Source organism: Chelonoidis abingdonii, chromosome 15 (genome assembly GCF_003597395.2).
Source record: "Chelonoidis abingdonii isolate Lonesome George chromosome 15, CheloAbing_2.0, whole genome shotgun sequence".
NCBI classification, from domain to species: Eukaryota; Metazoa; Chordata; order Testudines; family Testudinidae; genus Chelonoidis; species Chelonoidis abingdonii.
In genome coordinates, this window is record NC_133783.1 from 55,864,009 (window position 1) to 56,007,244 (window position 143,236).

At 42.2% G+C, this 143,236-nt stretch overlaps 5 protein-coding genes across 11 annotated transcripts in view; 2 read left to right on the forward strand and 3 right to left on the reverse strand.

Annotated features, from left to right (window-relative positions):
- The window catches only part of VTI1A (vesicle transport through interaction with t-SNAREs 1A), a 353,610-nt gene extending 351,876 nt beyond the window's left edge, over positions 1-1,734 (reverse strand). For 2 of the 4 annotated variants that reach the window (XM_032793542.2, XM_032793544.2), the window contains exon 1: positions 1,552-1,734. In XM_032793542.2, the coding sequence (XP_032649433.1) occupies positions 1,552-1,645 (94 nt within the window). In that variant the 5' untranslated portion in view covers positions 1,646-1,734. The remainder of the gene's footprint in view (positions 1-1,551) is intronic. The other 2 variants (XM_032793541.2, XM_032793543.2) reach the window with 1 other exon arrangement.
- Positions 1,735-2,029: 295 nt separating this feature from the next.
- Positions 2,030-20,337, forward strand: ZDHHC6 (zDHHC palmitoyltransferase 6). Of its 4 annotated transcripts, none has more exons than XM_032793539.2 (11): positions 2,030-2,100; positions 2,982-3,455; positions 5,930-6,021; positions 8,667-8,826; positions 10,074-10,235; positions 11,725-11,778; positions 14,404-14,571; positions 17,819-17,860; positions 18,353-18,498; positions 18,588-18,631; positions 19,725-20,337. In XM_032793539.2, the coding sequence occupies exons 2-11, from the start codon at positions 3,189-3,191 to the stop codon at positions 19,826-19,828; spliced, it is 1,239 nt and encodes a 412-aa protein (XP_032649430.1). In that variant the 5' UTR covers positions 2,030-2,100; positions 2,982-3,188; the 3' UTR covers positions 19,829-20,337. The 4 variants fall into 4 exon arrangements, with proteins under 4 accessions (XP_032649430.1, XP_074928658.1, XP_074928660.1 ...); XM_075072557.1 differs by having other exon boundaries at positions 2,030-2,094; XM_075072558.1 differs by lacking the exon at positions 2,030-2,100 and adding an exon at positions 2,336-2,692.
- Positions 20,338-26,168: 5,831 nt separating this feature from the next.
- Positions 26,169-64,249, reverse strand: ACSL5 (acyl-CoA synthetase long chain family member 5). Its single transcript, XM_032793585.2, has 21 exons — positions 64,116-64,249; positions 49,287-49,474; positions 48,463-48,571; positions 45,899-45,963; positions 45,702-45,803; positions 45,159-45,258; positions 43,548-43,723; positions 41,693-41,725; positions 41,364-41,415; positions 40,431-40,504; positions 39,604-39,681; positions 35,823-35,957; positions 35,097-35,231; positions 33,444-33,539; positions 32,081-32,153; positions 29,999-30,087; positions 29,795-29,911; positions 28,838-28,981; positions 27,459-27,560; positions 26,880-26,951; positions 26,169-26,659 (listed from the first exon to the last, which is right to left on the reverse strand). The coding sequence occupies exons 2-21, from the start codon at positions 49,440-49,442 to the stop codon at positions 26,519-26,521; spliced, it is 2,049 nt and encodes a 682-aa protein (XP_032649476.1). The 5' UTR covers positions 49,443-49,474; positions 64,116-64,249; the 3' UTR covers positions 26,169-26,518.
- Positions 64,250-77,151: 12,902 nt separating this feature from the next.
- On the forward strand, positions 77,152-113,626 carry LOC116832684 (guanylate cyclase 2G-like). Its single transcript, XM_032793587.1, has 21 exons — positions 77,152-77,523; positions 81,150-81,498; positions 85,619-85,721; positions 85,990-86,182; positions 86,740-86,884; positions 88,113-88,248; positions 89,091-89,194; positions 90,018-90,181; positions 92,604-92,753; positions 93,688-93,771; positions 95,036-95,140; positions 96,197-96,265; positions 99,536-99,704; positions 101,404-101,559; positions 103,209-103,386; positions 104,536-104,676; positions 105,459-105,651; positions 106,014-106,188; positions 111,087-111,185; positions 112,129-112,220; positions 113,543-113,626. The coding sequence occupies exons 1-21, from the start codon at positions 77,152-77,154 to the stop codon at positions 113,624-113,626; spliced, it is 3,261 nt and encodes a 1,086-aa protein (XP_032649478.1).
- A 7,164-nt stretch (positions 113,627-120,790) lies between these two features.
- TECTB (tectorin beta) lies at positions 120,791-133,899 on the reverse strand. Its single transcript, XM_032793584.2, has 10 exons — positions 133,824-133,899; positions 131,679-131,869; positions 131,022-131,164; positions 130,846-130,918; positions 126,530-126,633; positions 126,359-126,442; positions 125,612-125,774; positions 122,504-122,573; positions 121,408-121,440; positions 120,791-120,843 (listed from the first exon to the last, which is right to left on the reverse strand). Exons 1-10 carry the CDS (start codon positions 133,897-133,899, stop codon positions 120,791-120,793), a joined length of 990 nt encoding a protein of 329 aa, XP_032649475.1.
- Between the last annotated feature and the right edge of the window lie 9,337 nt (positions 133,900-143,236).

Consider the following 143,236-nt stretch of genomic DNA (forward strand, 5'->3'; position numbering starts at 1 on the left):
AGAAAAAAAACACACCCAAAGAAAACTGAAGAAGAGGTTGAGAGGCTATTTGCCTACAAATATTTAGCATGCCAGGGGAAAGTATTAGAATTCAGACAACAGACAGTGTTGAAAGCATGTAACAGTTTTAGCACCTAGATGTTAGAGTTCTAGAAAAGCATCACCAGTCAGGGGATAGTCTCCTTTGGCTCAAGCAGTCAAACTGTTATTAATACACTTTTGAATCATACCCTAGGAGGGACAGAGTTCTCAGACACTAAGGAACATTAATAAAACTCGTGAAGCTATCAGCTTCATTTCCTTAAGATCTGCTGGAGCTTCACAGAAAATCTATTTAGAAATCACTCCCCTTATCCAATTTTTCTTGGCTTTTCTAACGCTATTTGCTTTCACAGAAGACATTTCTTCCTCAAGACATCTTTTGTTCCTAACAGCTTGTTGGTTCTGTAATACTACACAGCCTTGGTTAAGTTCCCACTTATGTATTGTGACAACAAGGACTGTTCGTTGAATCATCCTTCTAAACGAATCAATAGCATCCCAACATCTGCTAAATTCTTGAATGTTGGGAAAAAAATTAACCAGAAGTTCTCTTATTCAAATCAATTCAAAGGGACGCTTCTAGCAGGTCCATCTCGTGCAGCAGAAGGAAACATGGAGGTCAGCAGGATTCAGGAGCCCTGCCATATAAAGGAAATTTGTATTATGCAGAAGCAGCACTACTACTCCCCTCCCACCCTCTTGCTTTCAGAGTAGGGGAGAGGGCCATTAGCAGTCTTTCCCAAAAGCCTTCTGAAGCACACCACCTCACATGTATCACGCCTCATCTTTTTGTATTCTTTTTAGTTGAACAACTGACATTATGCGAAGAAGATTAATGTATTTATTCAGCCATTCTCCAATGAGGTTATGGAATTACAAAAATCAAAGCAATTTCCTGTACTGCGGTAGCATCTACATAGCATCCAATCACAGCCTAGGGCCTTATTGTGGTAGATACTGTACAACCACAGAGCAATGTCTTCTTAAACAACATGCTGTATATCAGCCAAAAAGTTATGGCCTGTTATGGAAAAGATCAAATGATCCTCTCAATGGTCCCTTCTGCTGACTTTTAAAAATCTGTGCATCCATTGTTTCCACTTGTGACCAGAGTGCAAGCTGAGGTACTGTCCCCTTCCTGAGCCTGCAGGCAGCGTTCTAGCGCATCTGCTGCTCAGACCTTCCCCCACCAAAGGAGAAAGTGTTTCATGTTTATCAAACCCTTAGTAGCTCCGGTCTGACAGGGAACGGCGGACACTCCAATGCAGTATTGGAGCAGGTCCTGCTACAAACCCCGCGTCCCTCCGCGCGGTGGAAGCCGGCCGGTGCCTCACCCGGGCAGGAGCCCCACACCCTCTCAGCAACCTACAGATAACGAGGTGTCCGGGACACGTGCCCGGCCCCTTTCGTAGGGGCTGAAAGTAGCACCTACGCTGGGTCCCTCCCCACCTACTCGCCTCACGCACACGCCAGCCCGCCCCCACCCAGGCACCCCGCCCCCTCACTCACCGCCCAGCAGCTTGGGCACCTTCCCGATCCTGCCCGTGATTTCCGCTGTCAGCACTGCGAAGTCCTGCTCGTAGCCCTCGAAGTCGGAGGACATGGTAGCGGCAGGGTCCGGGCCGGGGACGGCGGCAGAAAAGAGAAGCCGGCCTCAGCTGCTCTCGGCCAAGAGGCTTCCGCGTTGTGCTTAGTCAAAAGCGTCCCTCCCGGAAACATCAACCCTCGACAATGGTTCCTACCCTGACCCTGCGATACCGCCTTCCTTGGAGGACTAAGAGCTGCCCATCCCCCTCCCGCTGCCCGCCGAGTCCTTAGACCCGGACCTGGGGAATAATCGTCCCCTCAGAAGCCAAGAACTACATCCGGAATCAACATCGGCAGGAGAATTTCCAAGGGGACCCACTTCTGAGAGTAACCGCCAGGGCCGGAAAATAAAGAAGTGAGGGCGGAAGAGAAGAGTCTTATTTCCGGGTCACGTGAGAGCGACCCCGGAAGTGTTTGGCAGCGCTCAGCGGGGCATGGCATGGCATGGCAGGAGCTTTCGGAGGGGCTGAGGTGAGCTGGGGAAAGAGAGGCTTCGAGGGGCTCCGGGGCTGGGGGGAGGGGAAGGCTACTTGGGGTGGGGATCCAGGTGGAGGGGAGGCCAAAGGGGTATCCAGGGCTGGGGGGAGAGGGGTGGCTACAGGGGGACGCTAGGAATGGGGGAGGGGTGGCCCCACTAGGATCCTTGTTCTGGGCTGGGCTCATAGCGGTACGAGGGGAACATACGTCTCCCCTGCAGGGCTCTTGGGCTGGCAAAGGGTAGGGTGTGAGGGGAACCCAGGGGCAGGCAGAGGGGCACCCATCCCCTGCTGTTGGTCGGACAGACCATAAAGCCCCTGCTATAAACCATTGAATGTGGGAGCCAGAGTTGGTGCTCAAATGTCTTCTCCTAATAGCCTGACCTTAGCACCTGGAGAAGGTAATCCAGATCTCTGGGCTCGGTGCAGGACAGGCTCTGCTGAAGGCCTGCTAAATGCTGCTGTATTGCAGTTACTGCCTCTCTGGCTCGTAGGAGACAGCTTCCCTACAGTAGAAATGCTGTCACTGGCTGAAGCTCTCCTGCTGTACATGCACTGAATGGTTAATCCTGTGATGTGGGTCTCTTGTGAGTTATCCTAAATGACTGATGTGGTGTTTCATGATTTTAACAGATATTATTGCATTTTATTTAGATTTTAAAAGTGTAAAAGAGGTACCTATTCAAGGATCTAGGTACACTCTCATTAATATCACAATAAAATTGAAGCAATGTGAAAGTAATCGTTTCATAGGAACTTGGCTTAAGTGACAACACAACTCCCCAGGCTGTGCATTGCATTCTTGCATTGCAGTCAACTTACAGAACACATTTTGTTTTCCTTTATTTTGAAATTCTCCTATTTCTGTGTTTCTAGGTCAGGTGTAGCACCAAGTCATCCTCTTGAGGTGGATGTGAAGAGCTCCTACACTAAACATTAGAAATGTCTTGATCACAACTATCTATCTAGTGTTTGGAGGCGTGACCATTACTGAAGATATGAAAACTTATGACAAATGGAAAACTGTAGTTAAAAATGGGAACACTGAATATTATTTGAAATAGAAAAATACTCTTCTTCAAAATGGGTGCACTGTGTTCAGTTATCAGGTTTGAGAATCTCCAGGAACTGAAAAGACTATGTCACTGGGGCCCCATCATAGCCCTTGGTGTGATAGCAATATGTTCTACTATGGCTATGATAGATGCTGTTATGTGGTATTGGCCTTTGGACACAACAGGAGGAAGTGTGAATTTCATCATGCTCATAAACTGGACTGTCATGATTCTTTACAATTACTTCAATGCCATGTTTATCGGCCCTGGGTATGTTCCTTTAGGATGGAAACCGGTAAGGAAATAAAATAAACTTTCACTAATAATTAATTTTCATGATGAAATCTTAATATTCATCTTTGCTAGTAGTCTGGCAATGCAGAAATTAAACGCAAACCTGGCTTGCCTTGTCAGCATAGATTAAGAAATTCTGTGAAAGTAGCACGTTGTAAGCCAGGAGTATCAAACTCATTGGAAGGAGAAAGTTGGATTCCTTTTCAATATGATAAATGGGTTGGTGTATAAATTCAGGATTGTATACTACCCAAAATATGTTATAGAAAGTTCTCTAATGTCCGTAGGAAGTTTGCACAGAGATCAAGGAGGGGAATGTGATTTTATGTAGGAATTAAACATTTGGTTATTGTTTCTTGTTTTTTTGGTAAGTGCTTTCTTGTCATATTGCTCAGCTAGCTTGCCTTTTGTTTCTCTTCCTTCACCATCGGCCTTTCAGTTGCTATCCTCTTCTTGTCTCTGAATTTCCTTCGTTCTAGCAACGCCCAGTCTCCAATCCAATGTGCTTCAGTCCTGCCTCTTATCCCCATTCCACCCACCAGAATATTGAGTGGTTAATGTTGACTCTGCAGTGTTATTGTCAGCTTTATTGTTGAGACTTCAATCAAATTAATAGGAACAGTGGTGTTCTCTGAGTCATTCTTTCAGGCTGTTTGCACACTCATGCAGACGTCAGTATTTATTACACTTGGTTCACATTTGGAAGATTATCTGCAGTCATGAAGGTTAGAAAACTAAGCTTTAATTTAAAAAAAATAAGTTAGATTCTGGTGAATGTGAATATTTTATGTGAGCCATATAAATACATCATGTGGGCTGGATCCGGCTCCGTGGCCATATGTTCAACACACTTCTAAAAGCTAAGGTAGGAGGTTGCATTTCTTTTGTTCTCAGTTGACAATCTCCTCAAGCTAATTGAAAAAGTATTCACACACAGTCAAAGGGCAGAGGTACAACTAGGGTGGCCAGGGGTCTGTTTTCAGTCTAGTCGAAAAGGGGACCTAACAGTGTTCAGTCTGATCTGCTGACCAGGCACGTGAAGTCCAGTCACTGCAGGTGGGGGAGATGCCAAGTCATCACCCACACCAGTCCCTACTTAGCCAGGGCTGCCTCCTACCTGTGTCAGGTGGCTGCAGCTCCCAGCCTCCGCTCTGCAGGTGAGTTCCTCCCAACCAAGATGTAAGTATGGGAGAGAAGGGAAGAGCAGCGAGCGATGGGGGGAGGAAAGAGGAGCAAATTAGGGTAGGGCCTCAGGGCGGAAGGGGCAAGGCAAGGTTGGGGCCTCAGTGAAAGGGGAGGTTCCGGCACTCCTGCTGGAGTGTTCAGATTTGAAATATTGGCAAACCTAGGTATAGGGTTTGAAGACAGTGGGCCAAAATCTTACTCACCAGTGTGCCAGTGGGATAGTCATGGTTCTGGCTTTACAGTGCTCTTCAACAGAAAGGCAAGGCAAGGGGACCCTAAAGCTGCCCTAACAAGGTAGCTGGGCATTCTACTTTATATAGGGAAATCACAGGCTTTATGCCATCCCCCTTTTGGCCCCTCCTCTTGCTCTGGAGAGCATGTTGGGTTGACAAGGAAATTGGCTGGAACTCCTTGCACTCTATTGCAGTGGTTCTCAAACTAGGGCCGCCGCTTGTTCAGCAAAAGCCCCTGGTGGGCCGGGCTGGTTTGTTTACCTGCCCCATCCACTGGTTAAGCCAATCACGGCTCCCACTGGCCACGGTTCGCCGCTCCACGCCAGTAGGGGCTGCAGGAAGGGCAGCCAGCATGTTCGTCGGCCCACACTGCTTCCTGCAGCCCCTGTTGGCCTGGAGTGGCGAACGGTGGCAGTGGGAGCCGCGATCGGCCGAAACTTCGGACGCGGCAGGTAAACAAACCAGCCCGGCCCGCCAGGGGCTTTTGCTGAACAAGCGGCAGCCCTAGTTTGAGAACCACTGCAATAGAGTGCAAGGAGTTCCAGCCAATTTCCTTGTGTTTGAGAACCATTGCTCTATTGATCGCTAGTAGCATAAAATACCCTTACAGGCTATTACCAGTTGACATATATTAGCGCAGCCCTAAGGCTACTTTAACCTCCTTCAGGGTCTGGATTGGTCCAGAACTGAGAGAGGAGAGAGAAAAACAGACACATAAACAGAAACAAATTTTTAAGGATTCAGCACTGCCGGTTATTCCACACAGGTTGACCTGCACAGAAGCCTGCTTGTGCAAAGTAACTTGCAGGGTGAGGACCTACATTTTTCAGGTGGAAATGTATATCTTTTGTAAAGCATTACAATTAACAGAGTTAATTGGAATGGTAGCCAAAAGTTTTGTTGATTTCTCTCGTACACTCTTCTACCAGGGTGGAGACCAACCACACCCAGATAAAGCAAAGCACAGAAGCATCATAGTCAGTATGAAAGTGCTAAGGCATACTCTGCTAGTGGAATTACATATTTGTTTCTGATATGCCTCTTCTTATGCTTAAAGGAAAAATCTCAGGACTGCATGTATGTCCAGTACTGTAAAGTGTGCCAGTCTTACAAGGCACCACGTTCACACCACTGCCGAAAATGTAACAGGTACGGTCTTCCTTGTGTTCCTTTTTGTTCTTGGCGTAAAGCAGTTTATGGTTTTAATGGTGAGTTATTAATATTTATTGTTTGGAGTATTGCACTGTGGGTTGTGCAGGGAACAGTGTGCTGGTTTCCAATGTCAAAATACACTGCTTGAAAATGGAAGTGAATTTCTCTTACTGTTCTGACAATAGAGAGCATATATGGTTAAAACAGCCATCTTTAGATATACTCTTTTTTTAAAAAAATTGAATATTAGTTCCCATTAAGAATTTTTTAAATAGAAAAATATTTAGATAGTGGGGTGGGTGGGCAAAAGCACCTGGGAAACTTTCATCTCCTGGTGACTCCTCCCACCCCCAAAAAAACAAACATCTACTTTTTAGTTACTTAAAGAATACTGATTTGAGTGAGGGCCCAATTCTTCCATTTTTGTACCTGGATAAAACTGACTTTAAAGGTAATCTTGGGCTGGAAGTTTGTGAAATCTTTGTCAGGAAACAAGAGCTAATTTTTTTTTAAGCATACCCAAAACCTGCTGGCTCAGCATAGTAAACCCATAGTATAAATTTTCTAAGTCACAGTGAACTGCCACTACATAAATCTTTCACTTGCTTTGTTTTGAGTTTAAATAGTTTTGTCAGAGCATAAATAGCTGCACTGGAAGGGAATGTGGCTTGAAAAGATGCACAAATACTTCTAGCCATCTGCAGTGCAGCATGTATTTACAATTCACTTATTTAGCTCAGCAGTGCCTGATCTGAAAGCCATTTGAGAACGTAGAAGAAGGAAGTTACAGCATACTCATAGATTTATTCCTGTAAACGTTTGGTGCGTTAAATTGAGTCCATTTTATCAAGGCTGTGTTGAGCACTATCATTGTTTGCATTACAGGAAGTAAGGAGTCTGAAACTGAGGGACAGCACTATCATTTGTATGTACATCAGTGTATGATTCCTGTTTTTAAAAACTTAAAATTAGACTCCTGTCTGCAAGTTACTGTTTTTTCCAAGAACGATTGATTGTGAAAGAGATGGCAGAAGCTTAGCAATATTTGCTTGAACTGTGAAGTTCTATTAAGTTAACCTTTCACAAAAGAACATATTTGAAGAATTTAGACTATCAGCATACTCAACTTTTTCATAGCTTGTGGAGTAAACTCTAAGCCTTTCTAAGGTAAGGGGACTAGCTGCAGAGAATTGACCATGTTCTCAAACTAGTTATCAGAACCTCTTTCTTTTACGCTGCTGAGGTATATTGGTCTGCTAGAGCCCAGCCCATCACTCTGAACCTAGTTTACACACACAGTTTCAATGATACATAAAAAAATCACACTTATAATTGTATTTCCTTAAACTGATACAACTTTATGTATGGACATTCTTATAACAGTTTAATTTGTATCTGTAGGCACAAGCTAAACCAATGTAACCAGTTTTAAACTAATATGAGTGCCCACAAGGGTTTGTATTCATTTAACTAAAGAGAGTTTTTTAAATTAATTTTAATTTAAATTGGTGCAACTTGTGTGTGTAGGTTTTCCAGAAGCTTTTAAACCAAACTTACAGAGATACTGTGATTTTGAAAATGACACTTCCATATGCAAATTTTATATCGACTATTTTTACAGTTAACCTCTAGCTGAAAGAGATTAAAGAAAAATGTTTTTCCCCTTCTGGTTTTTCAGATTGTTTACTTTGGGTATTTGTATAGTCCACTATTTTGCGCTTCTATTAGCTCTGCAACGTGATATTTACCAGCAGCAGAGCTGAAAGCAAAGAAGTATCAGGTGGGATTGTGCACAGAGAGGAAGGGGAACTGGGGAGGGCAGTGCCTGGGGATGTCCTCTGTGTCCTGGGGACGTTCTATGTGGTTCCTGTAGAGGGGAAAAAGACGCTTCTACACATCTTTAGAGGAGCTGAAAAATCTTTTTTTTTTTCTTTTAAGAGTTCTAAGCTATAAAGGTGCTCTGTTAGAAACTGAATATTGTGAAACTAATTATCATTTAATAATTAAAGTTGTCCCTTTAAATGAAAACAAAAAAGAAATGGGTGGGGGGGGCCTACGCATCCTTTAGCTGTTTACTGTCATATCCAAGTGTTTGGTGTAAATTCAAATGTGATCAAAATTAGAGAAGTAGCAAGTACATATGAGGATGGAACCAAACTGCAGTGACCTGGACAGATTAGAAATGTGGGGACTGCAGGCAATACAGAGATCTAGTACACACCTAGGGAGGGAATTAAAGATACAGAATAGTGGATCTAACCGAACAGCTACACCCATTGCTTTAAAATCGGTTTATTTTCATTTTGTGCTCTCCTAATAATACCTTTTACACATAATCAAAAATTGTAGTAATCACATGGAAAGCAGAGAGTTAGGAGTGGGAGGAAAAATGGAGATTGTTTCATGAATTGTCTTTTTTAAAAAGTGAGAACCAGAGGGCTGGATGATCAAATAAATCTTCACCTTCTCTAATTTCTATGGTTCTAGGCTGTTTTAGAGGAAACTTAAGTAGGCTTTAATGTATGGAGGGCGAATTGCCAGAAATTTAGTTTATGCTTTTTATTTAAGTACTACTGATATACAGTCCAGTGAAATATCACTAAAATTCTTGAAAGATAACAATTATTTTTTTTTATTCTTAGGTGTGTGATGAAAATGGACCATCATTGTCCGTGGATCAATAATTGTTGTGGGTATCAGAATCACGCATCCTTCACTCTGTTTCTCCTTTTAGCTCCACTTGGATGTATCCATGCTTCTTTCATTTTTGTTATGACTATGTACACTCAGCTTTATAACAGGGTAAGAAAACACATTTGAAAGTTCAAACTATTGTTTAAAGTAAACAATGGACAAAAAGGTGCCCCAACCCTCTGTAATCTGTTCTTTTTTTCTGTCATTCCTCACAGTCACTGTGTTTTCCTCCCACTTTGGGTATGACTACACTCACACTTTACAGCGCTGCAACTTTCGCGCTCGGGTGTGAAAAAACACCCACCTGAGCGCTGCAAGATACTGCGCTGTAAAGCGTCAGTGTAATCAGGGCAGCAGGGCTGGGAGCGGGGCTCCCAGCGCTGCACGCTACACCCGTAAAGGATGTGGTTTACATGCAGTGCTGGGAGAGCTCTTTCCCAGCGCTGCCGCTCCGACCACACTCACACTTCAAAGCGCTGCCGTGGCAGTGCTCCGAAATTCCAAGTGTAGCCATACCCTCAGTTTCTTTATTGACTGGATACAGCTTCTGGGTAGCACTTTTAGGGGTCAGGTAGTGTTTTGCTTTATGCTTTGGATGGTGACCAGGTCAGGTATCTTTTTGCCTTTTTTCTGCCTGTTGCCAGAAGTCAGGAGATTTTTTCCCTTGTGTTCAAGAACAGACTAGATTGATTATCTCAGTCTAAGACTGAAAATAACCTAAAGCAATTTCATTTAAATCAAGAGAAGTTCAAATAAAAAAGAAGCAGAGTTATGTTTCCAATTCTAAGCTTTCATTTTAAAACACAGTTGTTTCCAGCTTGCGTGGTTGTGAAGAAAAGCTTTAAAATACCAGTTGAGTGTAACTGGAAAAATGACCTCTGCTGAGTTTGTAGACAACCCAAAGCAATAGCATGGAGAAGTGTGACCTGCCCCCTTCATCATTTTAGTTTTAAACCTGTGGATGCAAACTTGTGCCTTATTGTAAACAGAAAATGTGTGGACAGCATAATACTTATCTGAAGCTACCAAATAATTTCTACTAGTGTGCACAGAATTTAGAGAATTTGCTGCAGAATTTAGGACTAACTTGGTATGGAGTCCACAGGATAGTGAGTGTAGTTCTCTATAGAGTATAAGCTTTTAATCTTATACTCTGGCAAAGAACAAAGACCTACTTCTGGCAAAGAACAAACTTGTGAAAAAAACTGAGAAACTCTACTAGTGTGTCTTTTAGGAATCACTGTTAATGCATTAAAAACCTTGGCAGAGGCTTGAAGTCAGGTTTCTTATTGGTAACTTGTTCTGTTTCAGGTATTGGAAAATAACAGCAATTTAATCATATTTTCCATTAATAGATATCTTTTGGGTGGAGTTCTGTAAAGATTGATATGAGTGCAGCCAAAAGAGACCCACTTCCTATTGTTCCTTTTGGATTGTCTGCATTTGCTGCATCTTTATTTGCATTGGGACTGGCATTAGGAACAACCATAGCAGTTGGTATGTTGTTTATTATCCAGGTGAGTTGAACAGCTTTTGTTACAAACAGCTAAAGGCTGTAAGATTTACTGGGGTGGCTGCTGATGTAAATTGATGAACATAAGAATGACCATACTGGGTCAGACCAATGGTCCATCTAGCCCAGTATCCTGCCTTATGGCAGTTGCCAATGCAACATGCTTCAAAAGGAAGAACAGAACGGGGCAATTATCAAGTGATCCATCCCCTGTCATCCAGGCCCAGCATCTGGCAGTCAGAGGCTTAAGGACATCCAGAGCATGGGGTTGCATCCCTGATCATCTTGGCTAATAGCAGTTGATGGACTTATCCTCCATGAACTTATTTCATTCATTTTTGAACCAGTTATAGCTTTGGCCTTCACAACATCCCCTAGCAATGAGTTCCACAGGTTGACTGTGCATTGTGTGAAGAAGTACTGCCTTCGTTTGTTTTAACCTGCTGCCTATTAATTTCATTTGGTGACTCCTGATTCTTGTGTTATGTGAAAGGGTTAATAACACTTCCTTATTCACTTTCTCCACACCATTTTTTATTTTATAGACCTATCTCATATCCCCCCTTACTCTTCTCTTTTCTAAGATGAATAGTCCCAGTCTCTTTAATCTCATATGGAGAGAGATTTTGTTACCCTTGTCTCTAGCTTTTCCATTTCTGATGTATATATTTTTGAGATGGGGCAGCCAAACCTATATGCAGTATTCAGTGTGGGTGTACCATGGCTTTATATAGTGGCATTATGATATTTAGTGTATTATTATCTATCCCTTTTTAATGGTTCCTAATGGAAGAGAAGGAACAGAATTCGGCATTAAAATGAAACTATTTTTCCAACTTTTTGGTTGTGTGCGACTCTTCTTTTTGTGCTCTTTCATTTCCTTCATTTTCTCCCTCATTCCTTCTATCATTTTCTTTCTTTCAGTGAAGAATGTAGGGAGTGTAATCTAATGGGTAGAGAGGATTTGGGAGTCAGAATTCCTGGGTTCTGTTCTCCAAAAAACAAATCGTTTAGCCTCTCTCTGTCTCAGTGTCCCCATCCTTGAAATAAGGATAATAATGCGTATTGTGGTGGTCCGTTCTTTGTTTTTCAAGTGCTTTGAAATCTTCTGAAAGGAGTAGTACAAGTGCAAAGTATTACATTTTAGGCCTCCCCTATAATGCACAGTGAACACTTTTAAGGGTATGTCTACATTGCAAGTGGATAATTAGAATAGTGAAGATGTGGTGGGAATATACTCGGGCAGCTAGCCCATGCCACCACTTCTTCACTAACATGCTACAGTCACATATCCACCCTATAAGGATGGGATTAGAAAACATTTTATTCATGCTGAGTTTTCATATTTTATATTATTTTATAAATTACCATGAACTTTTAACCTAAACATTTCCCTACAGTGTTGGAATGACTGTCATGTACAGTTTGCCCAGCTGATGTGCTTCCTAGATGTAGCCCATGCTAACTTCCTCTAATTCTTTTACTTTTTTTAGATGAAAGTCATTCTGAGAAATAAAACTTCAATCGAATCATGGATTGAAGATAAGGTAGGCTTTAATTCTAGTACATCCTACAGTATATTCTATCACAGCACTACTGCACACTATATTCATCTCTTTTTTATTATTTTGCCTCCCAAGGTTTAAACCCAAGGTGTTGTTGCACTGTAAAACATTGTTTCAGGTCACCACAGATTGGAGCTTGCCTACAAAACACAGTTGTACCCATGACTCACTGAAACATACCTGAATGGAAGACAAACCCTCTAAGGATATCTTTTATTTGGAGTGTAGGAGATGAACCTGGAAAATAAATTCTTTCCCTTTGAACAGTTGTGCTACCTGAAGTGTGTGGCTCTGTATCTGGAGCTAAAGACGACCTTCCTCAACTATCTCTTTATCCAGGCTTGCCACTTTCATTATGACATGCTCTCACCCATTCTGGCAATGATGCCACTTTGGACCTCATCTAGGAGATGAGTTAAAACAAGTATTTTTGTGCTTTTCTTCTATGACTACTTCATTCAGTATGGAAAGCCCTCCCTAAACTAATCCATAAGGCCATTACCTTCACCGCCTTTAAATCCCTCCATGAGACCCACTTTTTCTGTAATACCTAACAAGAAATCAGCCAGCTAACAGCTAAAATGTAAGAGTGATGGTGATACTTTTTTTAAAAAACAACCTAAGTACTCAGAACCACCAAGTTGGGCACCTAACTGACCTGTTATCATCATCTTCCCCTTCCTCTTGTTTGTCGCATTCACTTGTTATTTTTTGTTTTAAATTGGACTGTAAGCCGCTTAGGACAGGGACTGCATGTTACCACAGTACCTAGCACAGTAAGGCCCCTACATGTTTGCACAGAAGCTAGCACAATTGGGCCTTAATCCTAATTTGAGCCTTTCAGCGCAACCACAGTACAAATAAAAAATGAGGCTTCAGGTGTGGCAGCTTCCTATTAAAATGGAAAAGAAACTGCCTTTGTGCTTCTGTGTGCAAACACAGGGTCATAGTGGTAAGACTCTCTGTAAGTACAGATTGATTGTACAGTTTTCATAAAGTAGTAATATGTTCCTGTTGAAAACTATACACATACAGAAATTTGTTTAAATTTCAAACTGTGCAGTATTAAATATATTTTATCCTTCTGTGGCTGTACCACTAGATGTCACTATTACTTAAAGAATAAAAAGTTATTAGGCCAGGGGTAGGTAACCTATGGCACGGGTGCCAAAGGCGGCACCTGGGCTGATTTTCAGTGGCACTCACACAGCCCGGGTCCTGGCCACCAGTTCGGGGGGCTCTGCATTTTAATGTAATTTTAAATGAAGCTTCTTAAACATTTTAAAAGCCTTATTTACTTTACAACAATAGTTTAGTTATATACTATAGACTTAGAGAGAGGGACCTTCAAAAAACATTAAAATGTATGACTGGCACATGAAACCTTAAATTAACGTGAATAAATGAAGATTTGGCACACCACTTCTGAAAGGTTGCCGACCCCTGTGTTAGGCAATAAAAGAGAAAATTCAGAATGTACATGTATGTGAAATCATTTGAGAGGTGTGGACATTTTCAGATAATACCAAACTGCGCACATATCTTGAAAGTTATGTTATAATCTGAAAAGTCCATGAATTGTAAGTTATGCAACACGTTGTACCAAGTTCTGAAAATTGCCCAGACATCAGCCTTTTTAAAACTAGCTCACACTATGGTCCAAATATTTGCTTAACTGACCCTATTGCTAGATGTCCTAGGGTAACTGTCCCCTTTAAGAGAGGGTGTAGGGTCCAGTGTATCTGTGACTGATTACCTGCTGCACAGTTGAATTTAAGGGAAGGTGTCTGGGCCTTATTAAAAGGAAAGTGGGTGCAACCAGGGGATGAGAGAGCTGCTGCTGAAAAGGCTCAGCAGGAAAGCAGCTGGGGAACCTGTTGGAGGACTAGCCTGAGAGTCCAACAAATGTAGGCCCAAGAAGGGAGCCTGTGCAACCCCCTGATTGCATGCAGAGGGACTGAGCAGAGCCTAGGAGCGGGCTAATAACTGTGCCTAGTGAAGAGGCTTGGAGCCAGACTCAGGCAGGAGGCAGCACTGTGCCCTACTGCCAGAAGCTGGTCCTGGACAATAGGGGCTGGATCGCTCAATAAACGCCCTGTTCTATTCATTTCCTCCAGGCTCTAGCCACTGTCAGAAGACAGAATATTGGGCTAGATGGATTATTTGTCTGATCCAGTATGGCCATTTTCATGTTCAGTGGGAGAGTGGGGTGCAGGAGACTTTACTGTGGAAAGAAAACAGGTTTGTGACCAGACATATAATCTTGTGGATTATTCCTGGGAATCTGTGAAGGGAATGAGGCAAGGGTGTCCTTGCACGGCTGCTACGGTGTGTGTGTTTGCGTGTGCATGCATGCACCCGGTGACACTACAGATGCTATAAAGGAGTAAAACGCATTCCAAAATACAACAATTGTTGTATACGAGGCTATAAAATGTCACAAACTAGCAGGATTTCACTGTATCTCTCGCATTCTTGGCCTTATGGCACTGTAGGGCCTGTACAAACCTACTCTTGGCACTCTTAGTATTTGGTATAAAGTCATGTTGTGTGTTTTTGTTTTTGTTTTGTTTGTTTTTTAATGTCATGTGTGTTTTCTGTGTTCAGGCCAAAGACAGAATCCAATATTACAAAACGGGAGAGATCTTTATTTTTCCTTATGACATGGGAAGTAAATGGAAGAACTTTAAACAAGTGTTTACGTGGTCAGGGATTCCTGAGGGAGATGGCCTCGAATGGCCAGTAAGAGAAGGTTGTCATCAGTATACTTTGACAGTAAGTATTCTTCTCAGATCTCTCCACTGTTTTCCACATACACACACCTCCCCCCCTCAGATGTCTGCTTACCTTAACACATTATGAATCTGTTTTTAAATAACCCCACACAAAATAAGACTAACTATATCACAGATACAATGGAAATATAAGTTCTGTCAAATCCTCCCCCATCTGTAATACAGTAGATTCAAAATGTTTAATTTTGCGTTTAAGAATTTTAAATGCCCATCACACTACTTCATGTTTGCAGTTAAGTGTCGCTATACCTGACTTTATTTTGCATGGATTAAATCTGTTTCTATTTTTCATTTAAATTAAATTCCTACTGAAAAAATGAATAAAAGATGCTTGTGTGGTTTTTTTTTCTTCTTACCCTCAGTTTTCTTCCAAGAAAGGTTAAATGTAGCAGTTCCAGTTGGCTTAGTCACCCTGGCCCATCTAACTTGTGTGTGTAACTTTTCCTCACAATTCCAGTACCTCCTATTCAGATTTCTGCAGCGTCTCCAATTGAACTGTTTGGTCAGAGAGAATGAATATAGAAATAGGGTGTCTAGTGTAAAAATATATCAAAAGTTTTAGAAGATCTTTATTTTTCTTATAAATGACTACTGTATTTGGTAAATAAATGTTTAACTTTTGGCTTGTCCACCTTTATCAAACTTTAAATATGCTGCAAGCAGTATAACAGATTTATCAGTGCAGAATAATATACCATTTATTTTCATTCTTCACACTTTTATATAAGACTTTAGATTAACTTGGCCTCACTTAACAAAAGTGTCTTTTTTATTATTTTATTTTATAATCTGATCAAGGAAGCATCTCTTCATTTATATCTTATTATCCTTATTTAAAATACTCTGTATTTTAAAGTGCTCAGCTCTAGGAAGCAGTGTCTGCTAACAGTGTAATTCACTCTTTCACTGCTGGCTTATCTTTGCAGCTATAAATTATTCTTTTTGCTACTACTAGAACTGTCATGTAGTATTTGTTTTGCAACGTTTTTAATATCGAAGTCTCATTTTAACATAATGGAATAAATTGTAAATTTAGTCCTTGTGAACGGTAACGGATTGACAAGCATTGACAGTATTTATTCATTAAAATAGTTATAGCATGGATATCAGCAGTGAAAACTGCCTGTGCACTTCTCCTTTAAAGTGCCTCTACCCTCTTATGAAGGGACTTCTAGGAGGAAGTTCAAGTTCTTGGTGTCTGCTAAGACAGCCATCAAAATGACAATTACCTGAGGATCTGTTCTGGTTTTATTATTTGATATTAAACACTTTTATTGTCCGTGTAGAGACAAAGAAAGCTAACCTCTCCAGTATTTACTTAGAACAGGTGTAGGTAAAGCAAGTGGCACTTATAATTCCAAAGTAGTATGTCCCACTCTGGATCAGTTTTTGAGATGGGAGGAGGGAAAGAGCGCTTAAAATGAAGTCCATTAAATAAAGCAGGCATGCAATTCAAAGGATCCCTTTGGTAATCTAATTGTGACAATCTGGAAATATTCATATGCTGTGGGGATGAGTGTGGTATAAGAGCTTATATAAAATGGAAACTCCTTTTAAAAAGTGGAAGTAAATCCTAGTGAGGAAAATAGAAAGGAGCATAAGCTGTGTCAAATGAAATGTAAAAATATAATTAGGAAGACTAAAAAAGAATTTGAAACATGTAACCAAAGACTCAAAAAGTAATAGCAATTTGTTTTTAAGTACATCTGAAGCCGGAACCCTGCTAAACAACCGGTGGGGTCAATGGACAATCAAGATGCTAAAGGGGTACTCAAGGATAAGGCCATTGGAGAGAAACTAAATGAATTCTTTGCATCGATCTTCATGGCTGAGGATGTGAGGTTGATTCTCAAACCTGAGTCATTCTTTTTAGGTGACAAATCTGAGGAACTGTCTCAGATTGAGGTGTCATTAGAGGACATTTTGGAACAAATTGATAAACTAAACAGTAATAAGTCACTAGGACCAGATGGTATTTACCCAAGAGATGTGAAGGAACTCAGATGTGAAATACTCACTGTAGTCTGTAACCTATCATTTAAATCAGCTTCCGTACCAAATGACTGGAGGATAGCTAATGTGATTCCAATTTTTAAAAAGGGCTCCAGAGGTGATACCGGCAATTACAGGCCTGACTTGAGTACTGGACAAACTGATTGAAACTATAGTAAAGAACAGAATTTTCAGACACACAGATGAACATAATTTGTTGGGGAAAAGTCCACATAGTTTTTATAAGGGAAATCATGCCTCTTTGAAGGGGTCAACAAGCATATGAACAAAGGGGATCCAGTGGATACAGTGTACTTAGATTTTCAGAGAGCCTTTGACAAGGTCCCTCACCAAAGGCTCTGAAGCAAAGTAAACTGTCGTGGGATAGAAGGGAAGGTCCTCTCATGGATTGGTAACTGGTTAAAAGATAGGAAACAAAGGGTAGGAATAAATTATCAGTTTTTAGAATGGAGAGAGGTAAATAGTGGTGTCCCCCAGGGGTCTGTACTTCAACCAGTCCTATTCAACATATTCATAAAGAATCTGGAAAAGGGGGTAAACAGTGTAGTGGCAAAATTTGCAGATGATACATAACTACTCAAGACAGTTAAGTTTCAGGCAGATTGCGAAGAGCTACAAAATGATCTCTCAAAGCTGGGTGACTGGGCAACAAAATGGCAGATGAAATTCAGTGTCGATAAGTGTAAAGTAAAGCACATTGGAAAGCATAATCCCAACTATACATACAAAATGATGGGGTCTAAATTAACTGTTACCACGCAAGAAAGAGATTGTGGAAAGTTCTCTGAAAACATCCACTCAGTGTGCAGCAGCAGTCAAAAAAAAAAAAAAAAAAGTGAACAGAATGTTGAGAATCATTAAGAAGGGGATAGATAATAAGACAGAAAATATATGGCCTCTATATAAATTCATGGTGTGCCCACATCTTGAATGCTGCGTGCAGATGTTGTTGCCACATCTCACAAAAGATATATTGGAATTGGTAAAGGTTTGGGAAAGGGCAAGAAAAATGATTAGGGATATGCAACGGCTTCCGTATGAGAAGAGGTTAGTAAGACTGGGACTTTTCAGCTTGGGAAAAAGAAAAAGACGACTAAGGTGGGACTTTAAACGGGAGGAGATAGATTTCAGGGTGCTGTTTAGTTTGTATTTAAAATTGGTAAGTGCTCTCATACTATATGCTGCCTTAAACTCCTGTTTATAATCTTTTGCAGATAGAACAATTGAAACAAAAAGCAGACAAGCGAGTAAGAAGTGTAAGTATTTCTGTGCTGCTTGGAGTCCAACATGTTTCCCATGTCAATAAATGTAGGTTATTACTGGTATACTAGTTCTTGATAAAATGGAGCTTTAATACTACCCATCTAGTTTGATACTTTGGAAATAAAAATTTTGATTTCTCACAAACAAGAGAGCTGCAATCCTATTTAATTCAAACATTGATCTTATTTTACACTAACTTCTTACTCTCTAGATTATATTTGATAAGCAGGAGAGTCAAGTACTATATGCCCAAGGCACACAAATGCATTCATGACAATACAAGATAAGGATGACTCCAATCTTCTTTTTTAAACAGTTAACATAGACTTTAGAGTGGCTGTGACAGTAGTTGTCATTACACATCAGATTCTCGGTATGCTTGAACTGATTTTAGTATGAAATTACGGCTAATGGAAAAGTGAGACTGATAGCAAAGGAGTGACTTCTTGCACTACAACATGACTGAGATCTCTTTAAATTGGCAGGTGCGGTACCGAGCAGTAGAAGATTACAGTGGTGCCTGCTGCCCTGTAACTAAAGGTGTTAAAACATTCTTCACAACCCCATGCACTGAAGAACCGAGAATTGCACTGTGTAAAGGGGATCTGATTTTGGCCACTAGAGGTTTAAAGTTAGTGGCTTTATACATTTAAACTTGATTGAGAGAAGTTTGTGTGATTTAGCCCTACTGTCTAATGAATATATTTGCATCTTTTTCAGACACTGGATGTATGGAGACAAAGTTCTTGACTTAACTACTGACGGTACAAAGCAATTACTTTTAATTATTCTTCAAGAAGCAAATCCGTGTTATAGTTATAGCAGGATAGTCTAGGTTGGTGCACTGTGCAAATGTAAAAACCATAAATTAGATAATTCCATTAACTAAAATATGGTAAATAGTAAATGTTAATCCTCAGAATATAGAATTGACATACATTCAACTGCAAAACACACTCAGCAAACCGGTCCCACTTTTTTGAATATTAACATTTGATAGATACTCCCAGGTTTTATAAAGGAATAAAGGCGGTAGTTTCACTCAGTTTAATAAATTCTACAGAAACATATCCTGGATGGTACTAAGAAGCTCATTCTGTAATTTGGTAAAACCCTAATATATTACTGCAGGTTTCTCCAAACAAAAAAAACCCCTCACTGTTGTCATGATTATCATTTTATTTCTGGTTTTCAGAGGGCAATGATTTGTAAACCTGTTATAATAGTTTAGTTAAAAAAATATACTGAATGCAAAATAGTCTGCTCCAACATCTGGAGCTTGTTAGTGTCCCTGAGTCAAGACTGATTCTAAATCCATGTCTTATGAACCATAGCTATAAACAGTGTGTAAGTTCTCTGTCTAATTCTACAGAAAATTAATTTCTAACAAGTTGTATCAGATTTTGAGAGTCCAGTAGTTCTGACTGTCATCTTGCTATACCTAATCCCATCTGTGCTTAAAGCCCAATGACTTTTTTTAGCAGCTTGTTTCTCATTTAGAAATTTCTATTCTGAAGCTGGTATTCCAAGCTGCTCTTCCACTATCAAGTATTGATTCCTAAGTTCCAAAAGTTGGCTGCTCCAAATCAGACTGGTAACAAGGAAAGATGAGGATAAGTTATGATGATGTGTGCGCCTTTCTTGGAAGGTCTGAAACTGCCTAAGGCTAGACATGCTTTGGCCGTTAACTCCAGTAAATTTTTCCAAACGCTCATCCTCAGCCAGTCATTGGCACGAGTAATGTCAAGTCCTGCATTTTGAGGGTTACATGATGTTTATCCATTAGAATGAATACACAGGAGTATCCCAGGTGAATGCTATATTATAGCTAATTAATGTCTTTTTTCTTACCACCAGCTGGAATGAGAGTCAGAGGCTGGTTTCCAAGGAAATGTGTGGAAAAATGCCTGTATGACTCTGAAATGGATCAACTATTGGACGGAGAGAAGAAAAATAGATAGCCATCTTATCACCTTTACGAATAAATAGAAATGTTCCTTTCAGATCACAGTACTTTACTTGAAACCTTCTGTATATTATTTTAGACTTATGCAGGAAATATGGTGTGAAAGTGACTTTTTTCTCACAATTAAAGAGTAGCCTAGCACCATGGTTTGCATATATTTTTATTAATGTTTTTATAACTGAAGAAGCCATTCCACATAGATGCCTTTGAGATACAAAGGTTTTTCCACCTTAGGACAGATTTGATTGTGTTTTCTTTACTGTTTAAATGAAGGATTTTTTTAATTGCAGACTGAGGGACCTTTATTTCTAAACTTTTCCACAGTGGTATCAGTGGCTAATGCATGCTGCTTTTCCTTTGTATATTACTTGGCCATGTGTCCCAAGTGCCCCCTGAAAGCTATAGAGTAAACTTTGAATTCAAATGCAAGTATGATTTGCTACCTGTGACTTTTAATAACATGTAAACTTTTGTCAATTGCAAATAAACAATGTGTATTCTGTATATGTGTATTATGACTATGCATTTAAATGTTTAAAATGTCACACTGGTCAATTTACAGGTGCAGAAATGGAAAAAGATCTGGATCTGAAAGGAGCTCACAGTGATGGAGCTTTTAGAGATAGTAGTAGAGAATGTTTCAATTTTTGATCTTCCTAACTGTAACCAGTATACTCTGGTAAGGGAGCAACGTCCACCTAATTAATGGCACAGTTAGCAGCATCTCTGTTCCCTCTTTGGTCTGAGCACCCACCACAGTGGGGCCTTGTGCACTTATTTGTCTCAAGGTGGAATTTCATAATTCCTTCCCTCTGAGGCTGGGACTGGGTGCACTGCCCTGTATAAACCAACTGTTTATCAGCCTGCAGGGCAACAGGTTTTGGGATCCTGTGATTGGTGAAGTGATTAACATCCTTCTTACTCCAAACTGATTTTATTTAGCAGTTAGTGTAAATCATTAGTTGGGCTTTTTTTTTCTAAGCAGGATGCATGTTTTAAAGTGTTAACATTCCATAATGATAGCCAAGGTAGGCTTAGCTACTTAACACACTTAAGTTCCACTGTCAGTTCTTCTTTGTACCCAGTGAGAATCCTTTTAAAGCCAGCAAGGGTTTTTTGTTCTGGGAGCTGTTGGTCAAAGCAGTTGCAGGGGGAGGAGAGCTGAGTGTGTCATTAGAATCCCTTGGCATTCCCTTAAGTAGAAACAGTTAGGACCAGTTTGATCTTCTCCTTCCAGGATCACCACCACTAGTCATGAGGAAGCACTGCGTCAAAAATGTGCAGAGAGCCAGGCCCCTGCATAATAGAAACAAATTTAAGAGCACTCCTATAGTTGTCTGCTGCTGTGACATGTCCTCCCCACCCATGACTCTGGCTAGGTTTTACTTTAATGATTTCAACCATTTGAGGGGTTCTAATGACACTATACACAAGGGGATGTAGTGGTATTAGTTTGACTGCTTAATGGGCCTTAATTCTTGCAGTGTTGGCGAGGCACCAGAGCTTGGCAACTTCTTTCATGTTTAGTAGAGAATTGACAGTTGTAGCGACTCACGTGAATGTCTGTTTTTCCAAGCAGACCATTCAGCCTGTCTGCATTCTTAGCTACCGTAGTCTCTAGCTAGAAGCAGGATTCCATGGAATAATGTAAGTGGTATGCCATTAACTTCTTCTGTTGAGGTGGCAGCAGCAGGTGTTGGCCAAAATGTCTAGTTGCATCAAAAATGTTATGGGGGTATATCTGTGGAGGCTATGAAATCATCAGCTGAATAGGCTGTTCAAATCTCTACCTCTGGAGATAATTCCTTCTGTTAATCAGATGAAGGTCTCTACAACTGAGGGCTAGGAATTTGTTTAAATGAAAACTGAGCAGGCACCAAGTTACAGCAAGAGAAACTATAGCATGCATACCACTTATCTATTGATCATCTAAATCCTACTAAAAACCAAATGCATAAAACATGCTTTGTCTTAAAGTATGAATTCCTTTACTAAGAGAAATTAAATAGTAATTACAGCAGTTTTCTGATCCAATTGACCTCCTCCTAGAGAGTCAGTCATACCGTCACCTCACAGTGTTAGCTAAGCTTAGAGTAACTTAGGTCAAGAGTTTCAGGAGGGTGGGAGACAGTTTGGCCTTACAGTGAGTAGGAAGAAGCTGTTTTTTCCTGCTTAGTTTGTTTTAAGGTGGAAGTTTAGTGTCTTGCAGCAGGCTGCTCTGGTACACTAAACTCCTATTAGCATTCCTGCAAAGTACATGATGGCTAAATAAGTTAGTTTTGGTACAGTGTTTGTCAAGCATCTTTGAAGAAACCACCTGTGAGTTAAAACCCACCTTCCACCCCTTACTATAAAGGAAAGAGTGTAGATCTTGAGAATTAGAACTGCAAAGAGCAATCAGGAGATTGTGTGAACAGTTTAAAATAAACCCTTGAAGTTCTGTTAAGGTTACAAGTTCAATCATTGTGTTTTATGTTACAATATGAACTTATCCTGTTCTAGCAAAAATTAGTTTCTGCTATACAGCATCTCTCCTCTTTCTTCACTAATGGGGTTAATGCCTCTCACAGGTGGAAGAGGACTAAGCTCCCCCATCCCACTCAGGGCACTAGATTGAAGGGCCAACTCTGCAGCCAATTTGACCATTTATAACATTCTGACTGCTGTGTTGTAGTTAGTGATTTGTTTTCCTCTTCTCCCCTCCCCCCAAAAGGAGGCTAGGAGCCTGATGGTTGGTGCCATGCCACCCCACCCTCCTTCTCATGCCCACCTAAGATTTAGCTAGCTCTAAGTGCTCTCTCTTTTGGGAGGCAGCATTTACAGGCTCTGTAGGGTTAGAGTTACAGGCTGCCTGTTCAGAGCCAGCCAACCCTCACTGCTTCTGTGCCTGAGTGGGTTTCTCAAGCTGTTCCTTCTGAGAAGATGGAACCATGCACCTGGTGGAATGTAAAGTTGGGTAATTCTCAGACCTCAATATCCCTTTGTGAGCAGGTAGTAGCAACATGCTGCAAGCCAAAGCAGTTTTCACATCAGGCCCTTGCATACTCATGCTCAAAGGGAGGCTTGCAGGGAAGGAAGCATATTTTGAAGACTTGGAACTGTTTTGTATCTGTTGTTAACTTCAACAGCTCTCAGTGGTGTCTGAGCAAAAAATGCCTGCACTACAAACATGGCTCAATGGGATGGGACTGTGGAGTCTAGTATCTAGTCTGGCAGTGGCCAATACTGGCTACTTCAAAAGGGACAGAAAGCAACATAGCAAGCAGTTTTGTTCTGGGAAAGTCTACCTCTAGGTAAATAAGGCTTGTGACTAAGGCATGAGTAGGACCCTACTAGATTGACAGCCATGAAAAACATCCTGGACTGTTAAATCTGTACACTATAGATTTAATGGGGTAGACCTGTTTCTCAAATTGGGGATCCTGACCCAGAGGGTGGTTATAGGGGCAGGTCACAAGGTTATTTTAAGAGAGTTGCATAATTGCTAGCAAGCAACAGTACAACAATAAAGGTGGCAATACCATGCCACCCTAACTTCTCCACTGCTGCCTGCAGAGCTGGACAGCCAGAGTGGTGGCAGCTGACAGATCCCAGCCCTTTAGGCAGTAGAGCAGAAGTAAGGGTGGCATACCATAACATCCTTCTACACTGCTGGTGGCAGTGGCTTTACCTTCAGGCTGGGCTCCTGGCCATCACTTGCTGCTCTCCAGTTGCCCAGCTCTGAGGGCAACAGTGTCTCCAGAAGCAGCACCACAGAAGTAAGGGTAGCAGTTCTGCAATCCTTGCTATAGCCACCTTGCAAGCCCCACCCCACCCCCCACACACCTTTTTGGGTCAGCACCCGAACACCACTGAAATTTCAGGTTTAAATAGCTGAAATCATGAAGTTTGATTAAAATCTTTTGACCATGAAATGAACCACCTTTGGTAAGACCAAGGCATGAGTCACTCCCTGCTTTGGGAAGGGAGAAGTAGGTCAAATCTTCTCCATGGCAACAGAAATAGAATCCTGGGCAAAAAAAAATTAGCTTGTCTTTCTTATTCAATTTTAAGTGTGGAATTCTGGCCCTGAAGGCACTTAGACTCAGCAGCACATGCAGAAGCCACCAGAACTCTCATCCAGACCTGGTTGCTATAAGTACGTACAGTTCATCATGGATTTTCTTTTTAGCCTCTAATGCATTCTGGTATCCAGGTAAATCTTAACTTAATCAGATCAATGAACTTCTAGGTGGTCTTTTCTCCACTCCAGAAACATACAAGTGTTCAGGGCAGGGACTACTTTGTTGTCTGCCACACAATAGTAGTATGCCTATCTTTAGAGGCTACTGTAATACAACCCACCACAAAGTCCTTGGATCTCAGCTATACTAGAGCTTCTCTGGGACAGTGAGAACCAAGGACTGTGAAGAGGCAACCCTAGTGGTATCTTTTAAACAGGCATATCAGACTCATCACCTGATCAGGGGTCTAGGTTAATCAGAGTGATTGACAAAACTGGCTTGACTTCTAGGGTACATGGTAATGCAGCTGAGAGCTTGTGTCAACTAACTCAGGATTATGCTATGGGACTAAAAGTAGCCATGTAGACATTTTGGCTTGGGGGAAGGGTCTCAGAGGCAAGGCTCCAGCCCAAGACTGGATTGTCCACACTGCTACTTTTAGTCCCATAACACAAGCCTGAGTCAGTTGACCTGGGTTCTGAGACTCAGGGCTTCAATAAAAAAATCTGCGATGTAAACTATGGTCACTATTACCTTTGAAAGAACATTTAGAGGTGTCTCTTCTAGTGGAAGAGGAGATTCCAGTTCCAGAAGTTGTTTTACAATTCCCAGGAATTAGTTCTCATCCTTTTGTTGGTTTCATCATTAGCACCCCCTTTGGAAGGATGTGGCATGAACAGGTATGCCTAGCACTAAAGGGGAGCTTACATATGGATTACAGATCCCAGTTGCACCCAGTTCATGTTGATACATCCAAAGAGCCAAGGCCTTGGTGTCAAGCTTGCTACAGGCAAAATATTAATCCTCCAAGTTTGGTGTGCCAGGCATCCAGGAAGCTATTCACAGAAATCCCTTGGGGCATTGGGAAATTGGAAGGGCAGGTCTACACTTAAGCACTTCAGCTGCACTACAGTGAAGATACTATGTGGACAGAAGAGCTTTTCATAAGTGTAGCTACTATACTTCCACAAGAGGCAGCAGCTATTTTGACATGGAACTGTCTATACTGGGGCTTAGGTTGGGGTAACTGTCAGAGGTGTGGACATTCACACCCTTGAGCAAGGTAGTTGTGTAGACCTGGCTTGAGCCTCATCTCAGGAAGATTTACAAATGAAGTTTCCATTCCTCTGCAGAAGGAAGGAGCTACTGGATTGGTTCCCCAATAATTCCTTGTTTTACAAAGCTTTTGCTTTATGTGGGGAGGGACTTCCATTCCTGCATATTATTCTATTTTAATTGAATCTCTGCTTAGCCTTCTTCCCTCTTCCCCACCCCCAACTTGCCACTTCCCATTAATGATAATGGAAGAGATGTGCAACAGCATGAGGCACTTCTTACCTGATAGCTACAGGGCAAGGTTGCACACTTCTCTTCCTATTTAACTTATCCTGGTAGATTACCAGACACTGTAACAGGGAGATTTAGACATATGAACTAATATTAAGACAACTGTGATGAAGTATCAGATGGGTAGCCATGTTAGTCTGGATCTGTAAAAAGCAATAGAGTCCTGTGGCACCTTAAAGGCTAACAGATGTATTGGAGCATAAGCTTTTGTGGGTGAATATGGCATGCATCTGAACAAAGTGGGTACCACAGGACTCTTTGTTGCTGTTATGATAAAGTTGTAAATTGCTGGAGAGCTTTGAAAGGACACTTTGTGGCCTGTGGGGAAGGCTAAGGCTTGCTGCTGGTACCTCCAGCACTAACACTGGACTGACGTGGAATTCTATAGACAAGGACAATGGACAGAAAACAGCTTCATTCAACTTACCAGACAGATAGATGTCTCAGTTTAGTCACCCCATGTTTGCCCTGTAGCCCAGTGGTATGCATGCAGGAAGCCAGTAGATCAGCTATAATTTGAGCTAAGATCTGCGCTTAGCAATGCATTCTGCAAAGACATTCTACCACTATGGTCTGAGTGTCTTTTGTCACCCTGACTCTTGTCAAGGACACTGAAGAAATGATCACTCCTACAGAATAGGTTTTTTGAATGTGCAATTAAAATTTATTGCTTTACATAGTAGTTACCAGAAGGCAGCTGAAGCACAATACAAATGTCAGGCTTAAGGAAGGTCAGTCTTGCAGCCACTGGTAATTTCACAGTTTAAGTGGAGACCACCACTTTTTGGCAAAGGATGAAAGTTAGTAGAAGCCCATTTGCTTCCTAAGCACTGATTTTAGACAGTGTGCTTCAGTCTGAAAGCAAGTGCTTCCATGTTACTTGGAATCTTGTGCCTATACCAGAGATGAGGAAACTGGAACACAACAGCTTACTGTCATCATTGTGATGAAGTCCAAGCCATGGCATAAAGTTGGCAAGTATGAGTGTATCATCTGCCTCTTAAGATTCCTCTTGCTCCTCTATTCAATCTTGTTCTCAGTAGGTGACTTCCTGTCCTGAGGAGTGCTTTGGTATTCCACAGAAATCTCAATGTGTGTTTAGATATGCCACCCTATTATTCCTGCATATTTGCATAGAGGGCTTCAAGTTGGGTCTGAAAGTATTTAGAGAGTTCTGTTCTCTTTGCCTTCAGGGTTGGAGTCAGGAGTCCCTGTTCAATAGTGAACATCTCTGGATGAATGTAGATGTCTTTAACCTGAGTGTAGAAAGATAGACATTTACACTTTCTAGCACATCATGGACTGCTAGTTTATCAGCACCATGTTAAACTGAAGAGCCACTGAATTTCCATATGGACAGGTTCTTTACTAATGCCGTTCAGGACTCGTTTAAGCTACAGCAGTGCATACTTCCCAGGTCTTTGGCAGCCACTGTTTGCCTGTGCTAATGTCTGTTATATAATCCTAAATACTCACTTGTTCAAAAGACTTAAGGCCAGCTTCTCTTCCTACTTTGACCATATCTTCTAAAATAGCTTTTTTCAATACCTAGAATAGACCAAGTTGAAAAAACAGACATCATGTAACACAGCAAGCAGAAGTTTAAAGCTACCTCCCTTTCTAAATCCATGGTGGAGTAGTGGTCTTGTTGTGAAGCTATGCCTAAGGTGTTGGATACTTGTCACTCAGTACTGTGTTCAGAACCCTATAAACATTAGGCACATCCCCATGAAGGCCAGTAGAGCATTATCCTCATTTGCTAAGTTGGAAGTCATTACACTGCCTTAGTCTTCCTAAGCTCCTGTGGCAATGGCAGAGCTAAGACTGGAACTCAAGGCTTGCCACCTCAACCCAGTGCTTACTCCAGGACATACTCAAAACAGCTGTGACTAAGGGCTAGCAACTAGTATTTTAAATGGAAGCTTAAAATATAAAACCAGAGACACTAAAATATCCTAAATCCACATTAAAGGCAGTTTCTGCCAGACTATTGTTCTCTGCAGCACAAGTATAATACACCCAGAAGATACAATCTTAAGATAAAAAGCCACTTACTGAATTTTTGTAAATTTCTTCAGACAAATCTTTTATTCCAAGTTTTGCTGCAAATTTTGGAAGTACCTCAGGGTCAGGAACCACTACACCCACTAGAGAGGACTGTGGAGAGAGTCACATTTGGAACAAGATGTATGATATGAAAGTGTCAAAAGTTTAATGCAATCCTGTTCAACATTTAACTGTTGGACTCAGTACAGGAGGAGTCATACCTAGAATCTCAACCCAAAGAGGCTTTGCAGAACTATAGGATTCTCACTTTGCCCATCACTGATATGAACAGATGACATGCATCATGGATCAGAGGAAGTGCCTAGTTAAGCTAATTTTTTTTTTTTAAAAAAGTGGCAATTATTGCAGAAAATTCTTTTCCAGGTATCTGGCTAGCAAATCTTGCCCACATGCTCAAGGCATAACCACCACCCTGTTTGGTATCAGGAAGGATGTTTGAAGTCAGATTGGCAGAAACCCTCAGGGTTTTTTTTTGGCCTTCCTCTACAAGATGGGGCACTGGTCATGGGCTGGTTTTAACTAGAGTAAATGGTATTCTCTGTAACTTACAATCTTTAGTCACAATTTGGAAGCTTCAGTAAATCAACCTAGGTTATGGCCTTATTGCAGAAGTGGGTGAGATTGTGGCCTGTAACGTGCAGGAGGTTAGACTAGATGACCATGATGCTCCTTTCTGGCCTTAAAGTCTAATACAATTGCCTGAGTCCTCTGGATAGGAGAGAGTGTTATACACCAACATACTTACCATTTGAGTTAGAGTTTTCCATAATTTAAGCAAGCTCAGAGTGAGCTACAGTTTAATGTCTTCAAATCAGACTTTAACCACTCAGCCTAGGCTCTGGGCACCCATTTCTTAAGAGTGATCAGTCTGTTTAAGATGTTTCAGCATTGGTTTAAATGCTCCCATTAAGATTCCCATGTACTTCATCAATTGCAGTGATATCACTTAGGCAACTTCTGATCACTCAAAACCCACACAGATATTGAATTACCCCTAAGTTAATTCTTATCACCTCCCAGCACACTTAGAAGTCATAAAGATTGTGGGATAGCATCCTGACAAACACTGCTGAAGAGAAGATTCCTGCCCTCTAATGGGAAGGCTAGCAAGAGACAGCCTTGTTCACAGGCAGGGGTTTTTTTTGCTTTAAAGAATCCCTGTGTAGTCTGACCTCCTATATATCACAAGCCAGCTATACCCACACAGAGGCTCTGGAGGGGAAGCTGCAGCTTGTACACAGAACAAGCTTCAGAGCAATTTATGGGTCTGAAGTACTCAAGGTAATGCTTCAGAAGGCCCAATTCTTCAAGGCTGAGCACTCATTTCCTATTTAGGAAGTAAAGCACTCAGGAAAGCAGCAATTTACCTTTAAGCTCTCCCCATGTACGAAAACTTGGGCAACAGGAGCACTTCTGATGTAGACATTTTCGATCTTCTCTGGTGCAATGTACTCTCCTTGTGCTAGCTTAAAGATGTTCTTCTTTCTGTCAATGATCTTCAGAGTTCCATTCTACGGTAATGTTTTAATGTTAAGGTATTTCCTAATAGTCATTCCTTCTCCCCCCCCGCCCCCCATTACAGCTTGCTTCTAAAAAGTTGACCTACTCCCTTTTGCAATGGATTTAATTTTTGTTGCATGGAATCATGCAGCTTGTCTCAGACAGCTGCATCTTCACAACCCCACAGAGAAGTTGAGAGGTACTAATTGGTTCAGAGAAACTGATTAACTTAAGCCCCAACTCCTCAGTTATTCTTCCAATTATCTCAGGACATGATTAGGCAGCACCTTTATTTTCTCTTAATAAGGAGAAGATCTCACCTTGCCTGATCATTGTGAAAGCAGTGGCATGTTCTTGAGTTAAATTACTGGCCTGACAGGTGTTATTTGAAGCCTTCCTTGTCTGAGCTAATTGGTCTTGGGCACTCCACCCTCATGCAAGAAACTAACAGTTACTGCCATCTTTGTTTTACCATATATTGTACCAATCAGTGGTGAGAAGGGGTCCTTAGATGGACTCTACACTCTGACATCTAAGTTTTAATCAACACCCCAATTCCAGACACCAGTTCTATGTCTATATTATCTTTGTAGTATGCTAAACAAAGCCCCCAAATTTAACTAGAGTTATCTGGAGTATATACCCAAAGATGTGTAGGCCTATCTTTAACAGTTTGGGAAGATACTAGTATTATGTACCTTACGACAATCCAATATTTTTTGCCATCACTACAAATTTAGTAGTGACTATCACTTCCCCAAGATTCCTCAACCAACTAGGGAAGTGTTCCTCCTATAGCAGGTATTAAGCCAGTGAAAACTTACTGGCATCCATTTCCCAATGTCTCCAGTGTGAAGCCAGCCATCCTTGTCAATAGCTTCAGCTGTTCTCTCAGGATCCTTTAAGTAACCTTTGAAGACATTTGATCCTTTAATGCAGACCTACAGCATGCAAACAAGAGCCATTTGTCATTACATGTAGCATTGCACCAGTCCTCACAGCATCACTCCAGAGACAGGTTTGCCTACCTCTCCTTCATTATTGGAAGAGAAGTAGTTCATGTCAGCCACATCTTCTAGTTTTATGATATTGCAGGGTAGAGGGGCTCCAACATGACCTGCAGGAGAAATTTAGGCAGATTTTACTTGTAAGATCTCTAACCTTTTGCAGAATCCATGGGCGACTTCCTCACACCCTCAAGGTACTTCCTACTTTACTTCGAGACACTGGAATTCAAACCCTTGAGATTCTTTCAGCCCCCCCCCCACCCATATATTGCTTTGGAGTTTCTAAATGGTGTACTATTCAAGGTAGGAAAGTACTGGCTGGATCAGGGATGTTCACTGCTGCAGGAAAACAAATCTGAACAGATCTTGATTAGAGATGAAGAGCATTTTAGCTGCCACGTTCTTTATGCTGAAACTATAAAATCTCCTACATTTCAAACTCCTATCTATTGAGATGCAAGTCATTGGTCCTTACCACTGATTGTTTAAAATCCTAGGACATGTGTAAGTTAGCTAGCTCCCTCCATCTCATGTCCTGGCAGTTTTCTAATTTGGGTAATTTCTCCCCAAATTTCTCCCCCTCCTGCTCATCTTTTTCAAATTGTATTTGAAATTTTACCCTGTCTTAAGTCTTAGCTATTGTGTGCTGGTAAATGGATTTCTGCCTAGTAGTTTTGATTCACAGTGATTAAGTGATCCAAGCTGGATCTAGCAGTTTCCTGAATAATGGTTGTATTGAGGCTTAGGTACCCAATATTTAGGTTTTATTATGAGCAATAAAACAGCTCTGCATTCTTCCAGGAAGATACTGAATCAACATCCACTTGTATTCCATATGTTGTGCAGAAACACCTAAAAACATAACAGTACCTCTCTGGATTATGTTTAGGTCCCTACCAAATTCATGGTCATGATTTTTAAAGTCAAATTCCATGTCAGCTATTTAAATCTGATATTTCAGTGTTGTAGTTGTAGGGGTCCTGACCCAAAAAAGGAGTTGTGGAAGGGTTGCAAGATTGTAGGGGGTTGCAGCATTGCTACCCTTACTTCTCTGCTGCTGGTGGTAGTGGCGGCATTGCTTTCAGAGTTAGGCAGCTGGAGAATGGGTGGCTGCTAGCTGAGAACCCAGCTCTGATGGCAGAGCCACTGCCAGCAGCAGTGCAGAAGTAAGGATGGCATGGTATGGTATTGCAACCATTACTTCTGTCCTGCTGCCGGCAAGGTACCTCATAGGTGGGCACCTGGCCAACAGCTGCAGGTCTGGCCACCCAGCTCTGAAGGCAGCTGTCGGGTGGCAATATTGTGACCCCTAAAATAACCTTGCAACCCCCCTGCAACTCCCTTTTGCATCAGGACCCCCAGTTTGGAAAACACTGGTCTCCCTTGTGAAATCTTTATAGCATAGGGTAAAAGCACACGACAAGATTTGACAGGGAGAGACTAGATTTCATGGCTGTGAATTTGGTAGGCCCTTATGTTTCAGGAGAGAGACTGGAGATTCTGGGTGAAGTGTGAGCAAGGAAGACATGCATGTGTGCTTTGGTCCTTTAGAGCAGTGATTCTGAAGCTTTTGTACTGGTGACCCCTTTCACATGGAAGCCTGAGTGCAACTCCCTTATAAATTAAAACACTTTAAATATGTTTAATACTCTTATAAATGCTGAGGCAAAATGGGCTTGGGGTGGAGGCTGACAGCTCACAACCTCCCCCCTTCCCATGTAATACCCTGAGGGGTCCTGACCCCCAGTTTGAGAAGCCCTGCTTGAGAGCTTTATATGCCCAAAGAACACAGTTCTATCCTTCTGCCCTCAAAAAAAAAAGCTACTATTAAGCCAGCTGGTCAGTATGTTCATGTGATGAACAGAAGAGGCTATTCAGGCTAGCCAGCCCTCAAAGAAAAGTGAAAGCAAGGTTAACTGGTGCTAACAGGTGTTTGAGAAGGTGTATAGACTACAGGGCAGCAATAAGCTGAAAGAGCATTTAAATTGTGTCTGCCAGGGTGATCTTTTCAAAGGCTCCTAGGACAATTTAGTTGCCCAACACCATGGAAGTGAGGCATCTGCCTTTGTCAGCTTCAGGGAAGATGTTCAATCTCAGCCATACCTGTTGTGCAATCTCCAGGCACTGTGAAGGTGCAGCCAGCTGCGCATTCTGTCTGACCATAAGCTTCAAAAATCTGGATAAGATGGAAACAAATACCCTTTTAATGTTGAGTCCTTGTGCAGTCACTGCTGTAACATAAGAGTCATGCCCATCTGTAGAGCGTCAAGATGCACTTTACATGACAATATCAAGTCTTTTGCTACTTCTGTCATATCCAGCCTGTGTGTGCAATAGAAGCAGATAGCAAAGAATATGGTGTGCAGCTATTGTAAAAAATTCCAGATACAATAGCCTGCTGTTTTGTTATGGTCAGAATTTTACCACTGAAGGCTTCGCCTACATCCAGTCCCTTCATATAAACAATTCCTAGTGCAGGCCTGCCTATTAAACATACCAAGAGAGATCTCCTCCAAACTCTTCCTATTGGAGGAAACCTATTTAGCTTTCTTGCCCTGAGCAGAGCTGTCCAGACTCCTTTCCCAGTCCCCTCCAGAGCCATTCCCACCACTCACACCCTGTGTAGAGCTAGTGGTGCACTCCTGCCACAGAGGACCCTACATAAAGTGGCTGAAGTGCAAACACTTGCTAACAGGGCATGTTTCTAGAAGACTCCTGACTCCCCATTACACTCCCCTGCACATTGACTGCTTTATTGCAGAGAGAAGAACTACTCAAAACAGCATACCACAAAAGGTTCGTGTTCTCCCCTTGCTATACGAATGCCACAGCATGGGGGTGGCAAACTTAATTTGCCGAGAGAAACATGTACAAAAAAACCAGAACAAGTCTTAATAGGATTGTGACACTACATGATGCTTTAAATTCAGTCATTTTCTTTGCTGCTCCTCGCCACCCTTCTTTGCTTTCTATTTGGAATAAGCTTTTCATGGCAGGGAGTTGGTCTTCAGATTTGGCTATATGAAGTGCCTGACAGCGTCAGCCTTCCAAGCAACCTCATCCTCCACCTCATTCAGGAAGAGGCCCTTATTCTACATAGCACAGAGTGTAAAGATTGTATGATGTTGGAGCCAGCTAGAAGAGTGCAAGTATATAGATAGGTGAGAAAAGTTTTAGTGTGATTAAGAGTCAATGATGCAGAAGGAAAGTCTGTTCTAGAAGTGACGTCTTTTAGTGCAAAACTGTTCTCTGCAATGTGGAATGCTATGGCATTTATCTTAGCTGCATGCTGAGAAGTCCATACTTCACACAAAAATAATCCCCCACTATACTCAGTCTAGGCCAGTGTCACTTATCCCTGAAAGTGACATCTAAAAAAAGTGTTCTGTCAAATCAAGTATGACAAGTTAGCCATAGTCTCAGAGAAGAGTCTGCACCATGGAATAGGATGGCAAAGATGGCTCACCTGACATCCCAATGCTCCTCGGAGAAATGTCAGGACAGAGGGAGATATGGGGGCAGCTGCTGTTACCATTATACGCACCTGCCCACCCATGGTCTCCTGCAAGAAATGATTAAAGTAGTCAAAAAAGCAGAGCCTGATCCATCTATAGGAGTCAAGAGTTTGTGACTAATCAGCATGTTTAACTGGATCTCATTTTAAAGTGGTGTACAGGAACCTATGACTTCATTCAAGGTATGCCTGTTTTCTTGATTTCTTCCTCCCCCTCTCCTTAACAGCAACCACTGCCACAAGCAGCTAGCAAGTCACTGTCTAAGCCACACAAGCACTCAAAGGGCAGCATACCACTTCTTGAACAGAACTGAGCACTGCTCCAGCTAATGGAGGATTAAGGCTTAGTTGCTTATGGGTGTAGAGTGCAGCGCTAGGAGCCGTGCTCCCAGTGTTGCCACCCTGATTACACTAACACTTTACAGCGCTGCATCTTGCGGTGCTCAGGGGCATGTTTTTTCACACCTCTGAGCACGAAAGTTGCAGCGCTGTAAAGTGCCAATGTAGCCAAGCCCTTAGTTGCCATTCACCGAAGGGAGAGGATCACAAGATATGCCAACAGGTCTTCCTATCCAACGGGCATCAGTAGTGCAAGCACCAAGCTGCTCAAAGGAAAAAAAGTTGAGACATCACTGTATTCTGTCCCACTTGGCTCTAGAACATGGTAGCCACTTTTTAGAATTACTTCAAGGCAACCATGTCTAGCTTAGAAGTCAGATCAGAACTCTTCCCCGCTGCTAATTTGGCAAGGGTCTTTGAGTGCTTTAAGTGCCAAGAATTACACTCTCTCAATTGAGGTAGCCACATGCAACATCTGAACTGGAGGTGGAATGCTTGTTCGTTATCCATTTTACATGGCCAGCCAGTGATCACTCAAGGATTAGATTTCTACCTTCATCTTTAGCTTCCAGATCTCATTCCCTCCCCTCCCATGCTGCTATTGCCCCAATTTGTTTGTTGATCCAGTGGCTGCTCACTCTGAACAAAGAACTGGGCTATTCTCCTCTTAGATGCCAAAAGAAGTATCTTGTGTACTACCCCTTACACTAATATACACTAACAGTCACCAAGGATTGGATGCGTCTAGATTTTAAGGAGAAGACATTCTATTTAATAAAAGCAGCCGTCTCATCTTTCAGAAGAGCGTCGACTCAACTCAGGGGCACAGTATATTTTCCCCCAGACACTTCTGTCCAACTGGAACACAGCAACTCAAAGTTGCATTCATGCATGTGTGTACAATGAAGTTAATCACTGCAAGTCTATCAGTTTTACTGTGTTGGTTTGAACTATTGCTATAGAACAGCATAGTGTTTAGACGTCCTTGTGTGTAATTCACTGCAATATTACAGGGCCAGAATGGGAAACAATCTACAGATGTGCCAAGTCTGCTACAATACAGCCTGGCTCTTCAGTTCATGTTAGACTCCTGCTTTCAGCTCTGATCCAAGGTAAACAGCATTACAGTGGCTATGAGAGTCTTATTTGGCTTACCATGCTGTTCTAGTCTGCTTATCTCCAGCAGCTCATCTATCACCTTTAGGCCTGGAGCGGTTACTGTGAATATGTTCTGTTACTCAAGTTATATGCATCTTTGAGACATACCTGGACTTTCTTAAAGATCATTTTGTCCCAGATGCTGTCATTTCGGAGAATGCCCTTCTTCACTTCGTCCAGTTTTCTGGCTAATGCAAAGTTTAACAGAACCCGTTTCAATGGATTCTGTGCACCACTTTGTATCTGCAGGTGAAAAGCGGTTTCAATGAGTTTATTCATGAGCTCACCAGGATATTTTCCCTCATGAGAAACAAATATGATTTTTAAAAAGTTTGAAGAGTGCTAGATTCAGTGTCTAGTGCCATCTTCCTCCATTTAGAGACAGCATGGACATTGGGGAATATAATGGTGCCAGTTGGTGTAGTGGTCACATCTCAGCCATGACCTTGAGGGACTGCCTGTGTGGTAGATTGGGCCTTGCAGGCTCTGCAAAGAATGCCATGACAGTAAAGACTGCCAACAGGATTTGTTTGCACTTTAAGTAGAAGCCGACATTCCTGCCATGGAGTGTTAACAGTTGAAGATCCATATTTAAATTTGTTGTATTACTGTAGCATTTAGGAGCAACAATCATGACACCAAGCCCCCACATTGTGCTAGGCTCACTCCTCTAATCAGGACCTCTGCCCCCAACTTGTGGGTATTCAGTACATTTAATTTAAAGCCAAGTTTCCAGTAAGTGCTAAGTTTGTGAATTTGCAACTGTTGGAAGCAGATTTAAGTGCACATCCCCCTGCATGTAAATTTATCTAGGAAAGCAGCAGCTTTTAGTACCTTGTCATAGATCCTGTTGAGCAATCTTGGTACTGTTGGAAACACAGTTGGCTTCAAGGTTTTCATGTCATCCGTTAGTAGTCTGATGTCTCCTTGGAAGAAACCCACTCTTGCACCACTGGAGTACATTATAGTCTAAGTAAATATACAGAGAATGAGCCTAGTTCTGCAAGTCCTTGCTTGGGGTAAGAATTCCCAACCTCATGACTAGGAGTGTCAGAACAATTCATGAGTTTAAGGCTATGCAGGCTTGTCAGATCTATAGCCTGCAGCTTCCTTGGAGAAGTGAAATGGTTCTCCTTTGTGCTTATGTACCTCCTGGGAGCCAAGGATGAAATCTTCATCATATCCCCATTTTATGGATGGGCAAGTTACTTGTACCTGTTAACCAAATGACATCCCTCATGATAAAAACTAGACCTACATGAGATCCTGGACTGTAGTGCAACAAGTGAAGAAACAGTTAGTTGTGATATTAAGGTCTTTAAGAACACTATTAACACTCAGAAAATAGCAGTGAGTGTAAGTGCTTCCTGTATTAAGTGATCTGTGGCATTAAGATTCAGTATCCCTGAGATTCACAAGGCTTACAGTTTCTATTTTACAGATAAGGAAGTGGAGGCAAAGGGGACAAGTGACTTGCTCAAGGCCATTGAAGTAGATCAAGAATCAGGATTACACAGAAGGTGAGGTTGGGTAGTGAGTGTACTTTGTGAAAAGATATTACAATATAGTCCATATGAAATGTACATGTGGGCTTCTGGACCTACTCTGAGAGTATTTATAGCCCTTCAGAAGCAATTAGAGTTACGGGATGTTTAAGAAAACACCTCAACAAGTGACATTGCCAAGTGTCCTCTACCCTATACTTTGCAATGGTGTGACAATGTTGCTTTAAGGTGGGAAATACCCACCAATCGATCCCTTCAGAGGTAGGGGATACCAAGCAGGGCTATGTTTGTCAGATAGAATTCTGACAAAGTTTATTTACGGCTTACTTCATTCAAATTGATTGAAATGTGAAAGTTAATGGAGACTTGATCCCATTGAGAAATGGATCAATAAGATCTTTGACATCAAGTTCTATGGGATCAGGACTGGCCTGAGATCAGTTGTAGTTCTCTATTTCCATTTGGTTAAAGAGCTATTCCTAAGGCATAGAAAAGAGCCCTCAGTTCCTCCCATGACCTCTTACTTTCTTTATCTTGCTCACATTCAACCCCTATTGGTTCAGGCCCTTGATATAAGAGGCTATGGCTCAGGGCCTGTTAGTTTGGGGATATTAAAGTGTTGCAGGTGAATGCTAGAGAGAGTCAGCATGATAGTGTAGACCCTGGTTTTCACACCTTACATACTGTTGCAATATATTTTGTACAAAGTACAACTGGTAAGGTAATCTGAGAACTCAATTTGCTGATATATCATACAGGGGAAATCTTTGCTATATGTATTTCAACACATTCCAAACTCCATGGTTCTGCCCAAACAGATGTTGGCAAACAAGTCTGTCCTAAAACAAAGGAATGTGTGCTGTGCTTAATTTGCATTTAAGGAATAAAGAGTAAAGCAGGAAGGGAAACCAAGGAAGCTCAAACGGGTGAGCAAGTGTGTGTGGAAGGATGTTCCCTGCTGGTTATCTCCTAGTGCCCAACTGGAAATTTTTCCAGCAAAAGAGACAAACATCAAGGGATCCCTTCTCTCCCTGCCAATCCCATACACTGATGTCATTGGACTCTGGGGGAGAGGGGTCTGGACCTACAGGGTTTGGTCAGTAAGATGGCTAAAAGCATGTGGTGAGATGCTTTGCTTGTATCTAGTAGTTTAAGCTAGCAAAAATGTAACCCAAGTGGGGCTAGCAGACTACTATGCAGACACTTGCTGGAAGACTGAGCAATTTGTGTGGGAGCTACTTCAGCAAGGCATTTTAAGGCACCCAAGTTTGCAGGACAGAGGTGACGTATTAATCTGGATCATACCCAGATAAGTCAGTCTCCTGATTTGTGCTGCAATGTTTTGTAATTTGAGATTTACAGGTACATGCATTCACACATCCACAGAGTGTTTGTAGTACATGTTTGAGTGATGCACCAGTTTGCCTACCCACATATGTATTTAGATTAGTGCTGTCAATTGCATTTAATTCATGTAATAAATATCAGTTCTACTTAACAGTGCAATTAGAGTTAATATTTCAGTTCAGCTCATACATCTTACAAGTATTTGCACTGTAAAAATGGTAATCAAATCTAAAGTGAGGATTGTCCACAATTCTGTAATTGAAATCGATATTTGAAATTTTTGAATTTTCTACATTTTAAGTATGTAATGCTTTTATGAGGAGATTGCACAACTTACAAATGTAGGTTGTTACATAACTGCACTCAAACAAAGCAATGTAAAACTTCAGAGCCTACAAGTCTACTCAGTCCTACTTGTTCAGCCAATTGCTAAGAGAAGCAAGTTTGTTTACATTTACTGGAGATATTGTAAATAAGAAGCAGGCAGCATTGTCACCTGAAAGGGAGAGCAGGCATTCACATGGCACTGTTGTAGCTGGCATTGCAAGATGTGTACCAGATATGCTAAAGATTCACATGCCCCTATGTTTTGGCCATCCTTCTGGAGGACTTGCTTCTATGCTGAAGACACTTGTTAAAATATAACGTTATATTTGTGACTGAATTCCTTGGGGGGAGAATTGTTGGTCTCTTGTGGTTTTACCTGCATTCTGCCATATATTTCATGTTATAGCAGTCTCCGATGACCTAGCACATGTTGTTCATTTTAAGAATACTGTCACTGCACATTTGACAAAAGGCAGAGATACCAGCGTGAGATTTCTAAAAATGGGTCAAGTGCTGTAGCTAAGATTTGAAAATCTGAAGTGCTTTCCAAAATCTGAGAAGGATAAGGTGTGGAGCACGCTTTTAGAAGTCTTAACACTACTCTGATGCAGAAACTACAGAGCCACCAAACAACAAAAGGAAAAAATCCAAACTTCTGCTGGCGGCATCTGATTACGGTGATGAAAATGAACATGTGTTGGTCTGCACTGCTTTGGATTGTTATTGTGCAGAATGCATATCCTCTGGAATGGTGATTGAAGTATCAAGGGACATGTGAATCTTTATCACACCTGTCATGGCATAAAAAGATTGTGATACTGGCTACAACACTGCCATGCAAATGGCTGTTCACTTTCAGGTGACATTTTAAACAAGAAGCTCTAATGTAAACTAGCTTGTTTGACAGATTGGCTGAACAATGCATGATTTTGGAAAGCAGACAAGTTAGGACACAATAGACAAGAGATGTTGAGAAGGTGAATTGGGCAGGCTATTTAACTTTCTCAGAAGAGTGCAAGAAAAGCCACTCTGAAGTTGGCCAGATGCCTTTAGATATAAAGGTATCATGTTAGCAGATCAAATAAAAGTTTAGATAATGTTTTGCAGGCTATATTACACTTGTTGCCAGAAGTATTTAGTTCAAACCTTTATTGGCAAGAATGTATATGGATGTTTTGATTAGTCATAGTTACATTTGTTTAGTGGTTGGTATGTGCCCTGGAGCATAACTATTAATATCACTAAATGGTTTTGAAGGTTGGCCTATGGGCAATCTAGTATTGGCCACTCACAAGTCAGTAGCTAACTGCTATTGAGTTAAGTGTGCCATTGTAGGACTGGTTGCACAGATACAACTTCTATTCCAAGGTCCTTCCTGTAATGGTCTGGTAGATCATTTATATAGGTGTTTCCTTAAGGGCTTGATTTACTCTTACCTGTAGTACTCTCTCAAACATATGAGCCAGAGGAAGATAAGACACTGAGATGTCTGAAGTCTTGCAGTCAAATGTAGTCTACATTGAAACAGAACAGCATTGAGGTGGGAGATTATAGTTATGACACAGCATAACAGATTCAACATATCTATGTTTAACCACAATATTGAAGTGGCAGGTAATTTTACACCTGCTCAGGCCTACTCAGAGGTTTGGTGAGTCAGAATTTTGGTATTTTCCCCCAGAGTGATCCTTTAGAGACCACTGAAGTTAGCATGGAGGGGACAGAGGGAGGGTGGTGGCCACCATTTGCCATTCCTCAAGTCCCTGTCTAGTAGGCTCCAAACCAGGCTGAGGAAATTAAGTCAGGCACTCTTTCCTCCAAATCCCACTCTTGAAGGAGAAGGTTGGGTCTTGTGTTCCTTCTAGGAGAACGTCTAGCTTTCCAGAGTGTTCCTGTGTAGACAAGCCCTAGGAAAGGCCCAAGATGGGAAGTTCAGATCCCAATCTGAGCAGCCAGGATTTAGATATTTCAGATCCTGTGTTCTGGCTCAGATCCATTCCTAGGACTAACTTCTCATTTCTGTAAAAGATATATTCATGTTCTGGCTTTGGACAGGAGTGAGATTAGTTACATTGGCCTAGTCTGCAGGGGAAACTTGTCCGTTTCAAAGTCCTGCACACAGTGTAGATTGATTGTTAAGTTGACTGTGGCAACTCAGGACGACTTGAATAGTTTTGTGACGCTGGATGGCTTAGACAGGATAACAAGCCTCCAAAAGGAACACACACCAAGTTAGTCTGCACACACTAAAGCAGCAACTTACCTCAGTACTTTTAAGGAAAGCAGCGGCATTTGCAACAACGTTTTCATGTGTCAGCATGGCTCCTTTTGGGTCACCTGCCAAAGATCATGGGGAAGAACAAACTCATGGCAGCTGGAACCACTAGGGATTAGGCAAGTTTTACAGTTTACATTTGACTCAATCACTTGTACATTTGCAAGCCCTCAAGGGGTTCATTTGTGGTATTGGTCTCAAGTCATGTTTCCATATGTAATTAGTAAGTCTTCACTAACAATGTTAAAGCATTGCTGTGGCAGGGCTTTAATGTAGCTGTGTAGTCAAAAACCCCACCCCCCACAATGGGAGTAGCTCCCAGTGCTGGTGCTCTGTCTACATTACCACTTTACAGCACTGAAACTTGCAGTGCTCAGGGAGGGTGTTCTTATTATGTAGTCTTGAGATAGAGCTTTTGGATCAGAGATTGAAACCATCCCTACATAAATATTACATCTAATGGCCTACAGAATCCTGAGGTGCAGTCTAGGACTGTCTCCAGGTAGGCATGTTTTAAGTGGAAGTGAGAGCTGTAGGTTTAAGGGATAACATGCCCAAGATGGAGGGCAAGATTTAGACTGGTAGAACTATTCACTGTAGTGGAGTTGCATGGATGTAACAAAAGGAGATTTTTGGCCCATGTCTGCTGTCCCTCTACATTGGCTTCCATTTTATAATTTTAGTGTAATGTATGAAGCCTCCTGCAGTTATTCACTACAGGATGACAAAGCAGGAGAGGCTCTTATTTGATAGCAAGTACCATCAAGCAGTTGTTTATCACAGAAGGAAATTATGTTTTCTGCATTTCAGGTCTTGATTGTGATGAGAGGGGAATACTGGAAATGTTTCATCTCCCCTGATCCAAGGGAAGAAAATTCAGATAAGACAGACTTTAGTGTCTGAACTCTACTTGTTACTTACCCGTTGTTCCACTGGTGAAACAGACAACGCTAAGATCCTCAGGTTTAGGAGGCTAAAAAGATGACAAAAGAAGCAGTGTTAATTTCATAATCCAAGAGTTTAAATCCTTGGCTCCATTACTGTAGTGTCCAAGCCTGGTAAGAAGCCTGTAGCCAAATCCCTGGTATTTCTCCCTTTTCCAGCAAGACCCTGCTTGGGTTCAGTTATTTTGTAAGGGTTTTGAGGTAGGAAGGAGGGGAACATTAGTGGACTTCTGGTGGAGAGGCCTCTTCAAAGAGGCAGGTTTTGCAGTGCTTTCAAAGAAAGAGTATTAAGTTTCAGTAACTTACAACAGGTTCTCTTAAGTTGTTCCTGCCCAGCTCCTGTGTCAAGATAGATTAAAAAAAGATAGCATTAATGCTTATTGTAATATCAGAAAGTAAATGCAATGCAAGCAGGTGAAACAGGCCAAATGGGGCCTGTGATTGTTTAGCCAACATGCTTTTTTGCCTGCATGTCAATGAGTTTATACCTTGACAGGCACTGGGCTTTCCCTGCACTTCCACAGCAGTTACTACTGAGCCCTTTTCAACATACTTAAGACAAGTACAAAGCTGGCTGCAGAGTTTCAATGAATCTCACTAAACTGGTGACAGCATGGCAGATGAAATTCTTTGTTAAGTGCATAGCAGAAAATAATTCTAACTGCACATACAAAAATGGGGTCTAAATTAGCTGTTACTACTCAGAGATCTGGAGTCGTGGATTCTCTGAAGACATCTGCTCAGATGTAGAACAGCAGTCAAAAAAGCTAACAATGTTAGGAATCACTAGGAAAGGGAAAGATACAATGGAAAAATGTCACTTTATACAAATCTATGGTATACCCACATCTTGTGTGGTTCTGGTTTTCCCATTAAAAAAATTGGAAAGAGTACAGGGAACAGCAACAAAATTTAAGGGTATGGAACAGCTTCTATATGAAGAGAAATTAAGACTGGGACTATTCATTTTGGAAGAGAGGGATAGGATAGAGGTCTATACAAATCATGAATGAGTGGAAGTGTTATTTATCCCCTTCTCATAAGAACTGGGGTCATTCAATGAACTTAGGCAGATTTTAAAAATATTTCAAGAGGCAGGCAGGCAGGCAGGCAGGCAGGCAGGCAGGCAATCTGTGGAACTTGTTGCCAGGGGATGTTGTGAAGGCAAAGAGTATAACTGGGTACATAAGAGATTTGATATGCTCATGGAGGATATAGGCAAGAGCTAGCTCTTGCCAAGATGGTCCGGGATAACACCCCATGCTCCATTTTCCTAAGCCCTTGACTGCCAGATGTGGGGGCACGGACCACTTGATAGTTATCCTGTTCTATTTATTTCCTCTGAAGCATCTGACAATGGTCACTGTTGGAAGGGAGGCTACAGGGCTAGATGGATCATTGGTTTTACCAGATATGGCCATTCTTATGTTTTTAATATTCCCATCCACAGAAGCCCAGCAAGTCTGCCAGCTTGTGTTGGACCCATGCACTGCAAGCTTTACAGCCCATGCATTTTACAAGTTACAGCTTCAGAATCTTGTGCTCGATATCTCCAGAGCTAGCTTTAATTTCAGTGAGTTTCCCTCATGCTCTCCAGAAATTAGAGATGGTACAGACCATGTACCTAAGGTGGCTATTGATGAAGAGCTGCAGAAGTCTGTCCATTCGAACAGTTTCTGCAAGGCTTACCAGTTTGGTTTGGACTGAATTTCTTATTCACAAAAGAGTCTGTATGTTGTCATTTAAGGGAGCACAGATTAACCCCCAACATTGCTATTGTATGAAACTAGACATCTGAATACCCAGTCAGTATGCCAGCTCAAATGCTTATAAAGGAGACCTTTGTATTAGATACAACACTCCAAAGTTGCATCTCTTTTAATAGGTGGTACACGACTAAGCCACTCTAGGGAAACTCCAGTTACCAGTGTAGTAAACGTGTCAGTGTCTTCATTCTAGTAGTCAATACATTGCAGTCTCTTCAATGGCATGAACTATTGACCTGAACATTCAGTCTGAAGGTCTCAAGCAAGCAGTGAAATGCAACTCTTGCTTCAAATCATTGACTGATCATAGTTAACAAAATCCTCCTCTTACCAAGGAGCTGTATTGGCCTTTCCCTGAACAGTCCAGATAGGCTGTAAGTGAGGGGTTCACATACCTCAGCTTCCTGAAAAGACAGGATCTCAACTCCTTCTTTGGCACCTTTATCCTTGAGCTCATCAAAGAGATCCATGAGAATGATGGTCTTCAGACCTGGGATCTTCCCTTGCTCACAGTTTTCAAGCAGGATTAGTGCCTTTTCAGGTTTGTCACAGATCACCATGGAGATGTCAGCTACAGAAAGGGAATAGCCCATACTTCAGCAGGAATTGGATCAGGCTTCTGAAGTTATAGGAGCCCTGATCTGACCCATAGAGATTTTAGCCATGATTGATTAGAGGTTAAGAGAAATTCAGGTTCTGTCCTTCAGATCTTTCAGCATGTTGAATCATCATTTGAAAGGTTGCAACCAAAGCCAGCAGTTGAAGTTAAATGCTCTGCACTCAGTTACTCTGGTTACAAGTCTGGGCCTATACTAATGGAGTCATACCAGGGCTGGATTTGACTTAAAATGCACAAGTGTCAGCACCCCACCTCCAAAAATGGACTGTGCATTTTAGTTGTACATGTAGAAGTGGGTCTTGGTAGCCAGAAAGAAAAGTCAGCAATAAGTATTTACAGTGGATTTTCAAAGTCACTTAAAATGGCCAATTTCAGCCTTGGACTTAAGGGAAGTTGATGGGCATTAAGACTTTATCCCCTGCTTAGAAGTTACATTTTAACCATCATCCTGAGTATTGGCCTCTAATACTTAGAATTTAGAGAAGCCTTTTACATGTGGTTTTAGTAATTGCATGTTGTGGTAAGACAGGAATGGAACACTAATGAGCAAGCAACATGTTCAGATGCAAATGAACCTAATTAGATTACTGCTCTGTCATCCCAGGAGACAGAACCTGTTGCTCAGGTTAGCGTGGCTTGTAATTTAATTTGTAATGATTTTACAAGTTGACTGATAGTCTAATTGTTTGGCAAATCCTGCATTTGATTTATTTGAACAGAGAGAAAGTTCTGACAAGGAAATAAGCAAGACAAAGACCAGTGGAAAAAAGTCAGTCACCTAAGGGGAAGACTTGAAATAGACAAGAGGGCACTCGCTCATTTTACTAACTTTGGCTGGAATCACATTGACTGTTTTGTATTCAATTAGTCCCATAGGATCTCAGGCAAACTAAATTAAAGTGCATACTTAGTGTTGGCAGGATTGGGCCTTAGTTTGAGTCTCAACTCAAACTAATTTAAACAGGATAGAACTATGAGGATACTGCACTAGTTTGCTTTTGCTAGTTGGAGAGTTTTGTAGGGGTCTCATTAATAAGTGAGACACAGATGACCCAGTTCCTTTCAATCTCTTCCCAGCTAGACTCAATATAGTCCTTAGAATTTAGTGGACAGTCAAATCTTAGTCCAAGAAATGTGGTGGTAGGCCTATTGCTTGGATCATGTCATCTTCCAGGATAGGTACTGAGAAAGTAGTGTTAGCTACAGATTATGTGCTGAGAGTTTAGGGCTGAGTTGCAGAACTAGAAATGAAGAGGTCTAGGTTTGTTAGCTAGCGTAGATCTAACAGTTCTGAAAAACCACAGCTACTATGAAACCTGAAGCAGAAGGAGCATTGTTAGGTCAGTGAAAGTGGAAAGGAAGAGTTACTTATTGTGAAGGTTTTTACCTTTGTTAATAATAAATACAATGGCATCTGGCCCCAGAGTGTCATAGAGTGGAACAGCAACCATTGAGTAAGTGTAGCAGGCATATTCTGAAATGATCCACTGCACAAAAGAAGCAACAAGAAATAGCACTGTTAAAGAAGCAACTACCCTGAGTGTTACCCAGAGATGTATGGTAGTTCAAATGCTTTTGCCAGAGCAAGTTTAGTAGCCTGTAGAGTAGCCCCTTATACAAATCATACTAGATATATGTGTATGAACTGCATGTTATGGCAGCCAGAACCCAGATCTTCATGGTTAGTCCTAAGCAGTCACCTGGACACAGATCAGCAGGGGGAAAAAAAAAAAAAAAAAAAAAAAAAAAAAAAAAAAAAGTGATTGGAAGGAAGACAGATAATTGGCTCTATGGGCTCAGGATTTAACTGTTCTCAGATTGTCACTTGCAGACCAATCCAGTCCCTATTTAAATTGTGGGCCAGTCTACTGAATTTAGACTCATGAGTGCTGGACAGTTGCCCATAGCTAGGGTTCTGCTGGTCACTTACCTCTGGTCTATTTTGAGCAAAAATGCCAATAAATTGGTCTTGTGATGGTGTACATCCTTTGAACAAGAGCCCTGATCCCAGGTATTCAGCTCTGTCTGATACCTGCAGGAATAGAGAAAGTTTTGGCTCATTACCACTGGAGACTGCTACAGTGTGCTGATCCATTCTTTGGACTATATAAAATAAGTGGAACTAACCTGTTTGTAAGTCAACCACTGATATGGCTGTTTTGGTTTTCTGTACCCCAAACATGGTCCATTTTCTAAGAAAAGTTGGGAAAGTTTGTTATGAACATTTACATAACAGTTTTATATTAAAAATTGATCTTCATTTATTGAGTGGTCTTCAGTAAGATGGCAAGTGCCTTGTTGGATCAATCTTAAGTAATTACTCATGTAGTTAAGTGTTTTGCTAGAATCTTTATTTAGGCAGGTATCTTTAATCCCAAGAAGATACTGCACAAGAGGTCAATCTTCCAAGCAATCAGGGAGAACCTTAAGAATGTGTAACAGTAACAAGGAGAAGAGTAATGTGTGTGTCCCATAAGAGAAGGTTTCTTGGAAAGTCATTTTCTAAAGAGCCAGAGAGAGTTGGGTAGCAGTTAGCCAGAATTGAGGTACTCAAGACTCCAGAAAGAGAAAATACTGGAGGAGACTTGAAAGAAAAAAAAAAAAAAAAAAAAAAAAAAGGCGTTTTAGTGGAAGATTAACATCTCTGGCAAATTGATCTTCAGGACAGATCAAGAGTGTTCAACTATTGATTAGAGTTCTGAATGGCTTCTGGCTATGATTGTCTCTTTTGTACCCTTTGATATTGTTACTTGCCTGAGTGCTCTGCAAGGATGAGGCCCACACACACTGAGTTATTTGGCTTTAATGAAGGTAAAGTGACACACCTGCAACGGGGACTCCAAGCATTGCTATCACGAAGACGGGGAACGGAGTCCAAAGCAAGATATACCCCGCAGCACTTATAGTATATGCTAATACTATGCAAAGCAGCTTATGCCTATGCAATTCGGGACTTTCCATCAGCCATGGCCGCCCACCTTGGACTGCGGCCAGGGGCTTTCCGCCCTTCCCCATACACACAGGGGGCTTCTCACGCTAGGTGGTTCTAACCCGCTACAAGCAAAGTAAACTGGTATGCTGCATCTGCTAATAACCTGTCCTTGAGAAGGCGATAAGCCCTAGCTAGGCCGTAACAAACTCTTCCATGGTCCCTTACAGATCTTAAAAAATTTTTTGCAAATGAGTTCTTTAGTTAAAGACCCGTTAACTACACCTGTATGCTGCCCCCCCCCATAATAGATGCATTAAGAATTTAGCATTTGCCACCTATTCACTATTTTCTAAGAACTATTTGCCAAGAACTTTCATTCACCCAGTCAGGAGGCTGCAATACCATCCAATTCTGCTGGCCATTCATATGACTATTTTAAATAGACTGACACTTACAGCCATTGCACATGTTGTCCAAAGTCAGGGGCAGTTCATGACTTTGCAGATGAAAGTTATTTGATTTAGCCAATTTTAACATGTAATTGGCCATGCAGTCTCTAGCTCAGAGTCATTTTATCTGGAAAGCTAAGTGCTACCTAGCTACAGTGCACTCTTCCAATTGAGTTTCAGTCAGATGTCTGGTCTCAGAGTAAGGGCATCCTCTGTGTATTAGAATTCAGGTTCTTTCCTTTATACTAGGATGTAGAAACATTTAAATTTAAGCTTATGATATCTTCAGTTAGCAAACCTGAATGTCACCTTCAAACAGGGGGCCTTTTGATTTTACGCACTTAGCTACAAACACACACAGCTACTAGCAGTTCCCACCCAACTGACGTTGGTTAATATGAAACTGTAGGCTGTGCACAGAGCCTCAATGAGCACTATTACCCATACTTTGCACTACACATTTCCCACTCAACTAGATGCACAAGATGCTAAAACAGCAAAGTGACTGGAAGTGCTTTTCTTCCAGAATTCAGTTGCATATGAATAGTTTACACTGCTTTTGTACCTTTTGCAGTGGACTAGTTTGTTCAGCAATGAAAATAATTCTTTCCTAGCATAGTATTCTCCCAAGGCTTTTAATGCAGCCTATGGCTCATGTATAAACACTAAAACAAAAAAAGCCAATCACATCTCTTTTCCCCAGTAGTGGTCAAGTGTCCTGAAGACACAGACACCAAACTGGGGAGCTTAAAAAGATACAAAAAAACCCAGCTTGGTTGAATCAGAAAACCCTTGATTCATCTCTTATAGCATAGCCAAATGTTTCCAACAGAAGTGATGAAGCTTCATTGCTTTGGACCATGGAATTAAACTGGACAAAAAGCTGTTTGTCCAGTCTATTGAAGGCATTCTTAGATTGGCAGGATATTAAGAGATCTGAGACTGTCCGATCTAAGTTTACTGAGAGGTATTGGCATCTTGAGAGCAATTTGAAGGGATACGAAAGATGGCAGTGCTGTTTATTTGGATACTTGTGAATCCAAGAGGCTACTGATTATTCCTTTATGTAAGGAGTTACCATCCCAGGCTTTAGGTCTGGTATGCTGTATCTGAAGCATGGTCTTACTCTCATTGAGTAATGTGGCTTAGCCCCTTAGATCGAATTCAATCAATGCGCAGTCAGAACCTTCTCCTAGAAAAGGTCCAAGAGATATTACAAATGTAGCTGGACCTAGACTAGACAATAACATCCTTTCTGGCTTTAAGTCTAAGTACTTAAAAAGCAACTTCAAGAACAATATTCTACTTACCAGACACACGGAGTCCTCTTTGGAAGACCTCGTACATAGTTTTGGCATCCTCATAGTAATAAGCAAGCAGCTCGTTCTCTGGCAAGAAAGTACTTCCTCGGGCACCTCCCTAGGGTCAGAGCACATGTTTGTAAGTGTTGTTACAGAACAGTGAACTGAAGGTCAGGTGTGTGACAAGCAGCTACTTCCTCCTCCAATCCTCTCCCAAAACCCTTTGAGGGGAGTTCTAACACACAAGCCTACAGTCAGTTAGGAGGATTCACTTCCTCCTAGACTTCTGCTTGCTCATGGGGATGAATCCATCCACTGTAGTCTCCAAGACTAGAAAGCCACTATAAGTTCAGGTAAATTTACTTCATCCTCCTTTATGATTGGACAGCCAAGGTGTTTACACAACTGGTAGATTCGGAAATATTGCACTTATTTTAGCCTCAGAGCTGACATGTTATCAGACAGGTATTTCAATGAACTCAAATTGAGTAATTGCCACTAGTACCACTCAAGTGATCTAGATGTTGCTTGTTTTGTCACAGCTAACAGTCCACCCCTTATTACGGGCATAATAAAGGTAATAGTGAATTAAGAGTTTTGAGATTTACCCATGGTGTTTCATGCTCCTACTCCTCATAAGTTGAGCCCAGATTCAGATTGGAGGACTGAAAGAAATTCCCCTAGTTTAAGTCACTGTTTTGGTAATAGCTCCCATAACACAAAACAAGGCAGTTTAATTAACCTCATTTACCTAAAGTTTTCAGTGGTGCCTAGATCCCATTGAAAGTCAAACAGAAACAAGTATTTTACATATTAAGCCATGTAAGCATTACCTGAATTCCTATCGACTGGTTGTTCAAGTCAATAGGAGATGAAATAGTCTTTGGTCTGGTTATCACCCATAAAAAAATTGTAGCTCCAAGAACAACAAGGCCAATCAATGCTGGTGTTGGGAGTGGTGAAAACAAGAAATGAAGTAGCCAAATCATGGTGCTGGATCAGCACCACCGGGGTGTTGGACCTGAGCAGAGAAATGGAAGGTTTAGCAGAGTGTTCTGGCTGCCATGATTAAATGTGAATAGCTAATTTTAAGAACAAGATGCAAGATGTTTAGAAAGGTGCTATGGGTGCCAAGTAGCATGAATCAGTTAAGTGAGTTGAAAACACCCTCTTTCAGTATGTAACTGACCATGCGTATGCAATGCTGTAGGTCCACAAGTTCTCAAGTCATCCATCCAGTAAGCCTACTCCATCCACTGAACACCAACAGACTCCTTACCCAGGAATTAAGATAAAGAATGTTAAATGGGGGAAAAGCTAGGAGGCTGAGAGGAAGAAGTGGTTTCATTAGGACTGGGGAATTACCACTATTGAAAGAAGTGGAAAGATTTGGAGGGGCTAAAGGCCATGAAGTTTAGCCAGGTCTTGCCCCCAACTGTTTCAGTACTGCAGTGAGCTAGTAGATGCTCCAGACTGAACAATGAGAGGGGAAGAAAGGCAAGAGCTGGAAGCTGCTTGTCAAAGGAGTTCAGTGGTAAAAAGGACTAGGGATAGATGGGAGTCACAAGAGTGGAAGAAGAAGTCAAGGGTAAGTTTCTTTGATGCTGGTTGCTAGAGCATGCTTGCATGTTAATTAACTAGAAAAGGCAGCTGCTAAGAAAGAAGTAGCAACAAAAGGTAAGTAGCTAGGAGTGGGGGAAGGTTGAGATAGAGAATAGATGAAGTCTCCTTTACCCAGTCACTGAGAGTCTTTTGGATTGGAAGGGCAGGTTCTCAGATAAGTCTTGAGCAGAACAGCTACATGGATTTAGAAGTTATCCCTGTCTACCCCCCACCCCTAAGTGTCACAGCAAGCTAGATCTGAATACCTCAAGTTCAGAGTTTGGGTGCATGAGATCCACAATCAGACTTTGCTGATACTGCCTATCTTTATGATGGACCAGTCCATAACCATGGAATTTAACATAACTGATCACTGGGATGTTAGTGTCAGAGCAGAATGCTGCTTTCCTGGTAGCATCAAATAGTGGTGATGCCATAATATTTGCTTGTTAGCAAAAAGCAATTCTTATCCTGTGTGGCTAATTTTTTTGCTTGTGGGCAGGATTGTTCCCTTTCCCCAGATGTATTTTCTTCACTCTATGTTAAGTTGGAAACTGAACTAGTATCTTTTGCATGTGGGACTAATAAAGGATGAGCAGGGCTATGTGCTACAGTTGTATAATTCAGGTTTTGGATTTGCTGAACCATGCTTCAGAACCAGCACCCCCCCCACAAAACATAGAAAATAAATGTTGCTTGTACTCTTTGCAAAGAATGCAATGTCCACACAGCACAAGTTTGCACCAAGTCCACTTTTCCAATGCTATCTTGCCCACCTGCTTTCAAAATGTCTCTAGTGGAGGAGGAAGGGCAGGCTTCTGAAAGAAAACAGAGTGGACAAGGCCACCAAATAGCACCCTTCTCCCACTTTGTGGAGTGGAGGGATCAGATTCTACATGGACTATTGGAGATTAATAGCATGAAAGTTAGGACAGAACAAGGGCTTTGAAACTCAAGCCAATGTCATATTCATACTTAACAGTTAAGCTACAGGGATGCTCAGACCACAGCTGATGATGCAGAGTAATATTGTCCCATTGTTGCTTTGTACTCTCAAGGCAGTGTGCCTAGAGCCACATATGCCATCTTATACTCTGATTGTAAGCTTTTGGAGGCAGGAATCACTTCTGCATTCGTATAGCCCTGGTCCAGGATTAGAGCTACTATCACTATGATAAATATTATCATGAGAGCTGGTAAAAAAATTGACAGACCAGTTGTCAGAAAATGCAGTTTTGTCCAATTTGTTATTTCAATAAAACTTGACAGGAGAACATCAGCCTTATTGGAGTAATTTGATATTGTCAGGATAAGATGTTTGATTTGGTTTTGCAAGGTGTTTTGACTTTGTTCTATTTGGGAGTTTCCCCACAAGACGGAAGTTTGTTTTTGGACCAGTTCTGCTTAGAAGTTAACTCTACAAAAAGTATGCCTTTGAAAACAAGCAACTGTCATCTTAACAGTACAGTAGAACCTCAGCATTATGAAAACTAGGAGTTACAAATTGGCCAGTCAACCACACCTCATTTGGCAGCAGTGGAGACAAAACAAATCAGTACTGTGTTAAACTATTAAATAAAAGGAAAACAATTTTCCTTCTGCATAGTAGTTTCAAAGCTGCATTAAGTCAATGTTCAGCTGTAAACTTTTGAAAGAACCACCAGTGTTTTGTTCAGAATTTCAAACACCTCAGGAATGGAGGTTGTTTGTAACTGAGGTTTTACTGTAGTTGAAACTCATCCTGGGCATTAAGCCAAGAATGTTAGATGGGTCACACCAGGCATAAATTTGACCCAATGTTATTATTTCTACATCCTGGAAAACCTGGTGTCCTTTTCCACATCTAATTGATGTGTTAATTCTCCTGCATGTACAGACTTATTCAGCAGTGAACAAAGGCCAATTAGAAGGAGCCTACAGACCCTGTCTTTCCTTAACTAAATGGTTGTTAATGAAGTTCTGTTGATTGTTAAAGCTTTTCACAAGCAGATAGCAGATAACAGGAATCAATGCTTTATTTTCTGTCATAAACAAACCTGACGTCTGACAGCTTATATTTGCTATCCCTAGCCATTTTTACATTTTATAGGCCAAAATACATATTTAGTTCATCTCTGTTGCACTGGTTTTCTAGACAGAAAGTAGGGGATTCCCTTGGCATATTTGAAACAGAACACTCCCAGTACTAAGTCTGACCTAGGACAAATAGTTCATATTGACTGGTCCTTTGAACCATGTATTTAAGATACAGTTCTGAGATCATGAAGCTGGCTTCTCTTCATTTAGACCAGGTTGTTTTACTAGTCACTCGACATGTGCCCCAGAAGTGCCATGTGCCATTTTAGATCCCTTGAGACACCATGCATCTGATTTTTCCCCACACATGCCAAAAACCTGAGCTGCTACTGTTTCAGTTAGTGGTCAGTGCTCAGCACTTTGAGGAGCCAGGTTCAATGCCTCTTAAGCAGATTACTCTGCATCTCTGGTCACCTTTGAAAGTTTCACTTTACAATAGTAAATTGTGCTCATTTTCAGGAGTGGTGTCCCCTGCACGATTTGTAAACTAGAGCAAAATTTGGCCTATAGAGGAACTGATTTGGTTCCCTATTTAGGGAAAGGGAGTTTACAGCTTTTGAATCCTTTTGGCAATTCAGTCTCAGACACCTTCACTTCAGCTAGGGCACTTTGGGTTTTATGCTTGTTGTAGCACAACTTCTGTTCTTGATTATGAATATGTAACCTATTGAAGCCAGTGGCTTTACATGGGTTTTAACAGCAGGATTTAATCCAGTTGCCTTAGTGGATAGAGGCAGGAGACTGCAGGATTGCAAAGAGCACGAAGGTGAAATATCTCAATCACTTGACAACAGATCAGCAGACTCACACATCAGTATTTATTCAGGGACAGGTCCTGAGGCCATCAATGTTTGACCTAAGGAAGGAAGTACATGGATTTTGAGGTCTTACTATCTTAGCCATCTCACTAATGCTTAGCCTTCACTCCTATTAATGTGCATCATAGCTTCAAGTACATCAAAGGGAGATGTACGTACATCATGTGCCCAAGGTTTTTTCTCTACACCACACTGCTCCTCTAGTTCTGTGTCATTAGTCCAATTCATTCCTCCATTTTTCAGGAGACAGCTTGGTCATGCCAACTGCAGATTTAGCAAGGTGGAGTAAGCTGTGTTCTACAGTAGTTCTAGATACAAAGATTACCATTTCAATCCAAGAGATGGACTATTTACAAGGAAGCACTGAAGTAGAAAGGAAGATTAAAATACCGCCCCCCCCCCCCCCAAGAAGTGGTCAATATGATGGTTCAGGTAACCCTGTCCCATTCCTAATCCAAGAAGAGGAAGTTGGAGGATTGGCTAGTATTAATGCCAAGACACCCGTATTTGGGAGCAGTAAGAAAACAAACATGTTCTTCATACCATGTAAGAAAGTCAGATGACTGGCTCACCACAACTGGCATCCATCTTCTCTGGTCAGCCAGAGAAAAGTAAAAATCCCTGCCCAGAATGCACTTTGACAATAAGCTGTTTTATATGGTGGTTGCTGGCATTGAGAATGCTCTTATCCTATTGCTCACCTAGATTGTGAGAATTGAGTAAGTTCTAGAATTACGGTTGTCTGCAAAACCTTAATTCAGTGCCTGTGTGCTTATGCTACAGCCTTTAGTTGTACCGCTGTACATTATGGACAACCTTAATTCTGGCATTTTAGCCTTCAGATTTGACTTTGCAACTTGAGTAGTGGTGGTCTTAAAAAATAGCACTAAAAGTTACACAAACCACATTAAGAGAAGTCAGACTCCATTGTGACATCATATTGACACCCATATGGGCCATCAGCAGGGTTAGAACCTTTAGTGTCACTGCACAGACTCTGAGCTAATGGAATACTGCATAGCAGCACTGGTAGTGAGTCATCCTCTAGACTAGCACTAGATAGGGATGAGACACAGCCAATGGGTTTTTACAGACATTTGCTGTAATCAGAGGAATGGTGAATAGAAAAAACCCACACACATTAGTTTCATTCCAGGCTGTGGGGAGTGTCTAGTGGGACCAGATGCCTGTCCATTCCCCTAAACTTGACCCCTTCTGCCTTGTCTTTTCCAGCCATAGCTCTTTGCCCCAGCCTTATTTCTCATCCAGGGAGCCCCACTTTCTAAAACAAGCTTCTCACCACTGTTCCTTAGCCCCCATTAGTCCAAGTTCCCACTCACAGCTCCATCTCTTGCACCCCCACCCAAGTATTCCCATACTCACATCCCAGACCCCCTTCTCCTTGGCACCTTGTCTCAGTCTCCCCCCTCACCCCTGACAGTGCCACTTCCCATTCTTCCCCCTCCAGCCTAGTTCTTGTCAGATCTTTCTGCCCCACCTCAGCCCAATTCTTTGCAGTCCCAGGATCCTTTCCCAGCCTCTAGTCAGAGTCTTCCCCTTCCCACATGCTCCTTTCCCCAAGTTAGTCCCATGCTTTTGCTTCTGACTTCAGTTCTTGTCCTTCTACTTTCAAATTAGGCAGCTTCTTCCTCCTTGCTGCCTAAAGCCACAGAAAGGGGGAGGAAGAGGCAATAAATGAAAACAGACAGGCCCCCTGCTCTGAGGTTTGTCTATGCCTAGCTGAGGATTGTGTGGAAAACAGCTATACCCCTAACATTGTTATTACAATGTACCTGCCCCAACATAGATAGTTATGTCAACAGCTGTGGTCACTTGGGGAGGTGGTATGTGTACACTGGCAGAAAACCCCTTTCTGTTAGTGTAGATGCAACCTACACCATAGGGTTATACTGATATAGCTATGTTGGTATAGCCTCCATAATGCAGGCAATCTCAATTCCAGTGCCCAGAGCCAACATGGCCTGAAGCAGCCTGCAAGTGCAATAGCAAGGAAAATCCTGCACAACACCCCCCCACCCCCCCAAGCTGGAGCATGCTTTGTACAGACTATTCAGAGCCTAAACTGTGGCATCTGAGCATGTTTGATCACTTTTGAGGATAGGCCTCTTCCTGTCCCTACTATTAATGCCACCCTCCTGCTCAATGACAAGTTCCAGCTCCAGAACATGTGGGAAGTTCTAATTTCCCACAGGAGAGTTCAGAGTTTCATATGGACAAACTTTCCTCTAGCCTTGTCCTTGAGGAAAGTAGAACTGTTTTAGCCAATAGTTCTTTTGGAAACCCTATCAGCTTCAGGCAGATATCTGGTATGGAAGATTTCAGCCCAAGTAGTTTGTTTTCAGTTCCTTAAAATACTTCCTTTTATAAGACTAAGTTTGGCAGTATCAGGAAATGTTACAAGTTAATACTTTATCACACATAGCTATAATAGTAGCTAGTTATTGCAGCCCAGTCATTTTAGATATGCAATCCACATTCTGAACCTAGTTTTCAGACACAGGGGCCTTCCAGAGGCAACTGGAGCCCGATTAGCACCTTCTTGCTCCAGGCCAATTGAGAGCACAGAAGCAAGGGCTTATCTAGCTAGTACAGGGGACTAAACCAGTCCCCAGCAGCCCCTTGATAGAGAAGGGGCAAGCCAATTCTTCAGGCCCTGTTGGAGTTCTGCCCTCTAGTACCTATTGACCAACATGGGCTGTTAGAGCTTTTATCTGGCTGGGAAGCTAGCAAGACCATCTGCTCCCTGCCTTCATGAGCCTCCTCCCCAACAATCAGCATGCTGAAGAGCATGCTAAAGTTCATTTGAAAACTGACCTTTGAGAGATTTCTGTGGTGATAAACCTGCTAATCTCAGCACTGTCTTGAGATTGCCAAGCACATGCAGTTTCATTATTTAGAGTCTAAATCACTTGGAGAGCTAATACCAAGATTAGTCAGTGCACTCTAACCTATTTCAACTGTCATGCAAACAGGAAACTCAAATTGATTCACTGAGCAACTGGTTACTCACTTTCATTAACAGTGCAAGGCAGAGCCAGGCTCATCTCTGGTCTTTGCCCAGCATAGATAGAGAAGGAGTGAAATTGTGCCTTGTCTGACTTCTCCCCAGATAATCTTGATTTTTGGAGAGACATGGATTAGATGTGTTATACAGAAGCAAAAAGCTGTAAATTCCTTGCAGCACACCTAATGAGTCACTGGTTGATTGGAAGGAAAGAATCTTCAAGCCAACTGACTAGTCTCCCCAGGAATCACAATTGAGGGGTATGTGGCCTCCTTAGCAAGCCCTCGTCCATCTGCTGGTCACTCAACACTGCTCACGTTCAGAGACTCAGATGTCATCCCCAGTGCCCAGACAAGGCATCTGTCCCAGGGGCACAACAGGGTTATGTGGCTGCCTAGCCACCTTACAATGAGTGAAGGAATCAGTTCTCCTTACAGATTCACTTAATCATCTGCAGATGTGAAGCATAGAAGAGCTGCCCAGCTCCAGCCAGGATCTGGACCATGGAGTATCAAGGGTCAAGTCTGGGCCATAACACATCAAGACAGCCAGGAATATATAGCATTGAAATCAAATCTTTACTTGGCAGTGAGCCTAGAGTCAAGCAGAGGCAGTTCTCCCACAAGGCCATGTGAGTAGATACATCACATGTATCAACAGAAGGTCATGAATGCAGGGTCACAGCCTGAGACATTCTTGAGCACCTGCAACTCATTGGCCTCAGCTGCTCAAACTCCACTTTAGTTGGCATTGCCAGAACCCCCCCAATTTTGTCCACAGGTAGTTGTCTTGTGTAACAGAGTGATAGACCACTAAAGTACACTCATGACTGTTGAGCCTGATCAATGGTTAGGGATAATGCACCAGAATCAGAGTGCAAAGGCTTACCACTGTGATAAAACTGTTCTGATAAAAGGTATCAGTTGCACTCCCATACTCAAGGCTGTAGGTTACTATTTTTATTATATCTTACTCCTTTTTAAAGGATTTCCACAAAGGCTGAAAATTAGAGGAAATAAAGCTGTATGTTTCCACTCATGAACTGTGGATTTGGAAGTTTGACTTAGTGTTGATTTATCCTATTAGGAGAAAAAGCACTGAGGGGTAGGGAGGAAGAAATTTAATGAAGAGGGTCATGCAGGCAGTCAATCATTTTTAGCCACATAGAGATAAGGATTAATCTGTGAAACCTGTGGCCTACGAGATCAGAGGAGTGGGCTACAGATGTGTTGATTCCTGTGGTGTAGGCACCACATAAGGGAATGGTGATGCAATACAGTATAGAAAGCCTCTTATTATGGTCTCTTCACTTGGAAATCAGAGACTAGGACTGAATTCATAGGCACCTTTAAGATGCTATTGGTACATAATATCAGTGAGATGTTGCTGATCATTTGCAAACATCTAGACAATAAGGTGACAAGTAAGTCTGCACGGATTTGCCAAAAAATGTCAAACCAACTTGATAGCTTTCTTTGACAGGGTAACAAGCCTTGTTGATATAGGGGGGAAGCAGTAGATGTAGTACATCTTGATTTTAGTAAAGCTTTTGATACTGTCCCACATGACCTCAAATAAACTAGGGAAATAAAACCTAGATGGAGCTACTATAAGGTGGGTACAAAACTGGTTAGAAAACTGTTCCCAGAGGAGTAGTTATTAGTGGTTCAGAGTCATGCTGGAAGAGCACAATGAGTGGAGTCTCACAGGGATCAGTTTTGGGTCTGTTTCTGTTCAATATCTTCATCAATGAGTTAAATAGAGAGTACACAAAGTTTGCAGGTGATAAACATTCAGAATGATCTGGCCAAACTAGAGAAATGGTCTGATGCAAACAGAATGAAATTAAATAAGGACAAATGCAAAGTACTCCATTTAGGAAGGCACAATCAATTGCACCCCTACAAAACAGGAAATGACTGCTGAGGAAGGAGTACTGCAAAAAGGGATTTGGGGGTCATAGTGGACCACAAACTAAATAGGAGGCAACAATGCAATGCTGTTGCAAAAAAACCACACACAACCACAGACAGACATTCTGGGATGTATTAGCAGGAGTGTTTAAGCAAGACATGAGAAGTAATTCTTCTGTTCTACTCAGGCCCCAACTGGAGTATTGTGTCTAGTTCTGGGTACCACATTTCAGGAAAGAGGTGGACAAATTGGAGAGAGTTCTCTAAAGAGCAACAAAAATGATTAAATGTGACCTATGAGGGAAGACTGAAAAAAATTGGGTTTGTTTAATCTGGAAAAAGAGGAGACTGAGCAGGAATGTGATAACAGTTTTCAGGCATGTAAAGTTGTTACAAGGAGAAGGAAGAAAAATTGTTCTTCTTAACCTCTGAAGACAGGAAGAGAAGCAATGGACTTAAATTGCAGCAAGGGAGATTTAGGCTGGACATTAGGAAAATTTTAACTGTCAGGGTGGTTAAGCACAGGAATAAATTGCCTAGGGAGGTTGTGGAATCTCCATCATTGGAGAATTAAGAGCTGGTTAGATAAACATCTGTCAGGGATGGTCTAGATAATTAGTCCTGCCATGAGTGCAGGGGACTGGACTAGATGACCTCTCAAGGTCCCTTCCAGTTCTAGGATTCTATCACCATACAGAGTTTTACTCAGTGGCCATTTGACACTTCTGTGGTTCTCCCAAGATAAGGGTGAAGAGAAGGAATGTGGCCCTATTAGCACCTACATGTGGGAGCAAATAAGTGATGGGCACCCAAGTGAGGCAGTAGGACTCATTCCAAAGTAAATTCACTTGCAAGTTACCTTAGATTTCCTTAATCCATTTTAGGGCTCAGTCCTGCTCCTGCTGCAGGAAATTAGACTTTCCTTCAGCTGCTGAGTGACTGGGCCTATTAGCTTTTCAATGTCCAGCCAGACACAGAAGAGAGGAAATCTACAAGCAGGAAGCAGAGTGGCTTGGTTGGAGGAATACAAGGCTGTGGTTGAACAACTGCTAGTTGTATCTGCTATCACAGGCATGTCATTTTGCCTACTAGCTCAATTCTTCCCCCCCAACTGTGAAATAGGGTAAATATAGTCATCCTCCTAGAGGGCATATAAAAGTTAGATATTTTGGGCACATGAAATAAAACATAAGCATTAAATATTTTCTAATGATAAGAGGGGCCCAGTTCTCCTCACAGATGAAAGTCAGGAAGAATACAGCTGACATTTTTGGAGTTGCACTAGCATAAGAGTAATAGGGTGGAGGGGGGATGCAGGGGAAGGACTCCTCATATTGAACAGGAATTGCTTTCCTCAGGATCCTGTCTAGCAGTTTAGTAAGGTCACTTCCAAAACAGGGAAAGAAACATTTAAGGCATTCAGAAATCCATGAGTTGTTCTCAGACATGGCATTTTACTCTCAAAATGGAGAGTTTGGTACAACACTCCCTTCTTCTAACTAGCTCTTGGCTATAACTCATGTGTTCTTTGAAGCTCATTCGTCTCCTCTGCTGCAGAGATCAAAGCCTCAGGAAAGTATTGGCTGTTCTGAAGTTGGTGAACAATGTTATTCTATTTAGGTAGCAGTGATTTCTGGGCCTTGGCTAATTGAGACAACACCAAGCAATGTTGCTCACTGAATATAGGCCAAGTTTTAATCTGATATCCTAAAGCTTTTTGGCTCAGTGTTATACCAATGCAAAGTGCTTTACTGACATGATTATAATATAGAAAGAGAAACCCAAGGGATTAGACAGACATTTTGATTGAAGTTATATAAACAAGTCAGAAAAAAAACCTAGGTCTTCTGATCAGCAGTCCTGTAATCACTAATATAAGTTGTCTCCCTTTAAGGTTCCTAGACAGAAGGAACTTACTGGCTTGCCTGCTTGACCCCTATATACTAGTTAGAGTACTAAATATTAACTATTTTAAACTTCACTGTCTAAAACTGGCTAAACAAGGCCTAATAGATTAAAAGGGTCTTTTATACATTAGTGACTTATCCTTTTATCTGATGTCCTTAAATAGAAGGCAGCTGAAAGCAAGGAAGTGTTACTAGTAGAGAAACAAAATTAGAGTGGTTAGAGATCCTACTTATAGTTACACAAGAAATGCAGAGCAGCAGTAACTATCAATTATTCAGACTCATGAGTTACTAAGGTCTTTTTACGTATCCTGGGCATTTGCTAGGATACAGTATCTATTGAATTTTTTTAGCACCCTTAAACTAATCAGTGGTGATAGTAGCTCTTTAGAAGCTAGTATGCTCTTTAATGCATAGAAGTACACTTTTACAGTTACACAAATCCGCAAGTTAACATTAGCCCTTTGATAGTAAAGTTATATTATCTTTACTTATAAATGAAATCCTTTAATATAGACAGAAATATACTGCTAATAAAAAAAGTATTAATATCTTAAGAACTGAAAATAGATTTTTTTTTTTTTTATTAAAACTTACCTCTAGAAGGAAAATCACTGCTGCTTATTACACTCACCTATAGAACACTACAACAGACCTCAAGATTAGCTACTGTTTGTCTCTGCCAGGTTTAAATAACCAGTAATCAGACAAGCATGCCGGGAAAAGATCTTATAAAAGAGTGAACCTAGGCTGTGGAACATAATAGGTAATTATGGGGGAAAGATTGAGCTTGTACATTTCTGAAGGGCTGATAGAAAGATAAGAAAACCTTTAAAGCTCAACTCTTGAGTTTGATATAGTTGTGACTTTTTGAAATTGTTTTTTCTACTAAAAACCTTGTTATGTTTTCTGTATTTAAATAATTTCTGCTGTTGTATGCTGACATGATAGTGTTGCTATACTGTTTGTGAGGTTAAAAAACAAAATTCTTTCTATTGGAATATCCTTTGCCCTGTGCTATTATTTTTTTCTTATTGCCATAGAGGGTTTTTATAGTTGCTTATACCTGTGTAGGGTTCTAATACTCTGATATGGGGAACAGGTCAAAACTCTCATCACAACTATAAATAACTTTGCAGGGTATAAGATAGCAGCTAATCAGACCCTACATTTTTAAATAGTGAAGTTGAGTTTCTTCTCATCAGAGTGACTTTCTCCATGTGAGAAACCCTTGGGGTTATGTCCTTTTTCTTAAAGGCCTGTAGGCCCTCCTTCCCCTCCCAACGGCAAAGGAACAGATTACCTGTTCTTTGCTGTAGGGTTACTGGCTATACTTTACCCAGTGTTCCTTCTTTAAGCTCAGAGATTAGATCATGGACTCCGTGCTGTGCTATTCATTTTTCTGTGGATTTAGCTCAAGGTACTTAAAAAAAAAATCTCTATAATAAGTACTGTCTTAATACACAAGCTTTGTACATGTTCTGTCCCCAAATGTATCTCCTACAAATGCATTGGCTTCAATAGGGCTATCCTAGATATAAACCAGTGCAGCTGTGGGCCCTTATTAATCTTTTCTGTTCCTGGGGGGTGGTGGGGGAAAGTGAGGTTTTGTGATTAAAGCACATAAAAGGGAACTGGCTGTCTCGTGGACTTCCTGTGTGACTGGGCAAGTAATTTAATCTGTTTCCCCATTTCTAGTACAAAAGTAGTTGCATATCTCAGAAATGTAGTTTGTTGTTTTGTGTATGAAACTCAGCTGTGTTCAGCTTTGCCTAGCACTAGCTGCTCCCCCCAAATTCAGTTAGTGCACGGGTATATATGCTCAAATGGGAAAAGCAGGTCTAAGTTGGAAGTTTCCTGAATGCCACTTCAGGTGCATTTATATTCAGAAAATGACGTGTTTACTAAAAGAAATGGGTAAGAAAGTGATATGAATGTTGTGGGACTTCATATTAATTTTCACATGATGACCTTCCAGCTTAAAAAACAAACATGGTTTGAGCCAAATCCAGCTCTCGGAAAAGGAGGAACAAGTTTTACTGACTGTCCCTTTGAAAAAAAATTAACTAAAGTGGACCAGAAGCACAAGCACACAAATCTGTCTCTTGCTGCCTTAATGGGCTTAAAATGAAAAAATACCATCTGTACTTACACTCATCTGTAAGTAATTCAAATCAGTGGTACAGACTGTATATGTTCTGAGAACAGCTGTGTAATTGATTGCATTCCCTCAATGGAAGTGTTTATGTGATAAAGGAGTGGTTAGGATGAGCTTTTACACAAGGAAACAGGGCAGTTAGCCAAAGGTGGCAAAGTTACCTGTTTACCTAAAGCAAATAGTAAAGTGTGCAAATAAACCAAGAAGAAATACTCGCTTAGTCCACAGTTCACTCTGTACTGTTGCCACACCAGTGTTTGGAGGTGATTCCGGATCTGGAGTAGGACTTTCGTAAGTTTTAGTGAGTGTGCTGATGTTCTGAGGTGTGTGAGAGAAGAGGTTGATTTAGCCCTATCTCATCTCTCAGAAATAAAAAGTTTAAATAATTCCCCTGCCCCTGTCAATCATTTGCATTCCCAGTGGGGTGGAAAAACCACGTGTTGTGTAAATCCATTCTTATGTGTCACTGCAGTATATGTATACAAACAAATAGGCACAAGGACTTTGTTTTGCTATTGAAATCAATAATTCTATTGCTCAAAGCTGACAATGTGATGCAGTGGACTAGGAGTCAGGAGACCCCAGTTCACTTTCCACCCTGCCTCTCATTTGCTAGTTGATTTTTGGCAAAACGTCATTTTTGTCCCTCAGTTTCCCCCTCTGCTCACTGGGGATGATGATACTTTGAATATGAAGATCTCAAAGAGTTTGACACAGTGCTTGTCATAAACAGATAGTAGAAGTTAATAGAACAGAAGTACTTTATATCTCTTTTGACTGTAAAGGGTTAATAAGTTCAGTCAGCCTGGCTGTCACCTGACCAGAGGACCAAGCAGGAGACAGGATACTTTCAAATCTTGAGGGAAGGAAGTTTCTGTGTGTGCTGTTAGTTTTGGTGGTTGTTCTCTCTGGGTTCTGAGAGTGACCAGATGTGCAACCAGGTTTCTCTCCAATCTCTCTGATTCAGGCTCTTCTAAGTTTAAAATAGTGAGTACTAGGTAGATAGATAAGGCGAGCTAGACTTATGTTTGTTTTCTTTGTGCATTTGGCTGGAAGGAGTTTAAATTTGCATTTTGTTGAAAGGATTTTAATTTGTGCTTGTATACTTAGGCTGGGAGGGTATTCCCAGTGTCTATAGCTGAAAAACCCTGTACCTAATCCATCTTAAATTTACAAATATAATTTTTACTGTTTTTCTCTCTTTAATTAAAAGCTTTTCTTGTTTAAGAACCTGATTGCTTTTTTATTCTGGTGGGACCCAGGAGATGGTCGTCTGAGCCAACCAGGGAATTGGTGGGAGAAGAGGGAAGGGGAAGAGAGAGCGTTAATTTCTCTCTGTGTTAGATTACTGTCTCCTCAGGAATAGTCTGGAGGGGGAAAGAGAAGGAGGGAGGAAGATTTTTCTCTCTGTTTTAGATTCAAGGAGTTTGAATCACAATGATCTTTCCAGGAACCCAGACAGAGGAAGCCTGGAGAGAGGTAACGTGGGGAAAGGGTAAGATCCAGAAGTCTGGTCTTGAGGGTCCCGGCAAGGCAATGTTTGCGGGGGACCAGAGCCTGTACCAGGGCACTGGAATTCCTGGTTGGTGGCAGCGCTACAAGTACTAAGCTGGTAATTAAGCTTAGAGGAATTCATGCTGGTACCCCATCTTTTGGATGCTAACGTTCAGAGTGGGGAATTATACCATGACAGTGCTCTACAAAAGCTATGTACTTATTGCAGGAAGCTGTGTTTCTGTACCATCATGATGCAGAAACACAGCTTCCTGTCAGTTTGGAAAGGCACCCTACAGTCTATCATAATGTCTCAAATTTTTTATGAGGAGGGATTATTATTTATTTCTATTATAGCACCAAGGAACCCAGTAAGGGGAAGCTTATTTGGTAGCTCTCCCTCAGGCATGTATAGTATTACCGTGATTGGCTTGCATGCTTCTTTTGACCTCAGCACTACTCATCTCATAAACCCTCGGAAATCTAAACACCTCAATAATCACTCAGCTCTTGCCTTTAACAACATATATTGTGTGTTGTTCTGGGAGCTTTGCGTTTGCATGGGAGAATGGGGGACTGTTACTATTTTAATATCCCTTTAAAATTCCTCCATAAAGGAATTTAAAAGCTCCATTTTCCGACCAGGAGAAAGAATGTTACAGAGCTTACCTTTTTTCCTGACACGATACCTTGTGCAAGGTTTATGTCCTACTCAGGTTGCAGTACAGCTCCAAGTGGACGCACAAAGTTTGTTATTTTCACAGACTGTTCCTGTGGCAGGACTGTATCTGAAATCATCAACAGTGCTGCATTAATACACAGATGACAGCACTCCTCGGTAACCTTTGAACAGGCATTGCAACAGGTTCAAAGGCAGTAATTGTCCCTGATTAAATATAAGCAATAATTTCAGCCAGTTAGAAACGTCAATTTAAACAAAAGATTAAACATGTAATGCTTATCCAGTGGCTTTACAAAGGAACAGCATACCTTGAAAAGCTAACACCAGCCCAGAGAACGCTATGCACTTCACGCTTTAATAGGGCTTTCATTTGTTTTGAGTGCTTGGGATATGTAGTAAAAGTGACTAGATTCAGAATGGGAGCCTCTTACGTGCTTGTGATAGGCAACCAGATAATAACACCCTACCCGTTTACAACCTCATTAGAGAAAAGCCTCTCTAAGACATTAGAGGGAGGGACAAATCCTGCCCCCGCCTGAGCAGAGGTGTAAATTCCTTTTGCAGTGGAACCTGTGCAGTTTTGCTAATCAATGGTGTAGTGCACTTCTTTGGCAGGGAGTTCGGTCCCTAGGGACTCCTAATGCAGCAATGCACCAGGAATAGAGGTGAGGTCCAAGGACTTACTGATTTGTCGAGTTCCTTATCTCTCCCCACCAGCATGGGATGCTATGTAAGTTGGTCACATCAGTCACTGGACTGTAGATAGGAAGCACAGTTCAATGGTTAGGGTGCTAGCCTGGTCCAGTGACACCTGAGTTCAAGTCCCTGGTTTACCATAGATTCCCTGTAAAATGGGATAATAGCACTGCCCTACCTCCCAGGGGTGCTGTGAGGATACATTTATTAAAGATGGGAAGGTGCTCAGATATTATGGTGTTAGGTGGTCATTACGTACTTTAGATAGGTAGATCCTCAGTGTAATTGCTTCAGAGCCTGGGAAAGGGGCCTACCGCCATGTCCATGCATTTTTCAGAGCCCGGTTTGGTTACTTGAGCCAAGAACTGAGTTCAAGATTTACCTCTAATAATCCGAAACACTAAAGGCCAAATCCCGAGTCTTTACTCAAGCAGAGGTCCCACTCAGTCAGTGATTTTGGGGTTGGCTCCAGAAACAACAGTGTTGTGTGTAAGGTGTTAAGCCATTATTGTAGCAGAGTGTTTTGAAGGGTTACAAATTACAATAATACAGTTTGCATGTGGATTCAGGCCTGGCTGCAGTCTTGTGCATCTGTCTGCGTCTTTTTTTTTTTTTTTTAAACTGTGACTCAGTGAACGCATATTGACTCTTTTCGTTAAGGCCTTGGGTAGTCTTAATCTAAAATACCACGACAGACCTTAGAGAGGCTTCTCCTAAAAGTTGAGTGACCTTCTAACAGTTGAGTGACTGTTGCCCAACATGGATAGTTCTCTCATGTAATTGCACTCACTGTAGTATGTTAATCTATTGAGAAAATGATATATAGGAGTTTTTGAGATGAAAGAAAATAAATATGGGTCAAATTCAAACCTGGTGTAAGCAGGTACAACTCTCATGGCAGTCTGGGGCCAAATTCAGTGGTGGCATAATAGAGTAACTTAACACTACTTTGCCTCTCATCACCCATGTGCAACTAACAGAGTTATATGATATTTCATGGGTGTGCACAGCAATTAGCTGGCTGGATCTTCAGCCACTGTAAATTGGTGTAGCGTCATCAACTTCATTAGAGCTGCTGTATACTGATGTACACCAGCTGAGGACCTGGACTGAGAGTATCTTACTTGGAGGTAAGATGAACAGGAGTCCTTGTGGCACTTAGACACTACCAAATTTATTTGAGCATAAGCTTTCGTGGACTAGAACCCACTTCATCAGATGCATGGAGTGGAAAATACATAATATATATATATATATATAATAGTATATATAATATATATAATACACACACACACACAGAGAACATGAAAAAATGGATGTTGTCATCCATTTACAAGGTTTATTAAGGAGCTAAGGTGAGCTATATCACAGAGAAAAAAAAACTTTGTATTCAGGATGGCCATTTCCAACAGTTGACAAGAAGACATGAGTAACAGTAGGGGAAAATTAGCCTGGGAAATAGTTTTACTTTGTGTAATGACCATCACTCCAGTCTTTATTTAAGCCTAATTAATGTGTCTGTTTGCAGATTAATTCTAATTCTGCAGTTTCTCATTGGATTTGCTTTTGAAGTTTTTTGTTGGAATATGTGAGTTTGATTCTGTAATTGATGACCTGGGAGGTGAGTGTTCCAACGTTTTTTGAATGTATAATCTTGATGTCTGATTTGGTGTCATTTATCTTTGCATAGAGACGTCCGTTTGGCAATGTAATGCAGAGGGCATTGCTGGCAAATGAGGCATATATCACATGGTAGAGTTGCAGTAATGAGCCCTGATAGTGTAGCTATGAATGAATAGGTGCTCATGATGGTGTCCCTGTGAATATAGATGAGGTTGAAGGTACAGAGAGTATAGAAGAAAATTATAACAAAAGATGTAAGATAAAGTATCGCCCATGCCTCCCCTAATAATACTACACAACACACTGATCTTACATCTTTCTACATATACTTTTTCTCAGCACCCTTTTCCTTGGCCATTGCACATCCATTGAAAGCCAAATCAAGCAAGTTATATTCTTACTATGCCTTACACACCACTCAGACTTTGTTTATGATCAACCTACATCATTGATAAGTTCACTTATAACATGGCCCAGGAAGTCTAAGCATTTTGAACGTGGATTTGTCATCCCTTTAATCACAGTTGGGCTAAGTGGAGCAAGTATTTGTTGAATTACTAACTCAACAGTTATCAATATCCAGCTGGTTCTCGTTTTGAAAGCAGCATTAAAACAGACATATTGCAACACTGAAATGCATCTACGTTGAGACTCTGCAGTGCACAGTGATAAGTGTACTGGCATAGTCTCATTACTCCTGACGAATGTTGCCTTACAGCTCGTGTCTGTGTCCTCAAGTCAACAGCTGACCTTAAGCGCTCAAAAAGTGACCTAAAGACCACTAATCTAACATTTTCAGAAGTGCCTCAGGTTCTAAGTCCATTTTAAATGTGACTTAAGAACTTAGGCCCAGATCCTCAAAGTATTTAGCATTTATCCAGTCAGCATTGCAAAGCCTATCCCCAGGAAATCTCAGCCCAAGTTAAGTACCCGGGCTCCTCATCATGCACTGGGACAGATAGATACCTAAGAAGGACCTCAAACCTCAACTGAGAGGAAAGCCAGGCATCTGGATTAACCAATTGCACTGCACAGGGCCCCCACTCAGGGACACCAATTACTGGGGTGGGGAAGCCAGATCAGGAGGGGTGAGGATGTCACAGGCCAGGGCCCACCGCATGCTGCATGGAGAACAAAGGCCAGAACAGGAAATGATCAGCCACGCAGACAGGAGCGGATTGTTATGTGGGATGCTCACACTCAACACGCCCCCGCACAGGCTTCCAAGTACGGGCAGGATCAGACCACCCAGTGCCTCCCCCCAAGGTAATCATAGAATCATAGAATATTCAGGGTTGAAGGGACTTCCAGGAGTCATCTAGTCCACCCCTGCTCAAAGCAGACCATCCCCAACTTAAATCATCCCAGCAGGATTGTCAAGCTGACCGTATACACCTCAAAGAAGGAGATTCCACCACCTCCTAGGTAAGCCATTCAGGCTCACCATCCCCTAGTGAAATAGTTTTTCAATATCTGACCTAAGCCTCCCTGCGCAAGTAACCATTACACCTTGTTTGTCATCTCTCCACGAGAATATTCTAGATCCATCCTCTGTTGAACCCTTTCAGTAGTTGAATCGCCTATCACTTCCCCTCACTCGTTCTTCGCACACATAATCCCAGTTCCCTCAGTTTTCTCATAAATCATGTGCTCAACCCTAATATTGTTGCTCCGCGGACTCTTCCATTTTTCCACGTCATTTGTAGTGTGGGCCAAAAACTGGACACTGACTCCAGATGAGCCTCATAATGCCGAAAAAGTAAAATTGATCACATCCCTCGATCTGCTGCTATGCTCCTACTTATACAGCCTAAAATGCAGTTAGCTCTCTTGGCAACAGGCACACTGTTGATCATCCAGCTCTCATCCACTGTAACCTCAATCCTTTTCTTCAGAATGCGAACTAGCTGCTGTCCTAGTCTGTAATATGCATGGATTCTTCCATCCTAATGCAGACTTCTGCAATTGCCTTGTAACCTCATAAAATTGCTTTTGTGCACCAATCGCTCTAATTTGTCAAATATTCATCTGTATCTATCCTGACCATCAGCCGATCTACCCTCTCCCCAAGTTGCGTCATAAGCAAACTCTGAGGCAAGTTCCACGCGTATGCCTCAGAGCATTAATGAAAATGAACAAAACTGCCCCAAGGACCGAGCCTTGGGGGACTCCGCTTGATACCGGCTGCCAACGAGATATGGAGCCATTGATCACTACCTATTGAGCCCGACGATCTAGCCGGCTTTCTATCCATCTTATAGTCCATTCTTCCAGCCCATACTTTTTTAACTTCCTGGCAAGAATACTGTGGAAGACAGTATCAAAAGCTTTGCTGAAGTCAAGGAATAACACATCCACTGCTTTCCCCTCATGCACAGAGCCAGTTATCTCATCATAGAAGGCAATTAGGTTAGTCAGGCATGACTTGCCCTCGGTGAATCCGTGCTGACTGTTCCTAATCACTTTCCTTTCCTCTAAGTGCATCAGAATTGATTCCTTGAGGACCTGCTCCATGATCCAATCTTCCTGGGGTCTCCCAGCCCCATGGAGCAGGATCTGATTCCAACCCCAAAGGCAGGGAAGGCAGGAGGGCCCCTAGTTGCCAAAGTATGGAGGGCCCCAAAAGTCTTTAATTCAACCCAGGAGTGAAATGGCAGGGAAAGGAGAAGGGCATGGGAGCCTCCTTCTGCTCTGGATTTTCAGATGCAAACCCTCTCCTGGAGTTAGATACCTAAGCCAGGTCAGTGCTTAGCTAGCCTGTGCCCTAGCAGCTGAAACCACCTCTCTGTCTCCTGCTCGCACCTCATGCCTCTCTTACGCCTATTCTATGTTTCCCTCAACTGCCTTCTGTGCCAGTGTTGGGTAGCCACCACATCTATCGATGGCCTCTTGCTGCAGAGTCTGACACACGCAAGGTCTTAGGTGCACTCAGAGCATATTTACAGGATCAGGTCCTGCTGTGTTCCCTTGCCTAGTTGATGAATCTCTCAAGGCCTCTGGGGCATTAGGCTCAGCTAGGGCTCTGAGCTGCTTTTAGCTGTGAGTAGGGTTGAGAGTTTAGGCAGCTTTGTGAATGCTGAGTAGTGGTAACATTGTTGCCTAGGGGACTTAGCCTATGGCAGCTGAGCGCTGGACTTTGATTAACAGAGGAGCATGAATCTAGGGGCTAGAGCACTACTGAGGAAACAGCATCTAAAATGCCAACTAAATGTCCTCCAGCATTCATCCAGCTGTAGTACAGACGATGGGCTATGTACGCATCTTGTAGAGCTCTCACTGTAAATGTGTATGATGAAAGACAGGAATTCCAGACCCAGTCCCATCCTTGCTGAGTAGGACTGTCTGCCAGACAACTCCTCTGGTTTTGACTTTTGAAATATTGACTTTTACTGCCACATTGGAATGAAAACAAAATCTTTCAAAATATTTTGCAAAACAGAATTGTGTGGAATGACTGTTGTCAGATCAGAAAAGACAGGCTTGTGTCTGTGTCTCTGGAAGTTACGGAAGAGTCCACCCTGGACCACAGAAACCTTCTTGTTGCAAATGGTGTTGCAATCAGTAGGTCTCCGTAAAATGTTTTGGCTTCGATGAAACAGCATATTTTGACGAAAAAACATGTTTGTCAAAAATTTCCTGACCGGCTGTATTGATGAGCTTGTGCAATCAGCCCATGATGGTAGGATGTAATGACCTTTAGATCTCTATTTGGTGCTTAGGGCTGAAGTTTAATCCCTTGCTCCTCTATATATGTTTAATAGGCAAGAAAGCACATTGCTTTAGACTTTTCTTTTACTCTTGTGAAATCTGTTAAAATGCAATTGGCTATTAAACAATAAAAGACTAATCCCTAATCAACTTAAATGTGATAATTGCCTGATTGATAGTAACATCAACTCAGTGCCAATAGTTTACAACCAGTAATATTGTTGCTACATCAGAGCTGTCTTATAAAAAGACAAACATATCATTAAACTGCCCAGGTCATGTAGACTGCACATGTTTGAATATTTACAGTCACTTTGTATGCTTCCTGGATGTGCTACTCTGATCTGGCTGTCGACTAGCAATGCTAGTGTATACAAATGGAGATGCCACTTCTGAATTCACTGGACTGACCCTGTGCTATTGAGAATCTTCCATTCTCTCCCTCTGCTATGCTCCAGTGGAGTTCTACTGAGGGTTTTCTATCAGAAGTGTCAGTGAGGTACACTCAATGGCTTAAACAACAGCAAATAGCTCTACAGGGTGGCACAAGAGACTAGTGAAGGCTGCAGAACAGGGCATAGGACTGAGTCGTTATGCAAGAACAGAAAAGTCTTTAATGTAAACCTTGCCAGGAAGAGTCTGATGTTAGGCTACTACTCCATTGTAAGCTAGAGGTGTCATTCCTACACACAGTCATGCTAGCTTGAGGAGAGTCAGTGCAAGGATCATCCAGGCCAGCGTGGTGTGGCTCTCTGTCTCCCTCTAGTGGCAGCTGGAGATTAACATTAGAACATAAAAATGGCCATACTGGGTCAGACAAAAGGTCCATCTAGCCCAGTATCCTGCCTACCGTTAATGGCCAATGCCAGGTGCGCCAGAGGGAGTGAACCTAACAGGCAATGATCAAGTGATCTCTCTCCTGCCATCCATATCCATCCCCTGACAAACGGAGGCTAGGGACACCATTCCTTACCCATCCTGGCTAATAGCCATTTATGGACTTAGCCACTATGAATTTATCCAGTTCTCTTTTAAATGCTGTTATAGTCCTAGCCTTCACAACCTCCTTAGGCAAGGAGTTCCACAAGTTGACTGTGCGCTGTGTGAAGAAGAACTTCCTTTTATTTGTTTTAAACCTGCTGCTTATTAATTTCATTTGGTGAGCCTGCTTTTAGCTCAGGCAGTGGAGGCTCATGCGTTATGTGTAAGGTTGTGATTCTGTCACAGAGGTCTCAGGAGTCACAGATTCCCTGACTTTCTACAACCTCTGTGACTTCTGCAGCTGCAGTGGCTGGTGCGGCTGACCCCAGGGCCTTCAGAGCAGCAGCCCCTGGGGCCTCGAAGCAGTGGGTGGCTGCGGGTGGTCAGCCCCTGCCACCAGTGCAAGGGCTAGCTGTCGGCACCTGAGGCCCCCAGAGCAGCTAAGTTTTTGTCAGGGGTATTTATAATAAAGGTCACGGACAGGTCGCTGGGCCGTGAATTTTTGTTTATTGTCCATGACCTATCCATGACTTTTGCTAAAAATACTCTTGACTAAATCTTAGCCTTAATTATGCTCCAGAGGTCACAGGTTTGATCCCAGACATCACTGCTGCCTGCGGTCTATCAGCATAACATAGGCATAAATAGTAGGATAGCCACGGTAGCAAGTGGAGGCACATCGTAGCTGAGCTGAGTATGTACTCAGGGCAGGGGTTCAGGTAGGATTGTACTTGCTGCTGTGACTGTTGCCTGTACTACTGCAGCTGCACTACTATTTATAGTTGTGCGAGGTCTCCTCAAGCTAGCACAAGTACGCTAGCATCTGAGAGCTGGCAATCACACTGTTGGCTTGTGGCATAGACGTAGCATTAGTTACACCACAGTGACAGAGTAACTCCACTGATTTCAGTCAGGAAATAGATGGTGTTTTCCTGGACTTGTCCTGGTAAAACTGAGATCAAAATTTGTCTAGTTTTTTTCCCAAGGAAAAACATTGTGTTGTCTCTGTGGCCCTGATGGGACTCCCAGTAGAGAGAGGTTTTGGTGATTCTGCTTAATCTCCATCAAATGAATGTAGTCCACATCACAACACTAGCCAATGTAACATGGGTTCCAGTGTTCCATGTGACCTGTGAAAACAGCAATGCTACCATGCAGAATGTACACTCTGGAGTCCAGTGAACCTGATGCTGTTTGATCCATGGATGTTCATTGCAAAGAAACACTGTGCGGGCATCTCCTCCTGGAGAGCTTAATGCTGCAGTGGAGGTTGGTGAAAGTGAATAGGCAAAGCTGCCCCAAAAAGCTGTGCTCAGGTCCTGTTTTACAGCGGTTAGTAAAGATTACAGTGTGCCCAGCTTCCAAATGAGAATGAACACTGCTTACCCTGAGAAGTCTCAGCCATCCCTCTGAAGCTAACTGATCTCTACTTTTTGTTGAGTGTTCATATGTGGCTTGATTGTGTTGCCTTGATCCTTTTGACTCTCACTGATCAGGTACCAAATCCTAAAAGGTGCTGAGCGCCTAAAGTGTTAGGTGCCACTTAGAATTTGGCCCCATACTGACTGTTCTGGATATTTTAGCATATTTAACTTTCGCTGCTGTAAGCATAAAGCATGTGAAAGAAATCTGACATGGCCAGCATGGGCAGGCACAAAAATTTTTGAAAGGGACTTTGGTTATTGATCACTCAACTGAAAATTAAAGTAGAAGCAAGGGGTGGCTTTGGGCTTTGGGACTATTCACTGATAAAAAAAAAAGCTAGCATTCAAAGAGAGCAATATCTGACATGTAATATTTCAATGAGGCGAGATTAAAGACCATTTGGAATGTTTCTAAGCCTTAGCACTGTAAATTGTGTAGGACATTAACTTTTGCACAAATGTCAAAGTAACCTGCAACGAACTCCATTGTAATACACATCCAAATCAAGACTTGGCCCATCTAAAGCAAGCCTAGTCTTGAAGTCAAGATTCAGATCTGGATCCAAACTTCTGGGATGTTTAGATCTGAGACTTTGGTTTGGGTCCATCTCTGATTTAAGGACTGAATAAATAGCTCCACTGATGTCAGTAAAATCACAACATGGTAAAACTGAGCACAGAAACCTGTCATAACTACCCAAAATTGCATACATTATAAACATAAAGGGTATTTACAGTATTCGCCAGAATCCGAAACCTGAGATGTGCTTATAACTGCCACCTAAGCAATCTTTTCTCAGTGCTTATGTAGGCTAAACTCTTGATATTGAATCATTTGGGATTTTGCCTGAGAAAGGACTAGGTAGAATCTGTGAAGTTCAAGATATGGCCTAATGAGAGTTGCAGGTGCCAAGCACTTCTTGGGATTTAGTTCCAGGAACCTTATTCAGAGCCCACTGATTTCAGAGAGCCTTGGAACAGTCCCTGTATCCTTACAAAACTGTCTCCATTCTGTAACCACTGGGGACTGCTTTCAAAAGATTTGTTGAGGTTACTTTGGCATGCAATCATGAAATGAAGAAATTAATTCCTTAGGCCTAAAATCAGGCTTTTAAATCCATCCTTAAGTGCTGAAATAAAACTGACCCTGGTTTCAGGGGTGCTGGCAGCAAATCTCACTGATGTCACTTGTATTTAGGTGCGTAAATGTGGATTTAGAAGCTTATCTTTAGGTACATAGGGAAGAATTTACAAAGGTACTTAAGGGATCTAAGCCCCAGACTTAGATGCCTTAAAATTATTTCATAAGTGTTATGAATTATTCAGGATTTGTTCACGTTCACTGGTTGTGAAGCAAAGGAGCAGTCAAATAAGGCTTCCTGGGCTGAAATTACCTGGCTTTCTTTAAAGAAACAATTTACTTGGATAGAAAAATCTGTATTCAGCTATGCTAGGCATATGCTGCAGTCTAGGGAAACATATGACAAGAAAAAGGAGATGATTGATTTCTAACTCAAGGAATTAATGTTTCCCATGGCTGGTAACCTATGTCATGTTTATTAGGAGCTGATTTTATAAAGTATTTGAAATGACAGTTATTCCAGTGAACATGATTTAAACAATTCCCACCTGCCTGATTCATCAGAAGAACAATCTATGAGATTTCTGAACTTATTATGTGCAATATGATACTCTGTAGTGATGCAATTGTTGCTGCCAAAATAGCTTTCAAAGACTTTCCAGTACACTGGAAGTTCTGCAATTTCTGTTTCTTCAAGCTGGGTTCCCATTAATCTAGTTGCCACCAACTGAAGAATAGACGTTGGGCCCAAATTCATGGCTGGTGTAACTCCATTATTTGCATGGATGAAACTGGCCCCTTTTTGGAGTTTGACCGAAGGAGAATGTGGTGTTCTTACAAGCGCAATGATTTTTGAGAAGCCAGATAGATTTTATTAGTAAAGTAATAAACAGACAGAAACACATTGCTTTACTCTTGCTGATACACCTGTTAAAACAATCCTTGGTGTGTTGTACCTTGTAGTTTTGAATGGAACTCATCTGCTTATCTTTTTCTAACAGCAGTGGGTAAAGCCCATAATTGCAAACTGCATGGCTGACAAACTTGTGCAATGCAAGGGACAATGTTCAAAACAGTAGAGTGGGAGGGGGGAAAGGGTAGTGAATAAATGGAGTGATTTTAAATACAAAGGGTATTTAAATACAAAGGGTCATTTTCCTCAGAAGTTTTATGGCCACAACTAGAAGTTCTAGACTAGAACAGATATCTGTAGTTTGTTATTGTAATGAGGTAGGTGTTTTTGTTCTGCGTATTGCCATCTGGTGGCCAATGTGAGAATAGTGATTTACTGTTAGGAGCCCCAAAGCTGTACTGAGCTGCTGCAGGGCATTGGGGATTATGTGAGGAAGTTTTCCCAAGATTGAGCCTGATTAGTTTTCTGTGTGAACCTGTACTGGAATAAGAGATTTCCTTTTTCAGTTCTAATCTATTTTGGGTCTCCATATAGTATCAGTTGCTTAACCAAGCAAAGGAGAGCCTTAGTATGCGTAAGCATATATGACCACTTGAGTTGCGACACAAGGATCTGCTGCTTCGTGAAAAGTGTGTCTCATGCACTGAAGCAAGTAAAGCTATAATGTGACTCCAGTCCAGTGACCTACATATCCATTCCAGAGTTTGTGACTGCAGTGGAGAGAACTCCAAGTTAAAAGCCAAGGAAATGCAGAATGTGAGAGCAGGGAAGGCAGAATGCACTTATGAAAGCAAGGAAACAACTCATTCTGTCTAGGTATTTGTGTGACCCCTGTCAGCATAATGTCTGAGTATCCATGGGCTCTTGATCACTTCAAGTTTTCATGGTCCAACTGCAGAGACAATGAATGGCAAAATTGCCACTGAGCCTTGGGGATGTTAATTTTGCATCTCCTCCTAAAAATGTAACCTCCAGCAGCACAATGCCCCCTCACACTGTGTTGGGCATAGAGAAGAAAAGATGCTGTTTACAGCTTCATCTGGCATAGCCTTTGATGCTTGGAAATGGGCCCTCTAGTTCACTGCTGGGGCAGGTGGGGAAGCTTGCACTTTCCAACCACCTGAGCTCTTCCAGGTCAAGAACTTTACTCTTCAGACGTATCAAATTGGTTGCCATCCTCTCTTAGCACAGAATACACACACAGAAAGTGTTTTCTTGTTAGCAAACGAGGATGTCCAAATTACACGGGTGTTTCACCTGTATTGTATGGAAACTTTTCCATTTTAGGTAAAAATGGTTTCTCCAATAATGCATGTTCATTCATTCCTAGAGAGGCTTGGAAAAGTCCACGTGTGTTGAAATTTTGACCATAAAATGAAGGCAGGGAGGGAAATCTGTGAGAATTTCCCCTCCTCCCCCATTTTTGCCCCAACCAATTCAATTTGCTTGTAAAATTCTTCATTACTTACTGAGTGCCCAAAGATGTGGTAGGAGTTCCACAAACCAAAGAGAGAGTTCCTGCTCATAGAAGGTACAATCTGCCTTTGACATGACACAACAGCTGTCACAACAAACTGGGGTGATGAAGAATAAGGGTAACGATGCACAGTTACTCAGTAAGCGTGTATACATCTTGATGATAATGTTACGTACTCTCCCACTCTCTTTCACATACAGTATTATATTATGTGAGGCATACACATTTTTTTTTTCTAACTAGGCCAGAGTGCGAAAGAAAGCAGTAAGTGTTTTTACTGTGATATTGTGGGTAGGAATCAAATTCAGAATGAGCTCGAGTATATAACAAGGACTGAATCTGAGATCCATGCCGTCCCTTTTAAAACGTGCATGGAGTACATCTGAAGAAGTGGTGTTTTACCCGTGAAAGTTTATGCCGAAATAAATCTGTTAGTCTTTAAGGTGCCACCAGACTCCTGGTTGTTTTTGTGGATACAGACTAACACAGCTACCCCTGATACTTGACCTAAGGAGGTACTTCACACCATGCACAGTCAACCTGTGGAACTCATTGTTAGGGGATATTGTGAAGGCCAAAACTATAACAGATTCAAAAATGAACTAGATAAGTTCACAGAGGATAGGCCCATCACTGGCTACTTGCCAGGCTGGTCAGGGATGCAATCCCATGCTCTGAATGTCCTTAGCCTCTGTTTGCCAGAAGCTTGGAAAGTAAGATGGGATGGATCACTCAATGATTGCCTATTCTGTTCATTCCCTCTGAAGCACCTGGCTCTGGAACACAGGTTACTGGGCTAGATGGACCATTGGACTGGGCTAGATGGCCATTTTTATGTTATTTTCTTAAATGCAATGAACGGAAAGCTGTCAAATATTTTAACAGACTTGACTTGTAGCACCAAGTCCAAAGTAAGGATCCTACTGAGGGACAGATTGCAAAATGCTCTGGAGAGTAAGGGTTCAGTTAATTAGCATTGTTTAATTAAAATCATGTCACAGGCAAAGAAGCTGGTGCTATCATTAAAGCCAATAGTATAAGTAGCACTAAGAGCAGGAGGAAAGTGAAATCTTCCAAATTGCTGATGTGCTGCTAGTTAAGGGACAGCATGGATCTCGGAATGAGTCCTTGTTACATACTGAGGGTCATTCTTAATTTGATTCCTATCCACTACACTACCATAATAACACTTATTGCTGTGATCTTTGCTAATGCTTTAGATCGTGGACTGGAAACGTCTAAGCTTATTGTGGCATTTCAAGCTCCTTGGAATGCTTCCCACCCACTTAGTGCCCAAAAGCTGGGCTCAGCTATCCAGATTGCCATTGATAAAGTCAATTCAGACCCATCTTACCTGGATAACTACACCTTGGATTTTGTTTATGCTGATTGCGGCTGTGATGCCAAGAAGTCCGTCAATGCTTTCATCAATCAGGTTCAGAAGCAGAACATTTCGGCCCTGTTTGGACCTGTCTGCTCAGAAGCAGCTGAGGTAAAGTATGACTTCCCGCCACTTTCTCTCTCCTGGCCCTGCTGCTCTGTGTACTGTATGTATTTTTGCTTTCATTGTGAGCTGACTAATTCGGGGAGTTGTGTTTGACCTATAAATCTCTTAATGAGCTATCTTAAAGATATGAATTCAGTGCTAGTGCGTGAGTTAACAGCTGCTTGTGGAAAGTGGGAAGATGTTTCTCCTGAATTCTTTTCAACTCTGGAACTTGCTTTCTTCATCTTTGGTCTGATACTGCCTGAGATTGTTGGCTTTTAGAGCATTCTGCAAGGCTGATCTCCTTTCACAGGCTTTTGTGGAGGGATGTGTTGAGGGAGAGAGTGTTATTAGTTCTGATGGGCAGGGAGCATTTTAGTTGTGCTGTCAGTTTAAAAGTCTCAGATGTATTTTGGTTTGCATGTATGCTTAGATCTTAGGGCACAGAGTACAAATCAAGGGAAAAAATAAGATATTTGCTCCTTGTTTCAATATTTTAATATGTTTAGAAATTAGATCTAATGACACTATCATTGCTAGGATCACCCTTCTTACTTTGGCTGAATGCTGGTATGTTGTTTTGCTTTCCCCAAATCTTCTGGTGCCTCCAGAGTGCTTCAAAATTAAATACCAATGTAAATTCATTCACTGTTTCCTTTTGCACTCTAAAAGCCAATTCACCCGGCCAGCTGATTCATATATGTTCCCCCTTTCCAGGAGTTCCTTTACCTGATGTTCACCTCTGCAGCCCTCAGCACATAGATTTCCATCTGTAAAAAACAGCTGCCTTGAAATACAGCTTACCACAAAAATTCTTATCTTCAGTCACTGCCCATTTTCAAAAGAGTATCTGTAGTTGTTTGTGTAGTTGTGTAATCTCCCTGAAACTCTGTTAGCCTCACTCTTCCACTTCACTACTCAGTGTGCTTACTCACACACCTGTTATACTTGTGATAATAAGAATAGTTCACTCTTATATACTGCCTTCCCCTTAGCTGTTTACCCAGCCTACACACAGAGCTTTCTAACACAGAAATACAGCCCTAACGAGGGACAGCCCGCTAGGGTGACCAAACAGCAAGTGAGAAAAATCAGGATAGGAGTGGAAGGTAATAGGAGCCTATGTAAGAAAAAGACCCCAAAATTGGAACTGTCCCTATAAAATCAGGACATCTGGTCACCCTACAACCTGCCAACCAGTTCTGTACCTTCAGGCACTCACTACTCTGAGTACTGTGTGTGTAGTTATGTTTGCAACCTAATTTCCACTATAAGTTTTCATGCCTCTGTGTAAACACCACAGAAAAAGTTATATTGGCATTGAAACTGGTGGATTAGATTTTGGGTCCAAGATGGAATTTTCCTATGAAACCCAAAATGATGTAAAGGAGATATTTTTTTGAATGACGGCACCCTAAAATTAAAGACCCACACCAGTCCAGATCTAAAATATTGTTTAAAGCCCATGTAAGGAGTTAATAACCTTTTAATTGGCAATCTCACTGGGGACTGTCAGGCACAGCAATCTTTGTATAGTGCCTCAGGTGATGGGCTTCCATTTAAAATCTCCTCCCCATCCCTCCCCCGCTGCTCTATCTCTTTTCCTTGCAGAGAGAGACTTCAAAGGCCATGTCTTGATTAGGAAAATAGTTTGAGTTTTCAAACGTGTTAATTAATATAATTTTAAACAGGACTTTGCACCCAAGGTAGACAGGGCAAATTGTGTTAATTGCTGTGTGTGTTGGATGTGGTAAACCCTAGAGGGTAGCCTTTGTATTAGTTAAAGAGTTTTTTTTAAATAGGCTGTTTTCCGGACCTTGTCTAGATGTGGCCAAAATGTAGCCTGATTTCTAGGGAGGATTGTGAGTGGGAGAAGAAAATGTTAGCCATGAAAAGTGGATGCACAGCTGTCTCTCCCCTTTGCCTCATATCACAGAGGGCATGGTGTCAGGGCAATCATCCTCATAGATGTCCATAAAGCATGCTTAGAGGTGATTTTGCAATTGCATTTAACAATTGTATTTGCTTAATCACTTATAATTGTTCTTTATTTTTAATTTCTCCATGACTAACCATTCCCCAACCTAAGACAAATTCCTCATAGAAGACTAGCTGCTTTCTAAGCATGGAGTATTTTTGTTCAGCCATTTCCGAGTTATTGGAACATACATCTCCTGCTAAGAGAAAGTATGAAATGCTAGTCCATCTGGGGCCACTAAATGGTGCAATAGCTACCTATGGAACCGTCTGCTCCAATTTTGTTACTTTTGTCTTTCCTTCTCTCCTCTTGCCTCCTGTTTGTCACACTCGTTGCATCTTGTATCCAATTACACGGTGAACTCTTCAGGGTAGGAACTGTCTCTTACTGTGTGTATGTACAGTATCTAGCACAATGAGGTCCTGATCTTCACTGGAGTCACTAGGGTGCTGTACTAATACAAATCATAAGTAGATGTTTCAGTAGCAAAAGTGGATTTCAGAACCAATTAGGATTGTGTGAAAGTGGATTACAAAGAAATTCTGGCGGAAACTCTGTCATAGCTTTAACCAAAGCTACAATAGTGATATTTACATCTAGTCTGAATAGATGCAGAGTAAATATCCTTTCAGGAGCATTGGGAGAAAAAAACCTCTCCCTTTTATTGTGCTCAGCGCTGTGTGATGCCCAACTCTTTCAAATATTTAAATTCGTTTTGTCATTGGGGAAAGTATTTAAAGAGATACATGGCCATGAATGCATGGGATAAGATACGGGAAATAAGCACTGCTCAGTAAAGGTACAGCATATGACTCGGTATAAACTACTGAATAAGGTTGTACTTTTTTGCAGAGGGCCAATGGAAAGCCTGTGCTGTGGGACTTACATGGCACACTGGTCTTTTTCTTTTCCTCTGTTCACGGATGAATTTCATCCCGCGTAACCAATTCAAATATAACAGCAGTGAATCCCGACCCCGCCGGAGCGTATGGGCAATTTCAGTTGCCCAATAATTTTAATCACGGACCCACAGTAGCAGCTCAGCAATGAGGTGATAGTGGAACACTGTTTGAGATGTGACTCATAAAACCTACAAGGAGGCTACACTTGTGGATGTGTGTTTGTGTTATTTGTTGTTAGTTGCGTTTGACTTTGTGGGCAGAGAGAAGAGCAGAAAAACTTTCAGACTGACTTCTGCTGGTAGCCAGAATCACATGAGATGCTCACTAGAGAAAGTAGTATCTCCCATTATCCCTGATTATCAATGGTATGGGTTACCTACCTGACTGTTACAGTGATTCCTATATCATTGGGACCCCTTTAATAGACTTCATTAATGAAATGTCAAATCGGCACCGGTGAACTTTCTCCTTCCACAGAATAGAGCCTGCAGCATGAAATATTTCTTTCCTCATTTGAATTTGAAAGTGAACTTTGATTTTACCATGTTTCTGATACTTTCATGTTTTCATTCTAAGAACTTCCTAGTACTCCAGGTTTAGTACTATGAATTCTCAAGAAAAGTGAATTTCAATCCTGACTATGCACTAATTTCAAATAGCCTGTGTTGAACAGAAACAATGCAACATGATTTATGTAAGTAACAAGCACAGTGTAAATTTGTGTAACTTGCATTGTCATTGTTGCCATCTAGGTTACTGGTTTGCTGGCTTCTCATTGGAATATTCCCTGGTTTGGATTTGTTGGCCAGGGTGCAAAGCTGGACAATGCAGATCTATATGACACCTACATCAAACTTGTCTCCCCTCTGCAAAGGATAGGGGAAGTTCTGCATAAAAGTCTACAGTATTTTGGCTGGAAATACGTTGGATTATTTGGAGGTTCATCTGATGCTTCCACCGGAGAGAAAATTGATGAACTCTGGATGTCAGTTGAAAACCAACTCCAAGTCAATATCACTATCACTGTTAAAGTCAGATACAACACAGAAGATCCAAGTCTCCACCAGGAAAATCTCAAGTACATATCGTCTGTTGCCAGAAGTAAGTTCCAGTTTAAAAGTGTTTTATACTGGCTGGCTTTAAAGGGACTACATGTCGAACTTTGCCAAATACAGATGAATGAAAAATTACTACAACACATTACTTGTATCAATCTGGAAGCTTATCTGGTATAATTGGTGTATATTCTGCATTATTATTTTAGAATTATTTCTGTGTGTGTGTGTGTGTGTGTGTGTGTGTGTGTGTGTGTGTATTTTTTTTTCCCAAAAGCTCAACTGTGAGTGAGTTAGAGGATAGTTGATATGTTCTCACTAGCTGTGGAATAAGGCACGCAAGGCACTATAAATAGGAAACGTTCCCCTCTGGGTGAGATGGCAGCAGCAAGATTGTGTTAATGTGAGTGGAACCTGGAAACCAGCTACACTGGTTAACTGGGTTCATTGTGATTTGCACAGAGCATTGTGCTAGGCACCACACAGTGTATGAACAGGAGACACTCCCTGCTCTGAAGAGTGATCCAGATAAAAACAAATGGCAAAATTTCAGAATTTCCTGAATTCCAGCCTACTTAGCCCACCTCTTAGCTTATTGTCTGAGGTCCCTCTCCTCCCCTCCCCTTTGCTTCACCAGGGGTGGTATGACAAAGTGGGAATTTTTTGAAATATTTTTATGAGTCCTGTTTGTGCCTCAGTATCCCCTGTATGTTGCATTGTTACCTGGTGGGTGGAAAGAGACTGTTTGCTCTTGGGGCAGGCTAAGACATAGGTGTGAATTGTGCCTATTTATCTAGGGCTTAGGTTCCATATCAGTGGAGCTCTTGAGAAAACAATGGCAAAGCCAGTTGCCTGGTCATTGACATCTAGCAAGCAACGCCCAGAGGGATATGAACTTCCCTGCCTCTCAGCTGGGCGGCTGAGTGGCGTTTCCGCATCTCGAGAACAAAGGACTGGGTAGGGTTTAAGTGTGGGTTGTGAGAGGCAATCGGGCACATTTGGGGTTCTGGAGAGACGGAGCTTGAACAATGGATTTCTCTATGGCTTAGCTGGGCTCTAGGCTAACCAGAATGGACTATGCTTTAACCTTCTTTCCTCTAGGCTAACCTAGGGACTTCCTGTGCTGTGTTTCAGATGACTAATAAACCCCTGCTGTTTTGACAATGCTGTGTGAGGGTTACGACACATGTTTGGAGAGGTGCATTAGTCCCTGAAGAATATACAGGTCTCCATGGGGGTCTGTTTCAGTTGGACTCGCTGAACAGAGGTCATGGTGTGAAGCAGGAGTGCTGCAGGCCCAGAGCTCCAATTTAAGGAGGCAGTGAAGCCATGTAGCTTACCCTAGAGGACGTGTGAGATCCCTTGGGAGTCTAGCTTACTGAAAGAGTTCCTTCTAGAGATTGTCCCAAATCTGGGGCCTTAGCAGTGATCCTGTGGATCCTTGACAGATTGCAACCCCATTCGCCTGCTTGTCTGCATCTTCCGCACACACGTTCCCCTGTCCCCTATGCACAGAACATTCTCGCACTCTGTGGGCATCCTTCTCCACACTAAGGGCATGTCTATGCTACAGTGTCGCTGTTGACTTATCGGAGTGAAGACACCGTGGTAAGTAGATCTAAGTACGTTGACTTCAGCTACACTATTTACGTAGCTGAAGTTGCATATCTTAGATCGACCCCGCGTAGTAGTGTAGACAAGCCCTGAGCCACTCAGGACTCAGCCTGATTGTTCGAGCTGCACACATGCAGGTACTTGCCCATAGGACTACATAAAGCACTTGAATCACACAAGGAGCTCCAGTTGCTCATAGAAATAGAGAAAGCGCTCTCCCTGCCATTCAATGGACAACATGTCCTTCCCATCACGGTGCTGACAATGTGTGTCAGTATTCCCTGGTGGCACAGTTACACAGGTCAGCTTTCTGGATTCATGAAAACTCGGCCTATGGACACAGCTTTTCCAAATCTGGTCACAGGTGAGAGGAGAAGACAACCTGTCCAAACAAATTAATTGACAAATAGTTAACTAGAGCTGATCAAAAGTATTTCATCAAACATTTTTGTGAATAAGTTTAATTTTGGTCAATGTTTCCTACATTTTCAACACCCCAAGCAACAACAAACCCCAAACATTTTCTGTTAAAAAGCAAAACACAATTTGGTGTTTATTAAAACTGTTGGGTTTTGATAATCTTTTTGTTTTCAAAAACTAAATTTTATTAAAAACAGTTTTTGAAATCACACAACTTTTTATTTTTTTGGTTGAAAAACATAATAAAGTTTGGGAAAAAAGAATATTTTAAATATTTCCACTAAAACAATGGAAGACCTTTGTTATATTACTGTAAGTATGTAAGCAGGGTTCTTCTTGATCCTTATACAGAAACCTAATCTGGTTTAAAAGCTGTTTGTTGTGGCAGTGCACAATTCGGAAGCAAAATGCTTGTGTGCTCATTGGAACATCTGTATCCAAATGTTCGGGTAGATGAGAATTATTTCACAACAGGACATGGTTTAGCTCTGCAGCAAGCAGCAGCTTTTGCCTGTTACTTGCAGCTACGATTTTTTTTTCTGCTTGTGTTTTGAAAGGCATAATTAAAGAAAGCTTTTCCTTATATTTAGCCTTCACACCCTTCCCTTATTAGCATATCATCTTTCAGGAGAAATGAAGAAAGATATTAACTCAAATAAACATGTTACATCAGAAGACCGATGAAGCTGAATATAATTGCTGTGCCCAATTGCAGTGTTGGCTACAGACCCCAGCTGAGTCATTTCCATTCACTTCTATGAGAAGCTGATCTTTGACAATCCTACTGACTTTCTCTTTGGCATCTTGAAAGTGTGTTCTGATTTTCCCTTTGTAACTAGATGAGAATGACAAGATACAGCATAAGGATTTTGCTCTACTTGCTGAAGATTTAGTTTGTTGCTCTTACTACAAAGAAAATATCCACATGTGAAACGGACAGTGCAATAAATCTCTCCTACAAATTCCGTTCTATGACACCAAAGTTAGCACTTCAGAAGACAAGAATACAAGGCAGACTAGAACCTATTGCCTCTTTTTGAGCTGCATAGGCAACACATGGCATAAGTCAGAGGAACTATTCTGAAGAGCAAAGGATCAGAAGAGGGGAAGAATTCCTCTGATCCATTGCAGAGGTTCATCTGACTGTTTAGGGCCATGCCCATACAAACCAGTGCAGAGGGGCAAGAGATAATGTGTACCTCATAAAGAGCAGGAGGAATTGGGGTTGTTACTTTCTCTTACTGCCAGAGAGAACATTTTGTTACTATTTCCCAACGGACACAAGTTAGTTAAAGGTCAGAAAGTCAGGGTGTGAGAGTGGGAGGGGATGGTGGTGAAGGCAGGAATCCAGAATTTCAAAACAGAAAAATAACTTTCTTTTTTCTTCTCAAGAATTTTTGTTTAAAAATATTGCAGATAAAAAAATGTCTTTGATAATTTTTTCCACATATTTTTATTTTGTATTGAAACCCTCCTTGACGAAAAATAAATAATTAAATAAATAAAAACAACAAAACAAACAAAAACACTTTTTGTGAGGAAATATATTGACCCTCTCAAATTGCCACTTGCTGGTGACCTACATTTCCATCTATTTCGTGGCTGTCTTTGGTTGCTGCCATGTGTCTATTGACGGGAATGTACCACTCAGTGTGTTTTGAGCTGCACAGTGGATTTGCTGCTGTTTTTCTGGAGTAAATTACTACAGATTTTTCTACCTCTCTACTGTGTAGCAGAGAGAAGCCTGTGACCCTGGCAACCCTTATTCATAACAATTACCCTTTCTCACATGACAAATCACATTGACTTCAATGGGACTACTCACATGAGTAAGTAGTAGGTAAAGTGTGTAGAATCCTCGTTCCTTACTTTCTAGCTACCACTGAAAGCCCCAGTGAGCCATGCATGTTTCATTTACACAAGTCCATGGCAAAGAGCTTTCGACTGACATCGGTCCATGCTGGCTAAAACAATAAACATGTTCAATGCGTAATCATGAGCCATGTAATTTAACTCAGCTTTTTAAAAATCATCCTAGTGTTGATTGGCAGCTCTGATTGTCTTGTCCATTTTTTTTAATTTGGTGAATGGATGAGGGAGCAAATGACTAAACACACCTTTTTCTCTTGCAGTTATTATTTTAATCTGCAGCTCTTCGGATGTCAGGTCTATTATGCTAGAGGCCAAACTTCTAGGGCTGGTGAATGGGAAATTTGTGTTCTTCGTTTTGCAGCAGGTCAGTGGCAACCTGGCGAGTATTGCTCTAAGTTGGTTTATTAGCACTTTTTTTTTATCAGTCTGGAACCTGTCACCAGCAGAGAATTGACATTAAAAATGTTGTAGCAAGAAATCTTTATCAACCAACGTACAGTAAAGATGGCCTTGACTCTGCACCCCAGTTTGCGCTAGCAAATCACAGTTCAAGCCCAAGCCCAATAACGGCACTTTGAACTAAGAGCACCATCACTTTAAGTCACTTGCTGTACCCTCAACTCATCTTTCTCTTTCAGGATGATTATTTGAAAGACGCACTAAGCAGAGAGAAGAACAGCAGTGTGCTTGAAGCCTACCAGTCAGTGTTTCTGATTTCCCTCAACCCTTATGGAGGATATACTATGTATTCAGATTTTCTGAAGCAGGTCCATGAAAAACTGAAGGGACAGCCATTTTACAGCTCACTTTCTTCAGAAGAAGAGGTTTGATATGGTCCTCTCTCATTGCTGCACGTGTGGCCACTGGGTTCAATTCAGACCAAGGGCCATTTCCCTCTTGTACAACTTGTGTAGTTCTGTTGATTCCACCAGGAGTACTTACTTGAATGAAATGACCTGAGATCAGAAACACATGTGGGTCATACATTTATTGATTTTCAGTGGGTAGTGATGATATTGCCAGTTAAGTAGAAGGGTGACTTGAACGATTTCTATAGAGATTTTCCATCACTTTCATGCCGTCCTATCTGGACAGTGATCCTGGTTGCTTTTATATACAGAGGATCAAATTCGTATGTAGACACAGCTCCAACTGCGGTCAATGGTAAATTGCACCTGCTTATTCCAGACCTGAATTTGGCTCAGAAATTCACTGTTGACTTTGTCCCAGGGTTTAGTATCAGTCCTATAAGGTTTATACGAAAATGATCCAGCAAATTTTGTAAGCAAACCCTATATTCATTCTCTAGGGAGAAGGCCCTTCTGTCTAAGTCCTTTATCTCTGGAGCTGAAACATTGCTTTTCCATTTTGTGCTTTTCAGGTGAGTTCTTACTCTGCCTACCTGCACGATGCAGTCCTGCTTTATGCCTTGTCCATAAGAGAAATATTAAAAGAAGGGAAAGATATCGGCGATGGACGGGCACTTGTCAACACTTTGAAAGGCTACAACAAAACCCGTTTGTATGGTAAGCTGCTGATGGGGAGATTTGTCAATCACATGCAACTGACTGAAACTAAGCCTCTCATGAGTTAGCACGCTTCTGATTGTCTTAGGGGGAAGATTTTCTTGATTTGCTCTGGGCAGTGTGCAAAGTAACATCTTAGTTCAAATTAATCTTTTTTTCTAAAAAAAACCCCTATTTTTAAATACTGATGAATTGTAGAACGTTTGCAAAGGTGTGTAAAGTTGGATTCTGCTCTCAGTTATCGGAGTGTAAATCCAGAGGAACTCAATCCAGAGAACTAGAGCTGTTATCCAATTTATTTATTTTTTGCAAAAATGGTGGCTTGCTTGTAACCATTCATTTTTCTTTTCTTTTTATACCTTAGCAAAACACCAGCTCTTAGCAACCCCCATGTCTGTCATTTAAAAAGAAACCAACAAACAAAGAGTTTTAGTGCTGGCCAAGGTGTGCTTCCCATGTTCTCCTTTTCGCAGAAATGGCAACAAAGCATTATTGTGCTGGGGTTTATCAAAACAAATACCAAGAAAGTAAGGAAGGGGTGTAGGTGGGCATTACATACCCAGAGCTGCTTTAGTTGGAATTGTTTCTTGTCTATATAAACTGTTTGTTTCCAAAATTGCTTTGACATTTTTTAACTCTGAAAAATGTTGACCAGCTCCATAGTTAGCAGGCTGTCATCTTCTATTGAAAATGGGTCCCTGAAGCTTACTTGGGCACCAGACAACTTCAGCTCCAGTTTGCTCTTGTTGCAAATCAGGTTCCTGGTTCCCCTCCAGTTCCCTTTGAGCTGGGCAGCTCTGCCAGTCCCACTGCAGCCCCCTGACTTCTCTGGAAAGGCTTTAGCTTTAGCCTTTCCAGAGAAAAGTCCTGCCCTGCTCCTGAACTGACAACTCCTTCCCCCTTGGTTGAAAGGGTTCCAAAGCCCTCCTTCATGGGCCAGTGCTGCAATTCAAGCTGGCTTCTCTGGTCCACCAGTCCTCAGGTTCTTGAACTCCTACACTTCTTCCCTTTGGTTCCAGGGCTCCACAGCCCTCCTTCTTAGGTCTATGCTATGGTTCAGGCAGGCTCACTTCAAGGGTGCCTGGCTTGTGCTTAGCTGGGTGTCAACTCCCTACCACCACCAGCCTGTTAGCTACTAATGCTAAAGAAGGAACATGGAATTAACCTTGATCCAAAAAAAGCCCAGCAGTGTTGAGTGAGTATGCTATGTACTCTTTTATCTTTCCAGGGGTTACTGGCCTGGTGTATATCGATGAATCAGGTGAGAGGTGGATGGATTACTCTGTATATTGTCTGCAGAAAGCTGGGAATTCATCACAGTTTGTTCCTATTCTTAATTATGATGTCGAGAGAAAAACAATCAGGTACTGTGGGTAATATTTTTCAATGAAAATACAAAAGCTTTAGAAAGCCTGACCTATAAGGAAAGGTAAAAAACAGGGCATGTTTTGTATTGAGAAAAGAAGACTGAGAGGAGTCTCTGATCAATTGTTTTCCATGTCCACTTCAGGTAGGACAAGAAGTAAAGGGCTTAATCTACAGCAAGGGAGCTTTAGGTTAGATCAGGGTTTCTCAAACTGGGGTTGCCACTTGTGTAGGGAAAGCTCCTGGTGGGCCGGGCCGGTTTGTTTACCTGCCCCTTCTGCAGGTCCAGCCAATCACAGCTCCCACTGGCCGCGGTTTGCTGCTGCACGCCAATGGTGGGTGCTGGAAGTGGCGGCCAGTAAGTCCCTCAGCCTGCGCTGCTTCCAGCAGCTCCCATTGGCCTGGAGCAATGAACCGCGGCCACTGGGAACTGCGATTGGCTGGATCTGTGGATGGGGCAGGTAAACAAATTGGCCCGGCCTGCCAGGGGCTTTCCCTACACAAGCGGCGATCCCAGTTTGAGAAACACTGGGTTAGATATTAGGAACACGTTTCTAACTACTATGTATGCATAGTTAAGCTCTGGAATAGGCTTCCAAGGGAGTTTAAAAAACTCTTGCAGAAAATCAGAAATTTTTGATCAAAACATTTCAAAAGGATTTTTTTTCTGATAGAAATTTTTGTGTGTGTGTGGGGCGAGGGGAATCACATTTTCCGATCAGTTCTAGAATTTGAGCTTTAGAAATGATACCAATTTTGAGCTCCCCATTGGAAAATAACTTTAGGAAAGGAGAACAGGTAATAGAAATGGGCACTTACATTTATCTGTCTCCATCTATAGCCCAACCACAGAAATTGCCTACATCAGCTGGCTGGCTGGCTTTCCTCCCAAAGACAGACCGTACTGTGGGTTTTATAATGAACAGTGTAAAACTTCAGTTATAAGTGAGTATGGTCATACTTAATGAGATCAGCACTCTTGGGCACAAGGGAAGGGGAAAGAGACAAAGGAAATACTTTGCTGCTATTTAGCATCTTTCATTCAAAGATCAAAGAAGCTTTTTATAAACATTAATTAAAGAAATCTCACGATACCTCAGAAAAGGAGAAACTTTGTGAGTGTGTCTACAGTATACCATCTTTATTTTATAGGGAAATTGAGGCAAAGAGAGGCTGAGACTTAGGACCACGATTTTAAAAAATGGATACTTAAATGTACATACCTAAATCCATATTTATGCACTTAAATAAGTAGAGCTATTGTGTGCTCAGACTTCTGAAAATTAGGCTATTATTTAGGTGTCAGTACTACATCCATATTTAGGCTTTTTTTTAAAATGTAGGCTAATATTTGAAAAGGTGTCTGCTAATCTTTGGTGATTTCCATTTTTTGGGTTTACAACTAGTGACTCTTAGGGCTGATTTTCACAAGTGGTGGGCACCGACATTTCCAGATGAAGCCAGTATGAGCAGTGAGTAATCCACATCTCTGAAAGTCAGGAGGAGGGTGGCTATGTAGGAAATGTTAGAAGGGCATTATTCCACAGGATTCTCCACAAGGAGCCAATTAAACTGGTGTTCCAGGTGTTTTATGCTGCCTGAGTGGTGAAAAGCCCCTGGATTGGAACCAGGGATCAACCAAGCATATGATACCAATATGAAGCAAGGTGACAACTTACTCCTGAAAAAATCACCTGTTTGGTTGTGCCATCAAGATTTTTCTCCGCCTCCCTATGGCTGGAGATAATCTGTATCATGTCTTTAACAGGTACGCCAGTGACCATTCTGATTGTTGTCCTGTTAGTAACAGTCTCAGGAGCTGCCAGCATAATGGTGTTTTTAAAGATCCAGGAAAGGAAGGTGCAAAAGCAAATGGATGACATCTCGTGGAAAATAAACTACAATGATATTATTATGCTTAAAGATCATAAGGTAAAGCAAGACTTTGAAATACCAGGCATCACACTAGTTATAAATGATACTCTGAGAGAAGGGATCCATAAGTTTGTCATCGTTTTAGCAATTAACCATGCTTTTGTCATGAAGTTGGAGAAATTTACTTACAGCGAAGTACATAAGCATGTCCTTACTTTAAGTGCTTAAGTAGTCTTATTTAAATCAATAGGCCTATTCTTATGCTTGAAGTTAGTGCAGTATCAGGACCTAAGGCGTTAATGGGTCAAACCATCTATGCCCTGGGTTACTGTCGTAGCTTCTTACTCAGATTTAAACCTTAGCGTTCGTAACCTGAGAAGCTAGCATGAACCCTTCTAAGCTTAATTACCAGCTTAGATTTGATCTCACTGCCACCATCCAAGAATCAGTGCCTGGTACACTTGAGCCCCCCAAAACCTTCCCTGGGGAACCCCCAAGACTCAGATGCTTTGAGTCTCCAACAAAGGGAAATAAACCATTCCCCCCCACCTCTCTCCCACCCAGAATTTCCTTTTTGGGCTAACCTGAGAGTCTCATCCACCCAGAAATTTTCCTCTCTGGGGCTAAACCTGAGAGTTACTGAATGGCAAACTTCTCTTTACATTTCACAATATCCAAGAAAGCATATGTCTCCTTCTATTCCATCAAAGAGACATAATCGAAAAGACAGCGGGAAACAGAAAAGATTCTATCTCTCTTTACCTCCCACCTTAGCTTCTTCCGCGCCCTGGGACACTAGGGAGAGCTTAAACACAGAGAAAGCCAGCTTTCCCTGCTCCACCTGATCCTCCCCCCTGTTCTATCCTTTCTCCCACCAATTTCCTGGGTGGGTCAACTAAAGAAACAAAAAAATTCAATTCAAGTATCTTAAAGCAAAACTTTTAATAAAAAAAAAAGAAAGAAAGAGATTAGAATAACAATTCTCTGTAATAACCTATATGGTTAATGATACAAAGGGTTATCAACATTATAGAAAATGAATAAACAATAGAAAAGGGATTAAACAGACCTTACCCAAAAACAATACATTTAAAGTAACTTATAGCCAAATAGCACATAAGACTCCACCAGCCAGATAACAAACCAGATGGCAAATACAGGCGAAAACAATTTAAAAGACTAACTTTGCTAGCCTTGATAGCTTACAACTGGAACAAGAAGAAGAAGGACTGGATAATAAGATCCATCCAAGCATAGCTGAGAGAGAACACGAACAGACGAAACAGCCAACAGAAACAAGCCAACATCCCTCCCTTAAAGCTTGTGAGAAAATCCATTTCCTGATTGGCTATCTTAGATAGGTGTTGGTATCCATTTGTTTGAAAAATCCAGTTTCCTGATTGGTCCTCTTGTCAGGTGTTTGGTTCCTTTTGTTAACCCTTTACAGGTAAAAGAAACATTAACCCTTAGCTATCTGTTTATGACAGTTACACTGATGGAATCTGGAGTGATTACTTTGCAGCAGTAGATGCTCAGTACAGGACTGGGTCCTTATACTGTGTTGATCTGATCTGTGTTGCCTGGCAGTGTTAGGTCAGTTATACTTTTTCCCAATGATTTCTAAAACTTTTTCTCGGCATATTACTCACTGAAGGGTGAAATTCACTGCTGTCCAGAGGAGCAACACAAGGCATATTCAGCACAACCGTTCTACTTACACCTTAGTTGAAAATTGTTTGGAGAGGGCTCATATTCGCCATATGTCAATGCTGGACATAACCCTCAGGGCTTAAACATAGAGCTTTGTGAATACTGATTTTTTCAGTTCACCAGCTGAACAGAAAAATTAAAAAAAATATTTCAGGTTAGTCAGAAATGATTGTTCTCAATCTTTTTCGGAGAACTGAAAAAGTAAAAAAAAATTCATTTTTAAAAATGTTTCTATGGGTTTATTGAAAGTAAAATGGAGGGAAATGCCAAAATGAAATATTTTTTCAAAATGAAAAGTCAAAACATTTTGTTTCAGAAATTCCAAAATTAAACTGTTTTGACGTTTCTGAATTATTTTTTTTGGCTGGAACAATTAGCCAAAATTGATCCGAATTTGTGAATTGTTTTGGTCAGCCAAATCTGCATTTTGTGTGTGTGTGTGGGGGGGGGACGGGACAACTGTTTCTCATGAAATGTTTTTGCCCATTTCTATTTATGTGAGTCATATACTTTGTGCTCGTCCTCTGTATAGGAGTGAAGCCCAAGTGTATGTGATTTCCTTCTATATAGGTTTGGAAGGCATCTTGCTTGTTATTGCCAGTGTTTTGTCTTTATCATTTATGGTAAGCACTGCAGGAAAACCCATTACTTGGTTTCTTCCTCATCAGTTTGTCTTTGTCAATATGGGCAAGTCTTAGGTTTGTCAAAATTTAACTAGGTTATTTATGAAGTTTTAACAGTATCATGTCTCTTGTGTTTTCTCCTAAAGGATCATTTTGAGTTATCGCAAACAAGCACACCAGTGTCTAAAGGACAAGAAAGTGTTGAGTCCAGTTTGATATTTTCAAGCAATTGGCAGTCTGGGTTGAAGGACAAGCAGGGGAAAGTTGTATTTTATACCACAATAGGTCTTTACCAGGTACGACTACAAAGGGAGATTAGATGAGCTTCAGTAGATGTACTTTCTGCTCTCTTATGTTAACTGTGTCCTTTTTGGTTTCCTTTGTGCGGCTTTGGGTGCTCTGTACAGGTGAATAGGGCACAAGATGGCCAAAAGAATAAAAGTCACAGTAGTCCTCAGGATTCACAGGTAGCACTGTGAAACTGATGGTACTAATTTACTAAGGTTACTGATAAATGTCCAACTCTTCTTTGTCAAAAATGGAAGATTGCAGAAATGTCCTATATGAAATTTTGACAGAGATGGAGTCAGAGTTTTTGGGTAGCATAATTGGCCTTCCAAAAGCAAGACACATCTTATGAGTCTTAACTTACTGGCCATATAATAAAGTATATATACTACGACAGCATTACAGTTCTTGGTAATTCCTCCATGAGTACATTATTTCATCTGCATAAAGTTGTTCTGAAAATATATGCTATATCGATTAACATCTTTGGGCAGCATGTTATATAAGAGAACCTAAATTAAAACCACTTCTGGACTGTATCGTCTGTGACAACCATTGGTAATTTTACTGTTAGCACAGGATCTTCATTGGGCAACCATGCTTTGTTACAGTCAGCTGGTTTCCCAATATAAATTTGGCATCTTTCCCTCAGAACCCTTAAAAATTGATTTAAAAGGCAATTTCAACTTTGTCTGTCACTGGGCAAGTTAGTAATCCAATACCTTGTACAGTGAAGCTCATATTGGTCATCTCTTATGGCTGCGTATCTGTACAGGGAAAGATACTTTTAGCTTTTTTAACATATGGGAGTTCTAAACTTCTAAGCACATGCTGTGTTTTTTCATAGGTGCCTTCATAACCTTTTTGTGCAGATCTCTTCTAAACAGTTTCTGTGTTAAAATACTATATGTTGGATTCAACCTTTCTGAATATTTGTTTCAGGGATCTCTTGTTGCAATCAGGTACATTGATAACCAAACAGATGCCTGGATTCGGAAACACTCAGTCCATCATGAAGTTCAGATGGTAAGGTTCAACCTCAACATGATCCTCCTATGCCCGACTGAAATGAAATGCAAATTATGTCACAAACATACTGTAGGTACTACTGAATCGGGCAACTAGTCCATCTATCTTTAGCAAGCTGAAATTCACATCCAGAGCTGGCAATATTTTGTTGGTTTTGAATTTGGGAGAAGATTGGATTTTACTTAGGCTTCATCAGTGTCATGCCTTTTGGTTTTGGGCACCTCTGTATTAAAAAGGTATTGACAAGCTGGAGGAGAAGACCAATATCAAATAGGACTTAATAGGGCCGGCGCTTCCTCTAGGCGATCCTAGGCGGTCACCTAGGGCAGCAGGATTTGCGAGCGGCATTTTGCCACCCTTGGCAGAAATTCGGTGGGGATCTTCCACTCCTGGTCTTTGGCGGAAATTCAGCGACGGATCCTTCATTCGCTCCGGGACCCGCTGCTGAAGTGCACAGAAGACGCGGAGTGGAAGGACCCCCACCACCAAAAGCTCAGAGGAGGAGTGCTGCTGCCTAGGGTGGCAAAAACCCTGGCGCCGCTCCTCGGAGGGACTGACATTTTAAGAGAGCTCCTTTTCTCATGTTGAGTGTTAATCTTACTCCTGAAGTAATCCTATTGATTTCAACTGGTCTAATCATGGTTCACGGTTCTATTCAGCATGAGTAAGAGTGTCAGAATCTGGTCCCAAAGGACTAAATATTTATACTGTGAAGATAAACCAGAGAAATAACTGCCTTCTCCATCTTCAAACTAGAAGCATTAAGAAGGGAGAGGAATTGTCCAGGGTGGTCCAGTGGGGTATTTTCAGGGGCTGTGAAGAAGATATGAAGCTGAAATAATGGGGATTGTCCTAATAGTGGTGATCTATCAGGCTAGAATGGACTTCTGGGAGCTGGAATAGACTCCTGGAAATGGTGGAAGCTCAAATACTTGAATCATCTGAAGCAAGACTCGTCTCAGGAATAGAAAATATATTGTAGAGCATTCCTGAACAAGCCAGCTTTGGACAAGATGAGCTAATGACCTTTTCATTTCTACCTTGTAGGATTCTTCTAGTAAACAATGACTAAGGAATAACTCAGGGGTGGTGCTGTAATATAAACAAATGTCAGGTTTCCGAGTAGCAGCCGTGTTAGTCTGTATCCGCAAAAAGAACAGGAGTCCTTGTGGCACCTTAAAGACTAACAAATGTTTTTGAGCATAAGCTTTCATGGGCTAAAACCAAACAAATGTGTTTAACAAGGCCTCTTTGCTTTCAGATGCGCAAGCTGAGGCATGAGAATCTGGTGGCCTTCTTTGGTATATGCACTGAAATTCCAAATATCTGTATTATTACAGAGTACTGCAAGAAAGGAAGTCTAAAGGTGAGAACACCAGCATCATTTACATCAATAGCCTTAGGGTTGACTTGTAAGAGAGCTTGCAAAAGAGCTGTTCTGAGCTCTAGCCAGGTCAGCCAGGACTGATATTTCTGCCCCCTTTTTTTTTTGTTAGCTGTTTTTGCTGCCTACTCTTGGCAATGTTGATATCAGGACTTTCCTGGCTTCTAATAGCTAGGACTTCAAGTGCACATGTCCCTTCCGACTCCTATGCGTCTTCATTGCTTTAGTGTTCAGTTCTCTCTGATGTGCAACCACTTTGTGAATACTAGATATGAGAAGCAGAATAGCACCCTGCAGAACAATAAAAAAATAGAGACATTACACCACAGAGGCAGTGAGTATTAAGACATCTTATTTACCAAGAAACGTCTTATTTCCTCAGCTTATTACATAAAACATAAGAATGGCCCTACTGGGTGAGACCAAGGGTCCATCTAGCCCAGTATCCTGTCTTCCTACCAGGGCCGGCTCCAGGCACCAGCTTAGCAAGCAGGTGCTTGGGGCGGCTTCTCCGTAGAGGGGCAGCATGTCCAGTTATTTGGTGGCAATTCAGCGGAGGGTCCCTCACTCCTGATCGGAGTGAAGGACCTCCCGCTGAATTACTGCAGATCACAATCACAGCTTTTTTTTTTTTTTTTTGGCTGCTTGGGGCAGCAAAGCCCCTGGAGCCGGCCCTGCTTCCAACGATAGCCAGTGCCAGGTGCCCCAGAGAGAATGAACAGAACAGGTAATCATCAAGTGATCCATCCCCTGTCACTCATTCCTAGCTTCTGTAATTTAGTGTGTAATAAAGCTCTACAGAATTTGTATGTAAATATTGCATCAAGTTTGTAATTGCCACTTGCCCAATAGTGATACATGCAGACTATTCTCAGCAACTGCTGATTTGGAGACCCATACACATGTATTAGGAAATAAGTTTTCCATTTCCAATAAACTTTCACAGAGCAAATAGGCTGAGTTCAGTTCCATGTGCTCACTGCATCTCAGTCTGATGAGATTCAGTCCAATGTCATTCTGAACGTTTTTGTTTTTCAGGACATTTTGAACTCTCATATTGAATTGGATTGGATATTCAAACTCTCTCTCGCCTATGATATAGTCAATGTGAGTATGACATTGAATTGTTTTTTGATAGAAAACCTTATTTAAAAAGTTATGGAGACTAGAAACACTTATTGCTCTGGACTTTGAACATGTCAGAGACAAAAATGAGAATAACATACTATCCCGTTGGAGCCAGATGGAAGTGCTGGGTTTACATTTGATAGGGGGTTGAGGAAGTTGTTATTGCAAATTATCCTTATTTTATTGCATGTATTTATTTCATTCATTTGGGAGTTCTGTTGCAGTGACCTATGCTTACACCATTAAACAAACCCCAAATTAAACATTTGTTACACATACGAAAAAAGGGGGGTGGACAGTTAAAAATAAAATGTAAAAAGTTCTAAAGTTTTGTGAAAATTGTTTGACATTGTAAGCTCTTCAGGACTGGACCGGCCATTCAAAAAAGAACTAGATAAATTCATGGAGGATAGATCCATCAATGGCTATTAGCCAGGATGGACAGGGATGGTGTCCCTAGCCTCTGTTTGCCAGAAGCTGGAATGGGCAACAGGGGATGGATCACTTGATGATTCCCTGTTCAGTTCATTCCCTCTGGGGCACCTGGCATTAGAGTGACCAGAGGGCCCGATATTTAACCCTATGTCCCATATCCCAATCAATGTACAATTGGGACGCCATTTGTCCCGATATTCAAGTAATGAGGCGAGCTGGGGGGAGGCACCGACTCCATGGGTGTTCCACGGTTGGAGTATGGCTGTTATTATGTATTTACTACATACAGCTTTGCTTGAAAATTTATAGATGCTACTAAATAGGGGGGAGGGAAGGAATTCAATGTTGAGTGGCAGCTCTTACCATCCCGATTTTGTTGTTAAAGTCCGATTCTGGTTTGTGTGTGTTATTAAGACACAAGTTGGGAGTGAGGAGAAAGGGAGAAAGATTAGCAAATGATACAGCTTCTCTTTCTGATGCTTGTTGGTCATTTACTTGAAGACCTGTAGTGCATGTCCCGTGACTCATGTAGCCACTTTTGTAACCTGGCTTTATTCGCCTGGCCCTGGCAAATATTTCCTTACATGCCTTTGTCTGGTTTGTGGAAGTGAAGGGACTGTCCTCCTGTTGAGGTGCTCATGCTCCCAAGGCAGGCAGGAAGGAGTATGGCCACATCCAAAGGAACAGGCCACACCATTCTAATTCATTCCTCATTAATCTTCTTCTTCAGTAAGCAATGAATGAAAAATGCTAGTAAAATGATTTGTTTGTGTGACAGCAGTGTAAAAGGGCCTCTCTGGATTGGTGCTCAACTGAGTTAGGTGCTGTACAAACACACAGTAGGAATAAGTGCCTGCCCTGAGGAGTTGGTAATCTAAAGTTTTGGTCCAATGATTAGGGCATAAGTCTAGGATGTAGGAGAGACAAGTTCATTTCCGATCTCTGCTACAGACTTTCCTATATGATCTTGGGCAAGTCACCTAGGCTAGATTTTTAAAGGCATTGTGGTGCTCAGTGTCACAATATCTAACTGATTAGGAGTCTGTCTTGTTTTCAACAGTGATTTAGGCACTTAAGAGTCTTACAATGGTATTTAGGCTTTAAGCACCTAAATCCCTTTTTCAAACAAGACAGGCTCCTAAATCAGCTGGGTATTACAATGCTGAGTGCCACAATGCCTAAATACCTGTAAAAGTCTGGGCGTAAGTCTCTGTTTCTCAGTGCCCCATCCATATAGGGATAATAGTACTTCCTTACCTCACAAGGGTGTTGTCAGGATAAATACGATAAAGAATGTGAGGTGCTCACACTACTGTGATGGGGAGTGTGACATTTCAGAACAACAGCACCTGTATTTCACTGCAGTGGTCCAGCGAGGGTACACACTGTCTGGTTTCCAGCTCCCCTGCCCGTCACCTCTCACTCTCGCCTGACGGGGGTATTTCCAGGCTGCACAGTCCCATGACTATACTGTGTTATTCCCAGCACAGACAGATGGCCCAAGCAGGCCTGCTTGCTTTGTCTTCAGAGACAGTTAGCAGTACAACTGCCTACAGTTATACGTTACTGCACAGCTCTTTCTAAGCAAGCCTGTTGAGTCTCAAGATAAAAACATTGCAGAAAAAACATTAAAATTAATCCAAGAACCTACACGCATGCCAACAAACTTACCAGAGATCACCCCTACCCCAACATGGGCTCTGGTAGGAACAGTCCTTCACTACTCTGTCCAAGCAGGGGGCTGGAACAGTTTGTATAATGGGAGTGCTGAGAGCCATTGAACCAAACTGTAAACCCTGTATGTGATGGAAACCACTTCAAGCTGGAGGGTGCGGCAGCACTCCTAGTTCCAGCATCTATGCGCCCAAGTGGTTTCCTTGTGGTATCAAGTTCATCATAGCTTTAGCTCAGAACAAGCATGCAGTCTTTTGGGGCTGGGCCCTCAGCAAGCCAAGTTTCTCCAAATCTTCCCTAAGAATTGGGATCTTCTTAGAGCAGGGATCCCGTCTGTTTGCTGGATCAGAAATAGTGCCCTGAGCCTGTCTGAAAACAGGCTATTTAACCAAAAATCTTTTCTTTGCCTGATGGTCCCAGGAGGATCCAGTTTGAACTCATATATGTGGACCCCACCAGATGGCTTCAGTAACCAGAGGATATACATTATCATCCCCATATTCCTAGAAGAGTTACATACAATTCCACAATAACACAGTTGCATTTTTAATACAATGGGCCCCCAAAATATCAAACCAAACTCCATAAGGTTTAACTTAATTCAGGAAAGTTTATCTTCATTCCATCTGGTTTGTCCAGGGTATTGAATGATATTGTCAGTCTGTCACAGGGACCATATTAAATACCCAAGACATCTAGGTAGAGAAGGCAGTGATTCCATGCGGGCAAAGGGATTTGTCCATATGGAAACAATGTCCAGGCTCAGGGCCTAACATAAGGCCAGATACCCTGGGTTGGTGGAGGGAATGAAGACAACAGTAGCAGTAATAGGAGAATGTGGCTATCCAGACAAAGTGTGGGCATGACTAGTAGGTTTCTGGATGGGTTTGACCAAAGCAGACCATTGCTACAAATAGCCTGGACAATGTCATGGAAAAAGACTAGCATAGGTACAATGAGTTTTAGGGACAAACGCCCTGGCGTTTCTGACCAGAACCAGCTGAGCCAAGAGCTGGTTACATGTGCTGTTTCTTGCACTGACAGCCAAAACTTGATCCAGTCATTCCATTAGGGGTATTTTACCCTGCCTGGTGCTTCTATAGCCACCACTCTATAGTCACACTGTCCCTGTTTTTGTAGGGAATGTTGTTTCTTCACAGAAGCCCATTAAACTCCCATGGAAATCTGAAACCTACTAACTGTTTGGTGGATAGTCGCATGCAAGTGAAACTGTGTGGATTTGGGCTATGGGAGTTTAAGTATGGAAAGAAATACCGAGTAATTACTGAGAAAAATACCAACTATGCAGGTAAGAGGATTATACAAGAATTACAAGCACAAGGGATGCACCAAAACAATGATTGATGGATTCCTCTAGCGGATGCTTTCCTTCATACTGGTCTTCACACACATTTTATCTACAACACCTCTTTGAATATTGATAATTGGAACATGGCTTTTGGAAATTACAGAGGGTTGATGTTTTTTTATTCCAGTAATGCTGCATATAGATGAGCAAATAGCAGAAAATAATGCATATGATCAGTTTTGGTCTCTGTTTTGCTCAATAATTGTCTCCGAGCAGCTTATGATTTTCTACAATTTATTTGTTGTTTGAAAATGTTTGTTGAATAATTTTGTTGAATAATTTTTGGTCAGTAGCGGTGGATGAAATAAGGCATAAATGCTGTAGACGTTTATCAATGTTGGTAAATGCCAAGTAATACACACTGGAAAACATAATGCACAGCCAACCTGTGGAACTATTTGCCAGAGGAAGTTGTGAAGGCCAAGACTATAACAGGGTTCACAAAAGAACCAGATAAATTCATGAAGGATAGGTCCATCAATGGCTATTAGCCAGATTGGGCAGGAATGGTGTCCTTAGCCTCTGTTTGCCAGAGGCTGGTAATGGGCACCAGGGGATGGATCACCTCCATTCTAGCCTTTATAGTTGCAAAGAAAAGCTTGAAAATGTGACTCAAGTGCAACTGATGTAGTGAAGTCTGCCTGAGTCTGCAGGTGGCTGAAACAATAGCTCTGAGCTGTATTAACCACCTCATGCATCTGGCCAGGGTGCTTACTCCAAAGGCCACAGCTTTGAGGAGTCATGCTGTGAAATTCTCCATCCCAGGCCACAGAATGATTGTGGAACCCTGAGGCTTCAGTAGATTCCATGATTCATCTGCCTGCATTCTCTGAGATACAATGTGTTGGCTTCTTCCCAGCCCACAAAGGCCTCGCTACCACACTCAGAGTATCTTTCCAGGCACAGTTTTATTTCTCAGATGTAGGCAAACAAATCCCACAACAGTTCCTCAGTCCACTCTGGGCTACAGCTCCCAGGGGATTTCCACCTTTGCCTTACTCAGACCTCCCACCCTCTTTTAACAGAGCACCACCTCCCAGCACTTTCTTCCTGGAGGCCCTACCTCCCCCCCCCCCCCATAGATTCCCACTGCCCTGCCTCCTGGGGGGCTCTGGCAGCCTTTCACAGGGAACTTTCTGCTGCTGCTCCTGCCCCCTGCTTCCAGACAGCCTGGCTCTTTATGGCTGCAGGTGCTGCTCTCCCCTCCTAGTTGGTTGAACTGGGAGATCCTGTTCTAGCACAGAGGAGCTGGTTATGCTTCACTGATGCCACTCTGTGACCCTGACAGAGGACTCCACATGTGGGCCTTCCCCTCCCAGCTGCTGGGATCCCATTCTCTGCTTTTACCCCTATTCTCCCAAAGAGGGTCTTGCTGACACTTCTGAGAAGAGGTGGGAGGAAGGAGTGCCCTTGCTTCTGCCTGCATCTCTCTAGCTAGCTACCAGGCCGTGGTGTTGTGTGGATGAATGAATGCCTGCAAACGGCAGAGAAATCCTCAGTTGGACAACACTATAAAAGCACAAACCATTCCATATTGTGTTCAGAATTTTAAAAGGCTGTCTAGCCTGTTCTTTGCCGATGATGACTTTGACCCAGCTGGAGCACAGGCTTCCTTGCTGTTTCCTATTTTGCCTTGTAGATCTGTATTGGACGGCCCCAGAACTGCTCAGGATGGGGGAATTTCCATTCCATGGGACCCAAAAGGGGGATGTCTACAGCTTTGCTATAATTATGAGGGAGCTGATTTATAACAATGAGGATGGGCCGTTCCAAGACCTGCACAAGGAAGCAGAAGGTAGTACTTTGTTCCTCTCTTTGTACTACATTTCCAGACGGTCTGTGAAGCACATTTTTATATCCTAGAGTTACCCTAAATGTAGTAGGTCTTCACTGCAAATAAAATGTGTTTTAAAATTCAGATTAGCTGTGACCCAGGTTAGGTAACTGTGGTTTAAATAGCAGTGAAGATACGGTTAATTCATGTTAGTAGGTAGTGTTCAACCCCAGACTCCTGTATAGGCTTTAACCTCTGCTGCCATCTCTTTAATGTCATTTTAACCCAGATTAGCCCAGAGCCGGTTAGCTACTCTGAGTTAGGAACACATCTTTAATTTGCAGACTAGATGCACCCTTGGGATGCAAGATAATTTTTGTACGCTGAACATTATGAATGAGTATAGGCAGATCATTGTATCACTTAACTATCTGCCTGATAAGGATTGTCACCTTTGGTCTTTGGAGCATCATGCAAGCTTAACTGTATATATGTTTTAAGTTATTTGGCAATTTTGCCTAATAAATCATAAGAATTTAGAACTTAATTTGAGCAAGTGTTCCAAACTGGTTGCCTAACCCTGTCTTGATTTCCTGTCACTAATTCTCATTGCTTCCTACTTTATAAGAAAAAAACAAACAGTTGCTTTATGTTTAGCTTTGTTTCAAATACAACAGCAGCTGTCATCTCCCACAAACTCCTGTAGCCCACATATAGTATCTCCTTGAAGTGCATTACTCATAGGAAAACCTCTCTTGTTTGACCTTCTATTGATCTGAATAAATTCCATGTTGTCTATTCTGTTCAGATAATAGGGCTCTATGTACCTTTTAATCTGACTTTATGTGCAAATTAAATTAATCATAGCGAAGTGAAGTGTAGTAATTGCTCAGCTGAGCATAGTACCAATGAAAACACCACACCAGTCACATATTGGAGCTACTCAGCAGCGTGCAGTATTATGGCATATGCCAAGTTACTACAACTACACTCTGAAATCCCTGTATCTGAGGCCTCATCTACACTTGGTGGTGGGGATCGATCTAAGTTACACAACTTCAGATATGTGAATAACGTAGCTGAAGTTGACGTACTTAGACCTACTCACCACGATGTCTTCACTGTGGTGAGTTGACTCCTGCCGCTCCCCCATCGACTCCACCTGTGCCTCTTGCGGCGGTGGAGTACTGGAGTCAATGGGAGACAGCTCAGGGGTCAATTTATTGTGTCTAGACTAGACGTGATAAATCGACCTCCGCTGGACTGATTGCCGCCCGCCGATCTGGTGGGTAACGTAGACATACCCTAAGAGGAGAAAGCATTCATCTATAGAGACAGATTTAGCCTGTAGCTTTGGAGGCACAATTTCCCCAACGCTCCAGGACCTGTGAACACTGCACCTATGGGATGGTACTAATGGCTTCCTTCTTTGAAACTGGCCAGCTGCATGGATTGCATAGAAGAAGCAGACCCTAAGGTCATCCAGGTGAAAGACTGATTTGCTCTGACCCTTATGTGAGGTGCATAACAGAAAAGGAAGCTCCATGCACTCTCTGTTTTTCCTTCTCTCAGACTCCTGCATTAAGGACCAGGACAATTTGCTCCAAAGTTAGGGACACTAAAATAATTAATAGACTCAAATCTTGATTGATCACATTTGTTAAATACAGAGATAATAAACCGACTCATGAACCCAACTGGGCTTGTCCCACTGCGGCCGTCCCTGTCAACAGAGAAATGCAGTGAAAGGATCATTGCAATGCTTAGAACTTGCTGGGATGAAGATCCAGCGAGAAGGCCAACATTATCCTCTGTGAAGAGAGGGTTAAGAGATTCAAGCCCCGAAGGGTGAGTCTCTCTTACCTGTCTGAGAATGATACCAGATATGCATTGTGCTTTTCATCCAGGAGGCTCCCAAAGTGTTTTATAGATAGCATCCATTACACAGGGATTAGTCACGCTTGGCTGAAATGCAGCTGCATCAGAGATGGAGTTTAACAGCCCACAGCACTACTGCAGGATAGTTTAGAACAGGAAGATAAAGACTTAGATTTTCCCAATATCTCACCTTTCAGACTATAAGGATAGTAAAATTCTGGACTAGACTTCCAAGAGAAGTTGTGGAATCCCATCACTGGAGGTTGGACAAACACCTGTCAGGGATGGTCTAGATTACTTGGTCATGTCTCATCACAAAGGGATGGACTAGATGACCTCCATTTCCAGCCCTTCATTTCTGTGATTACATGAATAATGTCCAGCTGAAACCACAGTTGAGGGTGGAAGGTTAAATGGATGTAGTTAACTTGAAATCTGGTCAGTTTTTAGAAGAGAGTTTAAAGTTGTTTCCAAGTACTGTAGCTCCTCCTTGTCAATGTTTGCATTTTTGCAGTCACATTTTTCCTAGTCGTGAAATGTTTTTCTTTCCTCTCTTAAGTGAAAGACCCGCATGATGGAAACTGTGGGCTAAACAAAGTAGACTGAACAAAACAGGCAGTTTATGCTCTAATCTTTTCCACTTACAGTATTTTAAGTGTTACCAATAATAAGTATGTAAAAAAAATCAGACAAAAATATATTTAAGTTGATGATATCTTTAAGTAGTTAGCATATAATTATCCACAGCGGAATTTGGCTGGGATGCCAGGATACCACTTTGAGTCTTGTAAGGGACTTTGATTTGATGTTTCATCTGAAAATTGTTCCTTCTGGCAGCACAGTGCTCCCAAAGACTATGTGGGGGCCTTGGGTCAGTACTAACACTATCTGCAGTATGTATAGTCTCCCTGGATATTTCTTATTCAAGTTAAATTATGAGATCTGATGAAGGGCCCATAATGGGGAGTAGCCAAGTATTAGAAGACATTTCTTCCCTATGAACTCTAGATGCTAGAGGGGATCTTTGATGGAAGTGGAATACAATTCCCATCAATATTTTGTATTACTTAGTGCTGTTATGTAAATTAAAAACAATATTTGTTTGAACAATTCCATTAGCCACATCAGCATCTTGGATAACATGGTAAACAAACTGGAAAAGTATGCCAATCACTTGGAGGATGTAGTGGAAGAAAGGACAGCCCAGTTGGTGGCAGAGAAGAAAAAGACAGATAAACTTTTGTCAGCAATGTTGCCCAGGTAATCTAACAACTTTGATTTGTCAACAATAGAATTTGGTGCAAGATACACTGAGTATGAAAGGCTCTATCTCAGAATGCGTTGCAAAGTACTATAGTCACTTAAACATTGGTAGTACAGCCTTGGGTTCTAACTAATGAATGATAATTAAGCAATGAATTATTATTATTCATTATATTGTGATAGTGCCTAGAAGCTCCAGTCAGGGACCAGGGGCCCATTGTTCTAGACGTAGAAACCTAGAACAAAAAGACTGTTCCCCCGAAGAGCTGACAGTCTAAGACAAAGGACTACAGCCGGGGGTACTCAGATGTGAGGAGCAGTAGGAAACAATCAGACTGAACTGTTCAGCATAAGCTATGGTCTTAGCGTGCCATCTCCCTTACTCCTTGTCAAATATTTTGTAGGTCTAGGCTGAATCCAGGCCAACCAGCATTATTTTAAAATGCATTTCATGCCATCAACTTCTTGTGCTCCACTGACCTTCACCCTCACACACCTCTCTGGCAAGTGGTCACTTTTCTCTGTTGCACCCTCTTTCCCTGCAGTAGATGCTTTAATCTGGGGACCTTTTGCCAAAGTGGACACTGGTGTAAATCCAGATTGAATTTGGTTTGGGGATTTTTAAGGCAGGCTTAAAAGTGCTTTAAACAGGCCACTTGGTGTGTTTCCCAAACATGCAGGATGTTAAGGCCAAATGGATCTATTCTGAGGGGGAGGGAGAGAGAGAGAGCAAGTAAACAAACATAAAGGAAATAAATCACTTTCTCCTTCTGTCCCAGCTTTATCAGAGAGCAGCTCATCGCTGGGAAATCCGTGGAGCCTGAGAGTTTTGATTCCGTGACCATCTTCTTCTCAGATATTGTTGGATTCACCAATTTGTGTTCTCTCAGCAACCCCCTGCAAGTGGTTAATCTCCTGAATGACCTGTATAGCCTGTTTGATAACATCATTAAAACATATGATGTATACAAGGTGAGACACGCTGCTCCCCTGGTTCTCAGGCAGCACAGTTGCTGGGCCCAGTTCTGCAAGCAGTGTGTTTGCAGAACTTCTATCAAAGTCAAGGGAAGTTTCCTGGAGAGTGCTCACACAGTCAGGCTCCCCTATCTGTAGTCACTTGCATCCAAAGCCCAGTAATATCACTGACTTGATACTGTTCCAATTGTTGTGGTTGAGTACAATCAGTGGCAGAACCATGACTAGAATATAGAAGATCTTTACTGCCGGTTTAAGCTTAGTCCGCTAGTTTGCACTGTCTCTAATATTGGCTATTATTTGCCCTGTGCCCCAGACACTTAACGTGCTGCCTAAGTGCTTTGTTTTCCTTGCTACAGGTTGAAACAATTGGAGATGCCTACATGGTTGCCAGTGGCCTTCCCATCCGCAATGGAATGAAGCACGTTGAGGAAATTGCTACAATGTCTTTGCACTTCCTCAGTGCAATGATCCCTTTCAAGATAGGGCACATGCCCGAAGAGAAGCTGAAGCTGCGGATTGGCATTAACACAGGTAAGTATCGTGAGTCTCACTTGCTTCCGATACTGAGATTTGTTCTTGGTCCATATAAATTGAGCCACAAAAACATAATTCACATTTGCCTCAATTCGTAATTCACCTCAGGATGAGTCAAGCATCAGGTTAAGATGATCCAGGAGAGTGTTTTTTAAGGGGGCTTATCCTCCAGTCCTAATTCAGCCAAAATTCCCCTCAACCTTAATTTGGATTTTTGCCTGGGTAAGGAACGGGTGGCCAAATGTTTGTTTTAACCTTGCATATGGGGTTCATCCTTAATTCACTGTAGCACGTATTGAGCAGTTACAGCATGAGACAGGGAGTTAGGAATTCCGGATTCTCTTCATACCTCAGCCATGACTTGCTGTCTGATGTTGGCTACTTACATAACGGCTCTGTATCTCAGTTTTCCCATCAGCAAGCTGGCAATATTAACATGCAGCGTCCTCACGGATTGCTGGGAAGATTTATTAGTTTCTATTTTTAAGTGCTCTGAGATCTGTGGTTGAAAGGTTCTATCAAGATGTAGAACATTAATATAAGACATTCAGAAGCACTAACAATGCTCTTTCCTGTGTTTGTAAATCGCTGTGTAAATGTACGATGCTATGCAAACATTTTACAATGATTATAGTAATGTTGGGGTTCTGCTTTAGTTCTCATCTAAAGAATGACATTTCCATTCTTAATTGGTGCTTTCCATTTCCTATCCAAGCAATACTGGCACAGCTTGGAGTCTATGCTGACAGAAGAGTTTGTGGGGAAACTCAATGCAGCATATACCAGCAAGATCATTTAGAAGAGCATTTCAGTGGTAGGACTCTTCCTGAAAACATAATGCATGTATTCAAGGTCATCTCACAAATACTGGCCTAGATTTGTAACATTACCTACCATTGGAGCTGTAATTTCTACAGCTGGGCAAATTTTTTCAGATGAATAGTTTATTTGTTGAAACATGCAGTTTCAGACAACATGAAACTTATTAAAAAATTTGACACAAATTTGCAAAATAGTTTCATCTGCAAAAATGGAAGAGAAGGCCATGTCCCCTATAACTTTTTGGCCCAGTGTATGTAGGGCAGTCACCTGGGATATGGGAGGCCTAGGTTCTCAAATTGACAGAGGTCAGGAAGAAATCTCCCTTATGAGCAGGTTATTACACAACTGCCAGCTGCTATAGAACGTTTTGAAGCTTACTCTGAAGCATCTGATACTGTTGGAGTCAGGATGTTGTTGTAGATGGACCACTTGTCTCCTTTAGTATGACCGGAAAGCATAATCCCAATTATACATATAAAATGATGGGGTTTAAATTAGCTGTTAACACTCAAGAAAGAGATCTTGGAGTCATTGTGGATAGTTCTCTGAAAACATCCACTCAATATGCAGTGGCAGTCAAAAAAGTGAACAGAATGCTGGGAATAATTAAGAAAGGGATAAATAATAGGACAGAAAATATCATGTTGCCTCTATATAAATCCAATGAGTGTGCCCACATCTTGTGAATTTAATCTCAGCAGAGTGGTTGCCCCATCTCAAAAAGACATATTGAATTAGAAAAGTTCAGAAAAGGGCAACAAAAATGATTAGGGGTATGGAACGGCTTCCATTGAGGAAGATTATAAGACTGGGACTTTTCATCTTGAAAAGAGATAGCTAAGGGAGATATGATAGAGGTCTATAAAATCATGACTGGTGTAGAGAAAGTAGAAAAGGAAGTGTTGTTTAGTCCTTCTCATAACAGAAGAACTAGGGGTCACCAAATGAAATTAATAGGCAGCAGGTTTAAAACAAACAAAAGGAAGTATTTCTTCACACAACACACAGTCAACCTATGGAACTCCTTGCTAGAGAATGTTATGAAGGCCAAGACCATAACAGGTTCACAAAGAACTAGATAAATTCATGCATGATAGGTCCATGAATGGCTATTAGCCAGGATGGGCTAGAATGGTGTCCCTAGCCTCTGTTGTCAGAAGCTGGAGGAGCAACAGGGGATGGATTACTTGATGATGACCTGTTCTGTTCATTTCCTCTGGGGCACATAGCACTGGCCACTGATAGAAGACAGGATACTGGGCTAAATGGACCTTTGGTCTGACCCAGTAGGGCCATTCTTATGCAATTTCTATATTCCTTTCTCGGGTGGTTTCAGTGACAACTGCAAAGGTTGGGGAAATAATTGTCTAAATATTTTGATCTTCATACATGTCTCAGTTCTAATAACACAACTAAGCATTTCTATGTTGTTAATAATCCCTAGCTCTTTTTCCTCCATTGATCATAAGAGAGCCTTACAAAAGAGGTCAGTATTATTATGCTCATTATAGATGCTGTAGTGAGATTAGCAGAGATCCTGTGGCACATAGACTTCTGAGGTTGAGCGTGAGCTTTCTGGGTGATACCCACTTCGTCAGACGCATGTAGTGGACTTTTCAGGGCACGGTATATATATGCTAGCAAGCAAGCTAGAGATAACGAGGTTAGTTCAGTCAGGGAGGTGAGGCCCTGTTCTAGCAGTAGAGTGTGAAAACCAAGGGAGGAGAAACTGGTTCTGTAATTGGCAAGCCATTCACAGTCTTTGTTTAGTCCAGAGACTGATGGTGTCAAATTTGCAATATGATCAGCAGTTTCTCTTGGCAGTCTGGTCCTGAAGTTTTTTTGCTGCAGGATAGCACCTTAAGGTCTGCTATAGTGTGCCAGGGAGTTGAAGTGCTCTCCTACAGGTTTTGTATATTGCCATATCCTGATATCTGATTTGTTCCATTTATCCTTTTCCGTAGTGACTGTCCAGTTTGGCCGATGTACATAGCAGAGGGGCATTGCTGGCAATATGATGCGTTATTACATTGGTGGACGTGCAGGTGAATGAACCAGTGATGGTGTGGCTGATCTGGTTAGGTCCTATGATGGTGTCGCTGGTGTAGATATGTGGGCAGAGTTGGCATCGAGGTTTGTTACATGGATTGGTTCCTGAGCTGGAGTTACTATGGTGCAGTGTGCAGTTGCTGGTGAGAATACGTTTCAGTTGGCGAGGTTGTCTGTGGCGAGGACTGGCCTGCCACCCAAGACCTGTGAAAGTGTGGGATCATTGTCCAGGATGGGTTGTAGATCCCTGATGATGCGTTGGAGGGGTTTTAGCTGGGGGCTGTATGTGATGGCCAGTGGAGTCCTGTTGGTTTCTTTCTTGGGTTTGTCTTGCAGTAGGAGGCTTCTGGGTACACGTCTGGCTCTGTTGATCTAGTTTCCTAATTTCTTGTGCGGGTATTGTAGTTTAGAGAATGCTTGGTGGAGATTTTGTAGTGTTGGTCTCTGTCTGAGGGGTTAGAGCAGATGCGTTGTACCTCAGTGCTTGCTGTAGACAATGGATCGTGTGATGTGCCCGGGATGGAAGCTGGGCATGAAGGTAGGCATATAGCGGTCGGTAGGTTCGTTATAGAGTGGTGTTTAATGTGACCATCGGCTTATTTGCACCGTGGTGTCTAGAAAGTGGACCTCCCGTGTAGATTGGTCCAGGCTGAGGTGTGTGGGGTGGGAAGTGTTGAAATCATGGTGGAATTTTCTAGAGTCTCCTCCCATGGTCCAGATGATGAAGATGTCATCAATGTAGCGTAGGTAGAGAAGGGGCCGTGAGTGATGAGAGCTGAGGAAGCGTTGTTCCAGGTCAGCCATAAAAAATTCGTATTGTGGGGCCATGCGGGTGCCCATAGCAGTGCCACTGATCTGAGAATATTGTTCATCAAACTTGAAATTGTGTGTGAGTAAAAGCACAGAGCTCAAGCAGCCAGTTGTGCTGTGGCATCATCAGGGATACTGTTCCTAACAGCCTGTATTCCATCTGTGTGTGGGATGTTTGTGTAGAGAGCCTCTACATCCATGGTGGCTAGGATGGTGTTTTCTGGGAGGTGACCAATGCGTTGTAGTTTTCCTCAGGAAATCAGTCGGTGTCACGGAGATAGCTGGGAGTGCTCGGGGTGGCATAGTCTGAGCAGAGAGTTCACATATCCAGACAGTCCTTCAGTGAGAGCCAATGCCCGAGATGATGGGGCGTCCAGGATTTCCGGTTTGTGGATCTTGGGTAGTAGATAGAAGAACCCTGGTCGGGGCTCTAAAGGTATGCTGATTTTTCTCTGTTAGTGTAGGGAGTGTCCTGAGTAGATGGTCCAGTTTTAGTGATTCCTCAGTGGGATCTGAGGGAGTGCCCTGTAGAATTGGTATTGGAGAGTTGTCTGGCGGCCTCCTTCTGGTAGTCAGACCTGTTCATGATGACACAGCACCTCCTTTATCAGCCTCTTTGATGATAATACAGGGTGGTTTCTGAGCTGTGGATGGCATGCATTTGCACGATTAGGTTAGAGGCAAGCGGTGTTGTTTTTCCACGATTTCTGCCTGTGCACGTCGGCGGAAGCATTCAATGTATAGGTCCAGACTGTCATTTCGACCCTCAGGGGGAGTCCATGTGGAGTTCTTCTTCTTGTGCTGTTGGTGGGTGGGTACCTGTGTATCAGTGCACTGTTCAGTGTTGTCCTGGAAGTGAGATTAAGTGATTTGTCCAAGGTTACCCAGCAGGCCCCTAGCAGAGCTAGAAATTGTATGCATGTTAGTTTTTATAGCAACAGTCAGATTAGCTAGGGATTGTTGCCATGTTCGCAGTTGCGGAAACTGAGACAATAAGCCATCAGTTGAGCAAGTCAAAAATGGAAGTTGGCATCAAAACTGGGATTAGAATTTAGGAGTTGCACATACACATGCTTGGGCTCTAGATAGGAAACTATGACACTCTTACATTTAAACTGCTTCTCCAGTGCCTAGTTAGGAGTCCCAGTGTGGGGCAGAATTGCTTTGCATAACATTTTCTGTCTTGATAGCGTGTGCTTTGTTTTGTACTTTAGGACCTGTTGTTGCAGGAGTGGTGGGAATCACAATGCCACGGTACTGCCTGTTTGGAGACACTGTTAATACAGCATCAAGGATGGAAAGTACCAGTTTGCGTAGGTACCATTTATGATGGGTTTGCAATCATCCTTCATGGAATTGTTTTTAACCACAAACAGAGGCAGTGTTACACTTAACCCATTGTTAATTGGCATTTTTTGTGTCAAACCTTTGCTATACAATGCTCTGATAACCCAGTTTGATGAACCCTGAGAGTGTCTTACATCTGAGATCATTGTTGTCAGATAACCACCACCAGTTCTTACATGGTGCTTTTCATCAGCAGATTTCAGAGCGCTTTACAAAGGAGGTCAGGATCATTATCTTTATTTTACTGTGGGGAGGAAGTGAGGGATGGAGAGGTGAAGTGACTTGCCCAAGCTCAACCAACTGGCCTGTGCCAGAGCCAGGAATAGAACCCAGGTCTTCTGAGTCCCAGTTCATTGCTCTGTCCACTGCTATCCACAGTGACAGTGTTTCATGTTTCACAACCAGCTGGGATGTTCAATCTTTGACGAATTTAAAATGAACATGGTGTTTTGTGGGTTTGTAACTGCCCTCAGACACACATGACTGTGCATCATAGACCCTATACTGCTACATGGAGAGGTCTTTGCTTGCTCATTTCTTTCCCGCTGATGCCATGACGCTCTGAATGACCATATTGTGCAGCGTAGTGACAACTGCAAGGACCTAGATAGCCATGGATGTTACAATATCCAAAATGAAAAGAGAAAGTTTGAGGTTTATATAATAAACACTGTGCTTTTGTCCTGGATACCATTTCTATCAAGTGACTTCATTTTAAATGGAGTTAGACTAAAGCCTAAATCTTAATTACAAACCCTTCTGAACAAGAGAAAAGATTCAGGCCAAAAATGAAACATAGCCTTGAGGAAGCTAAACGTTAGGTTCTAAAGAGATTGATCCTGCCCCTTTAACTAATACAGCCCGTCATATACATTTATAAAATAAGTAAATAGATTTATTTTGCTGTAGCTCTCCGAATCCATGTCTCCACAACCACTGCTAATGCCTTGCAATCCGTCGGCGGGTATGACTTGCAAGAAAGAGGGACCATAACAGTAAAGGTATGAACATTGAGAGTGCAGAATGGGAGCCTATCATGCCAAATAGGTAAATCTATTACATTAGATAGCATATGAAGGAATTTTCAAGGACGTACAATGTATGCAGAACATATGCTTTCCTGGATATGAACTGATGTTAATGCATCAGTGTAAAAACAAAACAACGAACATGTAGAGGTGTTCAGTACTATGGTGTGACTTAAATCAGACAGCGCCATTGTTTTGTATATGATACCCATCTGCCTAACATAGGACAGCGCTTAGCAAACTAGAATTAAGCATTCCAGAAAAACAGGACTCGATGTGAATTCTTTGTGCTTTCACAGCCCTTTCCATGTCTCACATCCTTGGATCCTGAGCATGGTTTCTACCTTGTCATGCTCTATGTTGATATTACTATTCTTTGTTCCTTATGTTGCTGGAGTGCCTTGAGGCCCCAATAAGGGACCGTGGCCTCATCTTGCTAACCACTGTACCAAGGTATAACCAAGAGATGCTTCTGGCTCCAAAGACCTTACAGTTAGAGCTTGCCAGAAGCTTTCCAGTGGAACAGTTTCACTGGCAAATACCCATTTCTCAAATCTGAAATGTTTGACAAAAATGGTTTGAGTTCCAGGGTCCGTGGCTGGGGCCAAGGACCCTGGGCTTCCAAGTGGGCAACTCTAGGACCCAGGTAGTCAGGGAGTATGGAAGGCCTGGCGTCTCCTGCCCCAAAGCAGTTCCTGTGGTGGGTTTGCCTGGGAGCTACAGACCCTGGGAGTCCAGGCAGTTGCTGACTGAAATCAATATTCATGTCAATTGCACAAGCACAGTAGGAATTTCAGTAAGTAGCAACCATGGTTTCAGGCAGGGCTGGTCTTAGAGGTGGGAAGTCAGGATGTCTGCCCCGAGCTCTGACATTGAGGGGCACCGGATCATTGCACTTGGAGGTGCCAAATCCGTGAAGGCAGGGAGGGAATTGGTTTGATTTTTGTTTTGGTCTTTTGGGGGTTTTTTTTATCGCACTTTTTGAGTATGAGGGACACCAAAAATGTTTTCAGTCCTGGGTGACAGAACGCCTAGGAGTGGCCATGGTTCAAGGGAGCCTATTTCATTTTGAAAACGCCACATGTGGATGTCGCCAAAACAATTTTTTCCCCAAGATTTCCAGTTTGGGGGAACCTTTGAAAAATTTGGAACAAAACCAAATTCTGAAATACCAAATTATGCCACAATCCAGACATTCCTAGTTTGGACCAACTCTACTTACAATCAATGCGAGCCCCCCCCACCCCCCCCCAATTTCTTTATACTACTCCACCTTCACGTCTTTCTGTTGTCAGGGAAAGGGAGAACAAAGAACATTTTGGTTAAAAGGAAAAGCTGACCTTCACGTGTCTCTCCCAGAGTTCAATGACGAATTGTGAGGCTGTTTGAAGGAAATGTTGCAGGTAAGATAGTGACAAGGTTTTCGTAGGGAAAGGTGTTAAATCCATATGCTGATAATGCAATTATACAGTTCAAGGACTGGAGGATTGAGCTAATGTGGGTCGATTCAGGGCCGGCACAACCCATTAGTTGACCTAGGCGGTCGCATAGGCCACTAACATTTGGGGGGCGGTGACCGCAACAGCTGGATCTTCAGCCACCCCGGTCGTCAGTGGTATTTTGGGGGTGGGACCTTCCGCCGCCTCTGTTGGGGGTGACATTTCAGGGGGGGCACTTTCCCCCACCTCTGTCGGGTTCGGGACCTTCTGCCGCCTAGAGCGCCAAAAAAACTGGCGGCGCTCCTGGGTCTATTGAAGCTACTAGGCGTGGCATTGCCTCTTAGGAACTATGTTTGTGCTGCAGCTGGGAGCGCGCCTCTCAGTCCAGATAGACAGGCATGCACTAGTTCTGCTTGAGCTAGCAAGCTAAGAATACCAGCATATCACGGGCTAGACACCAGAGTACAAGCCCACCTGACCCCCTCGGTCCCTACTCGGGTGGCTAGCCCGTGCTATAGTGTCCACATGTGATAGTTTTAGCATGCTACCTAGTGCAAAGCAAGTGTTTGTCTGTCTGCTTGTGCTGGGAGACATGCAGTGTAGACGTATCCTTATTGAAATATAGGAGATTTTGGAGCCATTAACTTGACTCTTCAGGTGGTTTATACCAGTGTTGCTCCATTAACTGCAGTGGAATTATGCTGTTCAGGATCTGACCCTACTGTGTGTTATCCAAATATTCTAGTTCCAGCACGACAGTCTGAGTTCAACAGAGGCACAGCGGTATAATGGCATCGTGGTTCATGAGGACTGTGAATAACAGTTCCTGGCCTCTGAGCTGGGATTATCACTTACAATAACATTTTCAAGCCACACTGTTTTGGTTGTTCAATTTGAAAACAGCAGGTTATTCCTCCCCCTTAACTCCTAGACTCACCTGAAACTCAATCCACCTGGGGTCTATGCTGGCATAGAAGCGTAACCAAGTGTTTAGTGTGTGTTACGCACCCCACCACCACGTGGCCAAATCCGCACAGTATCTGGGTCTCTTAAAGTTCCCTGTTATAAGCCAATACTTAAACTCAAGTTGTAAAAGTTTTGGCACTCCGTGGTCATGACCAAAATGGCAGTTGTCACAGATGCACGTGAAGAAATCTCCATTAAAGCCAATAGGAAGTTTTCCTTAAAAATCAATGGTAGGATATGACCTTTGGTACATAAGAAATAGAGGAAATTCAACTGGTCTTTGCACCACGTTATGGCGTATTCACTGGGTAAAATTCAATTCTGTCATAAACGGATGAGATAAGTAAGATCTATATGAGCAATTCATTTGGCCTACAGTCTTTCCCCTACGAGGATTATTTGGCTTGTTGCATTAAAACTTTGGCAAATCCTATATCTTCCCACAGGAGATGCCCTTTCAAAGCAGATGCAGTTCTGTATCTTCCTCTCTATGTTCCCTTACTAGTTGATTAGAAGACAAGACAGAGAGCATGTTGCAATCCTATGCAGTGTAGTCTTTAAGAGGTGAGAGAAACATCTTCACCATCATAGCCCACCAAAAACATCCTGGAAACAGTATGTTATGCATTTCGAAAGCTTAATATAATTAGGAAGGAAAAAGATCAGGAAACATTTGCACCACTCTGCTGTGGCACGTCAAGAATTTAGAGACTGGCATTTTTCTTTTCAAGATAGTTTTGCCTTTTGGTTGAGATGTAAAACCCAAAAGGCCAGATTTTCTGGTCTGCAAAGGCCTTTTTGTGCAGTACCGATGGCTGCAAGTGACCATAAAACTAGAGAATGACAGTGGAGAATCCACCCTGTTCAGGATAATTCTCTACTGGTGTACACCAGCCTTCCCCTCCCACCCAGAGTAAGGGGAATGAGAGAATGTGGGTGAGATGGGGCGAGGAAGAGGCATAGCAAAGCAGAGCTCTGCTATACCCAATCCTCTTCTGGTGTAAGGCCCATTATATCAAGCACAGGCAGTCTGGAAATGAGGGAGCCATTGCAGCTGTTAATCTCCATGATGGCTGAGTACAGCTCAGGGAATGAAGAATTAGGACCACTCTAAATTCCTAGGCTAGGTGGCTATACACTGTTATGCTACAAGGGTGGACTGAGGTGAAATAATTCTTACAGCAAGTTAAGAGACGGTCCTGAAGTGCTGATGTGGCCAAACCTTTCTTAAATTCAGTGAGCAAAACTCCCACAGCTGGACTGCAGAACTGGAGCTACAGTTTTTGAATTCATTTGTAAAACATTTTGGGATCCTTCTGGAAGAAAGTCACTGTCACAAGATGGGCTGGCCCTTTAAGGGATTTGGACTCAGCCCCACCTGTGCCTTGTCATCAGGACCCTGGTGATGAGTTTGGGCTTCAGCTGATGGTTGGGTCAGGTGACCAGGCATCATGTGATGGTAGCCTGTTGGCAGGGCTTCCTATGAGAGAGAGCCTGTTCCTTCAGAGAGAGAGAGAGGGAGGCCAGGAGCTAGGACAGACCTGGGAGAGGGCTTTCCAAACAAACCCAGAAGGGACCTGGCAGAGGTGCCTTGCTCAAAGGGATGCAGGGAGCTGAGTGAGACAGAGCTAAGGTATATCCTCTGATATAAGAGGACCTGGGGAGAGAGAACAAGGAACAGGGCTTCCCTTATCAGCGAAGGAAAAGGCCTGGCTGGACCAACTTGCAGTTAGTGGCAGGAGCAGAAACCTTAAGAGATGTAACTGCTGTCAAAGGAAGAGGCTTGAGGAAACACTAGGCAGGAGGAGCTGGGTTTTTGGAAAGAAGTCCAGCAAGGGGCTTAAGAAACTGGAGTGGGGAGACAAGAGAGAGGCTTGTTTTAGCTGCTATTATACATCTTGTTTTTTTATAATTGTGGTGATGTGTTAATAAACCCAGACCCCAAGAGGGGGTATTATTAGACTCACTGGGCGCAGTTTTTGAGAAACCCAAGAAGGGGAAACTGAGTCAGAAGCAGGGTTCCATGCTGGATCAGGCCTGACCGTTACAGTCACCCATATAAAAGAAGTCCTCATCTCCTCTGCACTGAAAATTGAATTGTACTGTGCTATTTCTCCCTATGGTACTTGACACTTTGGATGACCATCACCTTCTCATTGCGGTAAGAGGAACTCGTTGCTGGGGATATTGAACACAATATAAACTGAGGCCATTTGACTGCAACATGGAATGAATGGAAGACTAATATTGTAGTCCAGACATCGCACTGATGTATGCAGGGACCTTCAGAACTAGAGTTCAAGACAAATGTCTTCCTGCCCCACCAACCACAGCAGACTCCAGTCTTCTCTCGTCTTGGAAGGTGATCTCTCGTAAAAGTGAAATAGATTGTTGTGAACAACATGGGCTAAAATCTCTCGCCACCAGCCACATTCCAGAATGAGCTCTCAGATAAGAGTAATGTAAACAGCAATTAAATGGGGGAAATTAACAACCATGTGCGGTATGGAGATGAGCAAAATGAAGGTTAAGTGCACTTTCACTTCTCGGCATCACAGGCCCCATTAAATAATGTTACAGGTCTTTCCCTTGTAGGTCAGAACATCCCTGAATTCCCTGGGAATAGCAACTGGGTTGCCGCTGCAGCCTGTACACACTGTTCCAGACTGGTTGAGTTGCCCCCTTTGGGGTAGGGACTGCCTTGGCTGAAACCTCCTAAGGATCTGTATACCCAGTCACAAGCCCAAAGCCAAATCACTTCTGAACTATGGGGAACGACAGATCCAAATTTGGATCAGGATCCAAACTTCGTAGCTTGTGTTATGACCACATGTAGCTGGTTGCGTGGGCTAAATCGGGAGCGGTGTAATATCAGCTGGGTGGTAGGGCACTCAGACGCTTGGTTCCATGACTGGCAGGGACTGTGGGAATTCTGTGCTGCACTCAGCTCCTGGGAACACATGGGTGTGAGACTCACCTTGGTGCAAAATAATAGCTGCTGTATAGTCAGTAGCAGCATTAATGAACCAATCAAGGGAGCTCAGTTCAGACACCCTACACAAGAGTTGTGATACCAGACCTCTGATACAGGAATAGATAACCAACGTAGACCAAAGAATCTTCCTTTGGTGAAGTTGCAGGGTAGACCCAGAGCCAATACTGTCTAACCTTCACATTTCATGACATGAGCACGTTAATCCCTTCTGGCATGGGCAGACAGAAAGCTTTAGGCAAGAAAGAAGCTGAGAGGAGTTGCTAAAAACTAGTGTTAGGGGAGGTGAGCAAATAAAGAATGAAAAAATCTGTGTGAAACTTTTTTTGAGTCAAGATGGTTCTGTGAATCTCTGAAACATTCAACAGGATCTGCTGTGGTCTAGGAAATATCTCAAAGCAGGAACATCTCATTGAAATGTCTTCCCATGGACAGTTTTAATGATATGAACAGGCCTAAGTGAGGAAATCTATCCACCGAATGTAAACCCAATCTAGCTAGAACAATTTGTCTGGAGAGTGTGCACTATAGGCTCAAAAGGCTAAATACAGTCTGATCTGATACTATTATATCAGAGGTCATCATGGTGGATTCTGTTTGTCACTTATTTCAGTTAATAGGAATCCTTGCTTTAAGCTACTTATAAATTAAACTAGTTATATTAGATGACTTACACACCTATTTAGGCAAATTGTGGCCAGAGTGAGAGAGAACCTATGCAGAATTTGAGAATAGTGGACATACAGTATCATCTCTAAATACTTTAGCAAGGAATAAGAAGGACAATAAGTTTGAAACATATTTTACTAGAATTACTTCAGGGTTTTCCCCCTGTATTAGCATTAGCAGTGTTGACTTTCATGTGCTGTCATAGTTTTTGTAATAGTTTAACACTGAAATTGTATGTTATTTTTTTTACGGTGGTTAACTACTATATGTGCAATGTCAAATGAATTATTAACTATTGTTATAATTCTGGTAGCACCTGGAGGCCTCAGCTAGGGCCTGGGCCTCATTGTGGTAGTGCTGTGTATGATTACATAGGTCATGACCGCCCCTGCCCCAAGGAGCCTAGAGTCAGACAAGGTGTATTAAACAGGTGCAGCTGCGAGGGAGTGGGAAGGAAGAATGGAGAAACCACAACAGGATATTATAGCATCAGTAACAATGATCCCAGTAAATGAAATGGAGAAAAGGAAGCACATTAAAATGGTAACTTGAAAAGGATGCAGCTCTTACAGGAATTTAGCAGGGTTCAAAGGGGAACAACATTGTTATATTGCTAACAAAGAACAGACAGAGTTAATGCAAACAAAGTGCATTCGAAAGGAGCTAGAACTTGATGCCTCGGGCTTTAAACTGAACTTGTTTAGGGATTAGGATAAAACTGGCATGTGAGACAGATTACCTCATCTCTCTACCACAGGGCTTTTTGCACTTTTGTGTGAAACATCTGGTGCTAGCCACTGCTGGAGACAGGATACTGGACTAGGTGGATCTCAGGTCTGATCCAGTCTGGTAATGTCTATGTTTTTACTTTAGTTATGTATGTTCTGTACTGTATGTATAGATATGTGTACTGCTGGCACTGGGATTAATGGGGGCAAATAAAAACTGACTGTACCTACTGTATTTATTTTAGTCTCTTTTATCATAGATACATAAAAGTTTGATGGAAAGACCTATCCATCCATTTCCTGGCCCACTGGAAGAATGTTCCTTTCTGGACATTTTCAAGTGTTTTGTCCAATCTGGTTTCAAATGTGTCAACCAATGGACCTTCCATCACTTCCCATAAGACACTATTCTACAGCCCAACACGTCACTCCTGGGAAATGGTCATGACTCCCTCTAGTGGGAGGCCCCAGAGGTGATAAATGCCTGCCACCTACTGACAGCTAAGAATTGTTGCTACTCGTATAATTTGTACTGTGATAGTATCGTGGGGTCCCAACGGAGATCAAGGTCCCATTGTATGAGGTGCTGTTTGAACACTTCAGTCAGGAGGCACTTTTGTGGCAGTTGTAGAACAAACTGGAGCTAGATTTGCCTGTGCTAGCTCGCTCAACAAAAGCAACGTAGCAGCATAGCCTCCCAGTTACAAGTCTGCCTGGAACCCTCCATATGTAGGAGTGGCTAGCCCCAGGCTGTCCCCAGGCTGCCCTCCACTGCTATTTTTAGCGAGCTAGCTTGATCACGTCTAAGTTGGGTTTGCCTACATGTGCTGCCGTCACACCTTCTGATTGGCTATCCACAGTGAGAGAGTGTCCCTGCCCCAAGGAGCTTGCACTTTAAATACTTCTCTAGTTCAAGGGGTGAGGATTTGTGCCTTTTGTGCTGCTGATCGTGCATGTGACCCTTGCTGACAACAGTAGCGTCAGTACATATGGAGCCAGGCTACATTATATTGATCTCCTTCTCCACAGAGTCAGTTTTTATGGCTAACTTAGTGTAAGTTAATGCAATATTTCCCATTGTGTGGTGCTCAGATCTCTGGTGGACACAAAGGGGTAGGTAGAGGAGGGGAGGTGCACGAGATGTGTGAGGGCTCAGTTCTGTATGGTGCTGAGCATTTGGGCCTGATCTTGATACTTATGCACATGAATAATCCTATTGACTTCGGTGGGACAGCTCATGTGCTTAAAGTGCTTCATTGGATCACGGCTGAGTGCTCAGCACCTTGCAGGATCGAGTCCTAAACTGAACTGGGGAAATCTTTAACAAGACCCAGTGGCAAGGGGCTACAACTAGTGGGCTTTTTGTTTGTTCGTTTGTTTCTGAAAGGGGCTCAGCTTTGGAGAGAGCTGAGTTAGCATGTCCATGTGTTTCTTACATAATAGAAACAAGCCTTGTTTCCCACCACCCCAGTTCAAAAGGGAGAAGTGAACAGCACGTTTAAGCCCCTGCCATTCACTTTTATAACATAACTGCAGAGACTGGGGAAAGAAAGATCAGTGTCATCATTTCCCATTATTATAGAAACAAAAATCAAGCCATGTTTTATTTATTTTTCCTGTAAAACAATACAGTTTCCCCGCCCCTCCCTATGAGTAAAATAAGCATTGTTTTAAGTAGTAAAGTACAATTATAAAGTGTGTTTGGGCAGGGGGAGGGGAACGCGTTAAGAACTGCAGCTGGGCTGTCTCTCACAGTAAAACAGCGCAGATTCCAAGCATGAAGATTAGATGACTGAGAATAGCTGCAAGGAAATCACAAAGAGTAAGGTAAGTTCTCAGCTGAAACCTTCAGATGTCTTACATTAAATTTTGTTTAGGTTCTTGTTCTGTGCCCATCACCTTGGCATCTGAGCTCCCTAAAGTGACGCGGTCAGTGTGTTAGGCTTAATATTTCGATTTTGAAATGTGTTTTAAAAATCCAACCAGGAAGAGAAATGTTTTTGTGGTATTTTTTGTAAGTTAGGGAAAATGTGGGTTTGTTTCTGCATTTGAACATTCTTCTGCAGTGATGGAAACCCCCAAACACAGCGGCATAGAGCTCGTGCATGAAAATACAAGTGAAACTAATACTAGACAGAAAGGGCAACTGCCCCGTCTAGTTTCACTGTCCAAGGAACCTCAAGTGCCAAAAAAGGAAACAAACCACATAAATGTTGCAAAATAAAAATTGATGTTGAAAATTCTTTCTTCTGTAGGAACTCTATTTGCTCTGAGTAGATTTACAAGTTTTTAAAGAAGCATATGAGATCGATATGGACTGTTGCTTTCTGGGATGGACATTTTTGGTGTCTTATTTTGCTCTTTACCTGGGAAGTTGTAGTAACTGGATAAACCTCCGCCTGTATAATATTAGAAAAGAGAACAATTGGATGGCATCGTTTAAAGGAAGGCAAAATCCAGCAGTGTGATTAGGAGGAACAGAACAGATAACATGCAGGAAGTATGTCACAGTTTGCCAAGTATGTTCTCTCATGGCTTTAACAACTCCGCTGTGAACTTCATGCTGAACACGACTAATTCTCTTCCTGTCTCCAGGGCCTCATTCTCCTTTTGCTTATATTGAGGTAAGTGCGCACAGGAACAAGAGCACTGAAGTGGGTGAAGTTACACCAGGGTAAGTGAGAGGAGAATTCTCATTTACTTTAAAGGCTTCTTTATACCACTCAGGTAGCATAAAGGGGCTGTAAAGTTAGTGTTGATTTAATTGCCACCTTGGGGTAAAGGGCCACTAGTGAAAATGAGAATTAGTTCCATAGTGTTCAAAGAATCTGCACCAAAAGACTTGCACATGAGGGCTGGATCCTACAGTCCTAAGAGTGCTAACTTTTGGGCCCTCCTCTAGGGAGAAGTAGGCACAGGTGGACAGACGTGATGGGTTTGAGCTACATTTATGTGTGTGTGTGTAGGGGAGGGAGGATATTGCTGAGAGGACCGGCCAATGGATCCACAGTTGTGCAGATCCACCAGCCAAAGAGGCTTATTCATAGAAACACTTGCAGCACAGCTTCACTGGCACCCAGCAGACTTAGGGGAGAATTCCCCGCTCCTTCACCACCACAGTGGACCATCCCTGCATGCAGCCCCTTAACCCAGGCTGCACGTGTATTTCAGGATTATAGTTGCTGAACTCTATGGTCGCTTTATCTATGGAGGGACTTTGGAACTGGTCCTTCTACAGCAATTGTAGCAAAATTCTATCCTTCCAAGTAATTACCCAAGTTTAAAGATTGTTATTTAACTGCTGCTAATCTTTTCCATTCTCTGTCTAGGGACAAATTTATATGGAAGCAGTACCTCTCCCTCTTACTGTCAGCCCTGCCCAGAGAATGACTCACTGTTCCCCTATGTGACACTTTGTAAGAGAGAGAAACTCTTTTCCAGATAGAAAACATCCACACTTACTGTGCACTGCAAATTCCGCCGCTAGAACTCCTCCAGTTTGTTCGGTGCGTCGTTTTCGTTTTTCACATGGCTCAAAAGAAGACAATCATTTATTTTTAAAAAGAAACCCTGCAGTTTTACTGAAATCTCAGCCAGTCCTTGTATTTTGCATTTTAAATGGAAACCCAACAGACTCCAACAGGGCCATCCCTAGATATTTTGGTGCCCCCTATGCAGCCTCCCCCTATGGAGCCCCCCCAACCCCTGCTGCAGTCCCCCAGGATGTAGCTTAGGGTAGAGGTGGAGTGGGGGCGGGGCAAGGGCTTTGGGGAAGAGGTGGAGTGGGGGCGGGGCTGGGGCAGAGCAGGGGTGGGGGCTTTGGCAAAGAGGTGGAGTGGGGGGGGCTGGGGCGGAGCAGGGCTGGGGGCTTTGGGGAAGAGGTGGAGTGGCGGCAGGGACTGGGGCTTTGGGGAAGATGCAGAACAAGGGCGGGGACAACTTTCCTGGCTGGCTCGGCCGGCCGAGGGATCAGGCTGGCCAGTGGAACAGCATGCAGCTGCATAGGGCATCAAATTTCCTGGTGCCCTATGCAGCTGCGTGTTTGCATATGGGTAGGGACAGCCCTGGACTCCAATTACTAGCTCCTTGCATCACTCCTGAGAGGGGCAGAGCAGGACCAACGCTCACTTTTCAAAGAGAATCCCTGTTCCATATTTTCTGAGAATCCCGGAGTGGATTTAAATGGGCCATAGGCAGCAGTCCTTAAAAAATGGCCTTCAAATTAATTTGCTGCTGCTCTAAGGTGCTGAAATGACAACTGCCATCAAGACCCATGTCTTGTATCTAACCACAGGCTTGGCCAACCTGCCCTTTCCACAATAGCTTAGAATAAGCCTCGCTAGAGGGGGAAAGCAGGGTTGATCCCCATGTGTTCAATCCTTGGCTGCTCTCTAAGGTGATCGTTGAGGATACTGCTATGGTTATTGCCAGCTGAGATTCCCATCCACTGGGGAGTGGACCACCAAATTCATTCCTCATAGACCACCAAATATGTAGCATAATGCCTTCTGTCACTGTTGGTCTTGCACTACAGCCTGAGTCATCTTGCCTATTCCTGGCCCTTCCAGATCGCATAACTTGTTTATTTTTACACAAGCTGCACATGGTAACTTTGGTTTCCAGAAAAATACATTGCTTGTAACCCCAGAGCCACCACCGGCACTCAAGACAGGCTGCAGGGCTTCCTGGTCAGAATGGGCTTCACCAGCTGTTAGACTCCTGGAGCTCTTTGTGTCTGCCAATGAAACAATCCCCATTGTACACCCTCAGGTCAGCTGCAGAAGATTTGTGGCAGGTGAACCCTGATAACAGGAATACTTGGATGTACTGAAACCACCAGCTTGGTTCTCTGTCAGATTCCATTCCAGGCCCAGGGATTCATAGAATCATAGAAGATTAGGGTTGGAAGGGACCTCAGGTGGTCATCTAGTACAACCCCCTGCTCAAAGCAGGACCAATCCCCAACTAAATCATCCCAGGCAGGGCTTTGTCAAGCCTGACCTTAAAAGCCTCCCTAGGTAACCCATTCCAGTGCTTCACCACCCTCCTAGTGAAAAAGTTTTTCCTAATATCCTACCTAAACCTCCCTCCTGCAACTTGAGACCATTACTCCTTGTTCTGTCATCTGTACCTCGAAAACAGTCTATCCATCCTCTTTGGAACCCCCTTTCAGGTAGTTAAGCAGCACATCTTCTCTTCTGCGAACTAACACGTTCCGCTCAGCCTCTCCTCATAAGCTTGTGCTTGTCCTTAATCATTTTTGTTGCCCTCGCACGAGACTCTTTCCCATTTTTCCGTCCTTCTTCGATGTGGACCCAAAATGGACACAATACTCAAGATAGGTCACCAGTGCGAATAGAGCGGAATGATTACGTCCTTCGATCTGTGCAACCTTACTCTATATCCAAAATGCGTTTAGCCTTCTTGCAACAGGCAACTGTTGCTTCATATCCCGTTCTCATCCCACTATCTGTCCACTGTACTAGGTCCTTTTCTGCAGACTGCACTAGTTACTCGTCCTGTCTGTAAGCAGTGCATGGATTCTTCCATCCTAAGTGTCAGGACCGATGTCCTGGTGACCTCTGAGATTGGCTTTGGCCCAATCTCTATTTGTCTAGGTCCCTCTATATCCTATCTACCTCCCTACTATCTACCACTCTCCCGTTAGTGTTATCAGCAACTTGCTGAGGTGCAGTCGCACGCCAACCTCCAGATCCATTATGAAGATATTAGAACAAACCAGCCCAGGACCCCCTTGGGCATCGCTTAAAACGCTGCCAACTGACATGGAGCCGTGATCACTACCCATTGAGCCCGATGATCTAGCCAGCTTTCTATCCATCTTATAGTCCATTCATCCAGCCCATACTTCTTTAACTTGCTGGCAAGAATACTGTGGGAGACCATAACAAAAGCTTTGCTAAAGCCATCCACAGAGCCACTTCTCTCATCACAGAAGGCAATTAGGTTAGTCAGGCATGACTTGCCCTTGGTGAGTCCATTCAAGGAGCTTTGTTTGCTTTATTTTCATAAATGATTGTGTTTACTTCTGGCTCCGTGTGATGATAAGTGGGACATCCAGGAGGACTGGTAGGAGACTGTTTCCTGGCCTTAGTTACATGTCATGGGTCAGGGCTACAAAAGTTTCATAGAGCTGGTTGGAAAAAACAGTGAACATTTTTTGAAAAACACGTGTGATTTTTGTTTTCTTTTACTGTTTCTTTCAAAATTCTGGAAAAAAATACTATAAAATCTTTCACTGAACTTTTTCCATAACCTGTCTCCCACCCACCCCCAAACTGAATTTGCACCAAAACCTTTAACCAAACTTGAAATGCAGACATCAGCCTACCCAATACAGGGACAGTGTGTGTTGTCTGCCGTGGCTGCTCTGACAAGTGCATTGCTTTGGCTCCCTCTAGTGGACAGAACATGACCATGAAGAAATTTCTCTTGAGAGCGAAGAAACAGATCAGACCCCCAGATTCCAAACCCTTAACTGGGGGCTGACGACCTTGGATCTGAATTTTTAGCTTAGGCCCATCTCTAATTCTTAGCGGAAGGACTTACCAGAGGGCAGGAAAACTTTTCACTGTCACATACATGTGTCTCACAGTGCAGCCAGACTTTGGACAGTTTGGGGATGTTTTGGAACCGGAAAGCATTGAACTGGAAGGTGGCCCGGCTGTTTTTCCCATTCTCGTGCACTAAGATAGAGTTGTCCGTCGCACACCTAGATTGCACATTGAAAAGCATCATAAGAACAGAAACAGCTGCAAGGCCTAACGGCCCTAGATATTTGATGCTCTGCTTTTTTAGCTTTCTCCGAATGGCAGTATCAGGATACTCCCTTTTGACTGAGTCTGGAGTGAGACAGGCATTCATAATGCTCTGCTTGAGCCCATCTTGATAGTCATTCTGCTCTTAGCTGCACCATTATGACATGTAGGGGAATACATGGGTTGCTTGGGTGTCAGTGAAAGCAGAATGTGATCCCCTCCATACAGCTTCTTCATGCAACCTTCTTACTTTTGGCATCCTTGGATGATTTTACAAACATTGGAGGGACAACATAGTCCTCTAGGTAACAAACTATTACCTATTAATCTGTCCTGGACTGTGTGCCTCAATACCATAACTCCTAGGCCGCTACTCAAACCACAAGACCAGTCCCTCTTGTGCACACTTTGTATGACCGTAGACCCTAATATCATGCTTTGCCAACCAGAACAAACATGACCTAAAAACACCCAACTTAATATTCATGTAATCCATCCAAGTAACACATCGTTTGGCCTCACTCATGCAATTACCTACCCTTTTGTGATCAGTGCCCACTGGATCTGGTAGAAATACTCAGATGAAGGTGTTGCCCAGCAGTTGTTCAGAACCACTTTAAACCTGAGAGGAAACCAACCAATACGCCGACATCAGCAACAAACTATCTGTCAGCAACAGTTCCGGGTTGTAAATCAATGTGTTTCATACCTGTTACTTAACCCCTTGGCTTCCACTCCAGCAAATACATCTGAACCAATTTCTGAGGTTTCAACGACAAAGGGAGCTTCTTTTTTACTTGAAAACTTGGCATTCTTTGAGAGAAAGAGGCAGCGTGCATTAATAACACCACCAAAGCAAAGACGTGATTATGTAATAAAGCCAAGCACAGAAAAGTGGAGTTCAGAAGTCTGGATTCCCCTGCTCGGGGGTGCTCTGATATGGGATCAGACATGATTAGCTTTACATGTCACTATATACATCCATCTTTGCTAACAGCATTTCCCCCATAATGTCAGATCACAACAGTCACTGACATGATTAAGGCTTAAATTGCCAAGTTGAGTTGCAGGATGGCTCAGGAAACCATCTTCCTTTTGTCAGGAAAGGGGCTAGCTGGCTACTTTATGTTTTTGTCCAGCAAGAAAGAAGAGGCTTCTGCAAAAGACAGACTGAGTGTGTTTTGCTGAACTGACAAGGTTTGCATGCTCACGTCCATAGGACCCTGAGCCTCACAGCTTTTCATTGCACTGTAGCAAAACAAAGCGAGTAAGAGACTGAAACTGTGTAAACAAAAGAAGTGTGGTGTACAATTCAAAGTGCTATCTGTCTGGTTAGATAGATAGATACACAGCCCCAAAGCTCTACAGAGCCATCTTTCATCTGTTTCTTCCCTCACTTTGTTTTCTAACTTTCTCATTCTCTAGCACTTTTCTCTCACATTCCTCTGGACAAAAAAAGCCTTGAGACATTACAGCTGTCCCTTGTAGCCATAGCTTTGAAATACCCAATAGGCTGCCTGTATTGAACTTAAACCTAAAGACTGTACCTAGGCTAACAACCATGGGATGGTCCGTGACATTAAGACTCTACACTGGTTTATAATTGCTTAGCCTTGTTGCTCCAGTGTGATCTGCCCAGGAGCAGCCGGAAGAATTCTGAGTCAGGCAAAATCCCTCTTGCAGCGAACCACTGAAATGCGCACTCCTGCCCCTCCTGTCAAGTACACTCATTCCACCACATCTGCTGCATTGGCCTCCTCCCAGTAGCAACCTATTGACATGGGTTTTTTTTGTAAAACAGCAGGTGCTTTCTGTTTGGAGGGCTCTGGCACATTCCTGAGGGTTTAAGACTTGGAAGGGAAAATGTAGGACTCCATGCTGCCCTCTGCTGGGAGAAAGCAGAATTTTCTACAGCCTTTTTTACAACACAAGGTAATAATAAATAATAGGAGACATGCTTATCTCCTAGAACTGGAAGGGACCTTTAAAAGTCATCAAATCTAGCCCCCTGCCTTCACTAGCAGGACCAAATACTGATTTTTGCCCCTGATCCCTAAGTGCCCCCCTCAAGGATTGAATTCACAACCGTGCATTTAGCAGGCCAATGCTCAAACCACTGAGCTATCCTCCCCCCTTTAATGTTTAGCATCCTGAACACACTGGAGAACGTATTTGTTATCTTTGGCCTGAGGTGATTAACATATTTGAAGGCATGAGACAGCCATAAGCCTAACTCAACATGTTTTAAGATGCCAGCATGGATACTACAACATTCTCTGCCAAGAAACAGAAGGAACCTCTACGTAATGCTGAAGCTACAAGTGGGCTCAGCATCGTTAATCCTAACCCTGCAATGAGCTGCACTTGTGAAGTTGGTTTTCCTGACCTCTATCACTTGACATTGATTTTTCTATTCGTTTCTTCCCCCGGTTTGTTTATTTCATTATGACTTTCATAGGTGCCCACACCAAATTGTGCAGGTTAAAAAGGTTTATGTGGGCATATTGTTACTGAGTCTGTGTGCACAAAGAGCCATTTGGGCAATCAAAGTAGTTGCATGCAAATGGTTATAAAATTCAAGCCCCTTATACTTTTTAGTTTCATTCTGAGCCATTTGGCATCACCATGAGAGAGATTAGCAGAGGTGGGAGGATCCATTTAGTGATAAAACAATATTATGCCCCAAACTGAAGCTGTTTGAATAGTACAAAGAACAGAGCTGATTGCAAAACAATTTCCATCTTTCAAAACATTTTGATATTATGATCTTTTCTTTTCATCTCCAATTGGGGTAAAAATGAAGTATCAAAGCTTTTCAATGAAAAGTTCCCCCAAATTTTTTTTTTGAAATGTTCTGTTTCAATCCAATGTAATGTTTCATTTTCTTTCTACTCAGTGTTAATCTATGAGCTGCTGCAGTGCCCCCATGGGGATTGTAGCTGTGGGTCCCTCATTCCATTATTCTTCCCTATGGGCCTTCTGCTCTGTATAGAGTGTGTCCCCCCAAACTATAAGCTAGTCTAACCCTGCTATATGATGCACTACAATAGCTGTAAGAACCTGCCATGCTAGAACCTGGGGGTTCTGGGTCACTGAAGCCATTGCATCACCACACGAGGCTTAGGAGGATCCTGTGATGCTGGTAGAGTAACCAGATGTCCCAATTTTATAGGGACAGTCCCAATTTTGGGGTCTTTTTCTAATATAGGCTCCTATTACCCCTCGCCCCCTTCCTGATTTTTCACATTTGCTGTCTGGTCACCCTAGATGCTGGGCTCAGTAGGAGGTAACGCCCAGCAGGACTTGAGTGGCAGCTCCTCACAGCCCACTGACTGTCTGGCACCAGTACTTAAACCAGGAAGTCATTACACGGAGCTGTCTAAGAAACAACATAGACTGCCTGCCTGCCTCTGCTTCAGACCCTCTGTGTTAGAGACCCGAGATTCCAGCTTCTGTCTCCTGACACCTGTCTTCTGCTTTGCCTTCTGGCCTGTCTTGGACTCTGGCTTTCTGGGACCCGACCAGGCCTGACTCCCGCTCTGACCACTAAGTCTGACCACTCTGGTTGTGACAGTAGCTCAGCAATGAGGAGAAAAGAAACTGGACTGTCTCATGAGAGAATGAGTCTGGCTTGGAAGCTGGGCCCACTTGGGCAAATGGGGGCATGAGTGACCTGGAACTACAACTCCCGTGAGGCACCGTGGCAGCTATTTTGGAGCTGGTGGAAAGTTCCACCAAAACTGAGCTTTTTTCCCATGCTCTAAAGATAAAATGTTTTGTTTGGAATATTTTGAGCAGCCCTAATGAAGTAGTGATTCACTTATGTTTTGCCAATACATGTCATGAGTTAGCTGCACACTTATTCATAGTGGTCATTATTTGTGGTCTGTGAGCACTCTTGTAGGACTATTGGCTGTTTGTGACTCCTCCTTGGAACCTCAAGAAATTTAGTTCAAATAATTAACTTGGTTAAAGAACAGACTGGAAATACCTTGTTCATTCTCCATCATTTGTTGTTCTCTCATCATTCAGCCAGGAACTAGCAACAGTACTGTGGTACTTAACAGATCAGTCACATACCACAAATAACGAACATAAGCGGGGACCAATGCCTTTGGTTGTCGGTTCCCTAAAGCCAGCGGGGATGGGGAAGATTCCACTGTTACCCTAAATCCAGTACGTATAGGGGAAGATTCCATCTATCCAAGCCCTGCAGAGGATCCATATGCAAAGTCTCCCCATAGCCTGGCCTCAGGATTTGGCTCCATGTCATTACTAGTCATTAGTGTTGCGTTTCATTCATGCAAAATCTAGGCTACTGGGTTACCCTCCACTTACCCTGTGATTTGATGGAAATAGATTATGGGTTAGTTGCTGCTCTGTCAATACAGACAGACCCTCCACCCCCTGAAAAGGTGGTAGAACTTTAAAAGAAAATCTTGCTGGCATGGGGCAAACATTGGAAATCAAATCCAGTGTGAACTAAAGATCTCAGGGGAACACTAAACAGCCAGCTCATCAGAGAACAGGTAAGCAAATTTCAGGAGGAATGAAAACGGCTTCTATATTTAGTGAGACTGGAGGATAGCAGCAGTGGCTGTGGATTCACACTGTTCTTTGTTTAGGCTAGAAGCAAAGTTTGGCTGTTTCTTCTGACACCAATCAAATCTGTAACCATGCAAGAGAGAAACACACTTCTAGTCAGTGAAATCTATGCCACAAAGGGACATTACGTATTTTAGAAATGGTATATGAGCTATTCTGTTCCATCTAGATTGATCCTTATTAATTTATTAGAAATAAGGCCCCCCTACAAATCCCATGTTAATTAGCTGCTACATAGTGACAGTGTGCTCAGTACCGTACAAAACAGAGGCTATGTGCTCCTTTTCCCATGGCTCTTATGGCTGGATTCCCTTCTCACGGATGCTGGGCGAAATATGGAACAGCTCCCATGAAGTGAGTGAACTCACCCCAGTGTGCAGGCGCTGACAGACTAAATACTGGATGACAAGGAGCACTTACAGAGTAGAAGTTGAGGGATAATTGACTTTCAAATGAACCGGAGCTCCCATTCTTCACATGGACTGTCGCCACTCTAGAAAATTGAGAAAATTTTGTATGACTGCAACATATGCTATTGATAATGGAGCCAGCCCCGTGCTGAAAACGGGGGAGTCCGTTCCTCCTGGTGGAGTTACCTTTGGTCAAAGGCAGCCTGGCTGACCAAGTAGTTCGCATGGTAAGTGCAGGTGAATGAATAATTCACAGGCTGGCTCTTCACAATTACCGAGCTGTCGTTGGAGACAATGGAGTTGTAGAAGTGATAGATAGGGTTTTTAAACTGCAGTCGGGGGGACAAAGAGAGAAATGCTGGCAGTGAAAATTGGATGCAAACTGGGACCTCTGCCCGACGTTTGAAACAGGAAAAGGCAGTTCTCATGTCATAAATGATCAGCAGAACAGTCTGTTCTGGTTCTTCATGCATTTGTGTTACATTAGAACCTTGAGGCCCCATTTGCCGAGAGCTGGACACACAAGTAATGAAAACTGTAATGTTAGCACATGCACACAGAGATGAATAGCACATGGACCTAACCCCAGGGAGCAGGACCGTCTGGCTGCTCACATAAATGTCAGTGATCCATAATGTTGAAAAGCGTTAGAGCCTTTGACAAATTGTCAGAGTTTATATCCTGTCTGCCTCAGTTATATATATGCACATATAGCCTAATCCAAAGAACATTAATGGTCATGGGAATCTTTCCACTGACTTCAGTGGGCTTTGGAATGGGCCCAGGCTGTACAAAGTAGCTGCCAACTCTTGGGAAGTGAATTTTTGCCCATGATGTACTTACCTCTGATTGAGTTCCACAGTAGGACTTGTTTTGGGGGGATAAATCTGGAATTGTGAATTGGTAATATCCCGAATCATGAACTCCATTGTAGCAAACGCCTCCAAGAGCCAACTGATTAACCTCCCATCCATAGGGACATTCGGGAATTTTTGTAATGATGGTTTTAGGATAGCAATACACCAAAATGATGTCTAAAAGGAAAAAAAATACAGGTATTCTAAGTTGCATTTTCCTGCTGAGATTGATCTAGATCTGAACTTTGTGGGTAGTGTTTGCATCTGGAGTTTACATTTGGACCTGCCTTTACCTCAAACTAGACTAAGGATCTGATTCAGGACCACTGAGGTCAATGGAAGTTTATCTACTAACTTTAGAGGAAGCCTGTTTGAGGCCTATGGGAATTTGGCATTTGAATCCCATTGGATTTATATCTATTGGGATTTGCCTGACTAAACCCCTTTAGGTGTCTTTGAAAATCCAATCCACTAGCCTAAATCTATAGAGCAAACCATCTTAACCTAAATTTTTTGTGTGAAATTCTGTCCCCATTGGAGTCTGGGGGAGTTTTGTCTTTGACTTCAGAGGGGGCAGAATTTCACCCTTTGTGTAAATGTTATTAAAATTAGAACAGCTAATCAAAGAACAAAGAAAAAATGAAGTGAAATCATACTATAATGAAATTGGTCAGATTAGAGTATGTTAATATTGTGGGCCCAGATCTTTAGCTGATGTCAATTAGCATATCACCATTGACTTCACTGGAAATAATCTGGGTAAGTGTGTTTGTTGTCTTCAGTAGACCTACATCTATTCATAGCAGCTTTAGATCCAGGCCATACCAGTACTAAAAGTTTGTATATTACCCATCGCTCTAGATACAGTGCCAATGTAAACATAACTCTCACAATTTTCAAGCCAAAATGCAGTGCGCAAAAGATGAAACAAACAGACCAACCTTTTTAATAATGATCAGTACAGAGACATGAACATGAACTTGAACATGAAGATGAAGTACAGATATTACACATCACAGCTATAGGGTTGCTTACTTGGTCTTGCGGGGATTGTGTGTCTTATTTACACAGAATCAGGTTGCATGAATTTGAATATATAAAAAATAAAAGCAGCCTAAACACTGCTGGGCTGAAAATTAATAAGACTGCCAGTTACAGAAACAAAATATTCTTAAAAAAACCCCAAACCAAAGAACACAACTGCTTATGGGATACACAGGGCGTGATCCTGAATTCACTGAATATCTACCGGCTTTGCTTTGAGTTGTAGGTGCTCAAGGAAGACAGGATTGAGAATGTAGTTGTGGAGACATTAATAATTTCCAGTTTTTTAAAATCAATGAACTTTCAAAACTCCCAGCCTGATCCTCTCTGTAAATGCGCTCTGATCCTGCACCCACACAAGTAACTCTGCACACATTAGTAGACCTACTGTGGGACTACTCACATGAGTAAAGCTCCTTACTCATGAGCATCTGTTAAAATTCATCAATAGCTCATGGAAATGATTCCTGCTGATCCATTTTGACACAAACACCGTGGACATGCAGATAAAGCAATACTTTATATTCTAAGGGCTCCTGGATGAATTTCTAATACATGTTCTCTAATTTTTGAAAGTTGCAAGCCAAGGTCCCAGTCCTGCACTTAATCAGTTGGGCTCCCAGGCAGAATTCAGTGTAGGATCAGAAAGTTACTTCCCTTCCTCCAATACATACCCTGGTTATATATGTTAGGTTTCCAACCCTACAAACCCTTAGGCATGCCAGTAGCCCAATGGAGTCAATGAAACTACTCACATGAGTAACGCTTGCTTATGTGGCAAGGTGCAGGATGTAGCCCTTGATATGCTTTATATTCATTTCTATTTTCAGGGTTGTTTTAGGTCCTGATCCTGCAGATATGCATACATACTTAACTTTATGCACTGTGACTGCGTCTTAGTTTGTTTTCTGTGCTAGCTGAGACTAAACTCAGACCAATAAAAACGGTGCCAGAATTAAAAACTTGAAAGCCTATAATTTAAATCCCTCAAGACAGATATTTCATTGCTACCTAACCAGAAACGCTTTGGCTTCTTTTAACTGTGAAAGAAGATCTTATTTAGAAAAATAAATCAAAGTTATTTTACCTGCTTTATTTGGACTGCAAGGGGCTGCAAAGGCTTGAACCAAGATGTCCAGCAGATAAAGAGCAACAATCACCATTTCTTCCAAGGGGCCGAGAATACACTGGTAACAAAAGCAGAGTTTGTCTTTTAGAATGCTGTTGGGTCTTAACGCATTTTTTTAAAATGTTGATTTTTTTTTAAAAAGAGAAAATGTCTATGAAATTTTCCATTAATTGCAATCATAGAATTGTAGATGTGGTTTCACATACTCCTTAGTCACTGTTGGAAAAATCATTTTGTAATATTGATACGTCATCCAGCTTGATTGCAATTGCCGCTCAGAACTATTTACTGAGCACTTCTGCCTCTTTGGCATCATTATTCAGAATTTTAGCATCTGAGTCTAGTAATGGATCTGTACCACTGCTAGCATTTTTTGTTTTTTTCTTTTGGTTCCTATAAAAGTCACAGAACAAAAGAGCTACAAATATGAATTAATTGAAATTAGACAATGAATATGAAGGAAAAAAGATGAGCAGGAAAAAAATCAAGCAAGAAAATAAGAAGAAAGGAGAAGAGCTAATTGGAAGGAGGAAGAAGTGTAGAGGTGAGTAAACATACATACTTTACTTAGCCAACCAGAGAAACTATTCTCATATTCAGTCCGGCTGTTTGTTATCCTGCAATATATATCCCACTTTCTCATGCAAAGCTGTTGAGAGAACAATGTGATTTCTCCTTTAATATTAGCCTTTGAGTTTGCAAAATAGCAATATGAATTAATAGTATTAAGAGTTCAGCCACCTGCAAGCTGCTCTGCCCCAATGCAGGAACGTCCCAGCACAGAGCAGCTTGCAGGATCAAATACTTGCATTTTTCCACACTAGGCACTTTTTAGGTAATTCCTCTAGCTTACACAGATCGCTCAGCAGACAGAAATAACAAGTAGCATTTAGCCAATAATGCGCTCTGATAGAGAAACGATTTTTTCCTTGGAATTAGTATTTTCAACACAAAAACATTTTCAATCAATCAGCCTGTTTTTCTAATAATATATAAACTGTTTAAACTGTATATCCAAGTGGCAATTCCTTTTTTAAAAAATCACATGCACCTATAAGAAGTTAAGGAATATAATACCTACAAGACAAGAACAGACAGAGGATTCAGGTGTTCATTCTCCCTGTTTTATTCTGCTAGCTGTGTATCTACTTTTCCCAGGATGTCCTTCTTTCAAATGACTCCAGCTGGCGTTATCGTCACTTTATATAGGCCATCTTGTGAAAGGGATCCATCTTTGGTTAAAGCTCAATCAAGCAGTAGTATCCAATAGGGCAGGATGGTCAAAGAGAATTGTACAAAGTAACTGAATGGAAAGTTCAGTTCCCCTGCTCTAGATTAGACATTACTAATGCTATCTGAATGAGGTTTAAACATATTTATTACGGTCTTCAAACAGAGTTCTGCTAACAGTATCAAAGTTGCACCAAATTTGTTTTACATCTTATCTTGGAAGATAGTATGCAGATTTTTATTTATTGGCAGAAAGCCAGTTGTCTGCTGACTGAAACCTGCTTACTTAAAAGATACTGAATGACCATTGGGGGAGAATGTCAAACAGGCACAAGGTAACTATGTGTCAGGAAGCAGGGCCTGCAGCAGACTCACTCTCCAGGCAATCTAATAAGTGCAGCTAGCCTTTAGCAGGCTGCCTGATTCGCTCCATCACCTGGCTGGTTGGACGGATCAGCAGACTGGCTCTTCAGACCAGCTGCAGCAGCAGTTCACTGGCTGCTCAAAGCTTTTGCCCACAGTTATGATAGGTCCTGTGCCTGCTTGGTCCCAGGACCACCCAGAGGATTCTGGGGGCTTGGGGCAAAGCGAGGGAGCTGTGGCGTTTATACTCACCCAGCAGTGGTCCGGGTCTTTGGCGGCACTTTGGCGGTGGGGGACCCTTCAGTCGCTCTGCCTCTTCGGCAGCACTGAAGGGCCCCCCCGCCGCCAAAATGTCACCGAAGACTCAGACTGCCACTAGGCCAGGGCTTGCTGGGCATTTCGGTGGCAGAGGGCCCTTCAGTCGCTCTGCGTCTTCAGCAGCACTGAAGGCCCCCCCGCCGCCGAAATGCCGGCTGAAGTCCCGGACTGTCACCGGGCCAGGGCTTGGGGGGCAAATTGCCTCACTTGCCCCCCCCTCCCCCCGGGCAGCCCTGCTTGGTCCAGCCCTGCTTTTGCCTTACCTGGTCTAACCATTGGGTCTGATTCCTGACCTCTGACTTTGGATCCAACCCTTGGCTCTGGTATCTGGCTGCTGAATTTACTTCCAACCTTGGGCTCTGCCTCTGTCAGTGATCCTTGGCTTGGGCACCTCTCTGCCCTGACCACTAGGCATGACTGCCCACATCCTGGTCACGGATGCTACATGCCCAACTCTTATCGAATATCTATGGGAGTTAGGGCCTAGCTCACTTGGATGTTTTTGAAAATCCCACCCTCTAATGTCACTCAGATACAGGAGAGAATATTCAATAAATTATCTGCCAGTGTTGGGGCTTTTTCATATGTCAGTAGATTTTATTATCCTTTAACAGAGGCTCACATGAATCCAAACTGGAATATATTCCCTTACGTGGGACTTGCCTTTTGCTTCTAATCCCAGAAAAGCATCCATAATGGGTAAAAGTCACCCATGTGCGGAGAGCCAGATCAAAAGGCCTATATACACCATGCACTGTGGCCAGCTGTGGCTGCAAATGTATGTGGGTAGCAGCACATGTAACCTGTGGCTTCCCCATGACAGTAGATCATACGGAGACCCAGTGATCATGACTGTAGCTCATTCACATTCTGTCCTTTACCAGGCTGTATACTAGGAGGTGCTGAGTCTGCCCCCAGCCCTGCTACCAGTGTTCCCTCTAATTTCTTACGTCCATTTGCAGAATGAATTTTGTTATGGGCACCAATATGTAGGTGATGTGCGGTAGGAGTGGGGCCGAGGGGTTCGGAGTGTGGGAGGGTGGTCAGGGCTGGGGCAGTGGGTTGGATGTGGGGGGATGAGGGCTCCAGCCAGGGGTGAAGGCTCTGGGGTAGGGCCGGGGATGAGGGGTTTAGGGTGCAGAAGGGAGCTCAGGGCTGGAGCAGCGGGTTGGGGTGTGGGGGGGTACAGGCTCTGGGGTGGGGTGGGGATGAGGGGTTTTCGGGTGCAGGCTGCTCTGGGGCTGTGGCGGGGAAAGAGGACTCCCCGCAGCCTTCTCTCACTGCAGCAGCTGTGGGCAAGGTAAGAGGCATCTCTCCTCAGCCACGGCAGCTCCGGTGGGGCTGGGCTGGCAGTCCTGGCAAAAAGGTGCCTCTCCCGGGCTGTGGCAGCTCTGATGGGGCCAGACTGGGCTGGGGGGCGGGCTAGGGCTCCTCTCCCCAGCAGCTCCAATGGGGTTGGGCTGGGCTGGGCCGGGCCGGGGGAGTGGTACCTCTCCATGACTGTGCGGCTCTTGATGGCCTGCAGCCGCGCAGCTTACAGGGAACTTAGCCTGCTACACAGTAGGAAGTTGGCATTTTTACTGTATTTGGGGACTTCAGAGGGTGCAGATGTCCAGTGAGGATTTTCCTATAGCTGGTTGAAATTTTTCAAAAGAAAAACAGCTAAATTAAAAAAAAGAAAAGCCTTTCGTTCAAAATGAAAATTATGCAAAAAATCCCCCGTCCCTTTTATTTGTTTGCAAAACTCTTGCTGACTTTTTTAAATTACAAATTTTTGTCAAAGATTTATATCAGAAACCACTAGAAACTGCTATCAAAACATTGATTGAAATATTTAAGCTGTCTGAAAACCTTATTTTCAGAAAGCTACATGTTTTGATAATGGTATCAATAAAAACGTCAATTAACAATTTTGCCAAAAGGAAAAAAAATTGCTCTATTATGGATCCTGCAAAATGTAAACAACTTCCACATTTTGAATTTTTCATAAAACTTCCCCCCCAAAAACCAAAAAAAACCAGCCTAGATTTTCCCAATAAAATGTATACAACTAAAGTGATTCCTTACATGGTGAGTTAGTATTAGGGAAGTTTTTAATATGTATTAGCATTTCTAATGAGATGGCAACTCCCTCTTCTCTTTTGGATAAATACTTTCTACTCCTGCCATTTTTTCTCCTTCTTATTCCTAAGGAGATGAGTTAGTCACAAATATCACAAGCAGTTTGTTCTTGGGGTGTACTGGAGGGGAACTTGATCTAAAAATAAGCAATAAGTTATGTGGAATTCTAGGATATTAGAGGAACAAGGTAGATGAGTTAATATCTTTTATTGGCTCAGCTTCTGTTGGTGAGAGAGACAAGTCTGAGTCCTAATTTTCAGTTCTGTGTAACCTCGAAACATTGTCTCTCTCACCAATAGAAACTGGTCCAATAAAAGATACTACCTCACCCACCTTGTCTCTCTAATGTGGAATTATAGTAATATAAACACTATTTTCTTAATAGTAAAAATGTTGGGGTCATCTTAGGCTAAGAATTTTTAAGCAGAACTCCCCAATGATTTCATTACACTGTGAAGGTACAATATAGCTCAGGATATTTAAAGTAAAAATAGTGGAATACTGGACCAAATAATTCCCAATTCCATATTTCAAACAACAAGCCACAAGCCTGACTCTGCAACCTTTAGTCGCATAAGAATTGCAAGACTAGACCAGAGTACATTAAATAGAATGTTCCTTTTGCCCTCATGGGCCCAATTCCGTAAATCATTATCAATTGATTAAAATGAAATTACTTACACATGTATTGACATGCAAGATCAGGCCACTTGACCCTAGTGCACTGTCATTGCAACTGAGTTAAAGAATAGTCCATTATACAAGAACTAGAGAGCATGAGTGAGTTGGTTTAATCCAATTACAGATGAGCCTGGGCCCTGACCAGAAATCCTGGAATTGGTGATATTGAAAATCCAGATCTATAAGTAACTTTATAAAGCCCAAATCCAAATGTCTACTCATTTCTTGATCCAAAATTAAATGGAACACTTGTGGTGCGTGTGTGTGTGTTGTAACAACAAACAAACAAACAAACAAAAACAAACGAAAACAAACAAAAAAAGAGAGAGAGATTGAGATAGAGAGTGGTTAGCTTATTGTTGTCATTGCTTTTGTTATTCTCTACTTCCTAGTTTTGCCTAGGACTGGAAACATAAGTGTTAAAACATCATGAGACAGGGTACATGCAGCCCAAACACGAGGAAGGAACTCACGAGGAAGCCTGTCCTCTCAAGTTTGCCCATCCCACTTCTTCAGACTTAAGAACCAAATTCAGCCCTGTGGTAGACAAAGTGCAACTCCATTGACTTCAGAGGAGTTGAATTTGGGCTGATTTTGGCTCAAGGTGTTTAACTGAGATTTGGTCAAGACCTACCTAGGTAAGGGCATAATACAAACACCCTGACTGACAAAGACAGGAGCATCTATATTTTTGGTTGATCATCCTATAGCATTAGTAGAAACACTTAAAATACATGAAGATTACCTACGTAGTAGTGCTTTTTCTTTGAAGCAGGGTGATGAAAAATATTCGCCCCTCAGGTAACCCAACTGACTTCAATGAAATTGCACCCAGATGGATTTATCTCAATAATTTTAGGAAGTAAATCTCCCACAATCTCCTGAGGATAGTGGGAGCCTCCAGCTACCTGATACTCCTTTTAGGTGAAAAGTACAAAACAGAATGAAGTCCATGATAGAAATTTGACTACAGTGCAGACTGGTCTATAGATGTTTGCATTTGCATAAGAAACAAGGACTGCACAAAATGCACTTGGGTCAACCGGTATTTGATACCTGGGCTGATAAAAGGTTAAGACCTGGGGGAGGTTTGTATTTCTCTGAGTAATTTAAAAAAAAATAAAAGCTCATTAAATACACTACTGAGACTCATCGCCCAGCCCCTCCCCTTAATTTAAGCAACATTTTAACAGTGTATGTATCAGTAAAAATCTCAGCAAAGAGTAAATGAAAGCTTTGTTGTGAATCTAACCTAAAAGGGCAGCTTGTCTCTTCTGCTTTGGTCCCCTCCTTTGACCGACAGCTGAGCAAACATTTACTGTCTGGCTGCTGTTACATGATGGAAACTAGTTTATGATGGGATGGCTATTATGACATCTGGTTTTTTATTATACTGGATGAGAAAATAAAGCTGATGGATGCTCATGTCTATAAGCAACGATCTTATGGGCCTTATCTAACTGTAATTGGAGTCAATGGAAAGGCTCTAGCTGTTTTCAGTGAGAATTAGATCTGGCCTATAACCCTGAACTCTAGATTCCACTTCATAATGATGTTATTTTGAGCACTGTGTTTTAAAGCACATTATAGAAAAATTGGGCCACATACTGAAGTACTTATTCACTTCCATGGAATTTTGCCTAAGAGATAGATGACTAATTAAAAACTGAGGCCCAGATTCTCAAAGGTATCTAAGCTCCTAACTTCCTTTGATTTCAACAGGAGGTAGGAGCCAATACCTTGCAGGTTCTGGGCCTGACAGTCTGATCATGCCATCCTTATTCACTCTAGTAGTTAGGAGGGTGGTTAGTCTGGATGGATGTTGTGAGGCTTATTTTCATACTTGTATGTTGCTTTGAGATCTTGTGTGAAAGCCGATCTACATAAGGACAAACTATATTAACCTCTAAAAGTAATGATCCAATTATCTATTAGTTTACCCACAAAGTCAGACCTTTTCTTTCCTTGTGAATTATCCAGCAACAAACCCTGATTTGTCTGAATGTATACGTTATTAGTGATTGTTCAGTTAACAGTAGTGTAAATACATTTCAGTCCATGGAGTATTTGGGAATTGAGTGCTTGAGCTCTTCATAATGTTAGTCATGGTGTGTGATTGGTCGATCACCTGAGTGCATGATGGTCTTTCTGTTTCCTGACTGGATGGCTGAGCTAATTAAACAGGTGGATAATGGAAAGGATTTACTCTAATTCATGCAGGTATTCCCTGATGTGTGGTGTGTGTGAATACAGCAGCAGAATAACCACTCCCCGGACATTTATATCAACCAGTTATTCTCCTGAATGTTCATGATGGCCTATTAAAAGTGGTGTGAACATACTAGAAGTAAACATCTGTTGGTAACTGGAATCACTGCTCACAAATGTGACTTTTGTAGTATATACTCAGTTTTATCATCTAATTTAAATGAATATTGTTTTAAAATTTCTCTTACAAAGTTTTTCCTGGGAATTTGTTTCCATTGGGACTCTCTGGGTATGTCTACACTGGAATTGGACACCTACAGCTAGCCTGTGCCAGCTGACTCAGGCTCGCGGGCTTGGGATATAGGGCTATTTAACTGCAGTGTAGATATTCAGGCTTGGGTTGCAGCCTGAACTCTGGGATTCTCCCATCTTGCAGGGTTGTAGAGTGCGGGCTCCAGCCTGAGCCCAAATATCTGCATCACAATTAAAAGTCCCTCAGCCCGAGTCCTGCAAGCCTGAGTCAGCTGGTAGAGGCCACTCATGGGTTTTTAGTTGCATACCCTTTCAGTTCTAACTAGTAGAGCTGGGTGATTGTTTTTCAGTGAATAGAATTTTTGTCAAAATATGCATTTTGAGGGACTCAAATATTTGTCAAATTCAACCCATATTTGCAAATAAGTTTTGGCCAAAAAGAAAAACAAAAACAAAAATATTTTCTCAAAATAGACAAAATGTTTTGATTGGACCATTTGGAAATGTTTTGTTTTGAGTTTTTTGTTTTGAAATGCTTAATTTTGAAATGACATTTCATTTCCAAATTATGCCAGTTAAAAAAAAAGAAAAGAAAAAGAAAAACACCCCAAAGGACTAAATTGAAATGAACAACTTAAAAACAAAACCAAAACCAAAAAAACCCAACTCCTCATTTTGAGTTGACTGAAACTATTTTGATTGATTCAAAAAAAGTTTTTGAAGTGATGAAGAATATTGGAAAAATTGGTTTTGGTTCAAACTGAACTGGACATTTTGTTTATTTGGTCCCTGAACTGAAAAATCCATTTTTTGCTCAGCTCTACTAACTTGTCACACTGGGTAGTGATTTCACTTCATTAAACTATAAGGTTTCAATGTAAGTTTGCCATTACTTTTTTTTAAAGGCACTTTTAGGGACAGATCCTCATATGCCAGGGAAGCGACAGTTGATTTACACCAGGGAAGGAGCTGGCGTTTAATATTTTGTTTTATTCGCTGCATTGCCATCTCACTGTTCTCCAGCTCTTTTGCTGCAGAGCATGAAGTTGGGGAATGCAGCCTCATTCTCTTCTGAAACATAATGAACAGAGATGGGCTAAGACAGCAGCTACAGATTTCCCTCTGAAAGGCTTGATGGATTGTCTCATACGATCACATGGCGCTTTAGAGGCATAACAGCGCTGTTGCCATATCTGCTACAACATTCCAGAACTACTGGGATGCTGTCCAGAAAAAGAACATTACTGGAGCAAAAGCTATGGTACCAGTGTTGGCTGCCAATCTGAAAAAATCAGTTAAAGTAATGAACGACACAAATGACCCATTCTCCCTCCTTCCTCCCCTTCCACTAAAAATACTTCTACATTGCGAAAAGATCAAGACCTGTGGTAGCGATAACAGAAACTGAAAGGCTTACATAGTGGTGTGCATGGAAGTGCTGTTACCTAGTACCCCATTGCTTAAAATGCCTGCATGCCAACTCCACCATTCTAATACAGAGACAGGGTACGCAATAAAAACTCAGAGTGGCTCAGAGACAGACGTATGGGCTGGGGAATTTTCAGTCTAGTGGAAGAGGACGCTGCTTAAAGTGACAGCATCCATGACTAGTCGTGGAGGATAGAAATACTAGACAGACACATTTCCCACTGAACACATTCCCCATAGTTTGTCTCTTATTTAATGGCCTAAATTAGCACTATGAGAGTCATCGGGGTGGGGGGAGGGGACTGCAAAAGCATCCAGTCTACAGTTCTTTTCTGTTTACACCAATGGAAAAACTGAATGTACCAACCAGTGTGACTTTGTAGTTGATGCTGCTTAGTTCTTTTGGAAAGGTGCTTAAATACAGAGGTTGGCCTTACTGGACTGTCTGATCATTCCAGCTGACTTAAACCATGGCATTTGATCTGATATAAGGCTGAAGACAATGAACGTTCAGAGCTCCAGGTCTTCAAAAAAGAAACCAGTATATGCTCAGCTATTTCAGAAACGTGTTTTACACGTGCAAAAAAAGTATCAATCCAAAAATGGGACTACTGATTGTGAGTGCCTAACCTGAGATGTGTGAAAAAGAACCTGACTTTCAGAGCACAGATGCTTGGCACTGACTGAAATTTAAGCCCCTTTTTAATGTCACAAGTTGGTCACCTCAAAAATGGAACTGGTCAAAATATCTATTCTCTCTCAAAGGTCTT

What these genes read in the sequence shown, in the direction of transcription:
- ACSL5 (XM_032793585.2), bottom strand. Translation starts at nt 49,442, where the DNA reads ATGATTTGGCTACTTCATTTCTTGTTTTCACCACTCCCAACACCAGCA. An exon ending in TGTATTTATTATTAACAAAG is followed by an intron (nt 43,724 to 45,158) that starts GTAAAAACCTTC and finishes CCCTTTCTGTAG; the next exon opens with CTGACATCTCCATGGTGATC. An exon ending in TTTCACCAGTGGAACAACGG is followed by an intron (nt 40,505 to 41,363) that starts GTAAGTAACAAG and finishes GATCTTTGGCAG; the next exon opens with GTGACCCAAAAGGAGCCATG.
- TECTB (XM_032793584.2), bottom strand. Translation starts at nt 133,899, where the DNA reads ATGGTGATTGTTGCTCTTTATCTGCTGGACATCTTGGTTCAAGCCTTT. An exon ending in TATCCCTCAACTTCTACTCT is followed by an intron (nt 126,634 to 130,845) that starts GTAAGTGCTCCT and finishes TTTCTCTCAAAG; the next exon opens with AATGCCAAGTTTTCAAGTAA. An exon ending in TGGGCACTGATCACAAAAGG is followed by an intron (nt 125,775 to 126,358) that starts GTAGGTAATTGC and finishes TGTGCAATCTAG; the next exon opens with GTGTGCGACGGACAACTCTA.
- LOC116832684 (XM_032793587.1), top strand. Translation starts at nt 77,152, where the DNA reads ATGAGTCCTTGTTACATACTGAGGGTCATTCTTAATTTGATTCCTATC. An exon ending in TTGTCAGCAATGTTGCCCAG is followed by an intron (nt 104,677 to 105,458) that starts GTAATCTAACAA and finishes CTTCTGTCCCAG; the next exon opens with CTTTATCAGAGAGCAGCTCA. An exon ending in GAGGGACCATAACAGTAAAG is followed by an intron (nt 112,221 to 113,542) that starts GTATGAACATTG and finishes TTCTGTTGTCAG; the next exon opens with GGAAAGGGAGAACAAAGAAC.
- ZDHHC6 (XM_032793539.2), top strand. Translation starts at nt 3,189, where the DNA reads ATGGGTGCACTGTGTTCAGTTATCAGGTTTGAGAATCTCCAGGAACTG. An exon ending in CACTGCCGAAAATGTAACAG is followed by an intron (nt 6,022 to 8,666) that starts GTACGGTCTTCC and finishes TTTTATTCTTAG; the next exon opens with GTGTGTGATGAAAATGGACC. An exon ending in CAGACAAGCGAGTAAGAAGT is followed by an intron (nt 17,861 to 18,352) that starts GTAAGTATTTCT and finishes TTAAATTGGCAG; the next exon opens with GTGCGGTACCGAGCAGTAGA.